General features: G+C 54.4%; 5 protein-coding genes across 5 annotated transcripts in view; 2 read left to right on the plus strand and 3 right to left on the minus strand.

Annotated features, from left to right (window-relative positions):
- Positions 1-2,146: 2,146 nt before the first annotated feature.
- DDX27 (DEAD-box helicase 27) lies at positions 2,147-10,105 on the minus strand. Its single transcript, XM_084851857.1, has 18 exons — positions 10,084-10,105; positions 7,946-7,995; positions 7,708-7,797; positions 7,514-7,567; positions 6,812-6,917; positions 6,524-6,697; positions 6,220-6,370; positions 5,984-6,083; positions 5,555-5,696; positions 5,319-5,472; positions 4,883-5,229; positions 4,621-4,727; positions 3,955-4,057; positions 3,746-3,840; positions 3,497-3,620; positions 3,244-3,334; positions 2,861-2,935; positions 2,147-2,762 (listed from the first exon to the last, which is right to left on the minus strand). The coding sequence occupies exons 1-18, from the start codon at positions 10,103-10,105 to the stop codon at positions 2,747-2,749; spliced, it is 2,001 nt and encodes a 666-aa protein (XP_084707983.1). The 3' UTR covers positions 2,147-2,746.
- An 83-nt stretch (positions 10,106-10,188) lies between these two features.
- On the plus strand, positions 10,189-36,980 carry ZNFX1 (zinc finger NFX1-type containing 1). The gene is given in 17 exon segments (XM_084851858.1): positions 10,189-10,244; positions 11,251-11,423; positions 28,238-28,689; positions 28,692-29,718; positions 29,721-30,060; positions 30,754-30,872; positions 31,018-31,166; positions 31,925-32,068; positions 32,446-32,634; positions 32,741-32,935; positions 33,085-33,221; positions 33,295-33,449; positions 33,533-33,678; positions 33,807-33,917; positions 34,224-34,325; positions 34,442-36,794; positions 36,797-36,980. Coding segments are annotated over 17 exon segments (5,937 nt in total). The 3' UTR covers positions 36,886-36,980.
- A 2,414-nt stretch (positions 36,981-39,394) lies between these two features.
- Positions 39,395-45,588, plus strand: CCNDBP1 (cyclin D1 binding protein 1). The gene is made up of 9 exons (XM_084854981.1): positions 39,395-40,698; positions 41,188-41,269; positions 41,481-41,577; positions 41,739-41,812; positions 41,991-42,067; positions 43,331-43,584; positions 44,106-44,166; positions 44,897-44,943; positions 45,211-45,588. The coding sequence occupies exons 1-9, from the start codon at positions 39,463-39,465 to the stop codon at positions 45,317-45,319; spliced, it is 2,037 nt and encodes a 678-aa protein (XP_084711107.1). The 5' UTR covers positions 39,395-39,462; the 3' UTR covers positions 45,320-45,588.
- A 172-nt stretch (positions 45,589-45,760) lies between these two features.
- LOC146349138 (uncharacterized) lies at positions 45,761-65,980 on the minus strand. Its single transcript, XM_084851860.1, is given in 25 exon segments — positions 45,761-46,128; positions 46,870-47,352; positions 47,354-47,510; positions 48,274-48,519; positions 48,522-48,889; positions 48,933-49,541; positions 49,587-49,767; positions 49,905-50,953; positions 53,403-53,608; positions 53,694-53,987; positions 54,986-55,088; positions 55,595-56,136; positions 56,413-56,587; positions 58,034-58,167; positions 58,273-58,433; positions 58,557-58,892; positions 59,478-59,717; positions 59,793-59,896; positions 60,376-60,514; positions 61,351-61,528; positions 61,813-61,941; positions 62,592-62,710; positions 63,734-63,982; positions 65,507-65,686; positions 65,914-65,980. Coding segments are annotated over 25 exon segments (6,696 nt in total). The 5' UTR covers positions 65,924-65,980; the 3' UTR covers positions 45,761-45,824.
- Positions 65,981-112,954: 46,974 nt separating this feature from the next.
- The window catches only part of LOC146349139 (protein-glutamine gamma-glutamyltransferase E-like), a 27,400-nt gene continuing 956 nt past the window's right edge, over positions 112,955-139,398 (minus strand). The window contains exons 2-15 of the mRNA XM_084851861.1: positions 138,678-138,794; positions 138,195-138,342; positions 136,099-136,377; positions 135,396-135,638; positions 124,766-124,884; positions 122,980-123,108; positions 122,686-122,866; positions 122,441-122,576; positions 120,461-120,564; positions 120,135-120,377; positions 116,239-116,550; positions 115,385-115,542; positions 113,636-113,760; positions 112,955-113,188 (exon numbers count right to left, since the gene is read on the minus strand). Coding sequence (XP_084707987.1) covers positions 113,029-113,188; positions 113,636-113,760; positions 115,385-115,542; positions 116,239-116,550; positions 120,135-120,377; positions 120,461-120,564; positions 122,441-122,576; positions 122,686-122,866; positions 122,980-123,108; positions 124,766-124,884; positions 135,396-135,638; positions 136,099-136,377; positions 138,195-138,342; positions 138,678-138,794 — 2,454 coding nt within the window. The 3' untranslated portion in view covers positions 112,955-113,028. The remainder of the gene's footprint in view (positions 113,189-113,635; positions 113,761-115,384; positions 115,543-116,238; positions 116,551-120,134; positions 120,378-120,460; positions 120,565-122,440; positions 122,577-122,685; positions 122,867-122,979; positions 123,109-124,765; positions 124,885-135,395; positions 135,639-136,098; positions 136,378-138,194; positions 138,343-138,677; positions 138,795-139,398) is intronic.

The raw sequence follows: 139,398 nt of genomic DNA on the forward strand, positions 1-139,398 counted from the left end.
TGCCTACCTACATCACCTTGATTTCTAATGTAGAAGAAATGCAGGATACAAGCGTACCAGAACAGACAAAGTTAGTTCTTCCTTCAGATCATACAAACCATTTCCTACACTTTGCGTTTGTTTTTTAAACCAAGAGTTTGCTGTCAAATCATCCACCTACATCATGGCCCTCGGAATTCTTGGCAAGAGGTATTCTGTGCTCCCCTCTCCAAAGCTTTATGGAAACCCCTCACGGACGAGGCTGGACAGCCATTTGTCAGGGATGCTGACTTGGATTCCTGCATTGAGGAGGGGGTTGGACTTGATGGCCTTGTAGGCCCCTTCCAACCCTACTATTCTATGATTCTATTAATTCTAGAAGACTGAGAAGATACATCAGTAATGCCGGATATCCCACAGAAAGCTTGTTCTGGGTGTCTTATGCAAGCCACCCAATCAACATACAACTGGAGAATTTCCAATCCCCCCATTAGCTGTGTTTAAAAAGTGATACACTAGGACCTTTGTCAGGCACCAGGAAAAGTTATTTGAGAGATGGAGTAATTACGTTATTGAGTAGATCCTGCAGTTTCACATTTGAGTTCTTGAAGGTTCAGGCGAATGGCAGCTGGTTCCTTTCAATCTCGTCAACTAGTCCAAACTAGGGATGTCAGAGAATTCCGTGACGGATCTCGTTGAGGCCAAATGCCAGTGCATTCAGCCCCCCGAAAACCGTCGCGGAACGAAGCTCCCACCTCCCCCAACCCACGAAAGGCGCGCGGGATGAAGTCCCCGTCGCCCCCACCCCACGAAAGGCGCACGAAACGGAGCACTTACCTGCTCCCGTCCGCACTGCTGTGCGAATGGTGGCCGTCCTGCGGCCGCCATTCGCTTCCTCCTTCAGCCGTGATAGGCTACGTAAATACTTACATAGCCTATCACAGCTAACACAGGGACGCCATTTGCGTCCCAGCAGAAGCCGTGATAGGCTATGTAAGTATTTACGTAGCCTATCACAGCGGGGGGGGGGGGAACCCCAGCGTACGCAAATGGCGGTAGCCGCCGCCATTTGCGTACGCTTGGGGCTTTTCCCCCCTCCTGTAATAGGCGACGTAAATTAGGGATGTCAGAGAATTCCGCGACGGATTTCAGTGAGGCCGAATGCCAGTGCATTCAGCCCCCCGAAATCCGTTGCGGAACGGCCTGCCACCCCCTGCAGATCCCCTCCGGGACAAGACTTACCTGGGGCGGATGTTTCGGACGGCGGCGACAGCGGCTGGTCTTCCAACTGGCTGCCACCGCCACCACCATTTGCAGTCTGTATTTTTTTCCCCATAGACGTGATAGGCTACATAAAGACTTACGTAGCCTATCACGTCTGGGTAAAAAACAACAACAACGTGTATGCAAATGGCGGCAGCTATGGCCACCGCCATTTGCATTCCTTATTTTTCGCCATCTTAGTCTACGTAAATTTTTACGTAGACTAAGACAAAGACAAGAAAGGGGAATGCAAATAGCGCCCAGTACGCTATTTGCGTTCCCCTTGCGTACGCGTTTTGTTTTTACCCAGAGCCCTCCACAGCTGGAAATCCGGCTGCGGACGGTCCTGGCCGGCTGCTCCGCGGAGCTCAGCCGGCTGCCAAGGATTCCGGCGGGGAGGACCGGATCGCCACCCACCCGTCGAGGATTCCGGGGGGAGGGACGGAACGCCTCCCCCCCACATGAACAGAATCCGCGAAAGGTAAGTGACTTTCATACATCCCTAATGTAAATATTTATGTAGCCTATCACAGCTCACTACAGGGACGCAAATGATGGCGGCTATGACAGCTGCCATTTGCGTCCCTGCAGGGCTGCCCAGTGGCTGGATGTCCAGCTGTGGGCGGCCAGAGCTGGCTGGCAGCTCCGCGGCTTGGCAGCAGAGCGGAGCCGGCCAGCCAGGATTCCAGGGGGAGGCACGGAGCGCCTCCCCCCCCCGGCGAGGATTCCTGGGGGAGGGACGGACCACCTCCCCCCACCTGCGGAACCCGGCAGAGCCAGGTAAGCGGGGTTTCGTACACCCCTAGTTCAAACGCCTCATTCTTTTGTCACCTCCATCTGAACATTTAGCCAACATCAATTATTTTAACTGCTATGGAATGTAGCTTATGAAACCACCATCATCTGGGCTTTGTTCCAAGAGTTTATTGGGTCATCAAATCACTGGGCTGCTTGGGCCACCGCTGCACAAAATGCCATGTGCCGCCTTCCACCTGTGCCCATCTCCCTCTGTTCTCGAGCAAGCTAAGCTAGAGTCCGGAAACTTCTGGGTTCAGGAGGAGCTAGGCACGCGACAAAGTTTGATTCTGCATTTAGTTTTACACAAAATATCCAGAGTTCTATAGCAAATCAGGCTGGTGCCACAAGCAGAATGATAAGGAAAAGTTCTTCAGGGGCAATAATGCGGTTCCCTCCCTTGCCAAACCTGGCAGACAGGATCAGCCTTGTCCTTACAAATGACAAAGGTTAGAAAAATTCAGAAACCTGATACAGCCGCAATACTCAGGAAGCCAAGGTGACAACTTGTGTAACGATATCCCTATGGGAGGCCTGGACCAAAGGGAGGGACAACCGACACCCACTCCCGATTTCCTGCTTTCACATCAAACAGAGCAGCTGCACCAGAGCCGCCCGGCTTGTTCCTTCCGGGCCAAACCCGCTCCCGAAGGCGTGGATGCAACTGCTGCCTGTAGCAAGGACAGCATCCAGGCAGGAGCCCTTCCCCTCACTTCCTCTTGTGCCTGCACAGGAACACGAAAGCAGCACGTCAGTCTTCAGAGGGGGGGAGACACAGCAGGAGACTCACCCACAGAAAGGAAGCACGTTGTGGGGGACTCACCTGGAGCGGGCGTTGAGGGTGCCTCCTCTCCCCCTTGTGGCCAGGCCCAGGCGCCTGCGGTCTTCGAAAGAGGGCCTGCAGGATGGGGCAGTCAGTATCATGGCCAGCACAGCCCCAACCAGCCCAGGGAACAGCCTCATTCAGCCCTGCTCCCTCAAGAGCCAGGGACCTATGAGCCTTTTCCAGGAAGGCAAAGCATCACCCTCCATCACTCAAAAAGAGCCCCAGAGAGGCCTCCCTCAACAATGTAAATGCTCAGTGCCCTGGTACCCCATCCCTACCCTTGGAGCGAGGGAGACCACAAACATGAAGGGAAGTGGTGGGGAGGGGGCTGTTTCCTGTGCACAGACCCCTCTTTCCACGCTCCCCACACTAATATTCACCCGGCACGATACTGCTTCAAGGCCCTCCTGTGCGTGTTGGTCAGCTCCTCATCAAACACAGAGGATCTCTTCTTGCGTTGCTGTTTGGGCCCTGCAACAACAGAGAGGATCCCGTCAGAAACCAAACTGAATGCCCCAGGCCTGCGCTGCCTGCCACACTAGCGCGAGAGAAGGGAACTGCCCTCCTGCAAGGCCACCTGCGACCAGCCCTCATCCACACACCCAGAGAGAACAGGAACGCCACCACTCCCACCTGTCCCTGCGGGTGGCGAATCGGCCGGCATGGCCCGGGCTCGTGGAGCTCGGCGATTCCTCTTGGCCAGGCGCTCAGCATACATCTGGGCCTTCAGTACCTCAAACTGCGAGCGTTCCTCAGGCTGCCAACACAACAACAAGACGGGCTAGCAAGGCCTCCCTACCAAGGCAGGCAGCCAGGGAACCCATCATCTGCCACCCTGCCCCACAAAGGCAGTGCTCCCTCCTGCCCCAGGCAGCTGCTCACCGTCAGCTGGGCCTTCTTTTGAGAGTCCTCCATAAACTTTTTCCTTTTCTTCTTGCCTCGCAGTGCTTGGTCGAACTCCTGAAGGGCCTTGGCCACTGTGGGGGAAAGCGGAGACAGAAATGGCAAGTCAGGGGTGACTCCGCACTAGTACTTGGGCCGCCACAGGCCCCATTCACAGCCAGGGCCTCCTCCCTGGGCCAGGCCCTTACGCTTTTCCTTCTTCCTCTCCTCCTGGGTCTGGAACCAGCTGCGGGTGGCGCCCTCGGCTGCTTCCTGAGCCCCAGTCTCCAGTTTCCGCCTGGCAGTGTTAATCTGGGAGGAGAGCAAAGCATGATGATGCTGAGCAGAGCACATCTTGGGGCAGAACTCTTGAACCCTGCTTTCTAAGAGGGTGAAGGATTCTGAGACAGTGAGTCAAGGAGAGTTGAACACAGGCAGGGGGGAGAGATGCTCTAACAGAGGTCACCCCCTTCTCCTACTTGACTGAACCAGCTCAAGTTCGGCACAGGGTATGCAGGACAGGTCCCTAAGACACACGCACGCACACCATTATCTGAGCTGCATCCCCTGACACACAGCTGCAGGAATGTGGCTCCAGGGCCACTCCCCGCCCTGACAAACAGATCCCACAGCCAGTGGTGCCAACTGCCCCATGTTCAGCTGCGTTTTGAGAGGTTCGGAAAGGAAGTTCTCACAAATGGGCCAACTAAAGAGAAACATCACAGGGATAAAGCAGCTGGGAGCTCAAAACAAGCAGCTCTGCAAGAACTTGTTTTGAGGGGGGAGGCAGTCCTCAGGGCTACCCGAAAGGAGAGTGCCCCTGACCTTACTCCTGGGGGTCCCCGGGGGTCCCCAGGCCCCCTCCCCACCTCTACCTGGGCCTCTGAGTGCTGCATCTCCCGTTCCTCCCGCTCCAGGCGCAGCACGGCGTACACATCTGGCTCCAGCTTCTCAAGCTTCTCCCGGAAACGCAGGATCACATCTGGGGGAGCCAGCAAGAAGCGGCAGCTGCCGGGTGAGTCTCTCCACACCGGGGCAACTGCAATGGTCCAGCAGAGACAGGCTGGCCCGAGGGCCCTCCACCCCTGGCACGTGGCTCTACGCACTCCCTCACTCCCGCCCCCTGGTTGCCATTACCCTGGGGGAGGACTCTGGCCTTGACGGGCGCTTTGGCAGCCCTGACGATCTCCTTCAGCATCCTGCGCTCCTCCTCGCCCACCAGAGACACGGAGCGGCCGGCCCGGCCCGCCCGAGCTGTGCGGCCCACCCGGTGGACATAGTGCTTGGTCGTGTTGGGCATCGTGAAATTGATCACCTGCGAGCGAGCACAAGACAGGCGGCTGAGAGAGGGGAGCCACCAACAGTGGCCAACAGGAGGGAAGAGGACATGAGTGGCCCTGACCGTTTTGACACCGTCGATGTCGAGTCCTCGCGCTGCAACATCCGTGGCCACCAGCACGTCGATCTGCTCGTCTTTGAAGCGCCTGCAGGACAAGCAGAGGGTCAGCAGGGAACCGGCCCTGCAGCTGTGCGCCACCATGCTCCTCCCCCTTGCTGCAGCCCAGGTGCCTACCGGAGACCCTCCAGGCGCTGGGCCTGAGGGAGGTTGCCATGCAGCTCGCCCACGCGCAGCCCCAGGAGGCCCAGCAGGATGTGCAGGCGATGGGCCTGCTTCTTGGTCTGGGTGAAAAGCATCACGCGTGCTGGGAACGTCCGAGTCAGCAGGGCTGGAAGGGAGAGGGGCCTCATCAGTGGCAGGCATCCTCAGCCCAGGCGCGACCCATGGGGGCTGCCTCCACACCAGCCCACCTGCCACAATGGCCTCCCGATCCCCCTCGCGACTGGGCCGGATGCGGATGAACTCCTGCCGCAGAAACGGGGCCACCTCCGTGTTGCTGTTCACAAACACCCTAACTGGGTTCTTCAGGGAGACCGAAGCCAAGTCCTTCACCTGCCAGAGAGGAAGAAGCTTCATCAGCACTGCCATGCAGCCCCCTCCCCCCACCCCAGTGGAGCAGGATACCGCTTCCCAACACGAAACACTGGCTTGGGGGGGGGGGGGACTCCCTCAGACCACCCTCAGACCACCCTCAGACCACCCTCAGACCACCAGAACTTGAGAGAAATTCTCAAGAGCTAGAGGCCCCTCGCAAGGCGACAGGGCGGTCCCCACTCCCCACCCATCACAAGCACCCCTGCTCCAGTCTCCACTCTTGGCCTCCTGGCCCTGCTCAGTACCTCGTCCGTCATAGTGGCCGAAAAGAGCATCGTCTGGCGATGCCGGCTGCACAGCCGAATGATCTCCTTCATCTGCTCCTCAAAGTATTCGTCCAGCATCCTGGGGTTGGGGAGAAGCACGTGAGCAGCAGGTAGTCTGGAGAGAGGGAAGGGGGCCGGCCGTCTCCTCCTGGCACCAAGGCTGCCCTCCCACTGCCAAGAAGCTCCGAAGCCACGAGCCACCAGCGCCCTCTCACCGATCAGCCTCGTCAAGGATGAGGACCTCAATGCTGCCCAGGTGGAAGGAGGGGCAGTTGTGCAGGTGGTCGATGAGGCGACCGGGGGTGGCGATGAGGATGTCGGGGCCTGAGCGGAGCGCCGCCTCCTGGGTCTGGAGGTCCAGGCCACCTGCAGTGACACACGCCCCACAGAGGCCATCAGCTCCCAGAACGCACTGCAGCCGCTTCACGCTAGGCAGGACGGATGTAGACAAGCTCAGCCCCACCAGAGAGAGAGGCTGGGCAGCCCCTTCCCCGACCATGGGCCAGCGGCCCAACTCACCCACTGCCAGGCAGGCTGTGATGCTGCTGAACTGTGCCAGCTGTTTAGCAACAGAGTGCACCTGGATACCCAGCTCTCGAGTTGGCACCAGAACCAACACCCGGGTCACCGGAGCTTGGCGTGGTTTGTAGATCAAGCGCTCCAGGACAGGCAGGATGAAGGCCGCTGTCTTCCCTGGAAGGTAGGCATCAGGACAAGGTCAGCACGCTGTCCCAGGCACAGTGTCCCAGGCACAGTGTCCCAGGCCCGGCACCAGGAGCCAGGCCCCTCCTCCAAGCAGCTACTCACCTGTCCCTGTGGCGGCACAAGCACAGAGGTCCTTCCCCAGCAGCCCCACAGGGATGCAGGCCTTCTGGATAGGGGTCGGCTGCTTGAAGCCCAGGGCAGTTATAGCCTATTAATACAGCGGGTGGGGGAAAGCCAGTGTGAGGTCTCTGCCCCAAACGCTTGAAGCAGACCCAGTTGCCTGTGTCCAGACAACCAGAAGACCATTTCCCCAGACTACGCTGCCATTCCACTTGGATTCACCACCGCCCCTGTTAAACGTACTGCAGCTCCCTTACCTCTCCTTGGGGGGGGGGGGGGGAGGAGAGAGACACGACACCACCACTCACGCTCCCACTTCTGCCAGGCAGCTGCTCATGCCTGCCCACCCCTGGCTCTGGTCCTCTCATGTGCTTGCGGAACAAGCAGGACATGCTTCCCCTGCATGTTCTGTATCACTGATCAGCTTTACTATCCAACTCCTTCATCACCACTGCTAGCTTGTAGCATCATATCCAGCAAGGGACCCTGCAGCGGGGAACACCCTGTGCTAATCTGTCCATCCACTTTCTATAAGCTTCTGGCTACGCTTCACCTGGCCACAGGCCCACCCCAGGTCAATTTCAGCCAGAAGCCCTTGAGCACTTTAATGCCTCGACAAGTCCACAAACCTAACCACGTTCCCAAATGGTAAGCTGGTGTTATTCTGATGTCTGATTTCTGTACCTGAAAGGACAAGTCTTCAATTTCATTGTTGTCACCACTGTTGTTTTGTTTAAACTAGGCAAGGTCAATATTTCATCACCTGAGATCACAGAAGTTCTCAGGCACAACAGCTCAGCATTTGCCCATTCAGAAAAGATTAGGCAACTCAAGCCCCATCTTCACCAACACTCTAAGAGAAAGCAGTAACTGGATACCTTCAGCAAGGGCCGAGAAAGGTTCATGTCTTGGAATGACAGGTTGTCATCATACTCTGAAGCATCTTCTTCAAAGAACTGCTCAGCTCCCTACAAAACAGGATCACAGAGAAAGAAAGAGAATGCTGATCAACTACATCAGAGATGGATGAACATTTCTGAGGCCTCTGCCCCACCTCCAGTGCCTCTGAGACAAGGTGCAAGGAAAAACACCAGTTCCACAGCCCAAAAGGCTCACCTCCTCTTTGCCTTGCTTCCGTTTCCGTTGAGGTTTCACTCTGAGCATATCTACAGAGAGAAGGGTGGAAAAAGGAAAAATCATCACAACTTTAGGCTACAAGACACTGCAAGAGTCACTATGGCCAGTTCTGTGCACATACCACCAACAGAATAGTATCTTGTAGCCTCTTAAACAGCATTTACTGAACAACGAAATTGCATGGACTAGAGTCACTTTCATCAGATGCCTTCAGTGGCATTCTAAGTTGGCACAAATACACGCCAAAACAAATTGCGAGAAAGGGAGTATAAAAGCCACGAAATGCAAACAGCAGCATACCATAAGAAGAGACTTGAAGCTGCATCAGATGAGAGGCCTCTCTAGTCCAGCATCCATTTTCCCACAGTGGCCAACCAGACGCCCCGAATGGGAAGCCCAAAAGCAGGACATGAGCGCAACAGCACCCTCCTGCTATGGCTCCCCAGCAACTGCCTCTGACCCTGGAGGGAGCATAGAGCCACTGACAGTCCTCTCCGCCAGGAATTTGGCCAATCCCCCTTTAAAGCTATAGTTAGTGGCCATCACATCTTGTGACAACAAATTCCATAGTTAACTATGCACTGTGAGAAGGGCTTCCTTTTGTTTGTCCTGAATCTCCCACCATTCAGCTTCATGGGATGACCCCACTAGGTTCCAGCATTATGACAGTGGGGTGGGGGAGTCTCTCTATCCAGTTTATCTTTGAAAACGGTCCGGAAACTTCAGCTGGTCCCAAATAGGGCAGCAAGATTGTTAAGAGGGACTGGCCTGCGAGCTCATATTACGCCAGTATTTTTCCAGCTGCACTGGCTGCCAGTCCATTTCCGGGCCCGATTCAAAGTGCTGGTGTTAACATTCAAAGCCCTTAACGGCTTGGGGCCAGGTTACCTGAAGGATCGCCTCCTCCCATATGTGCCTGCCCGGACCTTAAGATCATCATCAGCGGCCCTTCTCCGTGAGCCCCTGCCAAAGGAAGTGAGGCGGGTGGCTACTAGGAGGAGGGCTTTTTCTGTTGTGGCACCCCGGCTCTGGAATGAGCTCCCTAGTGAGGTTCGCCTGGCGCCTACACTGTACTCCTTTCGGCGCCAGGTGAAGACCTTTTTATTTTCCCAGGCATTTTAGCTTTCTAAATTTTTATCTTTGCCGTTTTAAATCTGTATTTTAAACTCCTGCACTGCTGCTAGGTTTTATTGTGGTTGTATTGTTATATTGTGGTTTTAATGTTCTATATATTTTAAATTGTTTTATTGTGTGTTGTTTGGTTTAAATTTTTGTGAACCGCCCAGAGAGCTTCGGCTATTGGGCGGTATAGAAATAAATAAATAAATAAATCTGCATTATGCATAATTTTATCAATCATGTCCTCTCTTACTTGCCTTTTTTCTAAACTAACAAGATCCAGTGATGTTATTGTTCCTTGTAGGGGAGTCACTCCAGCACTTGAATCACTTTGGCTGCCTTTTTCTGCATCTTTTCCCAGCTCTACACTATCCTTTTGGAGGTGGGGAGGACACAACCAGAGTGTACACAGGATTCCAAGTCTAGTCATACAATAGATTTGTAGTGAGGTCACTGCAATATTGGCAGTTCAGTTTTTGATCCTGCATTGTAAGTGTGGTCCACCTATTCCTACTCTGCTTCCTGCTCTTTTACCAGTGAGTGATCTGTAAGTGGACCTGCTCTTCTGAGCCCAGGATTGCTACATTTACTACAGAGCCTTTGGGGACTTTGTGTCTTTCGTACTCCCTCTACAAGCGGTTGGAGAAGCTCTTGTTTATGTCAAGCCCAAACCTACAGAAGGCAAACATTTGCGTGACCTGGTCTCAACAGCAGCTACTGGCAATGTTATCGTTTTTGCAATACTAAATCAGCACCTACAGGAGGACAATTATTTTCTGTAATGAAGAAGCCAACCCTAATGTTAGTTGAAATTCCATAGTACAATTTTTAAAATTAGTTTTCACGCTAGCACCTCCCTTTGGTTCTTTTTTATTTTTGCACTGAACTATGGGATATTTGAGGGTAGCAAAAGACAAAAAGAACACACTTGTTTCTGAATGTTACCCTTTTTTAATGTCAGGTTTGTGCCCTCTTTAATCTTTTGCATAGAGGCCAACCTGTAAACCCAAAGGAAGTCATTGGTCCTTAAGATGTCACCATGGGACTACTCTTGCTAAAACAGTAAAGATGCCGAAGTGCTCTCCTGGAATCTGTCCACAGGGATGGACAGGCTGCCTGGCAAGCCAGAGACCAAGGCTCGCTCTCAGCTGGACCCAACGTATGACTCACAAAGGAAAACATGTGCTGACTTCTCCCCACACCCCAGTGCCACACCAGCACACCCCCTGCTATAGTTACCAGCTTTGGTGAAGATGCTCTCGTCCGCTGAGGAGCAGTCAGAGCCCAAATCCTCTTGCTCCTCACCACCACCTCCAGCGCTTGCCTTGTTCTCATCCAGGTGCGTAGCCTCTCCACCATCCCCCGGGCGCGTTCCTTGGTTTGTCTGCTTCTCCTAGGGGAATTAGTCTGGCATTTCTTATGTTCACCCCATCCTGAACAGAATGGTGCAGCCACAGATCCAAGAGCAGAAAAACTGCACGGTGCTCCGTTAAGAGCCACTACAAAAAGGAGCAACCATACTGCGGGCACCTCAAGCACAGGACACACTTGTATCCCATATGCTCCTCATCACCCTCCTGCCACTTTCATGTTCTACATATAAGGTCCTATTCAGGGACTGGTCGCCTATGACCGATCTAGCTGCTGTAGGGATATGGGCAGTCACTCAACCTCAGCTTCAAAACTCCCTGCCCCTACCTCCCTGGCTTTGTCCCCCCTTGTCTCTCTGCCCTTATGTTCCAATACGCCTGTACCCATAACCTTCATTCTTCAAGCCCCACCACCATCCAAAATGTCTCCTGCTCCCTCCCAAGACTCTGCTCCATTTCCCTTCCTGACCTGGATGCTTGGGGCTGCCTCCCATAACAGTTATAAGATGCCACCTCTCTTGCTTCCTTCACATCCCTCTTCAAAACTCAACGTTTCCAGCCCTTAGTTCCCAGACCTTGCTGCAGGTTAGCCCATGATTACGCTTAAGCACATGCAAGTCTAACCACTGCTTACTGCTCGCCAGTTTACCCGCGCTGCCGCCTCTGCTCCTCTCCTCTGTGGGTTCCCACGTCAGATCTTAGACTGTGAGCTCCGGGGGGGGGGGGGGGGTCTTCTTGTACCCTACAAAGCACCACACACGCTGGCGGCTCTGTGCGCCTGCTCCTGGCCCGCAGACAAACTGGCCCCTCCGCACTCGCGGCGCGGAAGACGCCGGGGCCCCACCGCAGTGCGAGGCCTCACGATCCGAGCACGTGTCTCACCTGGGCTTTCCTTTTCCTCCTCACTGTCGCGATCTTCTCATCCAGGCTAGTGGCTGATCTCTGGGCAGGCAGAGTAAGCGAACAAGGTAAGCGGGGCGCGAGTCCCAGCGGGGGCGCGGGGTGCCCGGCGACCTTCCCCTATGCTTCGGGACGACGGGGAGGGCCCGGGGCCTTCCGGGCGGCAGGGCTCGCCGGCGCGGAGGGCGGGCCCGGGCCCCGGGGCCTCACCGCGCTGCCGGAGGCGCGGCGGCCCAGCCCGCGTGGGCCCGTCCAGGCCGCGCGCCGTCGCCCGGAGGCCTCCGGGAGGCCCTTGCGCGGAGCGCCCGCCACGGGCAGGGCGGCCTCCCTCACCTTGCCCTTGAGCTGGCCCAGCGCCGCGGCCCACGCGCCGCCGCCGCCCGGCCTCGCGCACTCCTCCTCCGCGAAGACGAACCCAGAAGCGAAGTCCCCGGGGAGGCCTCCGCGGCGGCCCCGGCCCCGGCCCGGGGCTCCCGGCTCCTGCGAAGAAAGGGCGCTCAGAGCCTGGGCGGGCCCGCTCGGGGGGAGGCCGCCTTCCCGCCGGCCGAGGCCCCGCGCCCCGCCGCCCACCTCGGCCTCGGAGCCCGAGTCCGTCGCCTCCTCCTCCGGCCCGCCGCGGCCGGGCGCCAGGCCGCCCTCGCGCTCCATCGTAGCTGGGAGGGAGGCCGCCGCCGCCGCCACGCGCCCGCCCGCCCGCTGCGTCCCGCCAGGAGGCGAGGCGGGGCCAGGCCAGGCCGCCGGCAGGCCTCTGCTCGGGCTTTCCGGCGGAGCAAGGCCGCAAAGCCCCCCTGCCGCCCCCTACGGGCGGCTGGAGAGAACCGCCGCCCTGCCTCCCGGAGGCCGCCGCGCCGCGAGCTCGCGAGGCGCGCCGAGCGCCGGTGATGCTGGAGGCCCGAGGCCGACCCGGGGAACGGCCGCGCCGCGCTCCTCCCGGATTACCAGCCCGAGCTCCCCAGTAGCCGACAAGCAAAGAAGAGCCGCTCCTTCATCCCTGTACCGTAAGCAGCCCCAAAGGACACGATCTGTCGCTCGCAGTGCCCCGCAAACCTCACAAAGGTCTGAACTCGCCCACCCGCTGCCGAGACGGTTACTGTGTGCCGCAGTGCCCTGTTAGCCCCCGAAGAAGCCAAACTCGTTTCGCTTGACCTACCTGATTAAAGCTCTGAAAATCCTCATCCCTCTCCCACCGACTTTGCCATTCTTTAAACATTTCCCTCCAAAGACAGCATTGGGACAGAGGCAAAGAGACATAAGCAACAGAGTACTGCAAAAGCATTTTCTGCAGATGAATCAGCCAGTTCATTTTCCCGCTATCCCAATATGTGCAGGTATCCAAGAAAACCCAAGCCAGATTCCCACAGAACCAAGTTCCGTATTCACAGACCATATTTCATTAACCACTTAATTCTTGTAAGCCGTATCTGCAGCTTGAATAGCCAGCAATCATAGAATCATAGAATAGTAGGGTTGGAAGGGGCCTACAAGGCCATCGAGTCCAACCCCCTGCTCAATGCAGGAATCCAGGTCAGAGCATCCCTGACAGGTGGCTGTCCAGCCTCGTCTTGAAGGCCTCCAGTGTGGGAGAGCCCACCACCTCCCTGGCTAATTGGTTCCATGGTCGTATTGCTCTTACAGTACGGACGTTTTTCCTGATGTTCAGCCGGAATCTGGCTTCCTGTAACTTGAGCCCATTATTCTGTGTCCTGCATTCTGGGATGACAAAGAAGAGATCCTGTCCTTCCTATCTGTGACAACCTTTCAAGTACTTGAAGAGTGCTATCGTATCTCCCCTCAGTCTTCTCTTCTCAAGGCTAAACATGCCCAGTTCTTTCAGTCTCTCTTCACAGGGCTTTGTTTCCAGTCCCCTGATCATCTTTGTTGCCCTCCTCTGAACCCTCTCCAGTTTGTCTGCATCCTTCTTAAAGTGTGGTGCCCAGAACTGGACGCAGTACTCCAGATGAGGCCTAACCAGTGCTGAGTAGAGGGGAACTAGTACTTGCCAGGATTTGGAAGCTATCCCAAAAGAGAATCAGATAAAATCAAAGCATTACCAGGTCTAACATCCTTTGTTGTTCAGTCGTGTCCAACTCTTCGTGACCCCATGGACCATAGCACGCCAGGCCTTCCTGTCCTGCGCTCTCTCCTGGAGCGTGCTCAAGTCCATATTCATTGCATCAGTGATGCTATCTAGCCATCTCATCCTCTGCCATCCCCTTCTCCTTTAGCCTTCAGTCTTTCCCAGAATCAGGGTCTTTTCCAGAGAGTTTTCGCATTAGGTGGCCAAAATATTTGAGCTTCAGCTTCACTATCTGTCCTTCCAATGAGCACTCAGGGTTGATTTCCTTTAGGATGGACTGATTTGACCTCCTTGCAGTCCAGGGGACTCGTAAGAGTCTTCTCCAGCACCACAGTTCGAAAGCATCAATTCTTCGGCGCTCAGCCTTCCTGAGAGTCCAGCTCTCACAGCCATACCTTACTACTGGGAAAACCATAGCTTTGATTAGACGGACCTTTGTCGGCAAGGTGATGTCTCTGCTTCTTACTATGCTGTCTAGGTTGGCCATAGCTTTCCTCCCAAGGAGCAAGCATCTTTTAATGTCATGGCTACAGTCACCGTCTGCGGTGATCTTGGAGCCCAAGAAAGTAAAATCTGTCACTGCTTCCATTTCTTCCCCTTCTATATGCCAGGAAGTGATGGGGCCAGATGCCATGATCTTCGTTATTTTAATGTTGAGTTTCAAACCAGCATCCTTAACCAACCCAAAAGCCATCAAGATAGCAATCAAGTCTGCCATCATCATCGAACCCAATTAGATAATCAAAACCCTTTTCAAATCTCCAAACAAGGGATACAATAAGCACTGCCCATTCTACCATCAAAAGAATCGCCAAGTAAATCATACATCTGTGTAAATCACACAACAGGGGACCCACTGAGAAAAGACATACTCTGAGGCCATCTCCTTCATGCCCAAAGCACCAGACCGCCCACAGGTTCCTCCCTCATGTGAGGGGACAGTGAAGAGCCGGAATGGAACAGGCCGGAACGGCCCCTTTACATTGAAAAACCATGCCCAAAATAGTGGCACGTGTTAGAAACACTTGATAACAATAATTTAGGACTAAAACCCTTGCAATATTGTATTATTATTAACCCCATAATGCCCAGAATACATATGGAACAGAACAGCCCAGAACGGCGCCTTCCAAATGAGCAAAATCAACCAAACTAATCAGTCACACATAACTCCATGGCAGGGATGCAATAAGCCACAACACATCCACAGAAACCACATTCTGATGCCCGTTCCAGGCAATAGTCCATATTGAAGAAAAATGGCCAGGAATGGCAATGTCTGAGGGAGCAATATGGACCATGGCCTGGGGCAGCTACTGAACGGTGCCGTGAAGGTGGGCCTGACCCGGCCTTGTAAGCAGCTTGGTTCAGGCGAGGTGCCTGATGGGATTGTATCTGGGTGTGTGACCACAAGAAGGCAACTGTAACTTGCTCATAAGCAAGAAATTCCTATCCACCAAAGTAACTCATCCCTAAAGATAAGAAGGCCGCTGTGCTGATAAGCCTGTGCTGAGCACTAATTGGTTTCTGAGCATGTGTAGTGTGTCTTCCTTTGTTCTCCAACCTTCAGTCTGTCTAGATGCATCCTATTTTCTTTGCGGGGGGGAGAGACGGTTTTGTCTATCTCTCCCACGGCCGTGTTATGCTTTAATAAATTTCTGTCTCTTCAACCTAACCTGCCTTGGATATTTCCTTAACAATTTGGTGCCGTGACTCGGATCCCAAATGCTGAGGAGAATTGAACCAGTTTGGATCGCCATTCACTGAACATCCCAGACAAGGTGAGAGACCTTTTGAAATCTCTGAGTCTGGGACTCAGTGTGAGGCTGCCTGTGGAACAATTCAGTCTTGGCTGACGGGATGCCACCTTTATAGAGACAGTCAGCAATTTAAGCACATGGTAAATTTTTGTTTTGTTTTTGTTCGTTTGGGGGGGGTTGTAGAGGTCTGTGGGATATGGTGTCAGGTGAATGGGTGTTGCCTTGTGTGAACTGAGGAAAAGAATAGAACGAGAGTTGCCTGGTATGAATTCAGGTAAAGAGAAGCAGGGCAAATTATAGTCACTGGAACCTTGTGTGAGTGAGTTTTCCTTCTTCCCTCCATGGTATGAGCCGGCCAACAAGGCACGGACCTCCTGAATACATCATTCCTGAATGAACGGAGATTGCAGTGAGTGACCCGACCTTTCCTTCACTCCCTGCCATGGTATGAGCTCCCTAGACTGTGAGTTACTGATCGTGCCTCCGATTCAGTGGGAGTCGCTCTCTGACTGTACCTTGGAATTTGGCAGTGCCTTTTGTTTCTTGCAACCTGTGGAGAGGACTTGATTGTTTTCCTGTGTGCTCCTGTGTGAATTGAGGATGGGGTCGGCTTCCAAAGAAATTCTGTAGCTCCAAAAGGGATGCCTTCAATTGTTTCCCGCCTCCCAGCTGAGCTGAGCAGAGCAGAGCAAGCTGCTCCAGCTGGTCCAGGGACTACAGAAGCAAGCAAGCTCCCAGAGAGCGAGCGACCAGAGCGAGCAAACGGGGGAAGCAAACAGGAGTTGGCCAGGGGAGTTCAGCAGGGGAGGTCAAGGGGGAGGTCCCTAACATTTTTTTTAATTTCATTTTTTTTATTATTATATTTTAACTAACTTTTTTTCATTTATTTGTCTTGTAACACACACTTCCACACTGGTGGGACTCTGCTTTTAACCTCTACTGAGTAGAGGAGCAGGCACAGGCTAGTCTAGAACAATCACAAAGCTAGACAAAAAAGGGAAAAGAGGCTATGGAAGGACAAGACTCTCCAGTGGTGGTGACCTGCAAGGTGTGCGCAATGTTTGTTTTCTTGCCTGAGAACAATGTGGCCTACACCTGCAACAAGTGCAAGGTGATCACGCTGCTGGAAGAAAAAGTAAGTGGACTGGAGCGGCGACTGTCGACCCTCCGGGGAATAAGAGAACACGAAGAGTTCTTGGATAGAATGGGGGAACTATAGCAGCAAAGGGAAGACCAGAAGCTTGAAGAGCAAGAGCAAGATGAGGCAGTGGGAAATGCTGAGGTAAAGAAAAATGGAGTAGAGGATATGCCTTGGAAAAGGGGACAGTTAGGAGAAGAAGAACTAGACGCCACTCTGCACCAGTGGAGGCAGTGGAGCTGTGGAACTGATTCCAGGTACATGCGGATGAGACTGGAGGACAGCCTGCAGAGGAAGAATCACAGGGGAACCTACATGAGAGTGAGCAAGAGGCTGAAGGTCAGTCAAGCAGAGGCGATGAAACCCAGGCCTACAACAAGAAGCGAAGAGCGGTGGTAGTGGGAGACTCTGGCCTACCGGCCACCCAATACTACCAGCCACCCAATCAAGGACAAGACGAGGATGAAACTTTTGAAAAGCAAATAGCCAATGTTTTAAGGAAGCATGATGTAGTAGTAATGGGGGACTTCAATTTCCCCAATATTTGTTGGGAGACAAGTTCTGCAAAACATGGCCCCTCCAGGAAATTCCTGACTAGTGTGGCGGATAACTTCCTCCTACAGAAAGTAGAGGAAGGAACTAGAGGATCAGCTATCCTTGACTTGATCCTAACCAACAGAGATGACTTAGTGGATAAAGTAGCAGTTACAGGAACTCTGGGGGAAAGCAACCATGTTGTACTTGAGTTCTTGGTTCTAAGGGAAGCAAAACGCGTACCCTGGATTTTAGGAAAGCTGATTTTAATGAACTCAGAACAATGATCAGTAAGGTCCCATGGCAAGCGACGCTAATGAGAAAAGGAGTCCAAGATGGGTGGGAGCTTTTAAAAAAGGAAATTCTTAAGGCACAATCACAAACAATTCCAACAAGAAGAAAAGGTGGAAGACAACAGAGAAGCCAATGTGGCTTCACAAAAAGCTTAGGGATGACCTGAAAACAAAAAAGGACACATCTAGGAAGTGGAAAGAAGGCCAAGCAACAAAGGAAGAGTACAGGCAGGTAGCACAGAATTGCAGGGATGGCGTCAGGAAGGCTAAAGCTGAGAACGAGCTGAGGTTAGCGAGGGATGCTAAAAACAACCAAAAGGCTTTCTTCAGCTACGTGCATCATAAAAGGCAGAGGAAAGAAATGGTGGTTCAGCTATTAAATAAGGATGGCAAAACGATAACAGATGACAAAGAAAAGGCAGAGGTGCTCAATTCCTACTTTGGCTCAGTCTTCTCCCAAAAGAGGGTCTATGACCCCCCTGGCAAAGGCGAAGTACAGGCTGAAGGGGCAGGATAGCAGCTTGAGATCGATAGGCATATGGTCAAGGAACACCTAATGACTTTGAATGAGTTCAAATCTCCAGGGCCAGATGAACTGCATCCTAGAGTCATAAAGGAATGGCAGAAGAGCTCTCAGAACGACTGTCTATTCTCTTTGAGAAATCATGGAGGACGGGGGAAGTGCCAGATGACTGGAGGAGGGCTAATGTTGTCCCTGTCTTCAAAAAGAGTAAAAAGGAGGAACCTGGGAACTACAGACCAGTCAGTCTGACATCAATCCCTGGGACAATTCTGGAGCAGATGATAAAGCAATCCACCTGTAAGCACCTTGAAAATAATGCTGTGATTACTCGAAGCCAACATGGGTTTGTCAAACACAAGTCCTGCCAGACGAATCTGATCTCATTTTTTGATCAAGTAACCTCCCTTGTCTACAGCATTCCCACGGTCTACATCATATACCTCGACTTCAGCAAAGTTTTCGACAAAGTGCCCCATGATATCCTGATGAGCAAACTAGCTCAAAGTGGGCTAGATGAAACAATGATCCGGTGGATCCACAGTTGGCTACAGAATCGGACTCAAAGAGTGCTTATCAATGGGACCTTCTCAAACTGGGGAGAGGTAATGAGTGGGGTACCGCAGGGCTCAGTCCTGGGCCCGGTGCTCTTCAACATTTTTAATAATGACTTGGAGGAGGAGGTGCAGGGAATGCTGATCAAATTTGCAGATGACACAACATTGGGCGGGATAGCGAATACTTTGGAAGACAGAAACAAAATTCAAAGTGATCTGGATAGACTGGAGCGCTGGGCAGAAAACAACAGAATGGCATTTAATAGGAATAAATGCCAAGTTCTGCACCTATGAAAAAGAAACCAAATGCACAGTTACAAGATGGGGGATACGTGGCTCAACAACACTACAGGCGAGAAGGATCTTGGAATGGTTGTCGATCACAAGCTGAATATGAGCCAACAATGCGATGTGGCTGCAAAAAAGGCCAATGGTCTTTTGGGCTGCATTCATAGAAGCATAGCTTCCAAATCCGGGGAAATACTAGTTCCCCTCTACTCAGCACTGGTTAGGCCTCATCTGGAGTACTGTGTCCAGTACTGATCTGGGCACCACACTTTAAGAGGGATGCAGACAAGCTGGAGAGGGTTCAGAGGAGGGCAACAAAGATGATCAGGAGACTTGAAACAAAGCCCTATGAAGAGAAACTGAAAGAACTGGGCATGTTTAGCCTTGAGAAGAGAAGACTGAGGGGAGATATGATAGCACTCTTCAAGTACTTGAAAGGTTGTCACAGAGAGGAAGGCCAGGATCTCTTCCTGATCATCCCAGAGTGCAGGAAATGGTATAATGGGCTCAAGTGACAGGAAGCCAGATTCCAGCTGAACATCAGGAAAAACCTCCTGACTATTAGAGCAATACGACAATGGAACCAATTACCTAGGGAGGTAGTGGGCTCTCCCACACTGGAGGCCTTCAAGATGAGGCTGGACAGCCAGCTGTCAGGGATGCTCTGACTTGGATTCCTGCCTTGAGCAGGGGGTTGGACTCGATGGCCTTGTAGGCCCCTTCCAACCCTACTATTCTATGATTCTCTGATTCTACATGTACAGGAATTACGGACCTAAGACTTGCAAGTTTTGGACAAATGGCACTTGACCCATCCAAACAATTTCCCTTGGTTGGGACCTTTGATTTGGACAGAATTGTGCATTTAAAGGGAGCCCTGGAATCTCTGAGTCCAAGGTGGCACAGGGTCAATGAGAATGCATCCTTTGATTGGGATGGTTCTATGATTCTATGAACCATAGTTCCTACTATTATATTATATAATAATATAATATTATTATAATAGAACCTACTATTATAATAGAACCTACTATTCTATGATTCTATGGTGAGACGTCAACAACAACAAAAGTCACCTAAGTCCCAGGTAGTGGAGTGTTAAGGACTCCCAAGAAAAACTGAAAGACCAAGTCAAATTTTGAAACGTCAGAAAAGCCACAAAAAGCTCAGAAAAACAGTGATCACTTGTTAAAATCCTAACTGTGGTAGCATGAACCAACTCACGCGAGTTATTTTGCGCCAAGAAGTGCACACTAGATTAAAAGAACAAGCAAATTGGCCAAATCATAGAATAGGAGGGCCTACAAGGCCATCAAGTCCAACCCCCTGCTCAATGCAGGAATCCGAGTCAGAGCATCCCTGACAGATGGCTGTCCAGCCTCGTCTTGAACGCCTCCAGTGTAGGAGAGCCCACCACCTCCCTAGGGAATGGGTTCCATTGTCGTATTGCTTAAAGTGTGGCACCCAGAACTGGACAAGGTACTCCAGATGAGGCCTAACCAGTGCTGAGTAGAGGGGAACTAGTACTTCCCGGGATTTGGAAGCTATGCTTCTATAAGCACCTTGACAACAATGCAGTGATTACTCGAAGCCAACATGGATTTGTCAAGAATACATCCTGCCAGACGAATCTGATCTCATTTTTTGATCAAGTATCCTCCCTTGTGGACTGTGGGAATGCTGTGGACATAACATACCTCGACTTCAGCAAAGCTTTCGACAAAGTGCCCCATGATATCCTGATGAGCAAAGTGGGCTAGATGAAACAACGATCCAGTGGATCCACAGTTGGCTACAGAATCGGACTCAAAGAGTGCTTCTCAATGGGATCTTCTCAAACTGGGGAGAAGTAATGAGTGGGATACCGCAGGGCTCAGTCCCGAGCCCAGTGCTCCAACATTTTTATTAATGACTTGGAGGAGGAGGTGCAGGGAATGCTGATCATATTTGCAGATGACACAACATTGGGAGGGATAGCTAATACTTTGGAAGACAGAAACAAAATTCAAAGTGATCTTGATAGACTGCAGCGCTGGGCAGAAGACAGCAGAATGAAATTTAATAGTGAGAAATGCCAGGTTCTTCACCTAGGAAAAAGACACCAAATGCACAGTTACAAGATGGGGACTACGTGGCTCAACAACACTACAAGCGAGAAGGAATCACAAGCTGAATATGAGCCAACAATGTGATGTGGCTGCAAAAAAGGCAAATGCTCTTTTGGGCTGCATTCATAGAAGCATCGCTCCCAAATCCCGGGAAGTACTAGTTCCCCTCTACTCAGCACTGGTTAGGCCTCATCTGGAGTACTGTGTCCAGTTCTGGGCACCACACTTTAAGAAGGATGCAAACAAGCTGGAGAGGGTTCACAGGAGGGCAACAAAGATGATCAGGGGACTGGAAACAAAGCCCTATGAGGAGAGACTGAAAGAACTGGGCATTGAGCAGGGGGTTGGACTCGATGGCCTTGTAGGCCCCTTCCGACCCTACTGTTCTATGATTCTACGATCAGATGCTGCAGAAAACTCATTAGGCTAAAAAAAAAATCAATTGTAAGCAAAACAAAACTGAGACTATAGCAGACTACATGGATTGTCTAAAGACGTTCTTGAAAAATATATTCCAGCATTGCTGCCACTTTTCTGTAGCCAAGCTGAGAATTAGAAAAATAAGTGTCCCCACCAGCCTGGCCAGCTGATGGAAACACATCACACCTCCAAGCGGCTTCTCCCTCCTCCCCCTCCTTCTCAAAACTTCTAAGACAGCCCAGAGGTTTGTAACCTATTCTTTCTATTGACCCGAGACCTTTTGTGTAAACTTAGATGTACTATCTTTGCTCCTTGACAGAGTATATTCAGATATTTCTGAGCCACTTTCCGTCTTCTAAAGCTGAAGCGGTTTCCACTGCTCCAAAACAAGCACTGTTCTAAAACAACTTGGGCTTCCCAATTATTCTGTTCACTATCTTTTGTTATGAAGGGGAAAAAAAGTGCTCTTAGCGTGCTTGCCTAAAAGCATGGAAAAGAACTGACCAGTAACATATTCCAGTACTTTCCTTGATTCTGCAGCCGCTGCCTTCCTTGTTCAAGCCTCTGAAAATAGTGTGTTATATTCTCCTTTTACTCTTTGTGTACCTCAGTAGCAGCTCTTCTACTTAAAACCGCCCAGAGAGCTTCAGCTGTTGGGCGGTATAGAAATGAATAAATAAATAAATAAATAAATAAAAATAATTTTAAAAAAGACTGCACCTATCTCAATCACACCTCTTCAGGTATGATATTTTGCTTCTCTCTAGCAGTTATATTACTCTATACTCTAAATTCTGCTTCTTTGCTACCTGATCCTTCTGAAAATATCCCTTATGATTGTTTTTCAGATGAGCCAATGACTATCATAGAATCATAGAATAGTAGGGTTGGAAGGGGCCTACAAGGCCATCAAGTCCACCCCCCTGCTCAATGCAGGAATCCCAAGTCAGAGCATCCCTGACAGATGGCTGTCCAGCCTCATAGAGGCTGGACATAGAGACTAATGTAGTTCGTGTGTATTTTATAGACGGGTCTTGTCAAATAAATGCTGTCTGTACTTCCCATGTTGTAATAGAACAAAATTATTTTGCCTAACTGTACTTCTGCTTAAGTGGCAGAACTTTTTGCCCTCTCTAGGGCTACTGCCTTATTCCTTTCAGCAATAAACCAGTCTCCCATGACAACTTTTGAAGATGTTGCACAACTCCAAAATCAGGCCCAAATGTCGAAAAAGACTGGCTGGTTGTTCTCAGTACACTGACCATCCATGGCCTTTCTTCCCCACCTTGTAGTAGCAGATAAGGGTAGAATCGATTGAGTCAATCCCCTAAGAGGTGAAGGTGCCACAATGATTTAGATCAAGCAAGTTGCATAAATGTGAATAATGTGTTCAATGTACACAGTAACTTTGTTTTTGCTTTTAGAGAAAATGTCTTTATATCTGTATTTGTGGCTATTGTTCTTGCCATGTGAGAGTGTGAGTTTTTTATTCCTCTTAGTCGTCAAATGCCCGTCCTTTGAGTCTGCTAGACCAATTGTCCTATATGCCACCTAAAAGCTACAGCAGCAGCAGCTTCTCCCATGTAAAAATCAAGATGCAATGACTGTGTGTGACTGGCAATAGAATGAGTGTTGGCCGAGGATCGTCTGTATGGTCATGTATTAGCTAATGTGTCTGAACATGTATTGTAGCTTAGGCTCAACCTTCTGTGTGTACCAGTAAGTGTTACTTCAGAAAGAAGAAAATGCAAGCTAAACTGAAGGTTTGTTGAGAGATGCTGCATATGCTAGAACGATGCTGTCAAGATGAGAATGATATTTTGAAGTGGTCTAAGTAAGTGTAAACTTTAATTGAAAGTCACTGGTGAGATATATTAGTACACTGAGGTAATAGTGGATTTGAAATCCTATGTGTTATACATTATCACCTTGTTATATTATAGTTATTATTTTCTCGCTTTGTCTTTTTGCTTTGTATTTAGCCTAGCAAGCTTAATTATATATTATTTGTTTAAATTGTTTAATAAACAACTGCATATAGAATCTGTGAGAATTCAAGGGGGGAGTGTATTAGATTTAGTTTCAGAAGAATGGCAAGCAGTCAGATGTGAATTTGCCCAAAATCATATGCAGTAAGAATACAGTAATCAATAGCACAAGTATGCTGATTTGCTAGAAAATTGGCAATTTTCATAATTTTAGAGTTTGTTCTCATAGCTGTATTCACACAGAGTAAAAGCCACATTTTTTCTTACCAACAGAAGTTAAAACAATGCACCACACTCGCTCTTCACTGTGATAAGGAATGCTTCTTTCTGTACTATGAGAAAACTTTTTTGCTGCCAAAAAAGAAAGGCCTTGGAGAAGGGGGGGCAGCAGTGTGTATACTTTCTGACAATTTTACACACTTGCTCTATAAAATTCTCAGTGAATTAGCCTATTATCTGTTCTCGTCCGAGAGAAAGACGGTGCACCTCCTGCTCAGATAACCAGCTCCGAAATACAGCACCCCATCACTACAGACCAGTCAGTCTGCCATCAATCCCTGGGAAAATTCTGGAGCAGATGATAAAGCAATCCATCTGTAAGCACCTTGAAAGTGATTACTCGAAGCCAACATGGATTTGTCAAGAACCAATCCTGCCAGACGAATCTGATCTCATTTTTGGATCAAGTCACCTCCCTTGTGGACTGTGGGAATCCTGTAGACATCATATACCTCATAGAATCATAGAATAGTAGGGTTGTAAGGGGCCTACAAGGCCATCGAGTCCAACCCCCTGCTCAATGCAGGAATCCAAGTCAGAGCATCCCTGAAAGATGGCTATCCAGCCTCGTCTTGAATGCCTCCAGCGTGGGAGAGCCCATTACCTCCCTATTGGTTCCATTGTCATATTGCTCTTACAGTCAGGAAGTTTTTCCTGATGTTCAGCTGGAATCTGGCTTCCTGTAACTTGAGCCCATGATTCCATGTCCTGCACTCTGGCATGATCGAGAAGAGATCCTGGCCGTCCTCTCTGTGACAACCTTTCAAGTACTTGAAAAGTGCTATCTTATCTCCCCTCAGTCTTCTCAAGGCAAAACATGCCCAGTTCTTTCAGTCTCTCTTCACAGGGCTTTGTTTCCAATCCCCTGATCATCTTTGTTGCCCTCCTGTGAACCCTCGCTGCCCCGACGAGGGAACCGAACGCGAGAGCCGGAGCGCCCGGGCGGGCGGAGGAGCCGGGGAGCGAGAGCGCCACCGCCCCGCGCAGCCAGTCCGCCGGCGACGGCGCGGCCAGAGCAGCGCGAGACCGCCGGCCGCTCCGCTACGCGCCCGCCCGCCCCGCCGGTGCCCATGGGTGGCCGCGGGCGGAGGGGCCGGCCGCGGCAGCCCCCCGCGGGCGCCGCAGAGGTGAGAGCGGCGCTGTGCCGCGCTGCCGGGGGCGAGAGGCGCCCCCTGTCCCGGGCGCTCCGGACCCACGACGGGGCGGGAGGGCCGTGGAAAGGGTCCCGGGGCAGGCGGGGCGGCATCACCCGGGACGGTCGAGGGGGGGCCTGGGCAGGGCGGGGAGGCCGGGAGGCGCGACCGCGGCCTCGAGACCTCGGCGGGGCTGCCCTGGACGGAGGTGGAGCAGGCTCGGCCTCTGCTGCTCCGGGGGTAGGACGGGCGGGGAAACGGGTCTCGGCAAAGCACCAGCGGACGCGTCCTACCTAGGAGGGCTGTTCGGCAGCTGGGGCGGGGGCGCTCTCCGCCGCGGGACGCATTTAGGCAGAAGCTGGGGGGAATTGAGCAGGAGTCGGTCTAGATGATCTCTGAGGTACCTGCCAGCTCTGGGAGGCTATGAAAAAGACGGGGCGGGGCAAGGTGGTGGAGGGCTCCTCGCCTCCTTCAGGGCAGGTCCTGTAAGGCGCTGGCGGGAGGGCGGCCAAAGCCTGTTCAGCCCCCCCCCCCCCCGGGGGCGGAGGTGGAACAAAAAACTCCAGAGGAAAATGCAAAAATGTCAGACAACAATCCAGTGATCCTAGGCACTGCCCCAGGGGATGTGGTGGCAAGGGCGCTTCCACAGGCCACACAGACTCTGAGGGGGCACTGCCCTGACAGCTGTCCAGGCACGCTGCCAGCATACGACTGGCCTCGCCACAAGGCCAGCACAGCCCCACTCCTGGTGCTTTGGACCACAACTCCCACAGTCACTGACTGTTGGCCATGGGAGTTGTATGCCAAAGCATCTGGAGGGCAACAGGTTTCCTACCCCCATAAAGCATGGGACCTACCAGGCAGAAGGGGGCAACAGGACCCACTCACTCCTTGTGTACCAAGAAAAAGTAACATTCATGTTGGGGACAAAGGAGGGAGCCCCCAGCCCTGAAACCCATTCTGCAAGCGCCACAGGGCAGCTCCTTCCCCACTCAGCCACAGCAGGCAGCCCCCTGCAGCACAGGGCATTTTGTCTCCCCACCACCGCCCTGCCTCCCCATGCATAGACCCCCAGGAACTGCCATGGTCTGGAGGGCCACCTTACACTTGATGCTGAGGAGGTTGCAGGAGCCCAGGCAGGGGAACCACCACCCTGCAGGCACACCTGAGCCAGGCAGCAGGAGGCTGCATGCACGAGCCTTTTAAGCCACCCCTCCCAATGGCAACCCAAAGGACACCCTGCCCTGCCACTGTTGCTTGGTAGGCCAGCCTTACTGCACAGCATCTGTGTTGCCCCGGCCATGGGCTTCGACCTCTTAATTTAGAGGTGCCAAGATAGTGATAAATCAGATCCAGGTTTACTTACAAAGAGTATTTTATTGGCTAACTTCCAGCACACAGGCGTACCCAATGGTTGGATCAGACAGCTTCTCTGAACCCAGAGCCATGGGGTACAATGGGTTTTATACCATACTTGTTAGCAATCAGGCAGCATGACAGCAGCAAGCGCCCCCTATCGTTCAGTCTCAGCATAGACTAACAGTACTTGGTTCTCAGCACAGCCACCTGTAGCTTTAAGGTAAACAAACTTCACTTCCCAGGCAGAGTGCTTGATAACACTCTCACTTGTTAGTATGGAATGTGCTAGGCCGCGCTATCGGCCCTTTCGCTCATCTGCACATGTTCAGAGGCTTACCAGCAAGGGAATTGCACTAATAATGAACTTAAGCGAGGCATTGTGGATCTCTAGGCCCCTCTAACACTACAGGTGACTTGGTTATGCTCCTGGGGCCAATACAGCATCTCAGCAGGCCCCCTTGCTGCCTTTGTCCTCCTCAACCCATTTCTCCCATCCCCAGCTGCAGCTTCTCAGCTGCTGTGCAGTTTTTTCCCCAGTCTAACAGGTCGAAATGCCGCTTCTAAGGCTGGGTTTGTGGCAGGAAGAGTGTCAAGCTAAACTAGGCTGGTATGTTTTTGGCCCCACCCCCCACTGGAATGCAGCCCTGAGCATCTCTGAAATGGAATTTGGCTCTTGGGCTGAAAGAGGATCTGCTGCCTTGTCACGTACCCTGGCGGCGGTGGCCATCTTGCCTGTGCAGCCGGAGAGGCCGGAAGGGTGATACTGAACCAGTGCGAGGCTATTTCTTCCTGGGGCGGGGTGGTCGTCATGGAACCTGGTGTGCACCAAGGGCGGTTTCTGCACCAGCCATCCAGGCTGCGGCCGTCCCAGGCTGCGGTGCTGCCGGCAAAAGGGCTCACGAGGGCTTGGCCTGCAGTGGCCACGGTGGCAGTGGGGCAGAGTGACTGGCCTTCACCAGCAGAGGCTGGCCTGCTTGTGGCGACGAGCCCCCCCCCAGTGTGGGGGAGATGCTGTTCCTCACTGGCGGAGGCAGGAGGCCTTAGAGGGACACCGGCCAGTCCTGTGCTATGCCATAGGAACCAGGCTACTGAGTTTCTTTTAGGTAGAGAAGGTTTATTCTAGTGGCAGGAGTTAAAGATTTTATAGTTGAGACAGCATTCCCTAGTGGTGAGGTCTAATTGGGAACTTTATTTAAAACTGTGGCAGTGAGTTCCATAGACCCAAGCTTCAAAGTTAATTAAAGAAAAAAGAAAAAAAGAAACATAGGTGGGATAACCCACATACTGTTCTGTTGCATCTGGTGGCAGTGGCAGGATGACGTACAGCGCTTCTTTCACAAGAGGGTTTTACTTTAGAACAACGTTAATTGACTGCTACAGCATCTAAACAGAACAAGCCCAGAAGCACAGGACTCTGGAGAACAAGCCTACGCTGCCAAGAATGCACATTTTTTTCTCTGTTATGATATGGTGACTCTGCTCACGTGTTGGGAAGCTGCACGTGACCCTACCCAGGCTGCATCCAGGCCTCACCATTGTGGCTCTGTCCATTGCCCACAACTGTACCTGCTGGGTTAATCCAGCCTTGAGCCTCTGCTTTGGCCAGGTGGGAGGGGAGATGTCTCCTCATGCACAGACTCCAGCGGGGAAGGAGGCTGTGTTAATCTGGGGCCCTGGCCTTGTCAGAAACCTTGTCGAAATAGATTTGGGATAAGCCAAAGGGATCCACAAATGGATCAGTTTACTGATTACTGTGATAGTAAATGGATGCAGAAACAGAGCAAGGCAAAGAACCTCTCGCGTCCCTTATGCTGACCAGAGCTATCAACTGCCCCCACAGCTACACGTGTCTCTGGGCCCCAATCAAGATACACAGGACACCTCTCCACGGACCACAGTCCGTTCTCCAAGTTGGTATGTGCACAAAATCCCCTCGGAGCGAGACCAGCTTGGCATGCTTTAAGCAACAGTTATATACCTTTCCTTCCATGCCCTAGTGGATGCATAAGGCATCACAGTCAAGGCAATAAATTTTCCTTCCTCAACAGAAAGAGGAAGGAAAATGCCAGTCTAAGACTCTCCACTCACCAGCAAGATGTAGCACCACGCTCTTATCTGAGGGACCAGAGGGACCTGGCGAGAATCAAACAGCTTCACGTTTGTTGACATATAGAACTGGCCTTGTCTGGCACCAGCACTCCCGTGTGAGACAGCCCACTTAAATACCTAGAAGCTGCCTTCTGTACTATGTTAGCACAGGCCTCTATGCACCTAACAAACTGTGTGGAACGTGACTGTGGAAACTCACTATACTCCTTGCCATCTTCTGGTGTAACCCACTACAGAGGCCCCAGGTAAGAGAGGCTTACAGATTTGGCTTTCCACTGGCAAGGCCAGGGACTAATTCTGTTTCTTCCTGTTTTTGCAGCCCATCGAGACAAAGACGCACACCAGCAGCCAGACCCAAATGGGGCCAGACAGGGGCCACACACCCCTCCTCAGAGAGGAGCACTCCAGCCTAGAGGAAGCCCTCGGGCCCGTGGGCACCCTCCTCCCCATTGTGAGCCAAGGGAGGAAAAGATCGTTGGCTCTGGTGGAGCCCTGCTCCAGGAGGGCAGGCAGAATGGCGGGAGCAGATCAACCCAGGATGGACCAAGGAGGCAGTGGAAAGAGCAGGCCATGAAGACCAGAGGAAACGGGAGCCTCCACGGGACTGCTGGCGACAAGAGAAAACTCCCTCCCGGCCCGCAAGACCCTGGGCGAGGCAGCTCCCTGCTCCCAGCACGGCGGCCCTGGAGGATTGGGTGTGTGTTCCTGGAGGAGCTCCTCCAGAAAGACCCTTCCAAGGTGGCCATCACCCTGGCCTCCAGCAGGGGCCTGGGGGGGGGGTGCTTTCTCAGACCTCCATGAGGCCAGCCTTCCTCCAGCTGCTCTGCTGAGCTCTTCGGAAGGCCTGCTGCTCTCGCATTGACCGGCAGAGCATCCAGCAGCTCATGGGCCTGGTGAAGGAGTCCAACTTCCTCAAGATCTGCCTTCCGCAGTATGTATCAGACATGCTGACCGAGGCCGCACCAGTGGTGCGACAGCAGTACCCCGAGCACATTGGCAACATCGTGACGCTGGTCCAGGAGTTGGTCAGCATTTTCCCTGCCAGCTCCATCCAGAAAGTGGCCATGCTGATGGCCCTCTTGCCAGCGTCTGTCAACGCCTTGCGAGCGTCAGGTGTGGATTTCACAGCGGAGGAGGAGCACATGGAGAAAGTTGAGGCATTCATCCAGCATCTGCAGGAGAAGAGGCGGGAGGGCACCTTGCGGGTGGACAGCTGCACCCTGATGGTGCCCATGGCTCCCGGCCAGGGGGAGGACTACCGCACCATGTCCATCTACCCCATGTACGATGAGGTGCACCTCGATGAGAAGCCCTGCCTCCGCCCCAACATCCTCTCCTAGCCCTTCGAGAGCCCAGCCATCTACCTGGACACCCACTTCCGGCTCCTGAGGGAGGACTTTGTCCGGCCACTGAGGGAAGGCATCGTGCAGCTCCTCCAGTGCTTTGCGGACAGAGGCCTGTGGAAGAAGAGATTTGACGATATCCGGGTTTACTTTGATGCCCACATCCTCGCACCCCTCTGCTCTCTGAACGGCATTGACTACAAGGTGGCGTTTGACACCAAGGACCTGAAGTTTGTCCAGTGGGAGAACTCCAAGCGCCTGCTCTACGGCTCCCTGGTCTGTATGTCCAAGGACAACTTTGAGACATTCCTGTTTGCCACTGTCTCTCACCGGGACAGCCAGGACCTGCAAAAGGGCTTTGTGCACTTGTCCTTCAGTGAGCACAGCTGGCCCCTCCTGGCCGAAGTCCAGCCGTCCGACTCCTTTCTCATGGTGGAGACCACGGCCTACTTTGAGGCCAACGGCATGTACTGCAGGGCCTGCAGGAGATCCAGGAGGAGGACATCCCCTTCCAGAAATACATTGTGCAGTGTGAGGCAGATGTGGGAGCCCCGGCTTATCTGGAAGGAGGGGGCTCCAGCACCTATGACCTCCGGTGCCTGGTGAAAGAGCCTGTCGCTCCAGGGGAAGATGTGCCAGAAGACCTTGGAGGCCTGGGAGGGAGCTGGTTTGACATCCTCGAGCCTCACCAGTGGCCGACCAAGGAAGCCTTGGGCCTTGACGAGTCCCAGCTGCAAGCCCTGCAGCTCGCTCTGACCAAGGAGCTGGCCATTGTCCAGGGGCCTCCTGGGACAGGTGAGTCATAAGCACATCGAAAGAGCCCTGGTGCTGACCAAGGCCCATCTTGGCCAGCATTCCGTTCACTCGGTGGTCAACCAGCTGCCCACAGAAAGCCCACAAGCAGGACATGAGTTGGGGCAATCTGCTCCCCTCTCACCTGAGCAGGGGCTGCTGAGACCAAAGGGCCTCCTCCGATTCCAGCTCAACATCAGGAAAAACGTCCTGATTGTTAGAGCAATACGACAATGGAACCAATTCCCTGGGGAGGTGGTGGGCTCTCCCCCACTGGAGGCGTTCAAGACGAGGCTGGACAGCCATCTGTCAGGGATGCTCTGACTTGGATTCCTGCATTGAGCAGGGGGTTGGACTCGATGGCCTTGTAGGCCCCTTCCAACCCTACTGTTCTATGATTCTATGATTTCACCCAGGCTGTGTGCAGCACCTGGAGTATTCACAGAGGAAGGAAGCGGCGCCCACTGGAGGGAGGGAAGGGGCTGTGGGGGAGGTCTTAGGCAGTGGCGGGGGAGCAAAGGCCCTTCTGGGCTCCAGGCTCTCCTCGGTGCCGGAAACAGATGGAAGCTCTAGTTTCTGGCCTGAAAGAGAGCCGTTTCCTCCAGGGTGAGAGCAAAAGTTGTGGCTCGTGGAGTCCCTGGGGTGGCTGAAGTGGCCTCTGTGCGCCTGCCGTGATGGGGCTTTTGCTGCCCTCAACAAGGAAGACCTATGTCGGACTGAAGATCGTGGAAGCCTTGCTGAGCAACCGAGCTGTTTGGGGGAAGTCTCCCATCCTGGTCGTCTGCTACACAAACCATGCCCTGGACCAGTTCCTGGAAGGTGGGTGCTGGCACTCGCCCCGCCCAGGGCCCCTCCAAGCACTCCAGCACCTGCGTCGCTGGGCCGGACGGCTGTCCTGGGAGGGGGTGGGGAGACCCTGGCCGGGTCCTCTTGTACATTCGTGTTTGCAATGCTTCCTCCAAAGGAATCTGCGCGTTCCAGAAGAAGGGGATCGTGCGCGTGGGTGGGAGGAGCAGCAGCGAGGCCCTGAAGCAGTTCACTCTGCGTGAGCTTCGGAACAGATGCAAATTTCAGAAAGAGCTGCCCCGCCACCTTCGCCTGGGCTACTGTGATGTCTGGGCAGGGAAGGGGTCTTGCGGCTTCACGGGAACCGGCCCCCTGCTCTGCCTGGGTGTGTGGTGGGCCACCGCCACACACTGGGCCAAGAAGAGCGCTGACCTCAGGGCCCCAGCCGCTTCTGCATGTGCCTTGGAGCCCAGGAGCTGGGCGCGGAAGGCTGCCGGGTCTGCTACTTGGCCCGATTGGCGGAATGCCCTTCGGGGGGGGGCTGAGGGTCCCACAGAGAGCGGAAGCGAAGGCCAAGGAAGCGCTGGCCGGGGCTGGAGGGCTCTCCAGGGTGCCTCTGCAAAGCAGGCCTGGGTGCTGGCTGGGCGGGCGGGCAGGGTCTCGCCGAAGCTGCCCCGAAGACACCTGCAGAGGCTGTGCGCATCCTGGCCGGGGACATGTGGCCCCCTGGATGCTCTTGGGTTGCAGCTCCCATCTGCCCGGCCAGCACAGCAGGCGTCGGGAGAGGAGGGCAGGCGCAGCCCGCCCTGCCCCGCGAGGGCAGAGGAATGAGCGCCCCGCCTGGAAGGGAGCGCAAGGCTGCCCTCCAGCCAGGCTGCCTTCAGCAGGGGTGGCGACAGATGGGCAGGAGAGAGGAGCGTGGCTTGTGGGAAGCTCTTCGCCACCGTGAGTGGCCAGTTGGGGCATTTAGCAGAGGCAGTGAGATCAGGGCCGCCCCGCCCCAGTGAGCCTTGCCGATGCTGCCTCAGTTCTGGGGGCCCTGATTTTGGGCTCCAGTGAGCTCCTTGCCTCTTTCCCAAGGGCAGGTGTCCAGCCAGATGTGGGAAGCCGAGTTCGAGCTGAGGAGAGGAGTGGCTCTGCTGGAGCGTGGGTTGCAAGGAGTCCTGCACGAACGTCACCTGAGGAGCTACATCTCCAGGCAGCACTGGGACAGACTCGCGCAGGGCTGGGTGAGGAGGGGGGAGCGCAGGCTACTCCCGTTGGGCCCCTGCGCACAGTTGAACTCGTGGTGCCCTGGGCTGGCAAGGAGGGGAACAGCGGGGGGGCACAGCCCCTGCCTCTGGGTCTTGGGAATCCACCTCCCCTGAAAAGGCATCTGGGACTGCAGAGGGCCGTGGGAAGAAGGCAGGGTCCTTCCGGCCTCTGTCTGTTCCCAGCCCACACCTCCTCAAGGCCTGTGAGCATGGGGCGCCCTGGATGTCAGGCGGGGGGTGGCGGGTGTTCTGTGCTGAGGTGGGCCTGACGGGCGTGGCCTGCTGCAGCAGGGGCCTGGAGCGGAGGCGTCCACCCCCTGCGGGCCTGCATGAGCTCTGCCTTGTTGCTCCAGGGCACAGAACGGATGGGCCCAAAGGACTCCCTGATCCTGGACTGGCTGGGCCTCGGCGTCAAGCCTTTTTACCGCCACGTTGGGGATGGTCTGGTTGGGGGAGACGATGCAGGTGAGAGGCCCTCCCCTGGGGGGCTGCAGCTGGTGTCCCAGCAGGAGGCGGCAGCAGGGGTGGGGCGGGCCAAGCAGGCAGGCCGAGACTAGAAGGGCCCTGGAGCCTCCCAACCCGCTGGCCTTTCTGCATCCTGCAGGCGCTCTGGAGGAGAGGAGGAGGAGGAGCTGCCGCTGATCACAGAGGAGGCGGACCTTATTCCGGCCGAGCGGCTGCTGGACCACGAGGAAGCGGGCCGCCCCTGCCCCCGGAAGCGACAGCCCGGGAGGGCCGGGGTTCAGCTGGACGATCTGTTTCTGGCCATGGAACTGCAGGAGCAGCAGCCCGCTGGGACGACCCTGGCTGGGCGGCGTGGAGAAGCCCGCTTCCCCGACTGTGGTGTGGGGCCTCTGGGACACGCAGCCGCGCAGATGGGGCAGGGTGTCACGCAGACCCTCCTCTCTGGCCTGCCCACCAAGTGGCTGGGGAGCGGGGTTGCTGGTTTGATGGGCAGGTGTGGCCTTGACACCCCCCTTCCACGTCTCTAGGGGCAGGCCCAGCCAGGCCAGAAGAAGAAGATGAAGAAGAGGGTGAGAGCCCAGCTGCACGGGATGACGGAGGCCGCCGCCGCGGCTGTGCAGGATGTCTGGGGCCTGACCCTCAGCGCCCGCTGGCAGCTCTACAGGTAGCTCCACTCCGTGGGCTGGGCTGAGGGCCCCCCCGCCACTGCCACCCATACTCATCCCCCCCCCAAACAGGCACTGGGTGCAAAAATACCAGGCTGAGATCCGGCACAAGATCCTGGGCCATGAAGAGAAGTACCAGGCAGCAGCAGAGAGGCTGGCCGAGCTGCGCCTGCAGGAGGATCGCTGCATCCTGCAGGAGGCCCAGGTCGTGGGGCTGACGACCACAGGTGAGGGGGGCTCTGCTGAAGGCCCTGCCCAGCCCAGGGGCCCGTCTGGCCCAGCATGACGTGGCCCTTCCATCTTCCGCCAGGAGCGGCCAGGTACCGGCAGGTGCTGCAGCAGGTGGCCCCTCGTGTGGTCATTGTGGAGGAGGCCGCAGAGGTCCTGGAGGCTCACACCATCACCACGTTTAGCTGCGCTTGCCAGCACCTCATCCTCATTGGAGACCACCAGCAGGTAAACACACCCGGGGGTCCTCTGGTGCCTTACGGAGGCCCACGCCTGCCTCTCTGGGCTCAGCTGGAGGCTTGGCTTTCTGGAGACCAGCAAGGCTGCCTTCTGAGGAGGGGGTGCCTCTCTTGCAGCTGTGCCCCAGCGCCAACGTGTACGACCTGGCCAAGAACTTCAACCTGGAGGTGTCCCTCTTTGAGCGGCTGGTGAAGGTCAGCCTCCCTTTTGTTCGCCTCAATTTCCAGGTGAGCAGAACCCCTGGCTGCCTTGGGCCTCGTGGGCTTCGGGGGGGGGGGGGTCTCTCTCAAATAAGCAGACAGGAATGCCCTTTGTGCAGTGGGGGGTGGGGGGCCTTCTGTGCCTCTCTGGCAATCTGGGAACACCATGTGTTCTTGTGGGGGGGGGGATGTCAGGACGCAGCCTGTCTCAGCATTTTACGTGGTCCCAGAGGTTGCCACCATGGACTTTGAAGCGGGGGGGGGGGGGGCTCCTGAGCATTCCTTATTTCTGCTGCCTCCCCATCTCTTTGCAACCCCGGCTTGGCCTTGCAGCACCACATGCGGCCAGAGATTGCCCGGCTCCTCACACCCGGCATCTACCAGGACCTGGAGAACCACGCTGCTGTGCTCCAGTATGAAAACATCAAGATGAGTGTCAGGACATGGGCTGAGCAAAGAGCACATTTGCCATGGCTCAGTCCCCCGCCCCCCCGGCTGCCATATCCTGTGGACGTGCAGGACATGAGCCTCTCCCTGTTTCCCCTCTGCAGGGCGTCTCCTCCAACCTCTTCTTTGTGGAGCACAACTTCCCCGAGCAGGAGATCCAGGAAGGCAGGAGCCACCAGAACCCACACGAGGCCCAGTATGTGGTGGAGCTGTGCAAGTACCTCCTGTGCCAGGGCTACCTGCCCTCCCAAGTCACCATCCTCACCACCTACATGGGGCAGCTCTTCTTCCTGCGCAAGTTCTTGCTGGCCAAGACCTTCCAGGGCGTGAAGGTCCACGTGGTGGACAAGTGCCAAGGAGAGGAGAACGACCTCCTCCTCCTCTCCTTGGTGCGGAGCAACCCGGAGGGGCGGGTGGGCTTTCTGCAGGCCTCAAACCGCGTCTGTGTGGCCCTTTCCCGGGCCAAGAAGGGGCTGTACTGCATTGGCAACATGGCGATGCTGAGCAAGGTCCTGCTCTGGAGCAGGATCCTGCACACGCTGCACGAGGACCGTGTCGGCCGAGCTCTGCTGCTCTCCTGTCAGAACCACCCCAAGACCAAGACGGAGGTGGCCCAGGCAGCAGACTTCGGCAAGGTTCCCGAGGGGGGCTGCAGTCGCTCCTGTGATGCCCGGCTGAGCTGTGGCCACGTCTGCCCCCGGGCGTGCCACCCCGATGACCCCCAGCACAGGGAGTTCTGGTGTGTGAAGCCTTGCCAGAAGGTGCTCTGTGACGATGGCCACCACTGCCCCCAGCTTTGCTTTGAGCCTTGCGGGAAGTACCTGGTGAAGGTGCCCAAGACCGTTCCCAAGTGCGGCCACCAGCAGGAGGTGCCCTGCTCGACCCCCGCAGAGGCCTTTTGCTGCCAGGAGCCCTGCGGGAGAGTCCTGAGATGTGGACACAACTGCAGGCTGACCTGCGGCTGCGAATGTGCCAGGCGCTGCCTGGAAATGGTTGTGGCTACACTGAAGTGTGGGCACAGCCAGGAGCTGCCGTGCTCCACTGCTGCTGACGTGGCGGATGGGCGGCTTGTGCCATGCGAAGCCAAGTGCCCCAGCATCCTGGAGTGCGGCCACCAGTGCCCCGGCTCCTGCCACGCGTGCTCCGGCGGCCGCTTCCACGAGCAGTGCCAGAGCCCCTGCAGGCGCCTGTTGATCTGCACCCACAGGTGCCTGCAGCCCTGCACCAGCGAGTGCCCCCCGTGCAGGCAGCCCTGCCAGAACCGCTGCGCCCACAGCTGCTGCCAGAAGACGTGCAGCGAGTCCTGCGCCCCCTGCATGGAGCCCTGCAAGTGGCGCTGCCGGCACCACCGGTGCAGCCAGCTGTGCTGGGAGTCCTGCGACTGGCTCCGCTGCAACAAGGCCTGCCCCGAGCGCCGCCCCTGTGGGCATCCTTGCGCCGGGGTGTGCGGGGAGCCCTGCCCCGAGAAGTGCCTCGTGTGCCACCGTGAGGAGCTGACCCAGATCTTCTTTGGCTTCGAGGACGAGCCAGGGGCCCGCTTCGTGCAGCTGGAGGACTGCGGCCACATCTTCGAGGCTCCGGGCTTGGACTGCTACATGGATGGGGAGGAAGAGGAGGGGAGCGTGGCCATCAAGCTCAAGGTCTGTCCCAGCTGCCAAACCCCCATCCGGAGGAACCTGCGCTACGGCACGCTGGTGAAGAGGAGCCTGGCTGAGGTAGAGGCGGTGAAGGGAAGGATCCAAGGCTGCTCTGCGGAGATTGCGGCAAGCAGGCGGCGGCTGGTGGCTCTGCTCGCAGAGAAAGCTGCCCTGCGGAGCCAGCTGCCAGACCAGTACAAGCGGCTGCTGCGGGAGCTGGGGGAGCCCTCGCTCTGCAGCCAGGGCCTGGCGCTCGTGGAGAACCTGCTGGCCTTCTACACGCAGCTGGCTGAGCTGAGGAAGGCCGTGAGGAAGGGGGAGCCCAGGGAGTGGGCGGGAGTGAGGAGGCGGCTGGTGGAGGTTGAGGGCTGGCTGGAGCGGCCTCGCCGCAGCTTCACCCACCAGGAGCTCTCCGAGCTCCAGCGCGAGTTCCGCCGGCTGACTTCCCTGGTGGAGCTGCTGGCCAGGTGCAAGGCTGCTGGAGGAAAGACGGCCCCCTCCCTGGCAGGGCTGGTCCGCGAGCTCCAGCAGCTCCTGGAGGGGCCTGGCAGGTTCACCCTGGAGGCCAAGGCGTTGGTGAAAGCCAAGGCGGAGGCCCTGGACGCAGCCCTGCCCAGGTCAGGGCTGGGCATCTCTGAGGCAGAGAGGGTGCAGATTGTGGCCGCCGTCACTGGGAGGATCCGTGGGCACTGGTTCAAGTGCCCAAACGGGCACATCTACGTGATTGGTGAATGCGGGGGGGCCATGCAGAGGAGCCACTGCCCTGAGTGCCAGGAAGCCATTGGGGGCACGAACCACACGCTGGAGAGCAGCAACCAGCTGGCCCCGAGATGGACGGGGCCACTCATGCTGCCTGGTTGGAGGCGGCCAACAACCTGCTTGATGGGGCCGAGCCACGCTGGCTCCACTAGGAAGGCTCCGGCCTGCCTGCGGCTTCAGCTGGACTCACCTCCGTGGTCGCTGCTGGGCTCCCCCGGGCCTCTGGAAATGGCTCTCCTCCCTGCCTGCACTTTGCCTGTCTTCTCAGAACGTGGGAAGGGATGTCCGTCACCGAATCAAATCCTGGATCGCTCTGGACTGGCCAGCCAGGAGGCAGCAGCTTCTGGGCCTGGCTGGCGAGCAGAGAATCGCTCCCTGAAGACAAGGGTTCCCATCCTGGCGACTGGGCTTCAGCCAGGTTTTGCCACTGCAAATAAACGCTTTTTGCAGCCAGTGATCAGCCGTTTGCGTTTGTTAGGCACGGGATCAGAGCACGCCTCTGCACTGGGCAGGGAAGTGCGCGCGGCGCCTCTCCGGGCAGGTGGGAGGGCTGCGCCTGCCCAAGCACCCGCTCAGCCAGAGGTGGTCTTCTGGGCGCTTCCGCAGCAGCAGCAGCCGCGCCTGAGGAGACGTTCTGCTGCATGCGAGACAGTCACAGAGGGGCTCCCCGCTGGTCACAGTTGCCCTGCTGGCCCAGTCCAAAGTGGGTCCCTCTAGTTCAGCCCCAGTGCCCTCCTTCTCAGTGGCCAACCAAATGCCTCCAGAAAGCCCACAAGTAAGGCATGGGCGCAACAGACCACTGCTAGCATTGCTCCCCAGAAACTGGCTGAGGTAGACTGCCTCAGAACCTGGAGGTTCTGTATAGCCGTTGGTTCTAATAGTCTTGGATTGACCTCTCCTCCTCCAGTAATTCGTCTAATCCCCTTTGAAAGCCATCTCATCCATTGGCCATCACCAAATTCTGTGCCAGTGAATTCCAAAGGTTAATTATATGTTGTAAAGGAGTTCTTTTGTCTGTCCTTCATCTTCTGCCAGTCCATTACATGTGGCGGGGTGGGGAGCAGTTCTCATAATAAATTGAAGTGATCTCCAGCCAAAGATGCATCTCCGTAAGTCAAATCCACGCAGGGAATTCTGCATGCAGCCCTGCCACCACACTTCCCCTTGGCCCAATCCCAGTGGAGCCACCCCAGCAGGGAATGGCAAACATAGCCAGGCTTGGATTTCTGGATCTGCAGCATGGCGACAACAGGACAAGCTGCTTCTGGGATGTGGCCGGGGCCAACTTGCTGGCTCTCCTCCCGAACCCTGCAATCCCCATGTCTGGCCAGCTTCTGCGGCTGCAGCTGAACGAGGTTGTTCCCCAACTCCACCATCCATGGCCGCTAGTCCTGATGGCGCTGTGCCACCTCCAGCATCCGAGGAAGTTGCTGGGGAATGAGAGTGGGAGGGCGCTGTGCTCCTCTCCTGCTTGTGGGGGACCTGGTTGGACACGGTGGGAGTAGAAGGCTGGACCGGAGAGGCCTTGGGGTCTGATCCAGTACAGCTGTTATGTGCACCGCCTCGTCACCCAGAAGTTGCCTGCGTGTGTCCCTCCCTCCATCTCTCCAGGGCTGAAAAAGGAAACATACCCCTGTCCCGGTAAGGAGAAAAGAATCTGCAGCTTTCTAGAGAAAAGCAGGGCCCCAAACAGCATGGGGTGGGGTGGGGGATGCCTCTTGGACCCAGGCAGCCCATGACTCCACCCTTTGCCTTGCTCCCTTCTCCCCCCTCCCCCTTGGTGAAGATGTCCCTTGCCCATTCAGACACCTTCACCCACAGCAGGCTCCTAATTCCTGGGGTGACACAATTCACCGATTAGCAGAGGAGCTTTTAAAAATGTGGATTTTACCTATAATTTCACCCTGTGCAGCAAGGATTAATGGAAAAAAAACAAGTCTTATGGCATATTATAAACCAAATCTATGGCATAAGCTTTCATGGAATGTTGTTGACATTATCAGATGCATGGTTGTCCTGAGAAAATTAAATGCAGCAAGTACAGTGGTAATGTATTAATATATTAAGTATAATGATCACAGACTGTGCTTCTATGTTCATTTCACTCTGACCTCACTGTTTACAGCCTCCTCCCCCCATTGCGTATATATCTGTAACTCAGGTCAGTCCTGCATCCGAAGGGGTGGAGTGTAGTCCACAAAAGCTTCCCCCATAGGTTTACTCTTTCACGTGCTCCAAGACACTCTGTTGCGGAGCTTACAATCTAAATTTCAGTGCAGTAGGAGGGGAGATGGCCGTCTGGTTCACTTGCATGTTGTTAGGCTTAGGTTTGAGACTAGGGTTACACGAAGGAGCGGGTTGGGATTGCGCCGGTGTTCTGGGAGGGTGGTTGCAGTAGTCAAGGTGGGAGTGCAAGTCATGTTTTGCTGATGGGACAGAGGGGAAGAGCTGTGTTTTCACAACATCAGAAGGGAAAAGCTACAGACGGAATATGGGGGGGCAAAGGAGAGGGAGGCCCTGCAGCCATCTCTTGCCTCCTGTTTTCACCTCCTGGGGCCTCAGTCTTCGGCACCCTTCCCTTCATCCTGTGCTAAGCTTTTCCCCAAGCCAACTGATTTTTGGGGTTCCCTCCCAGAAGCTAGGCTGTTTGCATACATTTGTGGCGAGCCCTCTGCACCTATGCCTGTTTAGACAGGAAGAAAAGTATCTCCAAGGGCACAATCCTATGCATGTTTGGGCAGAAAAAAGCCCCACAACTCCCAGCCAGCCTGCTGGGCATTGCAGGCCATTTCCCTGTGGACACATGCGTGGGGCTGCACCCTGTTGGTGAATATTGCACGGAACGGCGGCGAGCAGCCAGGCAAGGGGGCGGGCGAGTGACGCTGCGGCCTCCCCAGCAATGGGTTCGCGCCGCTTCCTGGCCCAGCCCAGGTGCCCGTCCCGCGGCTCCGGCCACAGGCAGCAGCCCCGGCAGCTGGGCGTCTGAGCGCGCAGGCGGCGCGGGCAGCGCCCCTTCAGCTTCCGGGGCCAGCGCCGCGCGTAACGGAGGCAGGCGCCCGCGGCGCCGCCTCAGTCGAAGCCGCGACCGCAGCGCCGGCCGGGGAGACGGGCGGGTGCGGCGCCGCGGGGAGCGCCGGGCGCGGGCGGCGGAGCGGGCGCCCGGAGCACTCTCGGCCGCCGCCTTCGGGGCGCGCGGCGGGCCGGCGTGGGGCGAGGCCTCCCCGGCGGGGCCGGGCCAGGCCGGAGCGGCGCCCCGCCTCCGCGCAGGGCTGCGGCTCCGAGGGCGGCCCGCGGGCGGCTGCGCCCCGCGCCCGGAAGCGCCTCCGCCCGGACGCTTCCGGCGCGCGCCGCGTCCCGCCCAGGGCTGCCGTCGGCGCGCCCCCGGAGACGCGCCCTCCGGCGCCGCGCTCGACAGGCCCGCGGGCGGGCGGAGGCAGCCGCGCCTGCCGCGCTCCAGCGCCCGCTCCGGCCGCCGCGCGGGGCGCCCCTCCCGGCCCGGCCCGGCCCGGCCTCGGGCGGCGATGGCGGCGGCGCTGCGGGGGCTGCGGGAGCGGCTGGGCGCGGCCCTGTCCGACCTGCGCGGGGCGCGCGGCCTTCCGGGCGGGCCGGCGCCGGCGCCCTGCCCGCGCTCAAGGCGCGCTTCTCTTGCAGGCGGCGAGGCCCGGGAAGGCGGCGGCGGCTTCGAGCCGGGGCGCTTCTGGGACGCCGTCGGTACGCGCGGGCGGGCGGGCCTGGCGCCCCGGGAGCCGCGCCTCTCCTCGCGGGCAGCCCTGCTTGGCCTGGCGCGGGCGGCGGGCTTCGCGGGGCCGATCCTGCGCGCCCCGCAGAGAGGGCCGCCGCGGGCCTCGGCCTCACGCCTCTGCCGCCGCGCTTCTCCCCCTGCAGCGCGGGCGTCCGCGGCCGCCTCGCAGGAAGCCACGAAGCTGAGCCTGGCGTTCTCCGGGCCGCCCCTGCCGGCCCCAGAGGTGGGTGAGGGAGCCTCGGGCTGCGGGGCCGGCCAGGAGGCGGCCGGGCCCCCCGCTGCCCTCGCGCCCCGGGCGCTTTGCCCCTGCCGGCTTCCTCTGTGCCCTCCCCGGGGCCCTCGGGAAGAGAGGGGCTGGGCAGCTGCGCGGGGGTGCTCCTGCTGCAGCCGCTGCCGAAGGGCGAGCTTGGCGGCCGATCTTAACGGGGGGCACAGGGCACATCAAGCGGGGCCCTAGCTGAGTTCACGGATTGAGGCCTCCTTTGCACTTCGGGGCAAACGAGGAGCTGGGAACTGGCTACCAGCTCGAGCATCGCTGCTGCTCCTGCGTGCTGTGTTGAGCCGAGCCTGCTGTCCCCGCTGGGCCTCCGTGCTTCTGCCTGACTCGGCTTAGACCCGCCGCCCCGCTCAGTGCCCTGGTGCCTTTGCGGCTGTGGCGGGGCGGCAGCCTCTGCCTGAGCGAGACTTGACCTGGGCTGCTGCCCCTTCGCAGGAGCAGGACCGGCTGGCGAGAGGTGTTCATGACGCGGCCCTTGCAGTGGCCTCGGTGTATTACCGGCTCCCCAAAGGCCAAGGTGAGGCGGAGGGCGTGCTCTTCCAGGCGCTGCAGCAAGAGCAGGAGTGGTCAAGAGAGTGCTGTATTCCCCCGGGCTGCCCTGTGCCCCTGTGCGTGTCGCCGTCACCCGGGGCTGGGGCTCCTGTAGCATGTCTGGCTTATTCCCAGAGTTGGGCTATGTGTGTGGGGCCGGGGGGAAGGGCTGATGCTGCTCCCTTTGCCTCCGCTAGGGACCACCCTGTGCAAAGCAGTGCGTGATGCCATGGTTGGAGTGATGGAGGGGATGATTCAGCTCACAGAGGTTATCCTTCGGACTCCACAGCAGAGGTGAGGCGCCTCTGGCAAAGTACTCTCACCGGGTAGAATTTAGTGAGCTGTCTGGCCGGGGGTGGGGACACGCACACACAGCTTCATCTTGGACTAGATCGGTCAGCCCCACGGCGGGGTCGCACTTGCTGGCTGAGGATCAGCTGCTGTCTCCCTTGCAGCCTGTCTCGGGAACAACTCATCTCAACGGGAGGCATTTGGGAGGCCTGTGACCGAGTTTCCTGCCTGCCTCGAGGTGAGTGATGACTTGCGGGCAGGACAGAGGCAGGGAGAGTCTTGAGTGCCAGAAGGAAGCAGCTACATCTGCGCAGCCTCTGGGTGCTGGCCAAGGAACAGGCACCAGGTAAGGGGAGTCCCCAGAGCTGCTGCTGCCCCCCCGCGCACAGCCCCCTCCCTTTGTTCTCTCCACACAGATAACCAGGAGGCTGTTGCAGTGGCCATTTCTTCCTGTCTGGGGGTTGTCAGAGATGCACTGGAGGAGATGGTGCAGGTGAGGGAGACGAGAACCGCTGTCCCTCTGCCTTGGGCCGGGGGGGTGGCACTGCACATACGGGCCCATTACCAGATTGCAGGGGCGTTAGCCCAGGTGTCAAAAAAACAGCACCCCAGTGTTTGAGCCTGGAATAGTTCAGTAAACCTGACATTTGCCAAACGGGGTGGGGGCAGGGAGAGAGAATTGGAAAAACAGGATCGAGCAGCGTGAGACCTTTTGGGTTAACTTGGGAGCAGCGACGCTGACAGGAGAAGCCTCGAGAATCTGGATGCTGAGCATTTGCAATGGCCTTGTAGGCCCCTTCCAACCCTACTATTCTATGATTTAAAATGTTTTCCTGCTCAATGATTGCCTCAAAACTGTTGCAGTTAGACCAGGAACTTTCTTTGTGGGGGCTGCCTTAGGCAAAGATGGATCTGGGGGGTGGAGGCATTGGTCCCAAAGAGCTGTGCTGTCCGTTCCCCCTGCCTCACCCTGAGGGGTTCCCAGGCAGCGGCTGCTTCTGTGTGTGAGGGGCACCACCTCGGACTGCACTTCTGGGGAGCCCCTTGGCCGCTTGTGGGCGGACGTCCAAATCGGCTCCTCTGCTGCGCTGCTTCATCTTCCGAAGGCTGCGAAGGGACTGGGAGAGTGTCGGTTCCTGCTGAGGGCGTGCCCTTTGCCTGCCCTGATGCTGCCCCAGCTGCCGCGTGGCTCTTGAGCCTGGGCCCGGCCGATGCTTCTTGCATCCTCCCTTCCCTGCTATCAGCTTTGCAGCTGTCAGGCAGGGCTGGCTGGGGTGTCTGCGGGCCAGTCAGTCCCTTGGGTGGGTCCCCCAAGGCAGCTCTTCGGCTGGGCTCTCTTGGATTGGAGATTCCCATTCCTCCATGGGAGGCAACTTGCGGCCCTGCAGATATTCTGGCCGGCAGCTCCCCTCAGCCACCCCTGGCTGGTCTGGAGCCATCTGGCGGGCCACAAGATGCCCATGCCTGGCTAGACGAAGCACCCTGCGTCGTTTCCCCAGGGTGTTCACATGTTTTGATGAGGCCCTGGGCCCTTTGATGGCACCCTTGTGGCTCTGCCGCCCACCTGCGTTCCGGCATCTTCTCCACCCATCCCGCTTGCTGAAAGCCCTGCTGCTCACCTTGGGAGTGGGGGCACTTCTTCCAGCCGTAATTGTGCATAGCCGCTGCCGTCTCTCAGCCGCCTGGGCTCGAGCGCCGCCTCCTGCCCTGCGGCATGCCAGTGCCGCTCCCTGATGGCATGTCCGTTTGTGCTCAGGCGCAGGCAGAAGGGGGAGACCCCTACAGGGATGTGCTCGAGGATGGAGACTTGGGCTCCAGGGGAAACCAGGACGTTTGCTGGTCCGAGGCTGACCGGCAGCTGCTTGGCCCCTGCCTGGGCCTGGTGAAGGCTGCCAAAGCTTGCCTGAAGAAGGTGCTGGGGGCGGTGAGAGCCCATGGCAAGGTGGACACGGCGGAGCAGGTGGCGCAGCTGGATGACCTCGCCGACCTCGCCGGGGATGTCAGTCCGAGGTGCAGTCGCTGTGTGAGCCCTTGGGAGCAGCTGGCGGGAGGGGGGTTTCCAGGGACTGGGCAAGGGTGGGCTCACGTTCCAAGAAGGAGAAGGTGTTAGGGAGACCCTGCTGAGGGGACCAGTGGTTCCACGGTGAGGAGTGGTGGGCTCCCTTTTGTTGGAGGCTGTAAGCAGTGCCTTATGGGGGAGGGGGGAACTGCAGTGGTTGGTTTCCTGCATTGGCAACGGGGTGGACTAGATGACCCCTGCGACCCCTGCCAACTCTGTGCCCCTAGGTGATGGGGCAGGGAAAGCCACAAGGATGAGATATCCGCATCTCCCACTGAGGGGTTCAGGGGGGCACACATGCCCCCCCACAGCGCCTAGAGATGGGCTCAGGCTGAGTGCCAGCCATTTGCCCGAGGCCATCCAGTGCTTGGGGCACTGCGGGGGGGTTGCTGGCCATTTGCGTCCATGACTGGGACGTTCCAGTAGGCAGCAGGTGGCCCGCCCCCTGACCCTTGGTGTGTTAATTTTGTAGCGTGGATGAGCTTGTGCTGAGCACGTACCCCCCGGTGACCCAGCTGGCTTTGCGGCTGAACGTGAGTACCCCACTTGAGGTAGAGGCCTCTCCGGGGTCCTTTGGGGAGCGGAGGGCTTCCTGGCTGCCCCCAGGCGTCTTCCTGCGCTGTGCCCCTGCGGCGGAGGCTCCCTGTGAAACAGAAGGAGCCCAGGGAACAGGATCTGGCCGCACGGTGGCAGTGGAAGAATAGTCTCCCCTGCCGCCCAAGCTTGAGTCTGTGGCGGGGTGGCTGCCAGCTGTTCTCCCATCCCTGGTCCTGGCCCCCTCCCAGGCGAGAGCAATGTGGAGACGATGAACTGGCGTACAGGGAGGACAGCCGTTTGACCCATGATGAGTTGGAGGTGGGGGGGGGGGCCCTGCTGGTGCTGCTGCATTGCTGGGCTGTGGTAAGAAGCGGGAGACGGGGGCGCCTGGTGTGGCTCCGCTCTGGTTCCGTGGAGCGGCCCTAGCCATGTGCTCGATGCCACCATCTTGGCAAGGTGGAACAGCTCCTTGCCAGCCCCTCAGAGGCCTGGGCGCCCCCCCCCCCCCGCCCAAGCAGGCCTGGTGTCTGTTCATGGGGGCAAATGAGAACCCCCGTGCGGTGGCGGTTGTATGCCACCAGCATGGGGCCCAAGAGGAGACGCCCGGGTGTTCTCATAGAGCCACACTGAGCCCAAAGAAGGGCTGTCGCAGCTTTGGGTCTGGAAAAGGGAGACTGCAGCACAGTGCTTTGGGTTCTGGACTCGACCACCCCGGTTTCTCTTTAGGCTGGAAAACTGGCTTCCGTGTTGAAGAAGATGCTTGAAATCACCAGGTAAGTGGGAGGCTCCGGGATGGAGGCTGGGGTTTCTGGCCCTGCCTGGGTGTTCAGCCAAGGGCTGTGTCATCGTGGGGCGGGGGGGGGGGGCAGCTGCCTGAGGGGCTTCCTCTAGGGCCAGAGTTTTATTGCTGCTGGTGGGGAAGCAGCGTGCCCCCTTTCACAGGGCCCGGCCAGCCTCCTTGGCTGCTGGGGGCGGTGCGCCGTGGGGCTGCTGCCGTCACCCCCGCAGTTGTTGCTCTGACGGTCCCCTCTCCCCCGTAGGGCCAGCCATGTCTGCCCTCCATCAGAAGAGAGCTGGGTGGGGTTCCTGGCTGGGGCTGTTGATCACAACATGGACAAAATCAAAGGCTTCACCCAAGGACTGCTTTGATGGACGTGGCTTGTGACGGGGAGGAAGGCCACAGGCATCTTGTGTTGGACCAGTTGGCTGGTGAATTCTGGGGCTGCCTGCCTGCCTGCAGGGGGCAGGGGTGTTGGCTCTCAAGAAGCGGGGGGGTGGGGGGGCACTGCTCTTGCCAGCTGGGGAGGGGATCTGCCGCTGCGCTCTTGTCCTGGGCTGGAGCTCAAGGCAATAAAGTACCTCATTGGCCTTGATTCTCTGCCAGATGAAGGCTTCTGTGTTGTTCATCTGGAGCCCCGATATTTCTCTGTGTTTAGTGGCGCCTTACAGAGTACAGGAGGCTGGGTCCCTGCCCCAAAGGAGCGTGCAATGTAAAATTTGGTCTGGGGAAAATAGGGGCCATAGCTGAGTGGGTAAAGCCCCTGCTTTGCCTGCAGAGGGTCCCAGGTTCAATCATTTCAGCATCTCCAGGTAGGGCTGGGAGGGACCCCCCCCCGAATCCCCGCAAAGCCATTGTTGAGGGTCAGTGTTGCCACTACTTCGGCGAGATGGCCCGAGGGGGTCTGGCCCAGTCCAGGGTGGCTCCCTGCGTGATGGGGGACCGGCAGTCCAGAGGTGTCTCTTCCCCTTGCATGTGATTCGGCCGCGCTACAGAGGCTGCCCCCAGGCCCGCCCCCAGAGGGCTCGCTTGGAGCAGGCGTCCCACTCGGCTTTGTCCTCTTGCGCCCCTGCCTGCAGCACAGCGCACGTGCACAGAGATGAGCCTCCGAGACCCCGTCTGGGTGGGCGAGAACGGGATGCTCGGGTGCAAGGTGCCACCTGCTTGGATGGGCCCCAGCCTGGAAGCACAAGAGCGGGGGGGGGGGGGATCACGTGCAGGAGGGGCCACGCCGTTGGGGACCAGCAGGAGAAGGGTGGGGGCGGCAGGGGCTGCTGCTCTTGCTCACCGAGGGGCCTGCTGCGTTTCTCCCCCCCGCCCCCGGCATGCTCTGTGTCCCACAGTGCCTCCCCAGCCCCAGTCTCGACAGCCGAAATGATCCGGGTGCTGAAGCAAGCCCCTCCACGGGCGGAGGACAGCGTTCGGGGCATTGGAGCTTGGAGAAGAGGCAAGCAGAGGGGATGGGCAGAGGTCCGGTCGCACCATGAGGGAGGTTTCTGGCCAGCAGGGGTAGTCCCATGGAGCCAAATTGCAGCAGGTTCAGGGCAGGCCCTGCACACGACTCCTAGTGAAGAAGTTGTGGCATGTTGACAGCCACGGGGCGGACCTGTCCTTGGCCGCTAGTCGTGCAGGCTCCAGGCTCCGTTGCCGGGGAACCCTGTGGAGGAGGGGGCTGGCCGGGCCTTCCCAGGGGGGCCTCTGGTGGGCCGCTCTGGGGACAGAATGCTGGTCTGCAAAGGCCTCCTCGGGCCTGACCCCGCCATAGGGCTCCTGTGGCGTTTTCAGGGGTGCTCTTGCGCCTTGTCCCGAATGGGGGGATCCTGCTTTGCTCTCCACAGGTGCCTCTTGCTCCCACCCCATCACGCGCCCCGGAGAGCAGCCTGACTTGAAGAGCAGCGCCCGGCTGCTGCCCCCCTCTCACCTGTATCTCCTCTCCTTGTACACGAGTCCCCAGCCAGACACGGACACGATGCAGCCTGTCAGGGCCTCTGGCAGTGGGTTGCTCAGCCAGATCTCGGCTTCTGTAGGATGGAACTGGACCCCGTGGCCTGGGACCTTTGTGGCGAAAGCAGGGAACGCTTGCTGGTGCTGAGCACAGGCAGGGCATCCTGGGGACTGGCTGGGGCAGGGGCTCGCTGAGCCCTGGGAGAGGGGAGGCGGCAGGCCTTGCCAAAGCCGTTGAGCTGTAGCGTGGGTGTGTGGGGGGCGGGGGTGTCTCTCCACATCCAGCTCGTTGTATGTGTCAGGGGAGGCCCAGCTTTGTCTGGGCTGCTGGTGTGAGAATAATTTGGGGAGAAGGCACCCCTGATTAGCCCCCCTCTTCCCAAGTGGGTCTCTCTCTGGGTTCCTGCTGACCTGGATGGTGAGTTCTGGAGCGCAGAGGCGGATCTCCTGGCAAGCCAGGCGGGCTGTGCTGGGCAAGGCCTCCTCTCAGCAAGGCCATGAGCTTCAGTAAGAGGCCACTCTCCAGTGCTGGGCAGTACTCTGCAAAAGGCAGTGTGGTGCTCAGCACTTGCTCTGCAGGACAACGCCAGGGAAGGCCATGACACAAGGTGAGCGAAGGTCATGCTGAGGAGGGAGAGTTGCCGGGGGGGGGGGGGGACGAGAAAGGGCAAAACTGTTTGCCTCAAGCTTTGTGGCCCCCTCCTCCTCACCAGATGTAAGGGAGCTGGGCCTGTAGCGATTATAGCAACCATGAGAGGAACACAGGAAGCTGCCTTAGATGGAGTCAGACCTTTGGCCACCTGGCCAGTATAATCCCTTTTGAGTCTGCGTTGAAACAGACCCCCGAACAATCCGCGTCCTCATTTCACCACCGTGACCCATTTTCGGCCAGCCTCGGCCATCTTGCCCAGAGCAAGAGGAAGGCCATGTCCTGTGTATCACTTGGCAGTCACTTTGTTCCTCTGAGCTCCTGCTGGAGATTACCATCCTGGGCCTTAGGATGCTACACTGCTCCTTGACGCTGGGCAAGGACCATCGGGGGGGGGGGGAGCTGCTGAACCCTGGCTTCTGCCCTTGCCTTTGGACAATGGCCCTGGGCAACAGTGCCCATCCTGCATGCTTGGAACAGGCGGAGAAGATCTCACTCCATCTCACTGGACCGTGGCTGCGTTCTCTCCAGAGGGCCCTGCGATGCTCAGCTAACCTTAGCCTTGAGGTGGTGAGATGGGGTGTGAGCGTGTGTGCGCACACTTTCCATCCTTCGGGTTTCTCACTCAGGGTTAGGGTGCTGGTCCCTCTGCAAGGCTGGTCTTGACAGCAGAAGCACCTCAGGTTAGGGGCCAGGTTAGATTTTTTATAACCTAGGACCTACCTCAGAGGAGAGCGAGAACCACCTCCCACGGCCACCCCAACAGCCCCCACCGTAGAGCTGCTGGGCCGGCGTGGCGTTCCCTTGGGCCGGGCAGCTGCCTCCACTTACTGCAGTTGCCGGGAGGGAGAAGTGGAACTCCTTCTGGAACTGGGCAAGGGCCTTTCTGTGCAGCCCCCAGCACCAACTGTATGCTCTCCTCCCCCGCAGGCCAGTCAGCCTCTGCCACAGAGAGCTGGGCATCCTGCCCAGCTGCAGGGAACTCTTGGCCTGGATGTGAGCAAAGAGCAGAGGCGCCTTCTCTTCCTGGTCCGGGGGCGCGACCGGAGGCAGCAGTGTGCTACTGCCACTTGCACTCTGTCTGCTGAGCTCCTCCAGCTTTTTGCAAACCCTCCCGAGTACAGCCGCCGCCTCAGCAGACCCTGCAAGCTGAGGAAGGGCTTTGCTGCAATGTTGGCTCGTCAATGCCGCCCTGGCTACACGGAGGAACTGCTGGGTGTGGATGGTGGATTGCGGGGGAAGGACCTCCACCCCTGTGGGGGGCCGCCCTCCGGAAGATGTGGGTCGCAGCTTTTGGCCTCCTGCCCAGTGCGTGAGGTGGGGGGAGGGAGAGCTTGTCTTCACAGCCCTTCAGGGTTGTGGGCAATGTCGGCGCAGTGCTCCGTGCCCACCCTGTGGTGCTGAGGTTGTTCCCGACATACTTAACGGCACAAAACGCTCGTTCAGAGCCTCCGTTTCCATGGCGTATCCAGGCAGTGCCCTTGGCATTTCTGGCCGCGTCGTAGAGCAGGTCCACACGGCCTTCTTCAATGGCCCGGACTGGAGCTGGCCCACAGCGGCGGGGCCCTGCGGGGAGGAACCCAAGAGCCCATGCAGGAGGAGCCATGTCTCCCCCGACACGCGCATACTTCTCCGCGCCCTTGCAGCGGACAGGGCTGTGCCTGGCACTCTCCCTGCCGGAGGGCAGAAGGACTGCCTGGCTTGGCGTACTGCCTTCCGCCACTTCTGGGCCTGCTCCGCAGGGCGGTCGCCAGGGGCTGGCTGGGAGAGCCAAAAGCCGTGCATGGCTCCCACCACCCACTCGCAGCAGGAGGTGGCCGAAAGGCCAGCAACTGCTCCCTCCACCCCACCACTGCCATGGCTCAATGCTACCGCTCCCCCACCCCCCGTGGGCCATACTGCTGCCCTCTTTGAGGGTGGGACCCAGGGCTTGCCAACCATCGTGGCCAGGCAGCAGATCGCTGCACGCCATCCAGCTTTCATTCCAGGCGTGGAAAGGCCTGCGGGGGGGGGGGGGGCGTTAAGGTGGCTGCCACCTCCCACACCGCATGACAGGGACGGGCCTGCTGCGCGGGCTCCAGCGCCTCACCGGATGGTGGCCTCTGTGGCCAGGGATCAGCACCGCGCCTTTGTCAAAGCACTCGTCCACTTGCGGGTTGCTGGCCGTGTCCTGGGCCCAGGCAAAGCCGCTGACCACCCACGTGGGGCTGCCCAGGCTCCTCGGCACTGTCGGGGGAGAGGCGCGGGGTCGGGCCGAGGGGCTGGGCCAGGCCCCAGGGAAGGCAAGAGCCGGGCGGGCAGCGCACGGCTTGTTTCCTGTGCGTCTCGACCGGCCGCGAGCCGAGGCGCTCTGGGTGGCTCACAATGTGAAGGGGGACATGCCAAGCCTGCAAGCGACGAAAAGAGCCACGGGACAAAGCCCCTTTCGGAGGACAGCAGGCGGCAGCGCGAAGAGGGCCTGCGTGTCCCGCGGAGGGGAGGCGAGGGGCGGCGCGCTCTGCGATGTGCCCCGGGGCTCCGGTCCCCCACGGCCAGCAGGCACACGATCCGCCCCATTTCCCGCAAGCTTGGCGTGGTCCCCATCTCCTCCCCCCACTGCCCCCCGCCGAACAGAGGACGAGCCTGCTGCCAAGCCCAGCGCGGTCTCGACGCCGATGGGCAGCCGCGCCTCGGGGTTTCAGGCGGGGCCCTTGGCCAGCCCCGCCTGGAGGTGCTGCCAGGGACGGAGCCTGGGAGCTCCCGAGGGCAAAGCGGGGGCTCTGCCGCTGAGCCCCCGGCCCGAAGGCTCGGGGCCTGTGTGCCGCGGGCTTCCCCTTGGCGCCGCCCCTTCCTGCCCAGGCCCTCCCCGGCGGGGTCCCGCGCGTGGCCCAGCTCCGCGAAAGGCTCCTCGCCGAGCCGGCGGGGGTCTGAGCGGCGCTCCGTGGGACGGCCCGCCCGGCATTTTCGGGGTCTTCTGCCAAGCTGGGCGAAGGAGCCGGGCCAGGCCGGCGAGGGATTCGCGCTGCCCGCTCCTCGAGCGCTGCTTCCTTGGCGCGGAGCCCCAGCTGGAGGCGGGCGAGCCTCCCGCGGATTCAGAGGGCGGCTCTGGAGCGGCGAGCCCCCTGGCGCCGAGGGCCCGGCCGCCGCCGCCTCCGCCTCGAGGGCAGCGCCGGCGCGGGCGTGCTGCGGCTGGCGGCCCCTGGTCGCGCGCCCGCGGCTGCGCCCTGTCCCCCCGGGCGGCCCCGTGCCCTGCTCCCCGGCCCTCCGCCGGCGCCTCCGGCTGGCCCCGTGCCGGCGGCGGCCCTGCGGGGGGCGGGTCCCCAGCAGCGTGGGGCGCGGGGCGGAGGTGAGCGCCCCGCCCGCCCGCGGCGCACTGTCGCCTGGCGGAGGAGGGCCGGCGGCGGCGCGGCGCGGAGGTCGCTTGCCGTGGGGCCTTACCGATCATTGTTCCGAGTTTATTAAAATCAGCTTTCCTGAAATCCGGGGTACGCGTTTGACTGCACTCGGCTTTTGCTTCCCTTACAACCAAGAACTCAAGTGCAACATGGCCGCTTTCCCCCAGAGTTCCTGTAACTGCTACTTGATCCACTAAGTCATCTCTGTTGGTTAGGATCAAGTCAAGGATAGCCGATCCTCTAGTTCCTTCCTCTACTTTCTGTAGGAGCAAGTTATCCGCCACACAAGTCAGGCATTTCCTGGAGGGGCCATGTTTTGCAGAATGTGTCTCCCAACAACTATTGGGGAAATTGAAGTCCCCCATTACTACTACGTCATGCTTCCTTGACACATTGGCTATTTGCTTTTCAAAAGTTTCATCCTCGTCTTCTCCTTGGTTGGGTGGCCGGCAGTAGACTCCGACCACCAGGTTCCTTTTATTCTTTGCTCCATTTATTTCAACCCAGGTGCTCTCGATGGGGCTACCAAGCTCCTCCTCCTGTATTTCTGTGCAGAGATATACATTTTTCACATACAGTGCAATCCCACATCCCTTTCTGTTCCTCCTGTTCTTTTTGAACAAGTTATATCCTTCAATTGCTGTATTCCAGTCATGAGAGTCATCCCACCAAGTCTCAGTTACACCTATCAAGTCATAATTTCTCTCCTGTATTAAGAGGTCAAGTTCGTTCTGTTTGTTTCCCATACTCGGGGCGTTAGTGTATAGACATAGAAGACCATGTGCTTCGTAGTCTGGCTTTCTTCCTACATGTGTCTGAAGACTATTACTGGGCGCTATCAGAACTGTTCTCTCTGTTGCAGTGCACGCGCCTACATCCATTGTTACCCCCAACTTTACATCTCCCTTCCCCGTAGGATTCAGTTTAAAGCCCTCCGGATGAAGTTCTTCATGCTGTGGCCAAACACATTCTTCCCAGCCCTTGTGAGGTGCAACCCATCCGTTGCCAACAGCCCATCTTCCAGGAAGTATAGCCCATGGTCCCAAATCCAAATCTCTCTCGTTGGCACCACCTTCGTAGCCAGTCATTCACCCGGAGTATTTTTCGTTCCCTTTCTACCCCTCTTCTAACTACTGGAAGGATGGATGAGGAAACTATCTGGGCCCCAAAGTTCTTGAGTTTCCTTCCCAAGCTTCAAAGTCTGAGTGATCTCTTTGTAGCTCCGCTTGGCGGTATCATTTGTTCCCACATGGATGAGAAGAAAGGGATACCTGTCAGTGGGCTTTATGAGTGCAGGCAACCTTTCCGTCACGTCTCTAATTCATCCTCCCGGGAGACAACATACCTGGCGAGTCCACGGGTCTTCGCGACATACTTTGGTCTCGATCCCACTACCACTCTTCGCTTCTTGTAGGCCTGAGTTTCATCGCCTCTGCTTGACTGACCTTCAGCCTCTTGCTCACTCTCATGTAGGTTCCCCTGTGATACTTCCTCTGCAGGCTGTCCTCCAGTCTCATCCGCACGTACCTGGAATTGGTTCCACAGCTCCACTGCTTCCACTGGTGCAGAGTGGCGTCTAGTTCTTCTTCTCCTAACTGTCACCCTTTTACAAGGAGTATCCTCTGCTGCATTTTTCCTCACCTCAGCATTTCCCACTTCTGCCTCCTCTTGCTGTTGCTCTTCAAGCTTCTGGCCTTCCCTTTGCTGCTGTAGTTCCTCCATTCTGTCCAAGAACTCTTCGTGTTCTCTTATTCCCCGGAGGGTCGACAGTCGCCGCTCCAGTCCACTTACTTTTTCCTCCAGCAGCGTGATCAACTTGCACTTGTTGCAGGTGTAGGCCATGTTCTCAGGCAAGAAAGCAAACATTGCACACACCTTGCAGGTCACCACCACTGGAGAGTCTTGTCCTTCCACCGCCTCTTTTCCCTTTTGTGTCTAGCTTTGTGATTGTTCTAGACTAGCCTGTGCCTGCTCCTCTACTCAGTGGAGGCTAAAAGCAGAGTCCCACCGGTGTGGAAGTGTGTGTTACAAGACAAATAAATGGAAAAAAGTTAGTTAAAAAATGTTAGGGGCCTCCCCCTTGACCTCCCCTGCTGAACTCCCACTCTCTCTCTGGGAGCTTGGTGCTTCTGTAGTCCCTGGAGCAGCTGGAGCAGCTTGCTCTGCTCTGCTCTGCTCAGCCGGGAGGCGGGAAACAGACTGAAGCTTCCCGCCCACTCAGCTGCTGGGAGTACTCAGGCCACCCCCCCCCCCAGTTCAGCTGGAGCTCTCAGGAGCACCTGGTGAGCTCACAGCCGCTCAGGAGGATGAAGGGCAGCCCCCTGGGCTCCGGCAGCCCACTTACCTCTTAGCCTCTGTCTCTTCTACCACTGCAACTCCCGTAGCCAACTCCTTTTTGCTCCCCCGCCCGCTCGCTCTGTGGGAGCTTGCTTGCTTCTGTAGTTGCAATGCAGCCCCTCAGTGTCTCCCATCTGGCCCTGCTGTCACCCACATTGGCTGGTGTCGTTTCCCTTGTGTGTTTGCTGTGGGCAGGAAGGAACCATCTCCTTTGGGTTCTGTGCAGCACCTGACACTCCCTGGGGGCCAACTAAGTGTTGAGCGGAAGCCCTTGGAGGATCAGGCCCGTCCGGCTCGTGTGTCCACCTGCAAGGGTACTGCTCCTCAGCCTGGGGCGGTCTGGGCGGTGGGCTGGCCTGCGAGGGCACCGCAGGGCTCTGGTGGAAGCGGTGGCGGCCTCCGCCCGCCCCGCTCCCTTGGCTGGCTCTCCGCCAGGCCCACCTGTCCAGGCGACCAGCATGGCTTTGCGCCCCTGCTGCAGGCCCCCAGGCGCTGGCTGGGGAAGCTCAGGGTGGCAGTGAAGGGCTGCCCACGCCACACCACCCGGCACTCCGTGCTGATGGCCGCTGTGCAGCGCGCCTGATGGTGCCTTGCCGCCTGGAAGGCGCAGCTCTCGACCTGCAGGGCTGCGTGGCAAGAGAGCGGCAGGTCGGTTGAGCCCTCCAGGGGTGCAGGAAGGCTGGTGCTGTCGCCTCCAGCAGCCATCTGGTGACGGCCCCTCCCAGCAAACAGGGCCTAAGAGGCCAGGCAAACCAGAGCAGGGCGGCCACTGAGTGGCAGATCGCAGAAGCCAGGACCACCCCGCCCCAGGGGCTGGCTTGTCCTGCTCAGGCCGCCCTCCACCTCGGTCTGGCCTAGCCAGCAGTTCAGGGCATGGGCTAAGCCGGGCTCTGTGGCAATGGTGCAGTGCGGTCCTTTGAGGCCCAGGACTCTGTGGAGGGAGCCCTCTTAGATGGCCACCTGTATTGCTTCTGTTGTGAAGAAACAACTTTTCTCTGCCCTCCCACCACCATTCTGTGCTTTACAACTGTTTCTACATTCCTGACATGTTAACAAACAAAAGAACTGTTTGCCAGCCCCAGTAAAGAAGAAATACGCAGATTTGCATTTTGAACTCAAATCACAGCACCATCCTATCTACAGGAATAACATGGAGTTTTCTTCTGCTGCCCTGGACGCTAAACACATCTACTTGGTAATAAGCACCATTTTGTTGTAGAAAATTGACATACACAGTTAAAGTAAAAATAACAAGAGGGGCACCCGCAACTGTCCACATGCCAACCTCTGGCCCCTAAAATACGTTTGAAAAGAGGAAGGAGGGGGAGGATGTGTTAGTTCTTCTTCTCCTAACTGGAACCAATGACCCAGGGAGGCGGTGGGCTCTCCCACACTGAAGGCGTTCAAGACGAGGCTGGACAGCCACCTGTCAGGGATGCTCCGACTTAGAGTCAAATGGCACTGCTGCTACCTCATGGTGGGCCTTGCAGCTGCACCAGACTGGTTATTGCGTGGCGGTGGTGGCAGCGGCCGCACACAGGGCCACTTTGACCAGCTGCCATGCGGCAGCTGCTTTAATGCACAAACTGGGCTAGCCCTTAACTCGGAGTCACTCTTCCTGGTTCAAAAAACATCCACTGTAGCCCCACCCCTAATCATCCCTGGGGAGAGAAGTAGAGCGGGAAGAGCAAGCGTCCCCCTGCACAGTCGGGAGTTCGGCCCAATCCCCCCACCCCCACGGCAGCTCCAGCATGCAGCCCGTTCCAGCAAATGTGGCTCCCGCTTTGTCTGCTGCTGGAGAGGGGGTCACCAAGGCGCGGGGGCCTCCCGCCGGCCCTGGGGACAAGCAAGCCAGATGCAGCTTCTCAAGGCGTTGGCTGCCTCGTTGGGCCCCAGGAAAGGGGTCATAGAATGGTAGGGTTGGAAGGGGCCTACAAGGCCATCGAGCCCAACCCCCTGCTCAGTGCAGGAATCCAAGTCAGAGCACCCCTGACAGGTGGCTGTCCAGCCTCGTCGTGAAGGCCTCCAGTGTGGGAGAGCCCACTGCCTCCCTAGGTCATTGGCTCCATTGTCGTATTGGTCTGACAGTCAGGAAGTTTCTCCTGATGTTCAGCGGGAGTCTGGCTTCCTGTCACTTGAGCCCATGATTCCGTGTCCTGCACTCTGGGTCCCACAACGCCACTCAGGCCTCAGCAAGGGAGAGGAGGCCCCGTCATGCCCCTCCTCCTCAGCCACCCTCATCTTCCCTGCTCCCCTGCCTTGTTGTGGGCCACCATCACCACCCCAGCCCTCCCCGAGGGGAGCTCCTGCCGCCGCTGCCGCCATCAGGCTCACGGTCTGACCTAGCGTTCTTCAGCCAGAGGCACGCTGGGCGGGTGCCCGGGCCCGCAGCTCCCTGGCGCCGCTGTTGCTCCAGGCAGTGCTGGAGAAGCAGCCCAGACTCCTTGTGGTGGCAGCGCCTGGGCCAGGTGGGGGCGTGGGCTAGTGCCGAGACCCCCGCCAGGCTGCCTGGGCGCGGCACCCGCGTCCTCGCTCCCCTACCTCCTGCTGCTGCTGCTCTCCGCAGCGTTGGTGCTCCTGGCCCAGTGGACCCCAGGTGGAGCTGCGTGCCCGCCAGGCTCCCCTTGGCCCATGCCGCCCCGTTGCTAGCCTCTCCAGGCTGGCCAGCGACTGCTGTCTCTGGCTGGCCCCTGCGCAGCCTCTGCCTTTGTGGGGTGCTGGCAGTCGCTTTCTGAGCCTGCCCTATCTGGCTGCCAGCTGGGCCGAAGTCTTGGGTTCCCTCATCTGTGCGGGGCTTGCCTGGGAGGAGGCGGTGTACAGCCCTGCCCAGGCTGGGAGGGCGCTTGCCAGCAGCCCAGACTGGAGATTCCCGGGAGAGGGGGTCCTGAGGAAAGTGTGGGGTGGGGGCTGGGGGAGATGTGCCAAATCACTTTCTGGCCTAGAGCCACGTGGCGGGGAGTACATTCCTGGGAAGACCAGGACCTTCCTTCTGCTGCAGAAATAACCAGTGATGCAGACCAGTGAGGTGAGGATGAGGACGCAAAGATTTATTAGCGGAGGGGTGCAGCGCACCCCTTGTCCTTGTGGCAGGGCACGTTCGGCTGTTGCCGGCAGCCTGCCAGGCGCCACGCCCACCACCTGAGCTCCGCCGCCGCTACACCCTCCTCCTCCCCCAGCCTCCGCCCGGGCCAGGGGCCACCTGCAGCTGCTTGTGCCCCTTGATGGCTGGGAACTGGCTGCTGGTGAGAGTGGCGTGCAGCTGCCTCAGCCCGCTCTTGTGGGGAGTCAGCTGCAACTTGACGCTGGTCTGGCTCTGGGCTTCGAGAGGCCCCAACCTGCGGGAGTCAAACACAGGCGGCTCAGTGCCGGGTGCCGCCCTGCCTCCCGCCCTGGCCTTGCCCTCACTCCTTCCTTAGGGCCTCGGCCACCTCCCGTCCCTACTCACAAGACCTCCCGCGTGGCAGGAACGGCTGCAGCACAGCTCAGCGGCACCATCACCCCACACACTCTAGGACTTGCCATGCTGTCTGTGTTAACAGCCCATGCAAATCAAAATGGGCAACAGCCCATAAAACCGGGGCACCCCCCCGCACCCTGCCAGTCAGAGACTGAGCATTCCCCACCTAAAGGGGCCACAGCAGGGCGCCCCCTTGGGAGTGCAGAAGCCCTGGGATGGCCCTGCTGGAGCCCTTCGCAGATTGTGAACCATGAAATGTTAGTGACCCACCTCAAGAACAGTGGCTATTGGGCATCTTAAAACAGAATAAAACGAAGTGGACCGGTGGGCTTAAGTACCCAGCTAAAAAAGGCACAAGCCCCTCTGTTATGGGAAAGGAACAAGATTGGGGGGGGGGGGCTGCTGCACTGTCCAATGCTGTTGACATTTTTTATAGTTCTCATGGACTAGTTCATCACAACAAATAGACTGGCGCTTTGCAGTTTGAAATGAATCCAGAATGAACCCATTTGCCAAATGCCACCCACCAAATCTGAGATGGTGTCCCTGCTTAAAGCACTTCCAGTAGAACCCTGCAGAGCCGTTGCTGCCGGTCAGTGTGGACTAGATTGGGCAAGATAGACGTGTGTGTGTGTGTGTGTGTGTGTGTGTGTGTGAGAGAGAGAGAGAGAGAGAGAGAGAGAGAGAGAGAGAGAGACTCTGTGTAAGGCGATTCCTGTCCGTGTAAAGTCATCCGTGGTAGCTCCAGAAGATCTTGGCTGGGGGGTGGGAGGGGAGCCCAAGCCAAGCTCTGATCTTTGCTCACCCAGTCACTATGGGCACAGACCGTGCCAGTGGGAGCTCTTCTGTGTGCCCCTCCCTCACGCCCCCAACCCCCACCCTGCCACGAGCCCCTGCTGTTAAAAACTGTGCTCCCCCCTCCTTTCATGGGAGGAGAGGCCTGGTCCAAGGAGAAAGGTGGAGCCGGCACAAGGAGGACACGGCGTCTGGGGTGCTCCAGCTCAGAAATGACCCCCAGGCTCATCGGGAAGGCAGAGGAGCCCAGCGATACTCCAGATGGGGGGGATTCCGCCGGGCTGCCCTCTGCCTGCCGCCTTTGCCCTGCAGGGTTCCTGGCATTTGTTCCGCACTTTCTGAAGAAGGTCTGCTGCTGTCTCCCAGTCTGCCCCCCCTCCCCGGTGCTGGCCCTGGGCCGTGCCGGGAGAGCGGTGCCTGGGGGCAGGTGCTGGGGTGGGAGGCCAGAGAGGGGAGCTCCACTTTCTGCCAGCGAGAGCCTGCTCCACCCTGCCCTGCAACCCTCCCGCTTCCCCACCCCGTTACTCACTGTATCTGGGCCTGGCCCCTCACCAGCCCACTGCCCTCCACAGTCAAGACACAGTGCCCCACGGGCTCAGGCAGGGGGTTTGCGAACTCCACTCGGAGGGGGAAGGCCTGGTTCAGCACCACGGGAGCCAAGACCTGCAGCGAGAGACTCAGCGGTGAGCAGCAAGGGAAGGGTTGCCACCTCTGCCAGCCCCCCCCGCCCTTGTGCAGCCCTGAGCCAGGCCGGGCCTGTCTGCATACGTTGATCACCAGGGCGGGGCTGGCAACGGTGATGGTCTTTTCTGCCAGCGCCTTCTGCCAGGAGGTGTTCTCCTCCCCGATGGCGATGACGCAGAGCTGCTTGTCCTCGCCCAGGTGCTTGCCGTACTGCCCATAGGCGATCCGCCAGCGGAGCCGCTTCTCTGCAAAGGGAGGCCCCAGGTCACGCCAGCCAGCCAGCCGCCCCCGCTGGGAGGGAGGGAAGGAGGGAGGCCGGCGGCAGCAGGGCAGGGCCCCCGCCCCTCGTGCCCCTCCGCTGGCCTTACCTTCCTGGGGGCCGAGGGAGAGGTAGAGCTTGTCCTGCCAGAAGGGGGGCTGGGGGCGGCAGGAGTGCAGCACGCCCTGGGCGCTGAGGCTCAGCTGGAGCTCCTTGGCGGCCAGCTCCAGGTTGCGTGCCACAAGCATCAGCCGGATGTCCTGGCCGACCTCTGGGCTCTCCACCAGCTTCAGCTTGAGGAGAGTCTGGGCCTCTGCCTGAGGAGAAGACCGTCTCGGCGAGGCGCCAAGCCCTTCCGGCGGGAACCCTGCCCCAGGCCTCACGGTGCTGAGCGGCTGCCTCCGGGTGAAGGCCTTCATGAACACCCGGCGCTCCTCCGGGGACCCTGTTGTGGAGGGAAATGGCAGCAGGAGGCCACGCTCACAGAGGAGGGACGGGGATGGGCCCGAGAGAGCTGGACCGCCCCTCTGTCCCAGGTGGCGGCACCATCCCTTCAGGAACCCTGGCCCCAAGCCCCTGTCCAGCACCATCCCAGGGGTGTTTCCCCCCTGCTGCAGCAGTCAACAGAGATGGAGAAGCAGGGAGCTGAGCGGGCGGGGACAGGGAGCAAACCCTCAGGCCTAGCCGGGAGACACTTGGGGCAGGCCTAGGGAACCCCGTTTCCTGCATTAGCCCCAAAGGGTGCAGTGCCATCCCTACCACAGGCAGACCTGTAGCCTGACAGCTTCACTGTCTGTAGAGAGGGCGGGTCATCTCACAATTCAGGGTGACTAAAGGGGGGGACTGCTGGCGGACGGGGGGGGGGGGGAATGCATTCTTCCCAGCCTCCAGGCCAGTCCTTTGGGATAATTTGGCCCACCCACCAGAAGTGAAAAAGGTGGATCCCAGAATCCCAGAAGGTGCCTTTGAGACGGACTGGCTTGCTGGGTGGGCAGGCGCCAACTCCTTGGGGGTCCGGCTGGATCCATACCTTCCGTGTGCTTATAGGTGTGGGTGAGGTCTTCTCGCTCACTGTTGCCAACGCACTTGGTGCTGATCCAGTTACCAACCCAGCTTGTGTCCCACTGGAGCACCTCCTTCGTCGCCCCGTGGAGCAGCCAAACCACACGATCAGCATTCACCATGGAGAACACGAAGAGGGTGTCGTAGGGGAGATGCACATCTCCTTCCCGGATGGCTCGGACAGGGGCTGGGCCACAGCGGGACAGCCCTGCCAGGAGAGGGGGGCGTTAAAGCCGCCAAGCTCGGCCTGGCAAGGGAGCTGGAGCTGGTGCTGAAGCGTTACCTTGGCTGAGCTCCTGGGGGGTGGCATCCACGACCTGCCAGCCCCCATACCCTGGGGGCAGGTCTCTCCGCGCCATCCAGCTCTCGTTCCACACATGGAAGTTCCTGCAGCAGAAACAGCCCCAAAGAGATGCGTGCTCTCGCTCTTGGCGGGCAGGGCGGCCTCCTCCCCCAGAGAGACGGGCCGGGGGAGGCGAAGCCCCACAGACTCCCACTGAGGGCGGGCCCAGCCAGCCAGCTGGGCCTGGCACTCCGTCCGCTCAGCCATCGCCCAGGGAGGAGGAGCTCCCGCCCTGGACAGGACAGAGCGGAGCCCAGGTGTGGCACATGCAAGGGCTGGTGGACTCTTGGCCATCTCCGGCGCAGGGCAGGGGTGGGGAGGGCCCCGCGCGAGGGGAACCGACCCGGGCTCGGCAGACTGCGGCGCGGACTCGGGAGAGGGGCTTGCGGGCCATGGGCCAGTCTCCCCGGGCTCCAGAGCTCCTGTGGCGTTGGTGGGCTGGTTGGAGGCAGGCTCAGGAGACCCTCCCTGCACGGGGCCGCCAGGAGGCGCAGGAGCAGGGGGCAGCCACCGCCCGTCTCACCAGATGCTGTCCTTGGTCTCTGTGGGCAGGAGCCGGCCTGTCTTGTCGATGAACATGTCGATGACCAAGTTGCCGTCCTTCTCGTGTCCCGACTCGAAGTTCGTCACCACGCGTGTGGGGATCCCAAGGCACCGCATCACTGGAGGGAGAGCAGACGGGAGCTGCCAGCAGGACCCCCGAGTGCCCCCCCTTTCGGCTGGTGCGGAGCCGCACTGCTGTCTGGAGAGGTGGGGAGCCTTCTGCTGCAGCCCTTCCGCCAGGCCCTGCACAGGGGAGCCCTGAGAGGCGGCTGCAGGCGGAGGGGGCTGGCAGGGAAGCACCCCAAGGCTGCTCCCCCTTCGGCCAATTTGAGCGTGTGTGTGAGTGGGGGGCGTCCGGTGATTCGGGGAGCTGAGCCCCATTCCCAGCAGAGCTACTTGGAGCCCGTGGGGCAGCCCCTCTGCCGATTTGGGGGAAAGCAGGCGATCCGGACTTCCCTGAAACCGGCCCAATGCCTCTTCACCGGGCCCAGCTCAGCCAGTGCCGCCATCAGCCCTGCGCCTTGTGCAAGTGCCCCAGGTTGTTCTGTGAGTCTCTGGGTGGCGGAGCCTGCGTGTCCCACCCCTGGGAGGTCCAGAGCTTGAAGGGTCCCGTGAAGCCATCGAGACCAATCCCCACCTCCTGTACCAGCCTCTTTACCAGTTTGTAATGAGGGAAAAAATGGCATTGTTAATGTTCCCTGCATGGCGAGGTGTTCACAGTCCCACATGCACGCAAACCCCATCCATCTGTTTCTGTTCTGTTCAACATCCTCAGCACTGTGTACCGTTATTCACTATTTCAAAATATATGTGGCTCAGCCAAGAGACCCCCCCGCCCCGCTCCATCGCTCCCACAGTCTCGCCTTCAGAGGCAACCCACAGGATGTGGAGCAGGAAGACGGGTGGGGCTGCCCAGGCCATTGCTGCCCACATGCCTCGTTGCTCCCATCCGTACCTGTGCATAGCACGGCTGCAAAGACCCAGCATTGCCCATACTTGACCGGGTGGCCTCCCGCGTGGTCCCACTGCCTCAGGATGGCTGTGCTGCCGCTCCAGTCGTTTGGACGAACGCCGCCGGAATAATCTTCAGTCCAGTTCCCCACGAGGACTCCACCGTCATCGTTGCTGTTGATCTGGAAGGAAAAGGAGCGCGGGAGAGGGAGCCCTGTAGTTGCCAGCGCCCTCCCCGAGCCCAGCGGAGCAGAGCTGCACGAGCGCAGCACTGAAGGCCGGAGGGGACATGGGGCCCTAGCAGGGGCGGGGCGGGCGGGGCAGGGCCTGGCACAACCTCGCTGCCTGGCACGCCTCACTCTCCTGGCAGCCGGCAGCCCGGCCCCAGCAGGCGCATCCCTCAGGGTCATGGCCCCGGGAGCCCCTGGGAGTGTTCGCGGCGCTGGGTGGCACCAGCAGCGCTTACCATGGCACTCAGCACCCGGCTGACATAAATGGGGCTGCCGCGCAAGGCACAGTCCCTGGCTGGGTTGTGCTGGAAGTTCAGGCTTCTATCCAGCAGCCTCAAGCAGATGCCCACGACGTCCTCCTCGAGCTGCGGAGGAAGCGGAGCGGCTCCTCAGCTGCGGGCGGGCAGCCGGCCTTGCGCGCGGGGCAGGACGCGGGCGCTGCCCCCCCCCCGGCAACGGAGGGCCGGGGCCTTCAGGCCCTGCTTGCAAGCCCCCAACTGGCCACTGTCGGAGAGAGAAGACTGGCCAGGGGCTCAGCTGGCCCAGCAGCAGCAGGGCCCTCCCAGCGCTGCAGCCAGGTGGTGGGGGGCCCAGGGCAGAGCAGCTGGGGTGACCACATGGTGGGCAGGCGGGCCGCACCTGGAAGTCTCCTCCTCAAGAACTCAGCAAGGCTGTGGGTGGCTCAGAAACATGTCCAGTCCCAGAAAGCAGGGGGGGGGGGGGCTCGTCTGCTCAGCCAGCATAGGCTGCCCTTCTCTCTCTGTTGCTGGGCCCCACCTCCTGGGAAAGAGACCCCCACAGCCAGGCCCAGCAAGCACGAATATCCCCTCCCACGGTCAGAGGAACTGTGCCCTTCCCTGGGATGGGAGTGGGCTTGGGCTGTGCCCCACTGCAACCTGGCCAGGAAAGGGGCAGAGGAAGAGAAAGTGGGGTGGAGAGAGGCCAGGCAAGCAGGGAGCCTGTCCCCGCCCCCCAGCAGGCAGTACTGCCAGCAGGAGCAGCTCCCGGGGGATACCTGTCCGTAGTTCCAGGCAGCTGGTTGGATCCACTCCTTGTTCCCCTGGTAGATAAGGCCGTGTTCGTTCAGGATGTATTCCTGCCTCTCCAGTTCGCTCCGCAGATACACATCATCATCTGAGACAGGGCAGTGGGGAAAGGGTTGCTGGAGGCGCCCCTGACACTGCCCGCCCGTCCCCCCTTTCTGGAGCAGCCTCTCCACCCTTCCGAGGGCCTCCCCATTTGAGAGGAGCCCCGAAGCCCTTCTGAGCCCTCTCCCTTTCCAGGGCTGCAGCAGCCCCCCTTGCTCCCAGCTTCTCCCAGGGCCTTCCACTCCTGCCAGCACACGCAGCAGCCAAGCGTCTGCTCCGCTTGGCAGGACAATTGATTTGGGGAGCCATGAGGCTTGCTGCCCTTCCCAGCGGTGTCCCCCCGCCCCTCTGGCACGGCAAGGGGACGAGTGGGTGGGCCAGCCACCTGGGGCCATCCCAGCATCCGCACCCCCTGCCACGTGTGTCGGGGGCAGGGGCTACCTGAGCTCTGCTCCTCTCCCTGGTCCTGCCAGGATTTCCCTCACGTCTCTCATGCCCCAGCACAGCTGCTGCACTCGCCTTTCTGAGGAGCCAGAGTCACCCGGGGAACTGTGCCCTTCCCTGGGATGGGAGTGGGCTTGGGCTGTGCCCCACTGCAGCCTGGCTGGTCTGGCCTCGCCCCAGCCCTGGGATTCCATGGTGACGGGGAGCCCAGGGAGGGGGGCAGCAGAAGATGGGCGCCCCGTGCAGCATTTGGAGTGCTGCTGGCAGGGCGCCCATTGGGAATAGCATTTATTGCAAAGCACTTTCAGAGCCATCAAAGCCTGGCGCTGCCATTAGCCCCCACAACAGTCCTGTGAAGCAGGCCAGTATTATCATCCCTGAGTTGCAGATGGTGGGTGGGGTGGGTGAAGTGGGGCTTGTCTAAGGCCTCGACTGAGTTCATGGCAGACGTGGAGCTTCTAGGCTCACAGCTCCCGCATGGGGCAGTATGCCAGAAGCCCTCCCCTGCTCGGGGGGATCCGCTCAGGACTGCTGGCACAGCAGACGGCAATTGGAATGCCCTGCCCACCCTACCCCGGCTGCCCTCCTCATCCACAGGCACCGTGGCTGGGGGCAGGTCCTGTACCTGGGCACCAAGCATTGAAGAGCAGGATGAACTCCCCCAGGTGGTAGGAGGCCAAGGCCTGGCCAGAGTCGATGCGGGTCTTCAGCTGGTAACACCCAATGGGGACCTCGGCTGGAGCCCAGATGGTGATGTCCGTGGACTGGGGGCCACTGGAGGTGCAAGAGGCTCTCCAGACGGCCCTTGTGTCCTGCTGGCACTGCCCCACAAGGAAGACGGACTGTGTGCCCAACCGTGGCTCTGGCTGTGGCCCTGGGGAGGGAGAGAGGGAGTCCAGGAAGAGGAGAGAGGGGAGGTCCCCACCCAATGGGGTCCGGCAAAGGCAGGACCATGCAGGGAGGGGGCTTGCAGGGACAGGCTCGGCGATGGGCAGGGAGAGCTGGCTCTGGGGACCCCAGTGCATCAGGCGCTCAGCCCACTTCTCCAAGCGGTGAGAGGCTCCAGGGGCACAGTGCTTACTGTGCTCTGGCTCCCTCTGGAAGGGCTCACTGGGGGCTTGCTGTGGACGTTTTGCAAAATTGACCAAGCTGCGGGTTGAGCTGCCGCAGTCCACTGAGCCCCCCCAGCGGGCAGCCCAAGCCGCCTGCTCCTCCCGCGGCCGAGTGCCTGGGAAAGGCAGCCGCCCCCCAGGTGTTCACTGGGCCCGCCCCTGCCGGCTCAAGCTGCCAGAAGCCTGTTCCTTCCACAGGAGCCCCTGACCCGGCCCCCTCGGCTGATGGTGGCTGTGCTTGCTCGGAAGGGCTTGGCCAGTGGCTGAGGCCTGCTCTGCACACAGCGGGCCCCAGGCTGCTCTTCAGAAGCCTCTCCAGGCAGGGCTGGGAAAGCGCCGGTGCCCCAGCTTCTGGCCCCGCCGCGCGCCCGTTCTGCAAGGGGAACAGCCCCTCCCAAGGCAGCCGGAGCGTCCCACTGGAATTGGGTGGCGCTTCTGCTACTCTGGCCCTGCCCCTTCTGCCTTTGGCCCGGCCCAGCACCGGGAGGCGCCCCGTCAGCGACGCCCAAAGCCGACGGCGGCCCTTGGGCTGAAAGAGGCTCCGCGCCCCCGCTCTCAGGCGGGCGCGGGCTGGGCACGCTTCCTCCCTGCCCGGTTTGTGCCAGACTTGCTGCTCCTGAGAACGGGCACAGGAGATGCTGCTCACCCCACCTCACTGCAGGAGGCGGGCGGGGGGCATTGGCCACATCAAGCTTCCAAGCTGAACTTCGCAGCCCCCAAGCCTCCTTTTGCAGCGGCGGAGGGACCCTCTGTCCCCGGGTGGCCTCAGGCAGGCTCCAGCTGGCCCTTGGAGCGTGCACAAATGGCGCTGAAGGATCCAGAGCAGCAGCCCCTTCCTGACGGGCAGAACCCGGGCGATCTCACTGGCCAGGCTCCACTTTGCCCCTCTGACGGCACAGTCTGGGAGGCCGCTCTCCCACATGGCCCAAGTTCAGCACCCGCGCGTGCCCCGGCAAGGCCCGCCGCATTCCTCCTCTCAGGCTTCGTGTCCCCCCGACTGTCCTCCGAGGCCCTCCGGGCACTATCCACAGGTGCCCACAGAACGTGCTGCCAGGAAGCGCTGCTCTGCTGGAAGGCAGGCAGCGAGTAATGGTCCAGAGCAGCTGCACCGGGGAGCGGGGAGCCAGGCCCAGGGCGGCAGCAGGGGCTGTCACAGACCTGGGCAGGAAGCGGGAATGGCCTGGGGCCCTCCTGCGGTCCTGCCCCGCCCTGGTGCCCAGGAGGGCCAGCGCTGGTGGGGCTGAGCAGGCCCTTGGCACACAGCCACCCCCCACCGCCCGGCTCACCCGTCTCTGCAATCAGGTACATGCAGTCCAGCCCAGGCTGGTAGGGCCTGGAGTGGAAGTGGAGGGTGACGGTGAACGGCTGCCCCCTCCGCACGATCAGCTGCTCACTGCCCATCTCCGCTGTGTGGTGCTGCAGGCTGTTGCTGGGGCTCTGCCAGTCGATGGAGGCCAGCTGCAGTTCTAGGGAGGGCCCAGGGAGGGCAGGCACACTGGGTGGGCTGCTTCGGGAGGCCCACGCCTCAGAGCGGAGCCGGGCCCTGCACACGCGCCCTTGCCCTGCTCCTTGGCACACGCCTGCCCATCCTCGCCATGGACCACGCACACGTGCAGGGCCTTGCTCGCCCGCAGGAGCAGCCCAGGGGGCTGCAAAGCTTTGCCAGGCTCTCCTCCCCCACCCCAGGACTTACCTCCAGCCATGCTGCCGCCGCTGCTCCACACAGCTCCTGAACGCCTCCAGGCTGCCTCTGCTCCCTTTTAGCTGAGGAGCCAGAGAGGCGGGGTGTGGCTGCTGGCAGCCCAGCATGACCGATTCACCTCCCTGCTCAGCCACCCTCCTTCCTGGTGCAGCCACCAGCCCCGAGAGCTGGCCAGGTGTGGGTGGAACTCACACTGGCTGCTGCTGACAGGCCCTTCACCGCCCTGCTGCACCACGGCCGGCCCGTCAGCCCCTGCTTGCTCAGGCGGAGCCAGAGGGCTGGCTGGAAGCCCCCTGCCAGCAGGGCATGAGCTCACGGGGGTGGGCCCCCCGAGGCCAGGGGGGCGGGTGCAACCGTACGTGAACGAGCGGCCATGTGGCGCCTCGGGTCCCCGCCCTGGATCCTGCCTCTGTGCAGGGGCTGCCCGAGAAGGCACCCTGCTGGCAAGGCCGCCGCCCCCCCAGGGCCCCAGGGCGCTGCCGCCAGCCCAGCCTCAGAGAGCACCGCCGCCACCAACAGAACACGTCCACGCCGGTGCTCTGCTCTTCGGAAGATGGCCCAAAGTCCATCACTCCTGTTTCTCCTTGAGGCTGCAACTGGCAGCAGAGGAAGATGAGGGGGAATCCTCTGGAGGGGACCGAGCGCGCCCACTTCTCTTCTTGCAGCTGGAGCGTGCGGAGCCCTGTGGGCAGAAAAGCTGCCATCCCTCCAAGGGCTGCTGGTGTCCCCCCGGAGAAGCAGGGGCTGGAGCACGGGGCTGCCAGGAAGCACCTGGGGGGCATGCTGCGGAGAAGCTCCCGAGCCACATGCCCCGTGTGCTTCCCTTCTCCCAGCCTCCTCTGCTCCTCTCTCCCACAGGCCCAACAAAGCTGCCGCTACTGCCCTTCCTTGGTTCGGTTCCCCCAAAGGGGTCCTGCTAAGGGGAAGCCCTCCACAGCGGCTGCCAGGCCCCCTGGCAAGGCCAACTGCACCAGGCCAGCCCCACGGGTCCAACTGCGTCCCCTCGATGGCACCCTTGGCAGAAATGGGGCCCTCACGGCAGCAGCCATTGTGCCCTGCTGTGGGCAGGCCAGGACCCGCCTGACAGAGGAGCCTCCTCTTCAGGAAAAGCCTCCGTCTGCGGTTTCTCGCTCTCTTTGCTTCTCCCCTGCCAAGAATGCCGACCTGCAGAGCCTTCCTTCCCTCCTGCCTTCCTTCTGAGGGAGTGGGCAGTCTCTCCTGCACCAGCCTGCCCTCCCAGAGGCCTGAAACCGGGCCTGGCTGCCTCCTGTTTGCAGCACCTTCCCTCCCATGGGGGAGGCCAAGGATTCCTCACTTGGAATGGCCCAGCCATTGCCCCGCTTGCGTTTCCTCCCTGGGCTCTGGACCATCAGCCCGCCTTCCAGACGCTGCTCCTGCGGTTGCCTGGGCCTTGTTTTCCCTGGCCGGCCTGTCCCCTCTTCCCTCTGGCAGTGATGAGGCCGCTCCCTCCATCCCCGAAAGTTCTCCTTGTCCCCTTCTGGACCCCAAAGGCCTCAGGGGCACCTCTCCACCCTGTCCCAGCAGGCTGGCCCACCTCACACCTGCCATGCACCCCTCACCTCCCCAAACCAGCAGGGCTTTTTCAAGAGGAGATCTGGAAGTGCGCAGCGGTATGGGGTTGCAGCTCACACACAGAGCACATGCTGCTAAAACACCCCTGCGCATTTTGGCTGTGTGTGTGCAGTGCCTGGCTGCTTAGAGGCACATTCCGTGACATTTGGAAGGCTACACAGGATGGGAGAAAACCCCATCAGAGGCAGTATGCCTAGATACACCCGTTGCTGGGGAACAGAGGGGAAATGCTAGATCCATTCAGGCCTGGTTATGGGACAGAGACTGCTTTGGTCGCCCTGGTGGACGATCTGTGCTGGGAACTGGAGAGGGGGGAGAGTGTCCCTGTTGGTTTTGCTGGACCACTCACTGGCTTTTGATACCATCAATCTTTTGATACCATCAATCTTCTGAGGCATTGGTCTGAGATGGGACTGGGAGGCACTGCTACATGGTGGCTCTGGTCCTTGGAGGGGTGATCTCAGAACGTGGTGCTGGAGGATTCCTGTTTGGCACTGTGGCTGCTGGCCTGTGTTGTCCCTCAGGGCTCCATCTTATCCCTCATTCTATTTAACATATACATGAAACCACTCGGAGAAATTCCAGAGTCTGGGGTTTGGTGAAGACACCCAACTCTATCTCTCTTTTCCATCCAAATCCAAGGAAGTAGTTCAAGTTCTCGAATCATAGAATCATAGAATAGTAGGGTTGGAAGGGGCCCGAGTCCAACCCCCTGCTCAGTGCAGGAATCCAAGTCAGAGCATCCCTGACAGATGGCTGTCCAGCCTCGTCTTGAATGACTCCAGTGTGGGAGAGCCCACCACCTCCCTAGGGAATGGGTTCCATTGTTGTTCTGCTCTGACAGTCAGTTTTTTTCCTGATGTTCAGCCGGAACTTGGCTTCCTGTCACTTGAACCCATTATTCCATGTCCTGCACTCTGGCATGATCGAGAAGATCATGTTGGTTCACGTGAGCGGTACATGCGTACCCATCACTCCAAAATGGTGGCCAGAGCGAAGTTGGTCCTCCCCAACTTCGCTCTGGCCACCCCCCCCAGCCCCCCCCAGCCCTTGGGCACTGAGTCCGAAAGCAACCGTTGTGAACATACGAAGCTGCAAAAGTGTGATTAAATAAATGAAAACGCCCCCCTGTTCCTCTGTAACTGTGCAGCTGCGAAGGGATGGGGGGAGTAAAGGGGCATCACAGAGCGACGCAGGCACTACGCACGCTCACAACACGCCCACCGCAGACGTTTTTCCTGAGGTTCAGCCGGAATCTGGCTTGTCACTTGAGCCCATTATTCCGTGTCCTGCATTCTGGGATGACAAAGAAGAGATCCTGGCCTTCCTCTCTGTGACAACCTTTCAAGTACTTGAAGAGCGCTATCCTGTCTCCCCTCAGTCTTCTCTTCTCAAGGCTAAACATGCCCAGTTCTTTCAGTCTCTCTTCATAGGGCTTTGTTTCCAGTCCCCTGATCATCTTTGTTGCCCTCCTCTGAACCCTCTCCAATTTGTCTGCATCCTGCTTAAAGTGTGGTGCCCAGAACTGGACACAGTACTCCAGATGAGGCCTAACCAGTGCTGAGTAGAGGGGAATTAGTACTTGCCGGGATTTGGAAGCTATGCTTCTATGAATGCAGCCCAAAAGAGCATTGGCCTTTTTTGCAGCCACATCACATTCTTGGCTCATATTCAGCTTGTGATTGACAACAATTCCAAGATCCTTCTCGCTTGTAATGTTGTTGAGCCACGTATCCCCCATCTTGTAACTGTGCATTTGTTTTCTTTTTCCTAGGTGCAGAACTTGGCATTGATCCCTATTAAATGTCAGTCTGTTGTTTTCTGCCCAGCGCTCCAGTCTACCCAGATCACTTTGAATTGTTTCTGTCTTCCAAAGTATTCGCTATCCCGCCCAATATTGTGTCATCTGCAAATTTGATCAGCATTCCCTGCACCTCCTCCTCCAAGTCATTAATAAAAATGTGGAAGAGCACTGGGCCCAGGACTGAGCCCTGCGGTACCCCACTCATTACCTCTCCCCAGTTTGAGAAGGTCCCATTGATAAGCACACTTTGAGTCCGATTCTGCAGCCAACTGTGGATCCACCAGATCGTTGTTTCATCTCGCCCACTTTGAGCTAGTTTTCTCCTCAGGATATCATGGGGCACTTTGTCGAAAGCTTTGCTGAAGTCGAGGTATATGATGTCTACAGCATTCCCACGGTCTACAAGGGAGGTGACTTGATCAAAAAATGAGATCAGATTTGTCTGGCAGGACTTGTTTTGGACAAATCCATGTTGGCTTCGAGTAATCACGGCATTGTTTTCAAGGTGCTTCCAGATGGATTGCTTTCTAATCTGCTCCAGAATTTTCCCAGGGATTGATGTCAGACTGACTGGTCTGTAGTTCCTCCTTTTTGAAGATAGGGACCACAATAGCGTGTTGGTGCTAAGGTGGCCCCCTTCCTGTGGAATTCCCTGCCTTTAGAGGTCAGGAAGGCACCATCTTTCCGGAGCCTCCTAAAGACATTGTTATTTCAAGAGGCCTTCCCTGCATGACCAGCTGTGGTTTGTTAAATTCCCTTTTATTGGGGTTTGCTTTTAAAAAATGTTTTTAACTTTTTTAACCTGCAGTTTTATTATTTTACTGTGTTGTTCACCGCTCCGAAATCTTCTGATGTGGAGCGGTATATAAATATTCCAAATAAATAAATAAATAGCCCTCCTCCAGTCATCTGGCACTTCCCAGGTTCCTCCTTTTCACCCTTTTTGAAGATAGGGACAACGTTAGCCCTCCTCCAGTCATCTGGCACTTCCCCCGTCCTCCACGATTGCTCAAAGAGAATAGACAGCGGTTCTGAGAGTTCTTCTGCCAGTTCCTTTGTTACTCTAGGATGCAGTTCATCTGGCCCTGGAGAGGTGAACTCATTCAAAGTAATGAGGTGTTCCTTGACCATATGCCTGTCGATCTCAAGCTGCAATCCTGCCCCTTCAGCCTGTACTCTGCCTTTGCCTGGGGGGTCATAGACCCTCTTTTGGGAGAAGACTGAGCCAAAGTAGGAATTGAGCACCTCTGCCTTTTCTTTGTCATCTGTTATCGTTTTGCCATCCTTATTTAATAGCTGAACCACCGTTTCTTTCCTCTGCCTTGTACTATGCACGTAGCTGAAGAAAGCCTTTTGGTTGCTTTTAGCATCCCTCGCTAACCTCAGCTCGTTCTCAGCTTTAGCCTTCCTGACGCCATCCCTGCAATTCTGTGCTACCTGCCTGTACTCTTCCTTTGTTACTTGGCCTTCCTTCCACTTCCTCTATGTGTCCTTTTTTGTTTTCAGGTCATCCCTAAGCTTTTTGTGAAGCCACATTGGCTTCTTCTGTTGTCTTCCACCTTTTCTTCTTGTTGGAATTGTTTGTGATTGTGCCTTGAGAATTTCCTTTTTTAAAAGCTCCCACCCATCTTGGACTTCTTTTCTCGCTAGCATCGCTTGCCATGGGACCTTACTGATCTTTGTTCTGAGTTTATGAAAATCAGCTTTCCTAAAATCCAGGGTACGCGTTTGACTACACTCGGCTTTTGCTTCCCTTAGAACCAAGAACTCAAGTGCAACATGGTTGCTTTCCCCCAGAGTTCCCGTAACTGCTACTTGATGCACTAAGTCATCTCTGTTGGTTAGGATCAAGTCAAGGATAGCCGATCCTCTAGTTCCTTCCTCTACTTTCTGTAGGAGGAAGTTATCCACCACACAGGTCAGGAATCTCTTGGAGGGGCCATGAGGACACTGATTCTAAATCAGTGTCTGGTGTCAAAATGAGGACAAACAAGTTGATGCTTAATCCAGACAAGATAGAGGTTTATTTATTTATTTATTTAGTTCTATGCTGCCCCATAGCCGAAGCTTGCTGGGTGGTTCACAAAAATTTGTACTCCTGGTTAGTGAAGAGGCAGATCAGGGAATAAGGACTCAGCCTGTGGTGGGTGGCGTTACGCTTCCCCAGAAGACTGAGGCTTGCAGTTTGGGTCCTGGGCTCCTGGACTCAGCCCTACTGGTTTCTTATGGAGCCACTATGCAATGTAGGGATCCAGTGTTGCTGACTGTGTTCTGTGAGAGATCAACTTATACCATCACCAACGACCATGAAATTAAGAAACCACTAGCACTACTACAGCCACTAGTGGGTCCAGCTGAAGATCCTAGGGGCAGAGTTGGAGGGAGACCCCAACAACAACGCAGAGGAGTGGACAAGAGTTCATTGAAAAAGAGGAAAGAAGTCATGGAAGAACAAAAACTCGGGATCTAACCCATGCGTGACCACTGCTCCGACAGAAGGGATAGATGGTCCAGTTGATGGACAAATGTTATAATTAGGCCTATACAATATGGTGATATAGGCAGAAGGTATAGTGACAGCCTGCCAGTTCTGAAATTATTTATGGTCAACTGTGGTTCATACTGACAGTTTACAATGATCAGCTGTTTATCATAATAGAGAGCCAGTGTGGTTTAGTGGCTAGATGCTGGACAGGAGCCGGGAGATCCGGGTTCTAGTCCCCACTCGGCCATGGAAGCTCACTGGGGGACTCTGGGCCAGTCACAGACTCTCAGCCCAGCCCACCTCACAGGGTTGTTGTTGTGAGGATAAAATGGAGATGGGGAGGATAATGTAAGCCGCCTTGGGTTCCTTGCAAGAGCAAAAAAGGCGGGATATAAATGTGATAAATAAATAATAAATACTAACGTTAAACACCCTCTCGATATCTGAGAAGGACTGAAAGAGCTGATGATGACCCCAACCTAATGCCCAATAGAGTAGGGGGGAACTCAAGCAGCCATCCCTCATGACTGGGCAAAGTTATCGTGCCTCATCCACTAGGGCAGTGGTGGGCCACTTCAGGGGCCCTGGGGACCTCTTCTCCCCCCCCCCACGGGCTGCACTCCTGCCCCCTCCACACTGCTGAATTTGGAGTGTGGTGTAGTGGTGAGAGTGTTGGACTGGGACTTGGGAGATCTGGGTTCTAGTCTCTGCTTGACCATGAAGCTCACTGGGTGACTTCGGGCCAGTCACTGACTCTTAGCCTAACCTACTTCACAGGGTTGTTGTGAGGATAAAATGGGGAGGAGGGGGACCGTGTAAGCCACCTTGGGTTCCTTGCAAGAGGAAAAAAGGCAGGACATAACATTTAATAATAAAATAAATGTTAGCTTGTTTTCATCAACTGCTGATTGTTTTGCTGCCACGAATTTCAGCGGTGCAGCTGTGGGAGCAGTGGCAAGTTCTTGGTGGGATGGGGATACCAAGTCATCTTGTCTGCCTCCTGAGGAATCTGCATAACGACCAAGTAGCAACGGTAAGAACAGACCACGGAACAACGGACTGGTTTAACAGTGGGATAGGCGTACGGCAGGATTGTATACCCTCACCCTACCTATTCAACCTGTACGCAGGACACATCATGCGACGTGCTGGGCTTGGTGAATCCAAGGCTGGAGTTAAAATTGCTGGAAGAAACATTAATATCAGATATGCAGATGATGCCACTTTGATGGCTGAAAGTGAGGAGGAGCTGAGGAACCTTATGACGAAGGTGAAAGAAGTGCAAAAGCTGGGTTGCAGTTAAACCTCAAAAAAACCAAGATTATGGCAACCAGCTTGATTGATAACTGGCAAATAGAGGGAGAAAACGTGGAGACAGTGACAGACTTTGTCTTTCTAGGCGCAAAGATTACTGCAGATGCTGACTGCAGCCAGGAAATCAGAAGACGTTCACTTCTTGGGAGGAGAGCAATGACAAATCTTGATAAAATAGTTAAGAGCAGAGACATCACACTGACAACAAAGGTCCGCATAGGTAAAGCAATGGTCACAACAAAGAGGTTAAACTTCTTAGTGCCCTAAACAACTGTGCCCTAGAACAGTTGGTAATGGAACTAACCAGGGAGGAAGCGACTCTGGATTTAATCCTAAATGGTGCCACCCAGGACTTGAGATCGATAGGCATATGGTCAAGGAACACCTAATTACTTTGAATGAATTCAAATCTCCAGGGCCAGATGAACTGCATCCTACAGTAATAAAGGAACTGGCAGAAGAACTCTCAGAACCGCTGTCTATTCCCTTTGAGAAATCATGGAGGATGGGGGAAGTGCCAGATGACTGGAGGAGGGCTAATGTTGTCCCTATCTTCAAGAAGGACAAAAAGGAGGAACCTGGGAACTACAGACCAGTCAGTCTGACATCAATCCCTGGGAAAATTCTGGAACAGATGATAAAGGAATCCATCTGGAAGCACCTTGAAAACAATGCAGTGATGACTCGAAGCCAACATGGATTTGTCAAGAACAAATCCTGCCAGACAAATCTGATCTCATTTTTTGATGAAGTCACCTCCCTTGTAGACCATGGGAATGCTGTAGATATCATATACCTCGACTTCAGCAAAGCTTTCGACAAACTGCCCCATGATCTCCTGATGAGCAAACTAGCTCAAAGTGGGCTAGATGAAACAATGATCCGGTGGATCCACAGTTGGCTACAGAATCGGACTCCAAGAGTGCTGATCAATGGGATCTTTTCCAACTGGGGAGAGGTAACGAGTGGGGTACCGCAGGGCTCAGTCCTGGGCCCGGTGCTCTTCAACATGTTTATTAATGACTTGGAGGAGGAGGTGCAGGGAATGCTGATCAAATGTGTAGATGACACCAAATTGGGCAGGATAGCTAATACTTTGGAAGACAGAAACAAAATTCAAAGTGATCTGGATAGACTGCAGTGCTGGGCAGACAACAGAATGACATTTAATAGGGATAAATGCCAAGTTCTACACCTAGGAAAAAGAAACCAAATGCACAGTTACAAGATGGGGGATACGTGGCTCAACAACACTACAAGCGAGAAGGATCTTGGCCTTGTTGTCGATCACAAGCTGAATATGAGCCAACAATGTGATGTGGCTGCAAAAAAAGGCAAATGCTCTTTTGGGCTGCATTCATAGAAGCATAGCTTCCAAATCCTGGGAAGTACTGTCTATTTCCTGCCTCCCAGCTGAGCAGAGTAGAGCAGAGCAGAGCAAGCTGCTCTAGCTGGTCCAGGGACTACAGAAGCAAGCAAGCTCCCAGAGAGCGAGCGACCAGAGCGAGCGAACGGGGGGAGCAAACAGGAGTTGGCCAGGGGAGTTCGGCAGGGGAGGTCAAGGGGGAGGCCCCTAACTTTTTTTTTAGGTAGTCTTGTGGCCACTGTTGAGTGTTCCAAATTTGTTGGCATATTGAGTGCAGCACTTTAACAGCATCGTCTTTTAGGATCTTAAATAGCGCAGCTGGAATACTGTCATCTCCGCTATCTTTGTTGTTAGTAATGCTTCCTAAGGCCCACTTGACTTCACTCTCGAGGATGTCCAGCTCATGTTCAGTGACCGCACTATCATGGCTATCAGGGACATTCAGATCTTTCCTGTATAGTTCTTCTGTGTATTCTTTCCACCTCTTCTTAATCTCATCTGCTTTTCTTAGGTCCCTGCCTTCTTTGTCCTTTATCATGCCCATCTCTTTGCACAAAACGTTCCCTTGATATCTCCGATTTTCTTGAAAAGATCTCCAGTCTTTCCCATTCTGTTGTTTTCCTCGATTTCTTTGCATTATCCATTTAAGAAGGCCTTCTTGTCTCTCCTTGCTATTCTCTGGAACTCTGCATTCAGTTGGATATATCTTCCCCTTTCTCCCTTGCTTTTCGCTTCCCTTCTTTCCTCAGCTACTTGTAAAGCCTCATCAGACAGCCACTTTGCTTTCATGCATTTCTTTGTCTTTGGGATGGATTGAGTTGCTGCCTCCTGAACAATGTTACGGACCTCTGTCGATAGTTCTGTCTATCAGGTCTAATGCCTGAAATCTATTCCTCACCTCCACTGTATATTCATAAGGGATATGACTTAGGTCATACCTGAATGGTTTAGTGGTTTTCCCTACATTCTTCAATTTAAGCCGAAATTTTGCAACAAGAAGCTCATGATCTGAGCCACAGCCAGCTCCAGGTCTTGTTTTTACTGACTGTATAGAGCTTCTCCATCTTTGGCTGCAAAGTATGGTAAATTAGAGAGGAAAGGACCTACACTGATAAATCAGCAAAGGGGAGGGGTGATTTTTCATTGATCATCGAAGAAAATGAATGAGTTGATGCATGGAGAAGCACACACCCAGGGGAATGGGACTTCACTAGATATTCAAACCAACACAGTACTTCCACAAGAATAAACTACATACCGGTTTTGCAAACACTCCTACAACATATTCAGTCGACCTCTATTGAACAAATAACGATTTCCGACCATGCCCCTGTATTAGCCCACCTAAAACTAGGAGAGCAGCAAAAACAACTACATATAACTGGAGTTAAAATCAAGCAAGCAAAGAATGGAATATTTGGCATAAAAATAAAAGAGGAAAAAGAATGCACAAATCTGAAGATATTTGCAATGAATTTAAAATATTATTCTCAAACATATATGCTTCCAGGAACCAAATCTAGATAGTGTATAGGAGTAAAGGAAATGTAAACATATGATACCAATTAACGAGAGCTGTAATGTTGCAGAACTCAGAGTCAGAGAGACCACGGAGTGGAGGAAAAAGAGTTTCTTTATTTAACGTGCGGGCTTAAGGCTGGAATTATTTCCAAAGAGCCAGAAGCCCCGAGGCACATCAACACATTGCTTTTATAGATATTGTGACACATAGGAAACGGCTCCTCCTCTCCCTCCCACGTGGGGTTGCAGTCCTCAACATTTCTTCTTCTAGCACCATTGTTTATAATACAAGAAATGGGTTATAGGGTAGCCATGATAAGCAGAGAACAGAAGAGAACAAGATATACAATTCTATGACCTTAGCCTTTGTTGACAAGATAAGAAATTCCTGCGTCTCGTCATCTTACAAACATATATTTCAGAGAGCAAGAGCTCAGCAAGAACATGAAGCATGAGGCTACTTAGTCTGACCCTCGATATGGCTGCTACATTCCCCCCTTAAATGCATAATTTCATTACAATTATAGCATTTCATTATGCAAATAGACATTCTGGTTTTCGAAGCATAACACAGGACTCTTATAGCAACCCTCTTACTTAATATCTTGTTGAGCTATTAGAGCGTAGAGGGCGGCAGTTTTACTAGCCGAGACATAAAACAGATTGGTTAAACAGCGCATAAGACAAGGAATGCAAAGGCATAACAGTATCTCTATGAACAACACTGGTAGAATTAGGATGAACAATGCTTTAAGCCAGCTAAGATCTGGAAGCCAAGGGGTTAACCAATTGAGCCAATTATGTTGTCCCATTTTGATGTTAGCTACTATATGGTGCAGCTTGTTGATCTGTTTATTTGGGCATTCATGCCACCAATGTCCATCTTGTTCATACTGGGCACACTGGTTCTTTCTTAAGAATCTTCTGCCTCAAACGGGGCTTCGTCTATTTCTTCTACGTCTTCTTGGGCCTCTGGGTCGAGGGGGGTATACTGGCGATAGGCATCTAAAAGACGCTCCAAGTACACTCTGGGGCTTCGGTGGCACCTTGCAGCACTTCAGACACTATAGTCATATTAATTGACTTTTTCACGCTTGCTTTCATGGCTTCTAACAGCAGGGTTTGATAATGGGTGAGGCGCTCTAGCCCCGCTTGTGTGTTGGGAGAGAGAAATCTCTCTCCCTCTCTTGCTTTTTCTCTCTTTTGCTGATCTGCCTGTATTGCTGAAGTAGTGGCAGGATTACAAATACATTATAAAACAAAACATTTATAACAATGCAAAACATGGCCCCTCCAGGAAATGCCTGACCTGTGTGGTGGATAACTTCCTCCTACAGAAAGTAGAGGAAGGAACTAGAGGATCGGCTATCCTTGACTTGATCCTAACCAACAGAGATGGCTTAGTGGATAAAGTAGCAGTTACAGGAACTCTGGGGGAAAGCGACCACGTTGTACTTGAGTTCTTGGTTCTAAGGGAAGCAAGAGCCAAGTGTAGTCAAACGCGTACCCTGGATTTCAGGAAAGCTGATTTTAATAAACTCAGAACAATGATCAGTAAGGTCCCATGGCAAGCGACGCTAACGAGAAAAGGAGTCCAAGATGGGTGGGAGCTTTTAAAAAAGGAAATTCTCAGGGCACAATTACAAACCATTCCAACAAGAAGAAAAGGTGGAAGACAACAGAAGAAGCCAATGTGGCTTCACAAAAAGCTTAGGGATGACCTGAAAACAAAAAAGGACACATAGAGTAAGTGGAAAGAAGGCCAAGTAACAAAGGAAGAGTACAGGCAGATAGCACAGAATTGCAGGGATGGCGTCAGGAAGGCTAAAGCTGAGAATGAGCTGAGGCTAGCGAGGGATGCTAAAAACAACAAAAAGGCTTTCTTCAGCTACGTGCATAGTACAAGGCAGAGGAAAGAAATGGTGGTTCAGCTATTAAATAAGGATGGCAAAACGATAACAGATGACAAAGAAAAGGCAGAGGTGCTCAATTCCTACTTTGGCTCAGTCTTCTCCCAAAAGAGGGTCTATGACCCCCCTGGCAAAGACGAAGTACAGGCTGAAGGGGCAGGATTGCAGCTTGAGATCGATAGGCATATGATCAAGGAACACCTCATTACTTTCAATGAGTTCAAATCTCCAGGGCCAGATGAACTGCATCCTAGAGTCATAAAGGAACTGGCAGAAGAACTCTCAGAACCGCTGTCTATTCTCTTTGAGAAATCATGGAGGACGGGGGAAGTGCCAGATGACTGGAGGAGGGCTAACGTTGTCCCTATCTTCAAAAAGGGTAAAAAGGAGGAACCTGGGAACTACAGACCAGTCAGTCTGACATCAATCCCTGGGAAAATTCTGGAACAGATGATAAAGCAATCCATCTGGAAGCACCTTGACAACAATGCCGTGATTACTCGAAGCCAACATGGATTTGTCAAAAACAAGTCCTGCCAGACAAATCTGATCTCATTTTTTGATCAAGTCACCTCCCTTGTAGACCGTGGGAATGCTGTAGACATCATATACCTCGACTTCAGCAAAGCTTTCGACAAACTGCCCCATGATATCCTGATGAGCAAACGAGCTCAAAGTGGGCAAGATGAAACAACGACCCGGTGGATCCACAGTTGGCTGCAGAATCGGACTCAAAGAGTGCTTATCAATGGGACCTTCTCAAACTGGGGAGAGGTAACAAGTGGGGTACTGCAGGGCTCAGTCCTGGGCCCAGTGCTCTTCCACATTTTTATTAATGACTTGGAGGAGGAGGTGCAGGGAATGCTGATCAAATTTGCAGATGACACAAAATTGGGTGGGATAGCTATTACTTTGGAAGACAGAAACAAAATTCAAAGTGATCTGGATAGACTGGAGCGCTGGGCAGAAAACAACAGAATGACATTTCAGAGGGATAAATGCCAAGTTCTGCACCCAGGAAAAAGAAACCAAACGCACAGTTACAAGATGGGGGATACGTGGCTCAACAACACTACAAGCGAGAAGGATCTTGGCATTGTTGTCGATCACAAGCTGAAGATGAGCCAACAATGTGATGTGGCTGCAAAAAAGGCAAATGCTCTTTTGGGCTGCATTCATAGGAGCATAGCTTCCAAATCCTGGGAAGTACTAGTTCCCCTCTACTCAGCACTGATTAGGCCTCATCTGGACTACTGTGTCCAGTTCTGGGCACCACACTTTAAGAAGGATGCAGACAAGCTGGAGAGGGTTCAGAGGAGGGCAACAAAGATGATCAGGGGACTGGAAACAAAGCCCTATGAAGAGAGACTGAAAGAACTGGGCATGTTTAGCCTTGAGAAGAGAAGACTGAGGGGAGATATGATAGCACTCTTCAAGTACTTGAAAGGTTGTCACAGAGAAGAAGGCCAGGATCTCTTCTTGATCATCCCAGAGTGCAGGACACGGAATAATGGGCTCAAGTTACAGAAAGCCAGATTCCGGCTGAACATCATGAAAAACGTCCTGACTGTAAGAGCAATATGACAATGCAACCAATTCCCTGGGGAGGTGGTGGGCTCTCCCACACTGGAGGCCTTCAAGACGAGGCTGGACAGCCATTTGTCAGGGATGCTCTGACTTGGATTCCTGCATTGAGCAGGGGGTTGGACTCGATGGCCTTGTAGGCCCCTTCCAACCCTACTATTCTATGATTCTATGATTCTATAAAAAATCAGAAGTGTTACCTATTAACTTACCTGAAAAGTACAAGAAAGAAATCCATAGTAGAACAGAAATCTCTTGGAGTACGGGCACGTTGAAGAACTTAGGGATTAAATAACAACAAATAGACTAAAATTACTGAAACTAAACACCAAACAAATATTTAGAAAATAGAGAAAACTTAAGCTGACATGGCTGGGCAGGATAACAGCAATTAAGATGCCAATACTGTCACAATTATCTATTTATTCCAAGTATTACCAATCTCAATCTCGGTGGGTGGTCGAATGATACAATGGCGGAAATTACTAAATGATTTCATTCATGAGGACAAAAGAGCTAGAATTAACAAGAACACTCAATACAGGGTACTTAGAAATGGGTGGTTGGAAATACCAACCATAATAAACATAATTTACAATTATGTTGTGTTGCATCTTAAATATCTTTTAACCGTGCTCCACACCACAAATAAAAAATCGCAGATTCTGATGAAACACAACAAAGGACAGAAAAGCCAATTACAAGGTATTCCATTCTTAATTCATTTGCCAAATATTTTAGAAAAGAGGCAGAATCCATTATTTCAATTAACTCTGTGGGTATGGAAAAAGTGGATGAAAAGGCTGGCTCCCCCAATCTCACCCCTGACACACACACATTATCGTACACTCCTTTGAGTCAGACAAATTTCAACAATTTGAAGTATGGACATCTCATAATATCTTTAGACATAAAGATCTGTATGTTGGGATGACGCCAAAAACAGGTATATAATTGGCAGAACAATGCGAACTGTATCATGTAAATGGCTTCAGGTCCACCAGGTTATCCGTTTCATAGTTAATCCCATGTAAAGACCCAGGCTGCCAGACCCTACCGAGTTTTGAACAAGTTATCTGTAACCTAGAAATGCAAAGCAAGGGTCTTACATCTGTAATATACAAAATTCTAAGAGTGGGGAGTACCCAAAGACTCAAAGCAACATGGGAAAAATTCTTTAAAGAAGTGATAGAGCCCAAGGAATGGAATTCAATGTGGACTAAGAAATCCATGAAGTCTGTCTCAGTGAGGGTCAGGGAAATCTTGATTAAGGTAACGTTAAGAGGGAATCTCACACTAAGCTGAGTATTTGGTGCAACTGATGCCAAATACTGGCATCAGTGCAATGCATTGGGTACATATATTCAAATGTTGCTGTTTCCCGCCTCCCAGCTGAGCAGAGCAGAGCAGAGCAGAGCAGAGCAAACTGCTCCAGCTGGTCCAGGGACTACAGAAGCACGCAAGCTCCCAGAGAGCGAGCGACCAGAGCGAGCAAACAGGGGGAGCAAACAAGAGTTGGCCAGGGGAGTTCGGCAGGGGAGGTCAAGGGGGAGGCCCCTAACATTTGTTTTTATTTTTTTAACTAACTTTTTTCCATTTATTTGTCTTGTAACACACACTTTCACACCAGTGGGACTCTGCTTTTAACCTCTACTGAGTAGAGGAGCAGGCACAGGCTAGTCTAGAACAATCACAAAGCTAGACACAAAAAGGGAAAAGAGGCAATGGAAGGACAAGACTCTCCAGTGGTGGTGACCTGCAAGGCATGTGCCATGTTTGTTTTCTTGCCTGAGAACAACGTGGCCTACACCTGCAACAAGTGCAAGTTGATCATGCTGCTGGAGGAAAAAGTAAGTGGACTGGAGTGGCGACTGTCGACCCTCCGAGGAATAAGAGAACACGAAGAGTTCTTGGACAGAATGGGGGAACTACAGCAGCAAAGGGCAGACCAGAAGCTTGAAGAGCAACAGCAAGAGGAGGCAGAAGTGGGAAATGCTGAGGTGAAGAAAAATGGGAGTAGAGGATACTCCTTGGAAAAGGGTGACAGGAGCAGAAGAACTAGACGTCACTCTGCACCAGTGGAAGCAGTGGAGCTGTGGAACCGATTCCAGGTACGTGCGGATGAGACTGGAGGACAGCCTGCAGAGGAAGAATCACAGGGGAACCTGCATGAGAGTGAGCAAGAGGCTGAAGGTCAGTCAAACAGAGGCGATGAAACCCAGGACTACAAGAAGAAGAAGAGTGGTAGTAGTGGGAGACTCCTTGCTGCGTGGGATCGAGACCCAAGTATGTCGCGAAGACCCATGGACTTGCCAGGTAGGTTGTCTCCTGGGCGGACAGATTAGAGACGTGACTGAAAGGTTGCCTGCACTCACAAAGCCCACTGCCAGGTATCTCTTTCTTCTCATCCATGTGGGAACAAATGATACCGCCAAGCGGAGCTACGAATAAATCACGTCAGACTTTGAAGCTTTGGGAAGGAAACTCAAGAACTTTGGGGCACAGATAGTTTTCTCATCCATCCTTCCAGTAGTTAGAAGACAGATAGAAAGGGAACGAAAAATACTCCGGGTGAATGACTGGCTACGAAGGTGGTGCCGACAAGAGAGATCTGGATTCTGGGACCACGGCCTATACTTCCTGGAAGATGGGCTGTTGGCAAGGGACAGGTTGCACCTCACAAAGGATGGGCAGAATGCGTTTGGCCACAGCATGAAGAACTTCATCAGGAGGGCTTTAAACTGAATCCTACGGGGAAGGGAGATGTAAAGTTGGGGGTAACAATGGACGTAGGCGCATGCACTGCAACGGAGAGAACAGCTCTGATAGCACCCAATAATAGTCACATGTAGGAAGAAAGCCAGACTATGAAGCACATGGTCTTCGATGTCTATATACTAATGCCCAGAGTATGGGAAACAAACAGAATGAACTTGAACTCTTAATACAAGAGGGAAATTATGACCTGATAGGTATAACAGAGACTTGGTGGGATGACTCTCATTACTGGAATACAGCAACTGAAGGATATAACTTGTTCCAAAAGAACAGGTGGGACAGAAAGGGAGGTGAGGTTGCACTGTATGTGAAAAATACATATCTCTGCACAGAAATACAGGAGGAGGAGCTTGGTAGCCCCATTGAGAGCAGCTGGATCAAAATAAATGGAGCAAAGAATGAAAGGAACCTGGTGGTCGGAGTCTACTACTGGCCACCCAACCAAGGAGAAGACGATGAGCTTGGTAGCCTCCTCCTCACTGATCCTCCTCATCATACAGGAGGATGAGCTTGGTAGCCCCATCGAGGGCATCTGGGTTAAAATAAATGGAGCAAAGAATAAAAGTCTACTACTGGCCACCTAATCAAGGAGAAGACAAGGACAAGAATGAAACTTTTGAAAAGCAAGTAGCCGATGTTTCAAGGAAGCATGATGTAGTAGTAATGGGGGACTTCAATTTCCCCGATATTTGTTGGGAGACAAATTCTGCAAAACATGGCCCCTCCAGGAAATTCCCGACTTCTGTGGTGGATAACTTCCTCCTACAGAAAGTAGAGGAAGGAACTAGAGGATCGGCTATCCTTGACTTGATCCTAACCAACAGAGATGACTTAGTGGATCAAGTAGCAGTTACAGGAACTCTGGGGGAAAGCGACCATGTTGCACTTGAGTTCTTGGTTCTAAGGGAAGCAAAAGCCGAGTGTAGTCAAACACGTACCCTGGATTTTAGGAAAGCTGATTTTAATAAACTCAGAACAATGATCAGTAAGGTCCCATGGCAAGCGACTCTAACGAGAAAAGGAGTCCAAGATGGGTGGGAGCTTTTAAAAAAAGAAATTTTCAGGGCACAATTACAAACCATTCCAACAAGAAGAAAGGTGGAAGACAACAGAAGAAGCCAGTGTGGCTTCACAAAAAGCTTAGAGATGAGCTGAAAACAAAAAACGACACATCTAGGAAGTGGAAAGAAGGCCAAGCAACAAAGGAAGAGTACAGGCAGGTAGCACAGAATTGCAGGGATGGCGTCAGGAAGGCTAAAGCTGAGAACGAGCTGAGGTTAGCGAGGGATGCTAAAAACAACAAAAAGGCTTTCTTCAGCTATGTGCATAGTAAAACGCAGAGGAAAGAAATGGTGGTTCAGCTATTAAATAAGGACGGCAAAACGATAACAGAAGACAAAGAAAAGGCAGAGGTGCTCAATTCCTACTTTGGCTCAGTCTTCTCCCAAAAGAGGGTCTATGACCCCCCTGGCAAAGGCGAAGTGCAGGCTGAAGGGGCAGGATTGCAGCTTGAGATCGACAGGCATATGGTCAAGGAACACCTCATTACTTTCAATGAGTTCAAATCTCCAGGGCCAGATGAACTGCATCCTACAGTAATAAAGTAACTGGCAGAAGAACTCTCAGAACCGCTGTCTATTCCCTTTGAGAAATCATGGAATACGGGGGAAGTGCCAGATGACTGGAGGAGGGCTAACGTTGTCCCTATCTTCAAAAAGGGTAAAAAGGAGGAACCTGGGAACTACAGACCAGTCAGTCTGACATCAATCCCTGGGACAATTCTGGAGCAGATGATAAAAGCAAGGGAGAAAGGGGAAGATATACCCAGCTGAATGCAGAGTTCCAGAGAATAGCAAGGAGAGACAAGAAGGCCTTCTTAAATGAACAATGTAAAGAAATCGAGGAAAACAACAGAATGGGAAAGACTAGAGATCTCCTCAAGAAAATTGGAGATATCAAGGGAACGTTTTGTGCAAAGATGGGCATGATAAAGGACAAAGAAGGCAGGGACCTAACAGAAGCAGATGAGATTAAGAAGAGGTGGTAAGAGTACACAGAAGAACTATACAGGAAAGATCTGAATGTCCCTGATAGCCATGATAGTGCAGTCACTGAACTTGAGCCAGACATCCTCGAGAGTGAAGTCAAGTGGGCCTTAGGAAGCATTACTAACAACAAAGCTAGCGGAGATGACAGTATTCCAGCTGCGCTATTTAAGATCCTAAAAGATGATGCTGTTAAAATGCTGCACTCAATATGCCAACAAACCTGGAACACTCAACAGTGGCCACAAGACTGGAAAAGGTCAGTTTACATTCCAGTTCCAAAGGAAAAGGTCCCTGGGGGGTTGACAGTCGCTACTCCAGTCCACTTACTTTTTCTTCCAGCAGCGTGATCAACTTGCACTTGTTGCAGGTGTCGGCCACGTTGTTCTCAGGCAAGAAAACAAACATGGCACACACCTTGCAGGTCACCACCACTGGAGAGTCTTGTCCTTCCATAGCCTCTTTTCCCTTTTTGTGTCTAGCTTTGTGATTGTTCTAGACTAGCCTGTGCCTGCTCTTCTACTCCCTAGAGGTTAAAAGCAGAGTCCCACTGGTGTGGAAGTGTGTGTTACAAGAAAAATAATTTTTAACAAAGCTAGCGGAGATGACGGTATTCCAGCTGAGGTATTTAAAATCCTAAAAGATGATGCTGTTAATGTGCTGCATTCAATATGCCAACAAATTTGGAACACTCAACAATGGCCGCAAGACTGGAAAAGGTCAGTTTACATTCCAATTCCAAAGAAGGGCAACGCCAAAGAGTGTTCAAACTACCGTACAATTGCGCTCATTTCACATGCCAGCAAGGTGATGCTCAAAATCCTACAAGCTAGGCTTCAGCAGTATGCGAACCCAGAACTACTGGAAGTACAAGCTGGGTTTCGAAGAGGCAGAGGAACTAGAGATCAAATCGCCAACATTCGCTGGGTCATGGAGAAAGCAAGAGAATTCCAGAAAAACGTCTATTTCTGCTTCATTGACTACGCTAAAGCCTTTGATTGTGTGGATCACAACAAACTGTGGCAAATTCTTAAAGTGATGGGAGTACCAGACCACCTTACCTGTCTCCTGAGAAACCTGTACGAGGGTCAAGAAGCAACAGTAAGAACCAGACATGGAACAACCGAGTGGTTCAAAATTGGGAAAGGAGTACGACAAGGCTGTATATTGTCACCCTGCTTATTTAATTTATATGCAGAGTACATCATGAGAAACGCCGGGTTGGATGAATCACAGGTCGGAATTAAGATTGCTGGGAGAATTATCAACAACCTCCGATATGCAGACGATACCACCCTAATGGCAGAAAGCGAAGAGGATCTCAAGAGCCTCTTGTTGAGGGTGAAAGAGGAGAGTGCAAAAGCTGGTTTGAAACTCAACATTAAAAAAACTAAGATCATGGCATCTGGCCCCATCACTTCCTGGCATATAGAAGGGGAAGAAATGGAAGCAGTGACAGATTTTACTTTCTTGGGCTCCAAGATCACCGCAGACGGTGACTGTAGCCATGAAATTAAAAGACGCTTGCTCCTTGGGAGGAAAGCTATGGCAAACCTAGACAGCGTAGTAAGAAGCAGAGACATCACCTTGCCGACAAAGGTCCGTCTAATCAAAGCTATGGTTTTCCCAGTAGTAATGTATGGCTGTGAGAGCTGGACTATAAGGAAGGCTAAGCGCCGAAGAATTGATGCTTTCGAACTGTGGTGCTGGAGAAGACTCTTACGAGTCCCCTGGACTGCAAGGAGGTCCAATCAGTCCATCCTAAAGGAAATCAACCCTGAGTGCTCCTTGGAAGGACAGATACTGAAGCTGAAGCTCAAATATTTTGGCCACCTAATGTGAAGAGAAAACTCTCTGGAAAAGACCCTGATGCTGGGAAAGACTGAAGGCAAAAGGAGAAGGGGATGGCAGAGGATGAGATGGTTAGATAGCATCACCGATGCAATGAATATGAACTTGAGCACGCTCCGGGAGAGAGCGCAGGACAGGAAGGCCTGGTGTGCTATGGTCCATGGGGTCACGAAGAGTCGGACACGACTGAATGACTGAACAACAACAAATTTTTTAGGAATGTATAATAACAATGAGATAATTGAGACTATGAGCCCTAATTGATGGGACAGTAGATAGAAGTAGCTATGAGGTAATTTCTACACAAAGAAGTGTAGGTATGTGCTGATTTCACCAGGCCTGTGTACCTGTCAGCAGGAGAGGCTATTTTGTACTGAATGGGGAACTTGGGGCTTTGAAGGTGATCTCTTCTTTTAAAGCTATTGGGACTAAAAGTTCAAGAACAAGACATTTTTAAGAAATACTATTTCCTGTTATAGAATCATAGAACAGTAGGGTTGCAAGGGGCCTACAAGGCCATCGAGTCCAACCCCCTGCTCAGTGCAGGAATCCAAGTCAGAGCATCCCTGACAGGTGGCTGTCCAGCCTCCTCTTGAATGCCTCCAGTGTGGGAGAGCCCACCGCCTCCCTAGGGAATTGGTTCCATTGTCGTATTGCTCTAACACCTATTATGCTATTAAGATCTAAGAATCTTTAGCAAAGCTTTAACAAGAAATGTTCTTGCGGGCACAGTCCTACCAGATGCCCGTCAGCCTCCGAACGCAGAGGCTGATGGGCCTCCTGCATGCAGGAGGAGGAGCGCGGAGGTGTTTTGCCTAGACAGGCATTTCCACCCTTCTAGCTAGGGCTCTGCGGAGGGGGAAGGAAGGGGGCTGGGAACAGCTGTATTCCCACGACCCCAGTCCCCCCTCCCCACCCCCAGAACTGCCCCGTTTCCCTCCTCTCCAAGGCCACTTCTGTGGGCGTGGAGAGGCGGCAGGCGCAGTTCTCTCCACGCTGCCTGTGAGGGGAGGGGGAGGGGAGCTTGGCCCCTGGATCATAGGTCGGAGCCCTGTCTCCAACCTGAGATCCAGGAGTCCGACCTGCCCTATGGCCCCACAGATGCTGTCAGAACCGCTGCCTATTCTCTTTGAGAAATCATGGAGGATGGGTGAAGGTCCGGATGACTGGAGGAGGGCTCATGTTGTCCCTATCTTCAAAAAGGGTAAAAAGGAGGAGCCTGGGAACTACAGACCAGTCAGTCTGACATCAATCCCTGGGAAAATTCTGGAGCAGATTAGAAAGCAATCCATCTGGAAGCACCTTGACAACAATGCAGAGATTTCTTGAAGCCAACACAGATTTGTCAAGAACAAATCCTGCCAGATGAATCTGATCTCATTTTTTGATCAAGTCACCTCCCTTGTGGACTGTGGGAATGCTGTAGGCATCATATACCTCAACTTCAGCAAAGTTTTCGACAAAGTACCCCATGATATCCTGATGAGCAAACGAGCTCAAAGTGGGCAAGATGAAACAACGATCCGGTGGATCCACAGTTGGCTACAGAATCGGACTCAGAGAGTGCTTATCAATGGGACCTTCTCCAACTGGGGAGAGATAATGAGTGGGGTACTGCAGGGCTCAGTCCTGGGCCCAGGGCTCTTCAACATTTTTATTAATGACTCGGAGGAGGAGGTGCAGGGAATGCTGATCAAATGTGCAGATGACACAAAATTGGGCAGGATACCTAATACCCTGGAAGACAGAAAAAGAATTCAAAGGGATCTTGATAGACTGGAGCGCTGGGCAGAAAACAACAGAATGTCATTTAATAGGGACAAATGCCAAGTTCTGCACCCAGGAAAAAGAAACCAAAGGCACAGTTACAAGATGGGGGATACGTGGCTCAACACTACAAGCGAGAAAGAGCTTGGAATTGTTGTCGATCACAAGCTGAATATGAGCCAAGAATGTGATGTCGCTACAAAAAAGGCCAGTGCTCTTTTGGGCTGCATTCATAGAAGAATCGCTTCCAAATCCCGGGAAGTACTAGTTCCCCTCTACTCAGCACTGGTTAGGCCTCATCTGGAGTACTGTGTCCAGTTCTGGGCACCACACTTGAAGAAGGATGCAGACAAATTGGAGAGGGTTCAGAGGAGGGCAACAAAGATGATCAGGGGACTGGAAACAAAGCCCTATGAGGAGAGACTGAGGGAACTGGGCATGTTTAGCCTTGAGAAGAGACGACTGAGGGGAGATATGATAGCTCTCTTCAAGTCCTTGAAAGGTTGTCACAGAGAAGAAGGCCAGGATCTCTTGTCATCCCAGAGTGCAGGACATGGAATCATGGGCTCAAGTGACAGGAAGCCAGATTCCGACTGAACATCAGGAAAAACTTCCTGAGTGTCAGAGCAATACGGCAATGGAACCAATTACCTGGGGAGGCGGTGGGCTCTCCCACACTGGAGGCGTTCAGGACGAGGCTGGACAGCCATTTGTCAGGGATGCTCTGGCTTGGATCCCTGCCTTGAGCAGGGGGTTGGACTCGACGGCCTTGCAGGCCCCTTCCAGCCCTACTATTCTATGAGTCTATGATTCTACGACGCTGTCTAGGGGCCTCGGGATTGCGCTCCATGTCATTTTATGCAACTTATATTTTAATGTGATGTTGCAAGTCTATTTCTCGTAAAAATTAAAAATGGATCAAAAGATGCCCCCTCGCTCTTTCTTGTGAGCACAAACGCAACAGGGGATCCACCTGGGCCAGCGGGCGGTGTGCGCTGAGTCTGCAGCGCCCGGGCGAGCTTCGGGTACCCCGGCGGCCGAAGGCCCCCAAGCGCGCGCGCCGTCGTTCGCGAACGCTCGGCAGAGGCCCCGTCCGGGACGCGCGGACGACGCACTCCGCTCCTCGCAGGATCGGTCGCTCGGCATCGCGGCGCTGGCGTTGCGCGGACGCCGGACCTTCGCAGGCGCGCTTCCAGAACGGCACGTCCCGTGCCTCCCGGCCGTCTCGGAACGCCCGGCTGACGGCGAGGAGCCGCCGCCCGCAGGCGCCCCTCCCCGGACCGAGCACCCTCTCGCCGCCGCCCGCCCGCCGGCCGCAGGGAGGGCCGCCGTCGGGCTGGGCGGCCGCTTTGGCAGGGAGGCATCGGCTGTCAACGGCTGGCTGGAGCGCCCGCCGCGCCCAGGCCGCCGCGCCGCGCCGCGAAGAAGGGCCCGCCCGAGCGGCGCGGAGGAGCGCTGAGCGGTGAGTCACGGGCGAGCGGGACGCCGCCGACGCTCGGGCGGCCGCGGGGGGCGAGGAGGGGCCCGGCGCAGGCGGGGCGGCCTCCTGCCCGGCGGGAGGGCGGCGCGCGCGAGGCCGGCGGCGGGCAGCGGGTGTCCGCGGGGCTCCCCGGGGCGACGCCCGGGCCCCGTCACACCCCTCTGGCTCCCCGGCAGCCAGCCTCCGCGCGGAGGCGGCCCCTCCTGCCGGGGACTCGCCAGGCCGGCGGGCCTGGGCGGCCCTGCGTGCAGCAGCAGCACCCCGCGCTAGCGTGGCGGGGCCCGGCCGGGCGCCTGCGGAGGGCTGTGCTCCAGCATCCCCGAGCCGGGGCGCCCCCGGGCCGTTCTCTGGGCCCTTTGGCCCCAGGCTGCCGCGCTGCGGGCGGGGCGGCCCGTGCCCCTCGCCCTACGGCCGCCTGCTCGGGGAGCCGAGCCCGGAGCTCCGGGAGCGCCCCGCGGCCAGCAGGTGCCCGTTCCTGTGGCGGGCAGCAATAGCAGAGCGAGTGCCGGCAGAAGCAGCGCTCCCTGCCCCGAAGGGCGTGCTGGCCTCTTCTGGGGCCAAGCAGGAGCCAGCCCTCCAGGAATCTGAAAATATGGGGGGGGTCTTGTTGAGTTCCCCTGCCCCCCACTTCTGGCAGGAGGCACTTCGGCTTTGATCCCATTCATGCCAAGCCGCTGCCCCGCCTGGTGCGTCTCTGCGCCCCTCCCGGGTCCCCTGCTGGAGTTCCTGAGTGTCCCAGCTGCCCTCTCTGACCATCACTGGCCTTCTCGCCTGGAGGCCCAGAAATGCTCTCCCTGCAAACTCTGGGCCTAAATCAGAGGGAAACCCTCTAGGCCCGATTTGGGGGGGGGGGGTCTCTTGCAACACAGGCAGCTCGCACTCCCATGGCTTTCCCCGGGGCGTCGCTAGGTCTGATTTGTCCTCCTTGCAGTCCAGGGGACTCATAAGAGTCTTCCCCAGCACCACAGTTCAAAAGCATCAATTCTTCGGTGTTGCACAAAATAGTTTCACCCCCTGGAGGCTGGTCCAATTTGTCCCAAAGAGGAGAGTCAACTTCAGGCTGGGTCCAGCTCCATTTTATTGTTTGCAAACAGTTCGACAAAGGAGCTCACGCTCAAAAGCAGAGTTGACCCCCGCGCTACAGTTTTATCACTCAGCTTGCATTCCTCAGCCAGCGTGTCACTTTGATTGGTTGCCAGCGGTTTGCTTGGCAACCTTATCTTAGGGTTACTGCCTGCTCGTTCCAGGCATGCGCAGCTCTTACAATGTCACGTGCTGCTTAAGGCACATACAATGGCTTTTAGGTTACATTTTTACTACAATTCCCCCCTCAAAAGGCTTTTCTCAAATTTATACTCTCTTTGGTCCCACGGTGGACTACGCACTTAAAGGCGCAAACTATTATCGCTGTGGCATTGACGGTTTTCTTTAAACAGCAAGTGAGGCCTAGGACGCCTTTGTTTTAGCTACTAGAATGTTGACAACAAAAACACATTTTTTTTGAACTTTTGGAACTCAGTTTTGTTCCGTTCATCAGGAACCATTGAAACGAGAGCGCCCTCTTTCTGTAGACCTACTTGGGTCCTTTCAGGGGTTCATTATTCCAACAGTGACCTTCAGGTGGGTCAGCTTCCCGTGTGACCCTCTCTGGTGCAGGTGATGCCTTTATTCAGTGTGATGAATCCACTTCTTCCCTTTGGCAACTTTTATAGCAATGGGAGTGGTGAGTAGGATCTGAAACAGACCCTTCCGCTCCTTGGTAGGTGGTTCATCTTTTTAGGACTGGATTAGCACCCAATCGCTGGGATTGAGATTATGCACTGGAGCATCTAAAGGCCAGGATTGGTGTGGTGTCGCAAACCTGTGAAAACAAAACAGACTGCAAGGCAGTAACACAATCTTGAATCTTAAAACTCTTACTTCTAAATTTACATTTAAGCTGTCAGCCATAGGTAATATCCAAGGTGGGCGCTTATGGAACGTTTAAAGGGTGTCAATTTAATACTTCCCTTGGGGGTGCACTGTACTCGAGTCAAGGTGACTGGCAAGGCCTGTGGCCTTTCAACTTAATCTTTAAACAAATTCTAGTGAGCATTGTCTTTAAGGTGCGGTTCATCTTCTCAACTTGACTTGTGGATTGAGGTTTCCAAGGGGGGTGTAGCTTCTAGTTAGTTTGTTATGCCTGGGCCACTACTTGCGTCACTTGTCCAACAAAATGGGGCCCCTGATTCGATTCACTCTCTTTAGGTGACAAGAGCCTAGGGATTACTTTTTAACAGGATCTTGGCTACTGTCTGTGCGGTGCAGTCAATTGCTTTTATCATTACTAGCAGGTACCGATAGCCATGAGTCTGGGGCAACTCTGAAAAGTCAATTTGAAATCTCTGAAAAGGATAGTAAGCGCATGGGCGACTTCTCATTTGAGCTGGGGGCTCAAACATTTTTGAATTGTTTTTGAGGCACAAAGGGCAGTCAGCCACTGTTCTCAGGTCTTGGTCTAACCTGAAGGAGGTGCTATCTGCCTCGGGCGCACCCAAAATCAGGGTGTTAAAGGGGGATGATCCCTTTATTAGCTAACCATAACTTTTGAACTTCTCAATGAGCAGCTTCAAGCCTGCACAGGTGGCTTTCTTCAGAGGATACTGCCCTACGCACACAGGGCTCTCCCTTTCTAAAGAAGATTTTAACTGGTGTTATGCATTTGCTCGGGCAGGGGTTCTGTCTGCCCACACACATGGATCAACATTCTCTAAAATCTCAGTCCCTTTGGCCTCTGACACAATCTCGACTGCTTGAAGGGCCATCTGATTGAGCCCTGCATTATTGGCAGCTGTACTACAATCTGATTATCACGGAAGAAGATTTTAGCTTGCAGTTTTGTTGACAAGTCCCGCCCCAAGAGGGCAACCAGGTATGCAGATGAAACTACAAAGGCATGTTCCAGTATGTTATTTCCAGTCTTCGTGAGGAGGGGCTTACACAGGGGCAATTTAGTTTTTTTTTCTTCCTTTAATTCCTTTTATAGTTACATGCTTTCCACTTTCTCTCGCCGGGGGGCTTCACAGGGATCATAGAAAGTGTGGCTCCAGTATCTACTAGGGCTTTACAGTCCTCGCCAACAACCCTTACTTTTACCTTGGGATTCTCCCGAGCGTTTGTTCGTAGGGTGGTGGCCCTTCAGCTAGACTCTCCCCCACTGGAGGACCCTGCCAGCATTTGGCAGCCTTCAGGGTGAGTCTCTTTTCTCTTTTCTTTCAGCTCTGGACAATCTTTCTTCCAATGTCTCTTCTCTCGGCAATACACACATTTATTGAGCCCCGGTCAGCCCTTTCCTTTTCTGCCTCCCTCCTCTGGTCGCTTCTGTGCTCTCAAGCTGCGGTTTATATCTCCGCCCATGGTGGCTGCCAGCATTGCCTTTTCCTTTTTCCAGGAATGGCACTCTTTTCATGTGCTCTCATGTGCACCATAGCTCTAAAAACTTCATGATCTGGGGTCTGATAAAGCTAAAGCAGGCAGTGATATTAAGGCTTGCTTCAATTTAAGAAAAGCCTTTTTTATTTTAATTGTCCACTTCTAGTGGGTAATATTTTTGTTAAAGCTTCATGAGGGGGCTTCGCCCCTTTTTATGGCTACTATAGCCTCCCTCTTGTAACAGGCACACTTATCTTTTGGCTTGCCTGTTCTGCAGATCATGTTTCAAATTCTCTGTGCCATGCACCAGTTTTAACTCTTTGTCTTCTCTGCAAGTTAGGCTGTTTGCCATTGCTTCGACAGAGACTCGCTTGCTTAGATCTTCTTACTAATCTCAACGACACATTTGTTGTTATTATTTGGGATAAGCTTTCTTTCTTTTTAAGCCTTTTTGTCTGCTACTTTCTTCTGCCTTCTTTTATACCTTTTTCATATCATTAAAATCTAACACCATGACTGGAAAACATTTGTTTTGTATAGTAGGGCATGGTGGAGCAGATCTAACCATTATACTGCTCCTCTGACTGCATGGTCAGGGTCTATCAAAATCAAGGGAAGGGCATTTTCATACATGCAAAGAGTTCCAAGCCACCATTTTTGCATCGGCAACTCCATGCTGCATGAGTTTTGGCAGAGTGTCAGGTTTGCCTCTGAGCAAATGGAATGTCAGAACAGTTCAGATTTTGAGAAAGAGCTGGAACACATGGGGCAGGAACTTTCTTAGGCTTCAGAAACACAGCTGGGCTTAGAAGTATCACAGGAGAGTGGGGGACTCTTTCCCTCTCACCTCTTAAGAGAATTTGCTGCCCCCCTTTTTAAAGGGAAACTAACTTTCGTAGTTTCTCTTTGAACTTTTTGAAGGCTGTTTCCTTTGTAGTCTGTGAATCTCTAGCAATTTGTATTTGTATGCTTCATTAGGGTAAATGAAATCAAAGCCTTGGAAATCATAGAATCATAGAATAGTAGGGTTGGAAGGGGCCTACAAGGCCATCGAGTCCAACCCCCTGCTCAGTGCAGGAATCCAAATCAGAGCATCCCTGACAGATGGCTGTCCAGCCTCGTCTTGAATGCCTCCAGTGTGGGAAAGCCCACCACCTCCCTAGGTAATGGGTTCCATTGTCATATTGCTCTAACAGTTAGGATGTTTCTCCTGATGTTCAGCCGGAATCCAGCTTCCTGTCACTTGAGCCTATTATTCCGTGTCCTGCACTCTGGGATGATCCAGAAGAGATCCTGGCCTTCCTCTCTGGGACAACCTTTCAAGTACTTGAAGAGTGCTTATCAGATCTCCCCTCAGTCTTCTCTTCTCAAGGCTAAATATACCCAGTTCTTTCAGTCAAATGCAGCTTTTTATCTGAGTGTTGAAATCACAAATCAAACTGTACACTGAACTGATCACAAAGAAACACACAATCTACAACAACGGGAGTTTAAGGCTATGACAAGCCTCACAGTACTTTTTATGGCAAGTCTTTAACTGTCCAAAGTTCCAGTCCATGTGCAGAGTGCCTCTAACAAAGAAGGCTTTGGGCCATAAAGAAGAGATGTTTTTAACAAAAGCTCTGTGTCTCTTCATCAGTTCGAATGGGGAAGGTGTAACCTTACACCTCTTCTAGATTCCTCCACAGGTAAGAACAGAGCAGTGCTGCTCAGCTTTCCAGCTGTGTTGCTTTTCTTGTTTTTTTTGCAAATCTCACTCTTTTGTCAGGTCCTCACAGACACCTTCCAGCCTCTCTGCTTGCTAAGGCTAAACCAGCCAGGGCGAAGGGGGGTTAGGCAAGTCCCCCTTGGCTCTGCTCTGAGCAGGCTGACAGAGATAAGCTTACACAGACCCTGATATTTTAAGAACTTGCTCTGTCTTTGTTTCTTGATTTTGCCACAGTCTTTAAGACGTCAAACAAATCTCTTTCTTCAGACGGTGCAACTTTTTCAACTGCTTTTGCTTCTTCTAACAAACTTGGATACGGTGGCAGACAAACTGTCTCTGGAGGGCCCCCTCCCTCCCCCAACAACCTCTCCTCCCAACCTAACAGACCGAATAAGACCGGGGGGAGCTCAGGGCACCTTGGGCAGGGTCTCCCAGTCTTCAAGCTCCTTCCGTGGGGCTTGAATCAGGGAGAACAGGGGCTTTGGGCTTCACCTCAGAGCATACCATCATGACTTTACAATATTGAACTTTATATTCAACCTTTTCTCGCCTTCAGTGGATTTTGGTCGGCACTTATCCAAATGCTGATAACCTCACTTTCCCTGAGGCAAATCTATCTCACTACTTGATTCAGACAGCACCGGGGTCTCTTGCCCCTGCGGTCCTTTGCCAGTAACATATTTACACATTTACACTTCTGTAACTAAGGGGGATTCTTTCCGCACCAATTCAACTAACAATCAATATAGGCAAATTGATCCCATTGCCCATTATTTACAACAATAACGTGCACTTTTCTAATTGTGGCCTCATTAAAGGAGCCGATATCTGGCCAGTTGACTCCAAATGACGGCCATTCCAATTGACAGAGTGTAACCAGCTTGCCTTTCGACATCTTAGTGCCATAATTATCTTTGACTTTACTAAAGTTCTTTAGCATGCATCCCAAGGGAGTGGCAGAGCTTTCTAAACGGGAGCTACCAGACCCCATTGTGCCTACCTCTATTTGAAACCATACACGGAGCCTGACAAACCTCCGACGCTCCGAAGGCAACTCAAACAGAAAGACAGAAGGGAAATCAAATACTTACTCTGCCCAGCACCCTAGTGCCATCTCTTCAGACCCGTTCAGCCTGGTTGACTCAATCAATGGAGTCCACACCTTTAACCTCCTGGATGTCCCGACCCCCGTTCTCTGGTGCCGTGGCAGACCTCAAAGGCGGTCCGGCGCGCCCCACAGGCACCTTCGCCGGTTCTGTCATTTGACCCCAGGGTGGTCCAAGGGACTCCTGGCTGGCTCACCAAATTGTTGCACAAAATGCTAGTTTCACCCCCTGGAGGCTAATCCAATTTGCCCCAAAGAGGAGAGTCAACTTCAGGCTGGGTTCAGCTCGATTTTATTGTTCGCAAACAGTTCGACAAAGGAGCTCACACTCAAAAGCAGAGTTGACCCTCGGCAACCCCCGCGCTACAGTTTTATCACCTCAGCTTGCATTCCTTAGCCAGCGTGTCACTTTGATTGGTTGTTAGCAGTTTGCTTGGCAACCTTATCTTAGGGTTACTGTCTGCTCATTCCAGGCATGCGCAGCTCTTACAATACTACATGCTGCTTAAGACACATACAATGGCTTTTAGGTTACATTTTTACTACATCGGTGCTCGGCCTTCCTTATAGTCCAGCTCTCACAGCCATACATTGCTACTGGGAAAACCATAGCTTTGATTATACGAACCTTTGTCAGCAAGGTGATGTCTCTGCTTCTTACTATGCTGTTTGGGTTTGCCATAGCTTTCCTCCCAAGGAGCAAGCGTCTTTTAATTTCATGGCTACAGTCACCGTCTGTGGTGATCTTGGAGCCCAAGAAAATAAAATCTGTCACTGCTTCCATTTCTTCCCCTTCTATATGCCAGGAAGTGATGGGGCCAAATGCCATGATCTTCGTTTTTTTAATGTTGAGTTTCAAACCAGCTTTTGCACTCTCCTCTTCCACCCTCAACAAGAGGCTCTTGAGATCCTCTTCGCTTTCTGCCATTAGGACGGTATCGTCTGCATATCGGAGGTTGTTGATAATTCTCCCAGCAATCTTAATTCCGACCTGTGATTCATCCAACCCGGCGTTTCTCATGATGTACTCTGCATATAAGTTAAATAAGCAGGGTGACAATATGCAGCCTTGTCGTACTCCTTTCCCAATCTTGAACCAGTCGGTTGTTCCATGTGTGGTTCTTACTGTTGCTTCTTGACCCTCGTACAGGTTTCTCAGGAGACAGGTAAGGTGGTCTGGTACCCCCATGTCTTTCAGAATTTGCCAGAGTTTGTTGTGATCCACACAATCAAAGGCTTTAGCGTTGTCAATGAAGCAGAAATAGACATTTTTCTGGAATTCTCTCGCTTTCTCCATGATCCAGTGAAAGTTGGCGATTTGTTCTCTAGTTCCTTTGCCTCTTCGAAACCCAGCTTGTACTTCCGGTAGTTCTCGGTTCGCATACTGCTGAAGCCTAGCTTGTAGGATTTTGAGCATCACCTTGCTGGCATGTGAAATGAGCGCAATTGTACGGTAGTTTGAACACTCTTTGGCGTTGCCCTTCTTTGGAATTGGAATGTAAACTGACTTTTTCCAGTCTTGTGGCCACTGTTGAGCATTCCAAATTTGTTGGCATATTGAGTGCAGCACTTTAACAGCATCGTCTTTTAGGATCTTAAATAGCGCAGCTGGAATACTGTCATCTCTGCTAGCTTTGTTGTTAGTAATGCTTCCTAAGGCCCACTTGACTTCACTCTCGAGGATGTCCGGCTCAAGTTCAGTGACCGCACTATCATGGCTATCAGGGACATTCAGATCTTTCCTGTATAATTCTTCTGTGTATTCTTTCCATCTCTTCTTAATCTCATCTGCTTCTGTTAGGTCCCTGCCTTCTTTGTCCTTTATCATGCCCGTCTCTTTGCACAAAATGTTCCCTTGATATCTCCGATTTTCTTGAAAAGATCTCCAGTCTTTCCCATTCTGTTGTTTTCCTCGATTTCTTTGCATTGTTCATTGAAGAAGGCCTTCTTGTCTCTCCTTGCTATTCTCTGGAACTCTGCATTCAGTTGGATATATCTTCCCCTTTCTCCCTTGCTTTTCGCTTCCCTTCTTTCCTCAGCTACTTGTAAAACCTCATCAGACAGCCACTTTGCTTTCTTGCATTTCTTTTTCTTTGGGATGGATTGAGTTGCTGCCTCCTGAACAATGTTACGGACCTCTGTCCATAGTTCCTCAGGCACTCTGTCTATCAGGTCTAATCCCTTAAATCTATTCCTCACCTCCACTGTATATCCATTAGGGATATGATTGAGGTCATACCTGAATGGTTTAGTGGTTTTCCCTATGTTCTTCAATTTAAGCCGAAATTTTGCAACAAGAAGCTCATGATCTGAGCCACAGTCAGCTCCAGGTCTTGTTTTTACTGACTGTATGGAGCTTCTCCATCTTTGGCTGCAAAGGACATCATCAATCTGATTTCGATATTGACCATCTGGTGATGTCCATGTGTAGAATTGCCTCTTGTGCTGTTGGAAAAGAGTGTTTGCTATGATCAGCGTGTTCTCTTGGCAAAACTCTATTACCCTTTGTCCTGCTTCATTTTGTATACCAAGGCCATGCTTGCCTGTTATCCCGGTGATTTCTTGACTACTTTAGCATTCCAATCCCCTGTGATGAAGAGGACATCTTTTTTTTGGTGTTAGTTCTAGAAGGTGTTCTAGGTCTTCATAGAACCGATCAACCTCAGCTTCTTCGGCCTCAGTGGTTGGGGCATAGACTTGAATTACTGTGATGTTGAATGGTTTGCCTTGGATTCGTACTGAGATCATTCTTTCATTTTTGAGATTGTGCCCCAGTCCTGCTTTTCCCACCCTCTTGTTGACTATAAGTGCTACTCCATTTCTTCTAAGGGATTCTTGCCCACAGTAGTAGATATAATGGTCACCTGAAATAAATTCGCCCATGCTTGTCCATTTTAGTTTGCTGATTCCCAAGATGTCGAGGTGCAGGGAATGCTGATCAAATTTGCAGATGACACAAAATTGGGCGGGATAGCTAATACTTTGGAAGACAGAAGCAAAATTCAAAGTGATCTGGATAGACTGGAGTGCTGGGCAGAAAACAACAGAATGACATTTCAGAGGGATAAATGCCAAGTTCTTCACCTAGGAAAAAGAAACCAAATGCACACTTACAAGATGGGGGATACGTGGCTCAACCACACTACAAGCGAGAAGGTTCTTGGAATTGTTGTCGATCACAAGCTGAATATGAGCCAACAATTTGATGTGGCTGCAAAAAAGGCCAATGCTCTTTTGGGTTGCATTAATAGAAGCATAGCTTCCAAATCCCGGGAAGTACTAGTTCCCCTCTACTCAGCACTGGTTAGGCCTCATCTGGAGTACTGTGTCCAGTTCTGGGCACCACACTTTAAGAAGGATGTGTACCGTCGCCACCCCCAGCTCCCCCAAGGTCGAGTCCTTCACCTCCAGAATATCATCCATCCATCTTGCCCTTGGTCGGCCCGTCTTCCTTTTGCCTTCCACTTTCCCTAGCATCAGCATCTTCTCCAGGGTATCCTGTCTTCTCATGATGTGGCCAAAGTACTTCAGTTTTGTCTTTAAGATCATTCCCTCAAGTGAGCAGGATGGCTTTATTTCCTGGAGTATGGACTGGATTGATCTTCTTGCAGTCCAAGGCACCCTCAGAATTTTCCTCCAGCACCACAGTTCAAAAGCATCTATCTTCCTTCGCTCAGCCTTCCTTATGGTCCAGCTCTCGCAGCCATAGGTTACTGCGGGGAAGACCATTACTTTAACTATGTGGATCTTTGTTGTCAGTGTGATGTCTCTGCTTTTAACTATTTTATCAGGATTCGTCATTGCTGACCTCCCAAGAAGTAAACGTCTTCTGATTTCCTGGCTGCAGTCAGCGTCTGCAGTAATCTTTGCGCCTAGAAAGGCAAAGTCTGTCACTGCCTCCACGTTTTCTCCCTCTATTTGCCAGTTATCATAGATTCATAGATTCATAGAATAGTAGGGTTGGAAGGGGCCTACAAGGCCATCGAGTCCAACCCCCTGCTCAATGCAGGAATCCAAGTCAGAGCATCCCTGACAAATGGCTGTCCAGCCTCGTCTTGAAGGCTTCCAGCGTGGGAGAGCCCACCACCTCCCCAGGTAATTGGTTCCATTGTCGTATTGCTCTAACAGTCAGGAAGTTTTTCCTGATGTTCAGCCGGAATCTGGCTTCCTGTAACTTGAGCCCATTGTTCCGTGTCCTGCACTCTGGGATGATCAAGAAGAGATCCTGGCCTTCTTCTCTGTGACAACCTTTCAAGTACTTGAAGAGTGCTATCATATCAATCAAGCTGGTTGCCATAATCTTGGTTTTTTTGAGGTTTAACTGCAACACAGCTTTTGCACTTTCTTCTTTCACCTTCGTCATGAGGCTCCTCAGCTCCTCCTTGCTTTCAGCCATCAAAGTGGTATCATCTGCATATCTGAGATTGTTAAGGTTTCTTCCAGCGATTTTAACTCCAGCCCTGGCTTCATCAAGCCCAGCATATCACATGATGTGTTCTGTGTACAGGTTGAATAGGTGGGGGTGACAGTATACAACCCTGCCTTACTCCTTTCCCACTGTTAAACCAGTCCGTTGTTCCGTGGTCTGTTCTTACCATTGCTACTTGGTCGTTATACAGATTCGTCAGGAGGCAGACAAGATGACTTGGTATCCCCATACCACCAAGAACTTGCCACAATTTGTGATGATCCACACAGTCCAAGGCTTTAGAATAGTCCGTAAAACAGAAATAGATGTTTTCCATAACTCCCTGGCTTTCTCCATTATCCAGCGGATATTGGCAATTTGGTCTCTGGTTCCTCTGCCTTTTCTAAATCCAGCTTGTACATCTGGCAATTCTCGTTCCATGAATTGCTGGAGTCTACCTTGCAAGATCTTGAGCATTACCTTACTGGCATGTGAAAGAAATGCCACCGTTCGATAGTTTGAACATTCTTTGGTGCTTCCCTTTTTTGGTATGGGGATATAAGTTGATCTTTTCCAATCTGTTGGCCATTCTTGTGTTTTCCAAATTCGCTGGCATATGGCATGCATCACCTTGACAGCATCATCTTGCAAGATTTTAAACAGTTCAGCTGGGATACCATCATCTCCTGCTGCCTTGTTATTAGCAATGCTTCTTAAGGCCCATTCAACCTCACTCTTCAGGATGTCTGGCTCTAGCTCACTGACCACACCGTCAAATCTATCCCCGATATTATTATCCTTCCTATACAGATCTTCCGTATATTCTTGCCGCCTTTTCTTGATCTCTTCTGCTTCTGTTAGGTCCTTGCCATCTTTGTTTTTGATCATACCCATTTTTGCCTGGAATTTACCTCCGATATTTCTAATTTTTTGGAAGAGGTCTCTTGTCTTTCCTATTCTATTATCTTCTGCAACTTCCACGCATTGCTTGTTTAAAAATAATTCCTTATCTCTTCTGGCTAACCTCTGGAATTTTGCATTTAATTGGGCATATCTCCCCCTATCACTGTTGCCTTTTGCTTTCCTTCTTTCTTGGGCTACTTCCAGTGTCTCAGCAGACAGCCATCTTGCCTTCTCGGTTTTCTTTTTCTTTGGGACGTTTTTTGTTGCTGCCTCCTGAACAATGTTGCGAACTTCTGTCCATAGTTCTTCTGGGACCCTATCTACTCAATCTAGTCCCTTAAATCTATTCTTCACCTCCACTGCATATTCATTAGGAATATTAGTGAGCTCATATCTAACTGATCTGTGGGTCTTCCCTATTCTCTTGAGTCTGATTCTAAATTGTGCAATAAGAAGTTCGTGATCTGAACTACAATCAGCTCCAGGTCTTGTTTTTACTGACTGCATAGATGTCCACCACCTTTGGCTACAAAGGATGTAGTCAATCTGATTTCGGTGTCGACCATCTGGTGAAGTCCATGTATAAAGTCATCTCTTAGGTTGTTGGAAGGGAGTGTTTGTTATGCACAGTGAGTTGTCTTGGCAAAATTCTATCAGCCTATGTCCTGCTTCATTTTGTTCTCCCAGACCATGCTTGCCTGTAATTCCAGGTGTCGTTTGACTACCCACCCTAGCATTCCAGTCTCCTGTAATGAAAATAACATCTTTTTTTGGCGTACTATCCAGTAGGCGCTGCAGATCCTCATAGAACTGATCTACTTCTGCTTCTTCAGCATCTGTGGTTGGGGCGTATATTTGGATCACTGTGATGTTAAATGGCTTACCCTGAATTCGAATTGAGATCATTCAGTCATTTTTTTGGATTGTATCCAAGCACTGCTTTAGCCACTTCATTATTAATTATGAAGGCTACTCCATTTCTTCTGTGGTCCTCTTTTCCACAGTAGTAGATCTGTTGGTCATTTCATGTGAAGTGGCCCATTCCAATCCATTTCAGTTCACTGACACCCAAAATGTCTATATTTAATCTTGACATCTCCCCAATAACCACATCCAATTTGCCCTGGCTCATAGATCTTACATCCCAGGTTCCGATGGTGTGTTGATCTTTAGAACATCGGATTCGTCATTCACCACCAGCACCATCGGCTGCTAGCCGTCCTTTGGGCTTTGAGCTAGCTGCGTCATCACATCTGAGGCTAGTTGAACTTATCCTCTGTTCCTCCCCAGTAGTATTTTGACCATCTTCTGATGGTCAAAATCCATCAGGGTAACAATCTCCTTTGCTGAAGACCTCCAGCTTGCCTTGATTCATTGTTCTCACATTCCAGGTTCCTAAACAATATTGTTCTTTACAGCATCGGACTTTCTTTTCACCACCAGACACATCCACAGCTGAGTGTCCTTTCGGCTTTGGCCCAGCCGCTTCACTCTTTCTGGCGCCACTTGGAAATTCCCTCTGCTCTTCCCCAGGTCGTATATTGGACACCTTCCGACCTGAGGGGCTCATCTTCTGGCATCATCTCTTTTAGCCTTGTGATACGTTCCATGGGGTTTTCTTGGCAAGAATACTGGAGTGGGTTGCCATTTTCTTCTCCAGTGGACCACATTTTGTCAGAACTCTTCGCCATGACCTGTCCGTCTTGGGTGGCCCTGCACGCCAGAGCTTATGGCTTCACTGAGTTACGCAAGTGCCTTCACCACAACAAGGCAGTGATCCATGAAGGGGGTCCTCCACTTTGGATGGCTTTAAAAAGGGGTTAGACAAATTCCTGGAGGAAAAGGCTATCAATGGCTACTAGTCTTGATGGCTATGTGCTACCTCCAGTACCAGAGGCAGTGATCCTATGCACACCAGTTGCTGGGGAATGTGTGTGGGAGGTGTTGCACTCATGCCCTGCTTGTGGGTTTCCCATGGGCAGCTGATTGGCCACTGTGTGAACAGAATGCTGGACTAGATGGACCCTTGGTCTGATCCAGCCGGGCCCTTACGTTCTTAACAGGCTGCAGCCCTCTTCTGTGTGACACCCTTTAGGTGCTTGAGAAGTGCTCTCATATCTGCCCTCAGTCTTCTCAAGGCTAAACATATCTAGTTCTTTCTATCTTTCTTCATAGGACATAGTTTCTCATCCCTGATCACCTTTGTTGCCCTACTCTGAATTTCGTCCCATTTATCTGAATCCTTCTTAAAGTGCGGGACCAACACTGGACACAATATTCAAGGTGAAGCCTGACCAGTGCAGAGTAAAACTATTATTTCCCGTGATTTAGGAACTGTACTTAGATTGATACATCTGTGCTTTTGATTTCTCTTTCCTAAATAAGGAACTTTACACTTGTTGTTTATTCGTTCAGTCATTTCCGACTCTTCGTGACTTCATGGACCAGCCTACGCCAGAGCTTTCTGTCAGCTGTCGCCACCCCCAGCTCCCCCAAGGTCGTGTCCGTCACCTCCAGAATATCATCCATCCATCTTGCCCTTGGTCGGCCCCTCTTCCTTTTGCCTTCCACTTTCCCTAGCATCAGCATCTTCTCCAGTGTGTCCTGTCTTCTCATGATGTGGCCAGAGTACTTCAGTTTTGCCTTTAAGATCATTCCCTCAAGTGAGCAGTCTGGCTTTATTTCCTGGAGTATGGACTGGTTTGATCTTCTTGCAGTCCAAGGCACCCTCAGAATTTTCCTCCAGCACCACAGTTCAAAAGCATCTATCTTCCTTCGCTCAGCCTTCCTTATGGTCCCTATTCTCTTGAGTCTGATTCTAAATTGTGCAATAAGAAGTTCGTGATCTGAACTACAATCAGCTCCAGGTCTTGTTTTTACTGACTGTATAGATGTCGGCCACCTTTAGCTACAAAGGATGTAGTCAATCTGATTTCGGTGTTGACCATCTGGTGAAGTCCGTGTATAAAGTCTTCTTTTAGGTTGTTGGAAGAGAGTGCTTGTTATGCACAGTGAGTTGTCTTGACAGAATTCTATCAGCCTATGCCCCGCTTCATTTTGTTCTCCCAGACCATGCTTGCCTGTAATTCCAGGTGTCGTTTGACTACCCACCTTAGCATTCCAGTATCCTGTAATGAAAATAACATCTCGTTTTGGCATATTATCCAGTAGGTGCTGCAGACCCTCATAGAACTGATCTACTTCTGCTTCTTCAGCATCTGTGGTTGGGGCGTATATTTGGATCACTGTGATGTTAAATGGCTTACCCTGAATTCGAATTGAGATCATTCTGTCGTTTTTTGGATTGTATCCAAGCTCTGCTTTAGCCACTTTATTATTAATTAATCCCTGGGAAATTGTTATCGATCACAAGCTGAATATGAGCCAACAAGGCGAGGCTGGACAGCCATTTGTCAGGGCTGCTCTGACTTGGATTCCTGCATTGAGCAGGGGGTTGGACTCGATGACCTTGTAGGCCCCTCCCAACCCTACTATTCTATGATTCTAAGTGCTTAAACCTCAGTAGCAAGTGATCCAACCATGACAAGGGGATAGATGTCAGTTCCCCCACTTTCAGATCACCATTCTCCTGCTCAGTCGAGAAAACCAGATCAAGCGTCTGTCCTCTTACATATGTTGGGCCGATGACTTGGTCAGACAGCCCCATGGATGTCATGGCAGCCATGAAGTCCTGGGTGGCCCCAATACAGCAGCCTAAGCATGGAAGTTGAGATCCCCCAGAACCATCATCCTAGGGACCCTCAACACCAAAACCAAGACCACTTTCATCAGCTCCGGCTGGGAGACTGATGGTTAGTGGGGTGGGCAGTACACTAGCAGAATCCTTAATCTGCCCTAGGTACCCAACACAAGGTACAGACACTCAAGAATGGCATTCAAACGGGCAGAAAGCCTAGAGAGAGACGGCAAAGCTGGGAGTGACTAACCCCTCCCAGGTCTCAGTAATACACCGCTGGGCTGGTCAGCCCTCTCATTCACCATTAAATCGTGAATGAGGGTGCTTTTATTCTGGGCTAACCTGGCATTCAGCAGCAGTAGCACTAGACCCCAGGACAAGCTGGTAAGGCAGCCAGGAACCAGAAGAAGGGATAGGCATAAGGTGACAGGAGAAAGGGGGTTGCCCATGTGCCCTGCGGTGTAGGCAGGAATACATGATTACTTTGGCAGACAGCCACAACCCCTCCACGTCCACCTCGGCATGAGCTGGCGGACTCTCATACCTTTCAGTACACTCTTGGGGTCGCAGAAATGAGGGCTCAAGCCGTTACTCTTATTTCAAGCCCCCAAGCGTAACGCATCACATGGTAGTGAGCAGCGTCGCAGGAGGTACTGAACTCAGCACCGAGGTTTACCTGGAAGGAAGCACAAACAACTCTCGAGGTAGATAGGATGTTTATCCAGGGAGGGGAAAGGAGGAAGAATAGGCATGCAGGGATCAGCAGCACCCTCCCACTCCTGTTCCCCAGCGCCTAGTCTCCGTAGGCATGCTACCTCTGGTGCTGGACGTAAACTGCAGCTGCCATGGTTAGTGGCCACTGAGACCTGTACCCCAACCCTTTAAAGCCGCCCAACTCACTGGCCATCACTGCCCCATGGGGTGACGAGTCCCATCGCTTAGCTGTGGTCCACAGGCTGGGGGTGCTGAGGAGCCCCAGCGCCCTGGCGCTGTGCGCGCAACACGCAGCAGCCATGCAGGGCTTTGGGGAGTGGGTACCCCTGAAGGCGGTCTGCACTGTTCCAGCCCCACGCCCTTGGGGCTCCCCACTGCTCCGTCTCGCGCGCAGTCCGTGGGCCCGCCGGGTGCGGTTGTGTCTGGTGCGAGGTGTCCCGCACAAAATGCGCTCCTGCCACGGCCGCCATCGTTGCAGCGGTGTGTGTGTGTGTGTTATGCTTCTGGGCAGTTAAAGAGTAGAGCCCAATGCTGTGTTCCCCCCGAATTGCCCCATCCCCTATGTCAGGCTTTTTAAAAGCCTAACTGCAGTGCGGGTGGGGGCATGCTCAGGAGGGAGGAGTGCAGGTTGCATGCCTTCATAGAATCACAGAATAGTAGGGTTGGAAGTGGCCTATGGGACCACTGAGTCCAACCCCTTGCTCAATGCAAGAATCCAAGTCAGAGCATCCCCGACAGATGCCTGCCTGTCCAGCCTCGTCTTGATGCCTCCAGTGTGGGAGAGCCCACCTCCTCCCCTAGGGAATCAGTTCCACTGCCGTGTTGCTCTAACAGCCAGGAAGTTTTTCCTGATGTTCAGCCAGAATCTGGCTTCCTGTCACTTAAGCCCATTATTCCATGTCCTGCACTCTGGCATGATCGGGAAGAGATCCTGGCCTTCCTCTCTGGGACAACCTTTCAAGTACTTGAAGAGCGCTATCCTATCTCCCCTCAGTCTTCTCTTCTCAAGACTAAACATGCCCAGTTCTTTCAGTCTCTCCTCATAGGGCTTTGTTTCCAGTCCCCTGATCATCTTTGTTGCCGTCCTCTGAACCCTCTCCAGTTTGTCTGCATCCTTCTTAAAGTGTGGTGCCCAAAACTGGACACAGTAGTTCTGATGAGGCCTAACCAGTGCTGAGTAGAGGGGAACTAGTACTTCACATGACTTGGAAGCTATGCTTCTATTAATGCAGCCCAAAATACTGATCCGTAGTTCCCAGGCTCCTCCTTTTTACCCTTTTTGAAGATAGGGACAACATTAGCCCTCCTCCAGTCATCTGGCACTTCCCCCGTCCTCCATGATTTCTCAGAAAGAATAGACAGCAGTTCTGAGAATTCTTCTGCCAGTTCCTTTATTACTCTAGGATGCAGTTCATCTGGCCCTGGAGATTTGAACTCATTCAAAGTAATGAGGTGTTCCTTGACCATATGCCTATCAATCTCAAGCTGCAATCCTTCCCCTTCCGAGAAGCATAAACCTACCTTAATGTGCTTCTAACAAATAGTGCCTATGACAAAATTATATCCCGGGCAACGCTGGGTCTATCAGCTAGTCCCTATGAAATGTCATTCTGTTGTTTTCTGCTCAGCACTCCAGTCTATCAAGTTCACTTTGAATTTTGTTTCTGTCTTCCAAAGTATTAGCTGTCCCGCCCAATTTTGTGTCGTCTGCAAATTTGATCAGCATTCCCTGCACCTCCTCCTAAAGACATTAATAAAAATGTTGACGAGCACTGGGCCCAGGACTGAGCCCTGCGGTACCCCGCTTGTTACCCCTCCCCAGTTGGAGAAGATCCCATTGAGAAGCACTCTTTGAATCCGATTTTGTAGCCAACTGTGGATCCACCAGATCGTTGTTTCATCTAGACCAGTTTTTGCTAGTTTGCTCATCAGGGGGCACTTTGTCACAAGCTTTGCTGAAGTTGAGGTGTATGATGTTCCATGGTCCACAAGGGAGGTGACTTGATCAAAAAATGAGATCAGATTCGTCTGGCAGGACTTGTTCTTGACAAATCCATGTTGGCTTCGAGTCATCACTGCATTGTTTTCAAGGTGCTTCCAGATGGATTGCTTTATGATCTGCTCCAGAACTTTCCCAGGGATTGATGTCAGACTGACTGGTCTGTAGTTCCCAGGTTCCTCCTTTTTGCCGTCTTGGAAGATAGGGACAACATTAGCCCTCCTCCAGTCATCTGGCACTTCCCCCATCCTCCATGATTGCTCAAAGAGAATAGACAGCGGTTCTGAGAGTTCTTCTGCCAGTTCCTTTATTACTCTAATAAATGCAGTTCATTTGAACTCATTCAAAGACATTAGGTGTTCCTTGACCGTATGCCTATCGATCTCAAGCTGCAATCCTGCCCCTTCAGCCTGCACTTCGCCTTTGCCAGGGGGGTCATAGACCCTCTTTTGGGAGAAGACTGAGCCAAAGTAGGAATTGAGCACCTCTGTCTTTTCTTTGTCATCTGTTATTGTTTTGCCATCCTTATTTAATAGCTGAACCACCGTTTCTTTCCTCTGCCTTGTACTATGCACGTAGCTGAAGAAAGCCTTTTTGTTGCTTTTAGCATCCCTTGCTAACCTCAGCTGATTCTCAGCTTTAGCCTTCCTGACTCCATCCCTGCAATTCTGTGCAGGGAGGGAAGTTATCTGCCACATAAGTCAGGAATTTCCTGGAGGGGCCATGTTTTGCAGAATTTGTCTCCCAACAAATATCGGGGAAATTGAAGTCCCCCATTACTACTACGTCATGCTTCCTTAAAACATTGGCTGTTTGCTTTTCAAAAGTTTCATCCTCGTCTTCTCCTTGACTGGGTGGCCGGTAGTAGACTCCGACCACCAGGTTCCTTTTATTCTTTGCTCCATTTTTTTTTATCCAGATGCTCTCGATGGGGCTACCAAGCTCACCCTCCTGTATTTCTGTGCAGAGATATGTATTTTTCACATACAGTGCAACCCCACCTCCCCTTCTGTTCCTCCTGTTCTTTTTGAACAAGTTATATCCTTCAACTGCTGTATTCCAGTCATGAGAGTCATCCCACCAAGTCTCAGTTATACCTATCAGGTCATAATTTCCCTCTTGTATTAAGAGTTCAAGTTAGTTCTGTTTGTTTCCCATACTCTGGTCATTAGTATATAGACATCGAAGACCATGTGCTTCATAGTCTGGCTTTCTTCCTACATGTGTCTGAAGACTATTATTGGGCGCTATCAGAGCTGTTCTCTCCGTTGCAGTGCATGCGCCTACGTCCATTGTTACCCCCAACATTACATCTCCCTTCCCCATAGGATTCAGTTTAAAGCCCTCCTGATGAAGTTCTTCATGCTGTGGCCAAACACATTCTTCCCATCCCTTGTGAGGTGCAACCCGTCCCTTGCCAGCAGGCTATCTTACCGTATAGCCCGTGGGCCCAGATTTCAAATCTCTTGTGTGTGCATGTGCACGTGTGAGCACCTGACTGTGTTACTGGGGCCTGGCAATCATATTGGGACCACCTGCCAGCATTAGGGTGGCCCCGCTCACTTTGACATGTGCCCCTGCCCACAGTTGCTCAGTACCAACTCAGCCCCCAGGCAAAAAAGACTCCCTGCCCCTCCCGTCAGGGGACATCAGCCTGGTATTTGCCATGGCTTGGCTCATGAGGGGCTCCTGTCCAGCACCTGCGGGCGGGGGGGGCGCTGGCTTGGCTCCTTCCTGAGGCTGGAGGGAGGCGGGGGGGTCTGCACTGGGCATGAATGGAGCAGCATGTTCTGCTATGGAAGCTGCCCCGCCTGCAGCCTCTCAGGCCCGGCCCTTGCAGGCTCCTTCCTCAGCAAACACAGTGCTCTCTCCTGTTAATCTAGTACTAAAAGGGTTAACAAAATGTAAAGATGGCTGATTTGATCTGGGGGAAGCCTACAAGAAGAGCCCCTAGAAGACCCCAGACTCATAACCACTTTATTTTCCAGACGCTTGACCCCTGGGCGAGAAGACCGTGAAGTTTGATTCTATGCTAAATGGTGTTATTTCACTAACTGAGACTCTGAGATTTTTCAGGACTGTCTTTGAAGACGGGGAAGAAAAATGCAGCTGTCTTTACAAGCGGCTTCAGAGAGCTCGCTCAAGGCCATGATGTGCTGGCAGAGTGTCTGAGACGAACAGCAGAACTGAGCATGCTCAGATGCCTACTGAGAGGAGGAAAAGTAGAATCATAGAATAGTAGGGTTGGAAGGGGCCTACAAGGCCATCGAGTCCAACCACCTGCTCAATGCAGGAATCCAAGTCAGAACTGTTTTGACATCTCGTGGTGCGCACCTGCTGATAAGAGCATGTCCTTCCTTGATGCTAGTTGGGCGGGGAAGTGTAGCCCTGAGCACGAGCGACAACTGGGAGGAGGTGTTTGGGCAGATAGGACCAAAAATGGCCAAAGATGGCCGGGAGTTCAAAGAAGATGTACCAGGGAGAAATGCATCAATCAAGATAACATGCCCAGGTGGCAGACGTTGGGTCATAGTTTTGGACATTTCAAAGTAACCTGTTTGTAATGGTGCCAGACATGTTCCCCAGACACATGAAATTGTGGGAGATAGATGAGACACCTTGCTTCTGATTGGTGGGCAAATGCTCTAACCACATGCACCCCATTTCTATCAGAGGTAGGGATGTACGAATCCCTTACCGGGCTCTGCAGTGGGGGATCCGTGGCGGGGGGAGGCGCTCCGTCCCTCCCCCCAGAATCCTCCCTGGCCTGTGCCACGGAGCCACGGCCAGGGCCGTCCGCAGCCGGAGTTCCGGCCACGGCTGGGCTGCTGCGGCTGCAAATGGCGGCCGTTGTAGTGGCCGCTATTTGCGTCCTGCCAGGCTGCCGTCATAGGCTACGTAAGTATTTACATAGCCTATCACGGCAAAGAGCAGGGACGCAAACAGCGGCTGCTACGCCATTTGCGCCGCTGCTCTTTCCATGATAGGCTATGTAAGTATTTACATAGCCTATCACGGTAAAGGCAGCCACGCGAACGGCGGCCACTACGCCATTTGCGTGGCTGCCTTTACCGTGATAGGCTACGTAAATACTTATGTAGCCTATCACCGCAGCCTGGCCAGACGCAAATGGCGGCCACTATGATGGCCGCCATTTGAGGCCGCAGCAGCCGGCTGAGAGACCAGCTGCTGCCGCCGGAGCATCCGCCCCCGGTAAGCTTCGTCCCAGGGGGATTCCACGGGGTGGCAGGGGGTGGGAGGCCATTCTGCCACGGGATTCAGGGGGCCGAATGCCAGTGCATTCGGCCTCACTGAAATCCGTGGCGGAATTCACTATCCCTAATCGGAGGCTGATCATCTCATTGCTCCTTGGGCCCCACCTTTGACCAGAGCAGGGGTATAAAAGCCCAGGGAATGGGATCACCGGGGTGGTGCTTGTGTTCCTGTTGCTCTGGTTCCTACTGCTGCTTTACCCTTTCTGCCGTGCCGCCAGACCCAAGGATTTGGGTAACTATGGACCTCTTTAGCCTCTTAGACTTCAGAACTTAGGATGTTTTCTGAAAGTAGAACTTAGAATGATTTCTGAGTTTGGGACTTAGAGTGGTTTCTGAGCGTGAGACTCGGAGGCTATTTCTGAGGAGGGGATTTGGAATCCCATCTTCAACGGTGTCAAATGGAATTATTTCCAAGTCTTGGGTTTTCCGTTCACTCTAACTCCTATCTCTATTCTTCATATGCCTAGGGGAACTTAGTAATGCTTTAGCTTAGCTTTTGTATTCAAGAAAGAAGCAGCAGGAGGTAACGGGAGGGTTAACACATAGGTTGAATTGTTTTCGTTTAGCTTTGAACCGCAAGTAGTAAACAAGAGTAAGTTGGAAAGAGGAGTCATAAAAATGTTAGAAGCTCAACCCGTTATCTTACTGGCCAAGTTCATAGTACCAGCGTTGGCAATTACAATTCTTTTGATTTATCTTATATTTTTGTTGCATTCTCTTTCTCTGTAATTGTAGAGAAGTTTCTAATGCTCATATAACCACTGTGCCACTTTCTTTATTTTGTATTTTCCCTAAATAAAGCCTTGATCTACGCTTTTGTCTGTAGCGGTGTATTTTCTGTTGGGATTAGCTTGGTTACCCACTGGGGTGCTTTGGACCCATTTGGTGCAGGTTCTGAGGTTAAACGGGACCAAATTTACATCTCCCCCTCCAGGGGGGTGTCTGCACGAGTGATTTACTGCGAGGTTGCTGCATTGGGGGGCCATGACGTTGTGGCCATCTTGCAGCCACTCCGGAGTTTCGTGCCGGAAAACCAGTTCTTCTGAGACTTTTAGCTCCATTGTTTCCCTTAATTCAGCTCGTCTGCGCTTCCGTTGTGGTGTGCACCACCTTCCACGTTTCTCTGGCCTTATTTCCCTGCTCAGGGGTGTGTCTTTCACCGGGCCGTGACCTCACTGACCTGGTCAGGGGGCGTTTCCCCAGTGTCTTCCCCGCCTGTTTCCCCGCTGCTTCCGCCCTGTCAGGGCCGGCCGGCAGAGTTCTGCGCCCCCTCATGGCATTTACTTCGCCCTCCCTACCGCTCCGCTCTGGTGGCCCTGCCCGCGAGGTGTCGGTGTGCTCCAGGCAGCCGCTAATGTTTTTTCTACGTAACACATCGAAGCGAAATAACGCTTTTTTTCTGTCAACGCCTACATCCCCCAGCTAGCTCACTCTGTTGCATTTGGCAGCAAGTCCTACAGCCCCTCTCTCACCATCTCAAAATTGTCTGATAGAAAGGGGCTGTAGGGCTTGCTGGCAAGTGCGAGATAGTGTGCTCAGGGAGGGAAAGAAATAAAAACAGAATTGGTGGAATTGGGCATAGGTTGGGGATGCAGGTGTCTCCTCAGAAGTAACTCCCATTGTGGTCAGTGATTGTGAAGCTTCGAACCTTCGCATTATGGGCACTTCAGGTGAAGGAGACGGGGATAGAGCCTGGGGGGAGGGGAGCCTCTCTTATTGGCTGAGTGGCCCCTGCCAGTCTGATGACGTTCATTCCACCCCACCCCCCCGGCCCACCCGGAACTATGTTACTATGAAGTGACTTAGAATAGTGTGGTGCACTCGTTTGCGGAGCCCTGTGCAGACCAAAGCCGGTTCCTTGAAAAATCCAGGCAAGCCACCATTTCTTCTCCCATTGTCTTGGAGACACCCCCCAGCCTGCAGGACCACCTCCCATTTGGCGGAGCTGGTGCACCTCAACCAGGAACAGGAAGCGCCGCTCATGAATGCCCCTCTCCCTCAAGTTGCGTGGGGGGGGGCTTGGGGGCCGAATAGATTGTGCAAAGAGCACTTGGCTCCGTGCCTTGGGTAGCCCCGAGTGCCTTCCCTGGCTGGGCCGAACGCTCACGGACAGGCTCCGGAACAGACTGAGCTGGGAAGAGCTGGAACTCTGCCCGACTTCTGATTGGGGGTTGAGGGAGATTGTCCCGGAAGGCAGCACGAGATCACCCAAGGGGAAGGAGGAAGCCCCCCGCGCCCCTCTGAGATGTGCTTCTGCCTGCCCCGCCTCTCCAGGAGCTTCGGGCCAAGCGTGCCAACAGACGCCGCCACGGTTCTGCTTAGGGTGATGCTTTTAATGGTCGTGCACGAACAGGCCAGCGAGCCCTCACGCCCCCCCCCCCCCCCGAATTACAGGGAGCCGGCGGAGGCCACGTCCACCAGCACGAAGCCCTTGACGTGCTGGAACTTGTTGCACGAGAAGTCCACCTGCAGCTGCATGGCGCCCGTGCTGCGAGGCGTGAATTCGAAGTAGATCCTCGATTTCTCCCCGGGCGCCAGTCCCGCCACACTGAAACGAGAGGGGCCATGAGGGACGCGGGCTGCAAGAGCGCGGGCGGCCGGGGGCCGGCAGGCAGAGCGGCAGCTCCGCCGGCTCGCGGAGGCAGCAGCCGGGAGCCGGGGCCGCGCCTGCGGCTGCGCGCCGGGCCTCGCAAAGGCTGGCGAGGAGCGCGCCGCGCGCCGGCGGCTTTCACGCGGGGGCGGCCCTCGCGCCCCGCTCCGCCGGCCGGCCGCTCATGGCGCCGAGGAAGGCCGGCGCCTCGCTCCGCCGGCCGGCCGGCCGCCAGGGTCGCCGCGCCGCCCCGCAAGCCGCGGCGCCTCGCGCAGGGGCAGTCCCGCCCCGCGCCGGGAACGCTCCCTCCGCCGCCTCCGCGAGGCCGCCCCGCGCCCCGCGCCCCGCCGCCCGCGGCTGCCTGGCGCTCCTGCTCGGCGGGGCCCCTCCCGCGGCCCCGCTCACTTGATCCTGACGGCCTGGCCCAGGGCCGTCACCAGCAGCACGCAGTCCTCCACCGGCTCCGGCAGCGGGTTGGCGTAGGAGATCTCGGCGGTGGCCGGCCTGTTGGCGACGACGCTCGCGGGCAGCTGCAGCGGGGAGAAGAGGCCGCTCAGCCCGCCCGGCCGCCGGCGCCAGCTCGGGCGGCGGCGGCTCCCGCCCGTTCGCGGAGAGGCCCGGCCCCGCGCAGGCCCCTCGCGGGAGCGCCGCCGCCCGGCGGGCGCTCCGCTCTCCTCGGGCCCGGGCCCCGCGCCGCCCCCCGCCGCTCCGCTTGGGCCGTGCAGCCGCCGCGCCGGTGGCCGCTTCCCCGCAAGCAGCGGGCGTGGGCCAGCCGGACTTGGACCGGGACCACGGCAGGGCAAAGGGCTCGCCCCGCCTCCGCCCGCGCCGCGGCCCCGATCCAGCTCCACGGATGGGGCGCCGCAGAGGTGGGTCATGCCCGTCGGGCTTGGCCCTCGCCTCGCCGTGCAGGCCGTCGCCCGCGGCTGTCGGCCTCCGGGATGGATCTCGCTCCTCCGGGGGCCCCTCCCAGCAGGCCCCCGCTGAGCCGCCGCGCTGCGGGAGGGGCTCGCGATGCCAGAGTGCGGGGAGCAGGGGTTGGAGGAGACGCCGGCGGGCGGGCAGGGGTTGGGCTGGCACCCCTAGGCCTGGCGCGGGCTTTGGGGCTCAGCCCTACTTCGGGGAGCAGGGCTAGCAAAGACCCCCGAATTAGGCGCCGACGTCGACAACGACCATGGCCACAGGGCGCGACAGCGAGCCCAGCGCGGCCTGGAGGGCAGGAAGCGCGGCGCCTGCTGGAGCCCCCTCTGACCCGCAGCCCCAGGCGCCCGAAGGCGCCTCCCTCGGCCGCCCGGATGAACGAGCGGGAGAGCGCGAGCCAGGCGGCCGAGGCAGCGGCAGCTGGCCCGCAGAGGCGCTTCGGCGCCCTCAGTGGCCTGTGACCCACAGTCGGCCAAGGTACTATCGTGACGTTGAGTGTTTTAAGGTATTGACGTGCTGCTGTTTCTGCAAGATTTCATAGCCTCAGATCATTTTCTAGAGAACTGTCTGAAGTTACAAAAATTTGCAAACTTGCAATTTGCAAACAGTGGCTACAGATGTAACTGAGACTAACAGTGCAAGCCTATCGATCTCTACTCAGAAGTAAGCCCCACTGAGGTCTGTGGGCTTACTTTCAGGTGAGTAGATGTAGGATTGAAGCCTTAGTTCCTTTTCCAGTCTCCCTGATGAAGAGTGCTGTGTACTGAGAAGCGTGGGTTTTTCCACATAACTAAGCCACCAGTATAAGATGGCACGTAACCTATTTTGGATTTCTTAAAACAACTAAGTGCCATAACTGGGGCAGGATATCACCCAGGACTTTGGCTTGACTGCGCTCAAGGTGGGCTTGTTGAATACAGAAACCTGCTTAAAATGAGTTCCCAGATGCTGCTATTGCTGGTTGGGGGAGGGGGGAGGGGAGGGCACGCCCTGACACGTGGTGATGCAGAAGCAGGCCACGCCAGGAAGAGCCGCATAGGCGGGGCAAGGCTTCCCTGACCCGCATGGAACAGGCGCGCAAATAACTTGGTGAGAGTTCCACACTGGGGACGCCACATGCCGGGGGGGGGGGGGGTATCCAGAGGTCAGTGGCCATGTCAGCTTCCCAGATTCTTGGCTGCATGGAGCCTCCAGGAAGGGGACACATGGAGGGCCAGGGAAGGAGCCTGTTACCGAGATGGAGATATTTGGGCTCTCCAAGGTGATGGCCTTTTCCACCAGCAGCTTTACTCCCTCCAAGACATCACACAAGGCAGTCACCAGGAGCTTCTTGTCGTCCGTCAGGGATGTCCCGTAGTGGGTGTACGCAATGCGCAGTGGAATGTGCTTCTCTGGAAGTCAGAGGAGGGGGGAAAGACAGGCATGGACCTGGCTTGGAAGCAGCCTGCCTGCCCCGGCTTGGCTCCAGAGCATCACCCCTTCACTGCTTGCAGAAGGGAAGCTACTGCCTGGCCAGTCTGGGGACCCCACCCCACCTCTGCAATGCCGCCTGCAGCGGATGGCTGGGCAGCGTAGCCGAGTGGACAGGCAGCCTGGGCATTCTGGCTGGCTGCACACCAGGGCTCCTCCCTTGCTTCCTGCTCCAGTTGCCCTCCCCTTCTGGCCCAGCACTGCTGCCGTCTCCTGCCCTGCTCTGGACCCTGATTCATGCCACTCCGCCCTGGCAGTTGGCTGCCCCCTTGAAGTGATGTTGTGGTCTGCATCTGAGAGGCTCACATCTGGGCACTGCACTCGCCCACCTGGCCCAAGAATGTGTGGCTTTGTGAAGGGGGCTGGGAGTTAATGAGAGCAGAGACCCCTTCACATGTGCCCAAACCTCATCTGGGCCATTTGCACTTCCCCCGCTGTGCTCTATTTTTCTGCAGGCTGTGGGCCCGCTGCCTTGCAAAACGTGGCCACGCCGGGTGTGCTCCGGGAAGGGCAGCCATGTAACCCATAGGCAGTATGGCTGTGGGCCCAGCATGCGTGTATGCACCCCCTCTTTCCCCAGAAGTATTTCCTGAGACGTCGCTGTGAGCATGGGCTACCTTCTTTTGAGCCAAGGCTGACAGTGGTTGCTTCCTTCAGGATCTCTTTGACAGCTGTCCGTGTGTACAGGACGCTGGACACGCTGATGTTCACCGTAACTGTCTTTGGTGCCGTGGATAAATTGGCGAGGGTGAGGACCAGGTCGATGTCTTTGCCCAGCACCGGCGGCTGGGACAGCCTGAACTTCCCAAAGATCTCTGGGTGTGTAATTAATTCTGAAGCGGTTGCATCGGAGGTGCTGGACCGTCTCGTGGTGGTGCCAGCCATCTCGGTGCAAGCCTTTCTATACACATTTCTTTCCTCAGCAGAGCCTGTGTAGAAAGACAGACAGACAGACAGACAGACTCATGCACTGGCTGCCAAATGCAGGCCTCGGCCTTCTCTGCAACTCCTCAGATGTTACAGAGCTGCGCGCTTGTGGCCGTTTCCCGCCTGCTGCCCTGTGGGTTTGTGAGGAGCACCGGCAGGAGAAGTGGTGCAGAAAACCGAGCGACTGCTGGTGGTGGCTGTCTGGGCTGCTAAAAGTATTTGCTCAGATGACTGGTCAAATGCTGGCCAAATGCCCTAAAACATTGGCCGACCCTCTCTGCAGCCCATCTCCTTGAAACAACTGGCTCCCAAACACCCATGTGTCCACAGTTCCAGCAACCCCTTTGGATCGCAGCAAAGGGGCCGCCCCTCCGCTCTGCTCCCCCAGAAGCGTCCTCGGCTCACGCCTCACAGAAGCGGCAGCCTCGTGTCTTCCATTCAATTCCGCCAGCTGCTGTTTGCTCCAGCCGTGACTCCAGATTCCCTACCTCCCTTCCCGGGCACTTTGCAGAGCAAGATCATGGAGGGCAGGAGAGGCGAGGCCTGCAGGAAGCGCGGCCCAGCTGGGTTCATAGGGGACAGTCCTGGGGGGCTCCAGAGATGGAGGGGGGCTCCTAGCACTACCAATCCACAGGGATTGTGGAGCTATTCCATCTTCCCCTGCTTAATGGCTTTTTCAGGTAGGAAAAAAGACGGAAGAAGTGGTAGGAAAACACGGGCAGGTTCCAAGTGGAAGACAACGTCATATGGCGCCCCATCACATGCCGTGTTTGGGGCAGGGTGAACAGGGTGCAACAGAAGCCCCTTCTGCTGGAAGCTGCCCCTTTGGGCCCGAATGCCTTGTCCCACTGTGGACCCTGTGTGTGCTCCCAAAGCCCTCACCTCATGAGGCGACGCTTGTGGGGAAGGCTGTGCCACAGGAAGGCAGGAGACGGCTGGGCAACATTCATTAGTCAATCATCGACTTCCCACCACAGCCCAGGACCAGGTCCACTTCCAGGTCACAACAAAGCTGCACTGTCCTCCTTGACTGGGTGGAGCCATTCTGCCTGTGTCTGAGCACAGGCACAGGCTGGACTGCACTGGTGCCAGGGGCTGGCTGGCAGCGGGGGCCGGGCCGGGCCGGACCAGGCGGCCTCCTAGTCAGGCCTCAGAAGGCAGCACCAGGGCGCCCCGGCATTTATGGGCGTGGAAACATCTTGCTCGTGATATCATAAGAAACACCAATGGGGGTCCGACTCAAAACGGTTGGCGCCAGATTCCCACGGGCGTGCCGAGGACCCACAGTTCCACTTGCTGGTCTTGACTGCAGAAGCAGGATGCTGGGCCACTAGCCAGGACCAATTAAGGGCAACTCCAGCTGTTGGCCTCCCTGGTAATGGCAGCCAAAGACCTGGCAGCAAACGGCGTGCTGTGCTGCAGCCTCTTGCCGCCACAGAAGCCTGCATGTGCTCATTACATGTATATCCAGGGGAGGCCTCCAGGCAGGGCCCCACACACCCCTTTATATGCACAGCAGTCTTGCCATGTAGTGACTGCCCAAAGTCAACCTAGGGGGGAGCTGGCCCTGGCTCTCCCGGGCCACCGCTCTCATCTCCCTGTTCTTGGGGTGGGGGGTGCCGCTTGAGCTGCCAATACCGGTTATGCGAGGTGGCTGCTGCCCCCACCACGTGGCACGCCCATTCTGCTGGGCCTTTTGAGAGGGGCACAATGGTCAGCTCAGCTGACATCTGGCTTGCCAGTGGAGGTGTGTCTGCCCAGCCAGCTGGAACAGCACAAAGTCTGGACAAGCCACAAGGCGACAGGTTTGCTGGGAGGGAGAGCTGGGTTTGGACAGCAAATGGAGGGGGCGGGCGGGAGGGAGGACGATGGTCATCTGACAGAAGCTCCACGGAGGCTTCGAAAGTGCCAGCGTTTGGAGTTGGGAAGTCAGCCAATTACCGGCGCTTCCTTATGGTGCTGGAACGTGGCACTGCCACGTTCCAGCGCCCCACCAGCAGCTGCAAAGTTGTGTGTGTCAGGATGTGTGGGGCGTCGGCGTGTACAAGGGACCATACAGAGCCAAACTACGAACATGCGGAGGAGCTCTGCCTTCCTTCCACAGAGTCAGTCCATCAGCATCCACTTAGCTCAGGACCACTGTGCCACCTGGAAGGTCGTGGGGGTGGGGATCTTTCCCTGCCCTGCTGCTCCCAGAGATCTTTTCAGCTGGATCTCCAGGGCCAGGGATTGAGCCTGGGACCTTCCGCACACGTGCTCTGCATACACTCCTCCTCCACCACCTCCGGGCCAGGGATCTTCTCCCTCTCTCGGCAGCTTAACACATTTCACCCATTTATTTATATTTATGAGCCCTACAGCTGAAGCTCTCAGGGAGACACAGATAATGAAAACGAGCAAAGTGTGGCTATCAGCCAGGAATAACGATGCAAATAGGGTGCACTTTTGCATTGTCGATGGAAGGAGGAGCACAGACATCAAGGCTGCAGTGTGGGACGTGAGTGGAGCCTCAAACCTCCAGCCAACGTCGGCAAGTGCGCAGGGCATGTCCTAAGCACTTGCTGGTTTCTGGACAGGAGGACCAAGTTGTGATTGGCCAAAGATCAGAGCAAAGTGGACTCACCTGCACCAGCAGACTGCCTCCAACCTGGGACAGCCAGATGCCCCCAAGGAGTTCCCTAAAACATCTGATAGAGACAGCCATGCCCCGTCGGTGTTTGCCACCAACATCTGGTATTTATTTATTTATTTATTGCACGTGTATCCCACCTTTCTGCCAAAAGGGGCGCTCATACTGCATCTGAAGGACATGGAAGGTCCATTTCACTATCCCCCATAAAAGCCACCGACAGGTGGCTTCCTCCTCCTCCTCCATGAATTTGTCTAACCTTAAAAAGAAACTCTTTAAGCTAGTGACCACCACATCTTCTTATGGCAAGGAATTCCATAGCTTCATGAGGCCTGTCTGATGAAGCTCTTTCATTCTTTGTTCTAGAATTGAAAGAGATCAGGGCGGGGAGAGGTTGAAGGAGAGACATACACATAGAGACAGACTGATTTCCCTCTAAACTCCCTTTCCATATCCATCCATAGCCCACGGTTCTGCCATGTTACTCCTTGTTCTAAGCTAACATGCTTCAAGATCTCGGGCCTTTCTTTGGAAGGGAGAGTCGCTCCTTCCTCCCTGCGATGATCTTAGCCGCCCTGACCTGCACCTTCATGATGTTCTTTTGGAAATGGGACTGTATGCAGGCCTTGCTTTCTAGCATGGCTGCAGGGATCCTATTCTGGGTGGCCACAGCCAGTTCAGACCCCTCAGCACCTCTGGGAAGTTGTCCCACAGTGCATCACCTTGCAGGCGTTGGTTTATCCTCCGTTGCATCCACCATTGCGCTAGCCCATCTGGAGAGGGCATTGTGCATTCCTGGGCAGCAGGTCCCCACCTGGCCCTGTCTGCTGACTCTTGCACCTCCAAGAGACGCTTGCAGGCCTGTCCTGGAGCATCTCGCAAGAGCCTACACAGCTCAGACATGAAAACCACCAGCAGGAATGTAGCTCCAAGGCAAAAGGGCAGCCAGTGACTTACCTTCTGGGAACTTGTAACTATTGGTGACATCGACGCGGTAATTGCTGCCCACAGCTTTGGTACTGATGGCTGTGCCGATGGATGAAGTGTCACAATACACTCGAACACGACTCCCATCACCATAGACAACCCACCGGTTGATGTCTGCATTCACCTCAGTGAACACAAAGGCTGTGTCATAGTTCAGCCTCACATCCCCTTGCTTGACGGCCAGGACAGAGGCTGGGCCGCACTGGTAGATCCCTGGAAGGAGAGCAGAACGCATGCGGCCATTGCGCTGGAGGCTGGCCCGGCCCTCCCAGCAAAGGAGCTGCATGAGGCCTTACCTTGGCTTTGCTCCTGCGGTGTCGAATCAATCACTTGCCACCCCCCATACGCTGTCCCCAGGTCTCTTCGAATGAACCAGCCCTCGTTCCAGACGTGGTAATCCCTGAAGAGGACAAGGGATGGAGGTTATGCAAAGGCAAGAGCCCGGCACTGGGAGGCTCAGTCCAGAGCTGGCGGTCCTTTCCTGAGGTCACTTCTCCACAAAACTAGCCATGTGTGTAGATGGAGAACCAACAGGCCGAGCTCATGGGGAGACACGGTTATCCAGCGGGGGGCTGGAGTGCGGCTGAGCAGCCAGGGACACAGGGCACTCTTGCTTCTGGCGGCATTCGCAAGAGCACTGAGCCAAGGATGTGGCCCCTGAGCCCAAAGGGACAAGGGAAAAGGCCTCTACGGGCCTGGACGTCTTGGCACCAAAAAGCGGCTCAGTCATTTGCAGGGCCTTCCGCCCAGCCTGCTCTGGCAGGTCACAAAGCAGTGTGTGCCAGGAGCTTTCGGGGGCTGTTGGGGCCTTTTCTTTATGAACCCTGTGACAGCTTTTTGCTGAAGCTCCACTTCGAGCAAACCATTATATAAGACTCAACATCCTGCCCCCAAAGCAGAGTGATTGGAGAGCCCCTAACCTTTTCCCTCTGATTAGAAAGTAGATCTGACTGCCCCCGCTCCTCTTCCTCTCCCCCCACCCCCTCTGGCATTTCCCATAGATGGAAAAGCAGAAGGAGCTCGCTCTTTCTTTGCAGACACGGTGCCTGCCTTTCTGCAGCCCTCCAAAGTACCGAATCACTCCGAAAGCTTTGGGAAGACCCAGATTAGAGTCTGGTCACGTCAGCGGGAATTCTGCTTTGCCTTGGGGAGCCACAGGATCTTTCCAACATGGCCCAATTCGAGTTGAGATTCGGGGTTTGGCCAAACCCAATGCACATCCCTAGTCTCTGGGGAGTGGGAAGGATCAGGTCCTGGAGGCTGATCTTTCGGGCTGGGAAAGGCAGCTGTCCACGTCAGGCACACGAATCGGCATCAGAATATCCTCTTAGCAGGAGTTTTTTTCTGCTTCTCCTGGAATTTAGCTTTGTTGTTGTTGTTGTTGTTCAGCTTACTGGTGTTTTATTTGTAATTATGATGTACGTATTTTTTGTTCTTTGTATTTTTATGATGGGGTTGTAATTGGTGAGATGGCCAGATGCCAAAGAGGACAAGGCTCCTGCTTTTTAATAGGAAGGAATTTCAGCAGTGTTGCTTGCATTGCCTCCTCGCACAACCTGCAATGGTGCAGGGGACCTGCTGTCCTCTTTTGCACCTGGCCACCCTATTATTAGCTACCCCAGGGGGCTGCGTGGAGGGAAAGGCAGAGTAAAAATATTGTAAAAAATAAAATGAATGATGTTCCAGGTCTGATAACGGGCTAACCAAGACTGAGTAATTCAGGTCATTCCCTCGCTGATCTTGTAGCTGATGGACCAGAGGCTGAATTGAGCATAATCAAATGGGCAGCTGCTTGTCTTGGCCACCAACACCTCGTTCTCTGGGAAAGTGACTCCACATCCAAAGTGGTCAAAAGGGAAAAGCAGCACCTCGGGCGGAGTGTTCTCCTCCTCCTAAGAGTCAGATGGAGGAGTGCCAGATCTATTGTTGCCTGAATTCTAAAGCAAAAGGGTGACTAGATAAAATCTGGCACTCTGCTTATATTTCTTCCATGTAGCTGCCCTTCCTACAGGGGCTGGGGTGACCCCCAAAGCCAAAGACACACAAAATGTACATTGACACAAATAAAAACTGCCACTTATCTACTCATACTTCTGGTGAAGGAAGGTGGCTCCTTCTTCCAAAATCATTGGAATTTCCTTTGTCTTCAAGTTCTCAGGGGGGACTTGGCTGGTTCTGATGGCACTGGTCTGTCGTAATTCCTTGAAGTGTTCTGGCCCGGCCCAGCCACCCACCCCAGCCACCCACCTGCTAGTGGCTGAGCAAGCTGTAGTTACCAAACAGAGTCTTGTCCTATCTTGAGGCTCTTCCCTGAGGGGTCATAGTATTTATCAATGCTGAGGTTCCTGTCTGCATCGTGAGCAGAATTGAAATTTGTGATCAAGCGAGTTGGTATCCCCAGACATCTCAGAACTGAAAGAGAGAGAAACAGACAGGTGTGGCTGGGCTCTGCCGGGTATCGCCCGGTTCCTCCCATCCCCGCTGGCATCCGGACTTCCACACAGTGCTGTGGCAAGCATACCTGTGCCGGCCACCCCTGCGAAGACCCAGCACTGGCCGTACTGGACAGGCCTGTAGTTGCCCTGTGACCACTTCCTGAGGATGGCCACGCTTCCATCCCACCGGGAGGGGTTCTCATGGTGAGAAAACTCCTCGCTCCACTTGCCCTCCAGCACTCCGTTGTCATTGTCATTGCCGTTGACCTAAAGTGTGAGGGACTCGATGAGTGAGCAGAAGGAGGGCTGAGGCCTGGGCAGTCTCGTCAGGCCATCTGGGGCCTTTGCAGAGCCCTTGTGCATAGCTGGCTTGGTCTTACCATGGAGCTGACCACGCGGCCCACATATCTTGGGTCACTTCTGCGGGACGTGTCACCAGCCGGGTCCTGGCGGTGGTAGAGGCTCAGATCGAGAAGCAGAAGACAGATGTCGAGGATGCTCTCTTGAAACTGTAAGCAAGCAAGGCAGCCCTCCTCAGTGCCGGAAGGCAAAGGGTCCTCCCCGCCCCCCTCCTTTGCAGAGCCAGCTGAGGCCCCCATCAACACTGGGACCAGGAGGTGGAGCGAGATCCAAACGATCTGTAGCACTGCCAATGGGCAAGTCCGCTGCTCTGCGCCTAGCATTTGCCCCTCATTGGCTCTGCACATTCCAGGGGCTCTCCCTGGGAGACAGACGGGGAATCTCATCCAGGCATGACAGAGGTGGCCCCAGAGAGCGGCGGCCCCGCGTTCTGACAGGCGCTGTCTGCGTGCCAGCCCTGTTCCTGTCCTGAGGGCACAAACAAGGCCATGCTCGCAGGCTGCCTCAGAGCCCTCCCATTGTATCTTGAGCCGCCTGAGCTGGCTCTGCGCCACACGAAAATGGGAGCAGTGGGATTTGGGCCTTATCTTGCCCTTGCAGAGGCAGGAGCCTGTCCTTCGGGAGGCACATTGCAGTCCCAGGCCAGACACAGCTCCACAATGCTCTCCTGGGGTTTGGCCGCTCCTCCAGTTAGACCAAACCTTGCACAGGCACAGCCGGTCGCTGCATGGAGGTATGCAGCTAACAAGGTCTTGTGGCACGTGCAGGACGAACACCTGTATGGCGGCACACGCTCTTGTGGATGGTGGCCCACTCCGTCAGGCGCACGAGCTACAAGTACAGATGCGCATGCGGTTGGGCAGGGGAGGGGGGATTCTCAACACTGAGGTCAGAGGGAATGGACAGGTGGACAGGACAGACAGTGAGCTTCATGTTGGCAGCAGCTGTTCACAAAACAGGCGTCGGGTGGTAACACAGGCAGCCTTGCATTGGTGAGCTGATCAGAACAAAACAAAACACTCCCTATTCCCATTCAGGCCACAGGGCATAGAGCTGGACTTCTTGATGAATTGTAGCTGAGGTGTTTTGCACTGGAATCTGTCTCTGAAGTTCCTTTCTTCAAGAATGGCCGCCTCAAGGTGAAAGAGCGTCCAGGGAAGCTAAAGTGTTTTTGATTATCACCATTGCTGATGTCAGAATTGTATCTCTCTATTCGTGTGTGTGTGTGTGTGTGTCTCGCTCTCGCTCTGTGTGTGTGTGTGTGTGTGTGTATGCACACTTGTAACTCAGGAGATTAGATGCTTCAAGCATCTAATGAAGTGGACACCAGTCCACAAAAGCTTCTGCCATAATAAATGGCTAAGGCCTTAAGAAGCTGCAGCCTAACTTGCCCCCCCCCCCCAAGATACAGGAATGGCTCAGAAGACAGCGCCCTCACTGAACTCGTCATGGCCCTGAAATTATTCATTTTCCAGCCCTGCCTATTGTGTTTCTACTCCTATAAGCATTTTCACTGCTTGAAAAATCCAGTGGAGGGAGACGCCGCCCCGCCCCCCAGCAGCAACACTCCCTCTTCTGGCTGGTGCCACGGCCAAGACTGACCTCTCCGTGCGGGAGCTCCAGTGCTGTGACAGTGAAACCTGCTCTGCAGTCCTTGGGGGGTCCTGTAGCCCCCAGGCCTGTCATACCCCACAGCAGAGGCTGCAGTCTTTGCCCGCAGGCCGTTTCAGCCCATAGCAGTCAATGGGGCTAAGAAGCCCAGCAGGATGGAGGACTGCGGCACCCACCAGGACATTCAGCACTGACCTGGCCGAAGTACCATCCTCGCGCTTCGATGTAGTTGGCGTTTCCCACGAAGATGACCCCATTTTCATTCAGAACATACTCTTGCCGCTCAGCCTCATTTTCTATGTGGACAAGGTCCCCTGTTGGACAGAAAGTGGCCGTTGGGAGGCGCTGCGCCAACCTTGTGGCAAAGACGGACTGGGCCCTGGCAAACCAGGCAGCAAACACACACACCTGCCTGGCTCTCAGCCTCTTGCATCGCGCCACATGCCCAGCCTGCAGCACGCCCATCTGCAGGCGCAGGAAAAGAGGAGGCACCTGGCAAGCCAGGCGACGGCTGAGCCGTTGGCAGAGTCAGCGGTTTGGGGCAAGCATGGCCCTAGAGACAGCGACCACAAGGAATAGGCGTGATATGGCTTCATTTATGTGGATTTCTGTCCAGATAACATCTATACTGTAGTGTGGGAGTGGGTGTGCATGTGAAACATAGCATGAGCATAGGAACAGCAGACAAGCTGTAGAGGGTTCAGAGGAGGGCAACGGAGATGATCAGGGGACTGGAAACAAAGCCCTACAAGGACAGACTGAAAGAATGGGGCATGTTGAGCCTTGAGAAGAGAAGACTGAGGGGAGACATGATAGCGCTCTTCAAGTACTTGAAAGGCTATCACAGCAAGAAAGGCCAGGATCTCTTCTCCATCATCCCAGAGTGCAGGACACAGAATCAAGGGCTCAAGTGACAGGAAGCCAGATTCTGACTGAACATCAGGAAAAACATCCTGACTGCTAGAGCAATACGACAATGGAACCGATTCCCTAGGGAGGTGGTGGGCTCTCTCACACTGGAGGCATTCAAGATGAAGCTGGACAGCCACCTGTCAGGGATGCTCTGTGGATTCCTGCACTGAGCAGGGGGTTGGACTCGCTGGTCTTGTAGGCCTTTTCCAACCCTGCTATTCTATGATTCTATGATTGAACATTTGTGACTTATTGTTGTGTAAACTGGCTTTTCTGTGAAGTTTAGTGTACAGTTCTGAACTGTTACTTGGAAAAAGCTTGCTTTACTGATTAGATCATTTTTGCCTACATGAGAGTGAGCAAGAGGCTGAAGGTCAGTCAAACAGAGGCGATGAAACCCAGGCCTACAACAAGAAGAGAAGACTGGTAGTAGTGGGAGACTCCATGCTGTGTGGGATCGAGACCCAAGTATGTCGCGAAGACCCATGGACTTGCCAGGTATGTTGTCTCCTGCGAGGACAAATTAGAGACATGCCTGAAAGGTTGCCGGCACTCATAAAGCCCACTGACAGGTATCCCTTTCTTCTCATCCATGTGGGAACAAATGATACTGCCAAGCGGAGTTACGAAGAAATCACGTCAGACTTTGAAGCTTTGGGAAGGAAACTCAAGAACTTTGGGGCCCAGATAGTTTTCTCATCCATCCTTCCAGTAGTTAGAAGAGGGATAGAAAGGGAACGAAAAATACTCCGGGTGAATGACTGGCTATGAAGGTGGTGCCGACGAGAGAGATTTGGATTCTTGGACCAAGGGCTATACTTCCTGGAAGATGGAATGGGTTGCACCTCAAAAAGGATGGGAAGAATGTGTTTGGCCACAGCATGAAGAACTTCATCAGGAGGGCTTTAAACTGAATCCTACGGGGAAGGGAGATGTAATGTTGGGGGTAACAATGGACGTAGGCGCATGCACTGCAATGTAGAGAACAGCTCTGATAGCGCCCAATAATAGTCTTCAGACACATGTAGGAAGAAAGCCAGACTATGAAGCACATGGTCTTCGATGTCTATATATTATATACTATATATTTTGATGTCTATATACTAAAGTCCAGAGTATGGGTAACAAACAGAACGAACTTGAACTCTTAATGCAGGAGGGAAATTATGACTTGATAGGTATAACTGAGACTTGGTGGGATGACTCTCATGGCTGGAATACAGCAACTGAAGGATATAACTTGTTCGAAAAGAACAGGAGGAACAGAAAGGGAGGTGGGGTTGCACTGTATGTAAAAAATACATATCTCTGCACAGAAATACAGGAGGAGGAGCTTGGTAGACCCACCAAGAGCATCTGGATCAAAATAAATGGAGCAAAGAATAAAAGGAACCTGGTGGTCAGTGTCTACTACCGGCCTCCCAACCAAGGAGAAGACGAGGATGAAACTTTTGAAAAGCAAATAGCCAATGTTTTAAGGAAGCATGATGTAGTAGTAATGGGGGACAAATTCTGCAAAACATGGCCCCTCCAGGAAATGCCTGACTTGTGTGGCGGATAACTTCCTCCTACAGAAAGTAGAGGAAGGAACTAGAGGATCGGCTATCCTTGACTTGATCCTAACCAACAGAGATGAGTTAGTGGATCAAGTACCAGTTACAGGAACTCTGGGGGAAAGCAACCATGTTGCACTTGAGTTCTTGGTTCTAAGGGAAGCAAGAGCCGAGTGTAGTCAAACGCGTACCCTGGATTTTAGGAAAGCTGGTTTTAATACACTCAGAACAATAATCAGTAAGGTCCCATGGCAAGCGACGCTAATGAGAAAAGGAGTCCAAGATGGGTGGGAGCCTTTAAAAAAGGAAATTCTCAAGGCACAATCACAAACAATTCCAACAAGAGGAAAAGCTGGAAGACAACAGAAGCCTGTTTCCCGCCTCCCAGCTGAGCAGAGCAGAGCAGAGCAGAGCAGAGCAAGCTGCTCCAGCTGGTCCAGGGACTACAGAAGCACTGTATGTGCAAAATACATATCTCTGCACAGAAATACAGGAGGATGAGCTTGGTAGCCCCATCGAGAGCATCTGGATCAAATTAAATGCAGCAAAGAATAAAAGGAACCTGGTGGTCGGAGTCTACTACCGGCCACCCAACCAAGGAGAAGACGAGGATGAAAATTTTGAAAAGCAAATAGCCAATGTGTCAAGGAAGCATGATGTAGTAGTAATGGGGACTTCAATTTCTTCCCAAGCAAAGGAAGAGTACAGGCAGGTAGCACAGAATTGCAGGGATGGTGTCAGGAAGGCTAAAGCTGAGAACGAGCTGAGGTTAGCGAGGGATGCCAAAAACAACGAAAAGGCCTTCTTCAGCTATGTGCATAGTAAAAGACAGAGGAAAGAAATGGTGGTTCAGCTATTAAATAAGGATGGCTAAATGATAACAGATGACAAAGAAAAGGCAGAGGTGCTCAATTCCTACTTTGGCTCAGTCTTCTCCCAAAAGAGGGTCTATGACCCCCCTGGCAAAGGCGAAGTACAGATTGAAGGGGCAGGATTGCAGCTTGAGATCGATAGGCATATGGTCAAGGAACACCTCATTACTTTTAATGAGTTCAAATCTCCAGGGCCAGATGAACTGCATTCTAGAGTAATAAAGGAACTGGCAGAAGAATTCTCAGAACCGCTGTCTATTCTCTTTGAGCAATCATGGAGGACGGGGGAAGTGCCAGATGACTGGAGGAGGGCTCATGTTGTCCCTATCTTCAAAAAGGGTAAAAAGGAAGAACCTGGGAACTACAGACCAGTCAGTCTGACATTATAGAATCATAGAATCATGGAATAGTAGGGTTGGAAGGGGCCTAGAAGGCCATCGAGTCCAACCCCCTGCTCAGTGCAGGAATCCAAGTCAGAGCATCCCTGACAAATGGCTGTCCAGAGTCGTCTTGAAGGCCTCCAGTGTGGGAGAGCCCACCACCTCCCCAGGTAATTGGTTCCATTCTCGTATTGCTCTTACAGTCAGGAAGTTTTTCCTGATGTTCAGCCGGAATCTGGCTTCCTGTAACTTGAGCCCATTATTCCATGTCCTGCACTCTGGGGTGATCTGGAAGCACCTTGACAACAATGCTGTGATCTCTTCTTGATCATCCCATTGTGCAGGACATGGAATAATGGGCTCAAGTTACAGGAAGCCAGATTGGAGGAGGAGGTGCAGGGAATGCTGATCACATTTGGAGATGACACCAAATTGGGTGGGATAGCTAATACTTTGGAAGACAGAAACAAAATTCAAAGTGATCTGGATAGACTGGAGCGCTGGGCAGAAAACAACAGAATGACATTTCAGAGGGATAAATGCCAAGTTCTGCACCTAGGAAAAACAAACCAAATGCACAGTTACAAGATGGGGGATACGTGGCTCAACAACACTACAAGCGAGAAAGATCTTGGAATTGTTGTCGATCACAAGCTGACTATGAGCCAACAATGTGATGTGGCTGCAAAAAAGGCCAATGCTCTTTTGGGCTGCATTAATAGAAGCATAGCTTCCAAATCCCGGGAAGTACTAGTTCCCCTCTGCTCAGCACTGGTTAGGCCTCATCTGGACTACTGTGTCCAGTTCTGGGCACCACACTTGAAGAAGGATGCAGACAAACTGGAGAGCGTTCAGAGGAGGGCAACAAAGATGATCAGGGTACTGGAAACAAAGCCCTATGAAGAGAGACTGAAAGAGCTGGGCATGTTTAGCCTTGAGAAGAGAAGACTGAGGGGAGATATGATAGCGCTCTTCAAGTACTTGAAAGGTTGTCACAGAGAAGAAGGCCAGGATCTCTTCTTGATCATCCCAGAATGCAGGACACGGAATAATGGGCTCAAGTGACAGGAAGCCAGATTCCGGCTGAATATCAGGAAAAACATCCTGACTGTAAGAGCAATACGACAATGGAACCAATTCCCTGGGGAGGCGGTGGGCTCTCCCACACTGGAGGCCTTCAAGACGAGGCTGGACAGCCATCTGTCAGGGATGCTCTGACTTGGAATCCTGCACTGAGCAGGGGGTTGGACTCGATGGCCTTGTAGGCCCCTTCCAACCTTACTATTCTATGATTCTATGATTCTAAGCCAATGTGGCTTCACAAAAACCTTGGGATGACCTGAAAACAAAAAAGGACACACATAGGAAGTGGAAAGAAGGCCAAGTAACAAAGGAAGAGTCCGGGCCGGTAGCACAGAATTGCAGGGATGGCATCAGGAAGGATAAAGCTGAGAATGAGCTGGGGCTAGCGAGGGATGCTAAAAACAACAAAAAGGCTTTCTTCAGCTACGTGCATAGTAAAAGATAGAGGAAAGAAATGGTTGTTCAGCTATTAAATAAGGATGGCAAAACGACAACAGATGACAACGAAAAGGCAGAGGTGCTCAATTCCTACTTTGGCTCAGTCTTCTCCCAAAAGAGGGTCTATGACCCCCCTGGCAAAGGCGAAGTACAGGCTGAAGGGGCAGGATAGCAGCTTGAGATCGATAGGCATATGGTCAAGGAACAACTCATTACTTTGAATGAGTTCAAATCTCCAGGGCCAGATGAACTGCATCCTAGAGTAATAAAGGAACTGGCAGAAGAATTCTCAGAACTGCTGTCTATTCTTTCTGAGAAATCATGGAGGACGGGGGAAGTGCCAGATGACTGGAGGAGGGCTAACGTTGTCCTTTCTTCAAAAAGGGTAAAAAGGAGGAACCTGGGAACTACAGACCAGTCAGTCTGACATCCATCCCTGGGAAAATTCTGGAGCAGATGATAAAGCAATCCATCTGGAAGCACCTTGAAAACCATGCCGTGATTACTCGAAGCCAACATGGATTTGTCAAAAACAAATCCTGCCAGACAAATCTGATCTCATTTTTGGATCAAGTCACCTCCCTTGTAGACCGTGGGAATGCTGTAGACATCATATACCTCAACTTCAGCAAAGCTTTCGACAAAGTGCCCCTTGACATCCTGATGAGCAAACGAGCTCAAAGTGGGCTAGATGAAACAATGATCCAGTGGATCCACAGTTGGCTACAGAATCGGACTCAGAGAGTGCTTATCAATGGGACCTTCTCAAACTGGGGAGAGGTAACGAGTGGGGTACCGCAGGGCTCAGTCCTGGGCCCAGTGCTCTTCCACATTTTTATAAATGACTTGGAGGAGGAGGTGCAGGGAATGCTGATCAAATTTGCAGATGACACCAAATTGGGCGGGATAGCTAATACTTAGGAAGACAGAAACAAAATTCAAAGTGATCTGGATAGACTGGAGCGCTGGGCAGAAAAATACAGAATGACATTTCAGAGGGATAAATGCCAAGTTCTGCACCTAGGAAAAACAAACCAAATGCACACTTACAAGATGGGGGATACGTGGCTCAACAACACTTCAAGCGAGAAAGATCTTGGAATTGTTGTTGATCACAAGCTGAATATGAGCCAACAATTTGATGTGGCTGCAAAAAAGGCCAATGCTCTTTTGGGCTGCATTAATAGAAGCATAGCTTCCAAATCCCGGGAAGTACTAGTTCCCCTCTGCTCAGCACTGGTTAGGCCTCATCTGGACTACTGTGTCCAGTTCTGGGCACCACACTTTAAGAAGGATGAAGACAAACTGGAGAGGGTTCAGAGGACGATGGAAACAAAGCCCTATGAAGAAAGACTGAAAGAACTGGGCCTGTTTAGCCTTGAGAAGAGAAGACTGAGGGGAGATATGATAGCGCTCTTCAAGTACTTGAAAGGTTGTCACAGAGAAGAAGGCCAGGATGTCTTCTCGATCATCCCAGAGTGCAGGACACGGAATCACAGGCTCAAGTTACAGGAAGCCAGATTACGGCTGAACATTGGGAAAAAGTTCCTGACTGTTAGAGCAATACGACAATGGACCCCATTCCCTGGGGAGGTGGTGGGCTCTCCCACACTGGAGGCCTTCAAGACGAGGCTGGACAGCCATCTGTCAGGGATGCTCTGACTTGGATTCCTGCACTGAGCAGGGGGTTGGACTCGATCGCCTTGTAGGCCCCTTCCATCCCTACTATTCTATGATTCTATTCTACGCCCTTGTCAGTTTAGGGCAGATGTGGGTGGGTTCTTGTGTAGATACCAGCTGCGGGCATTTGGAGATGGTGCGGACTCCAGAGACTGGAGGGACTCTCCTAGTGGGCTGGGGCAGGGAGCGTTCGGCCTACCATGATCCCTACGGCTGACGGGGCCAGGGAGGTCGTGTGGGCGGCTTCCCTGCTGAGCAGTGCAAAGGAGTCTGGGGGAAAAGGGGCACATCCTGCCCTGGTTGTTTTGGTGGGGTGGCTATAAGGAGGCCAAGCATACCTTAGGAAGAGGGAGCAGCCACTGCCCACTGCTGGGAGCCGCTTCTTCCCATGTGCACCTGGATGCCCTACCTGCTCTTCCCAGCTGGGCACAGGCTGCTGGGTTTCCTCTTCCTTCCCCCCATGAGCTCTGTCACAGCGCTGGGCTGCCCCATGCCAAGTGGTGGAGGAGGCCTCCTCCGTTTCCGTTGGAAAGGCGTGCTATCGTTGCAGAGCCCTTGGGGTGAAGTCGGGGCCTCATCAGGTGGCACAACTTAATCCTGCCTGCAGGATTTGGCCATTTGGGGCAGGGGCTTTGGTGTCTACTCAGTGACTTGCACTCAGTGAGGGGCAAGCTGGCACTCACTCCACACTGTTTTCCCCTGGAGAGCCTGGGAGCAATGCATGCGCTTGCTCCTGGCCATCTCTATGCCAGCCTGAACTCTTGCATGTAAACGGGGCTTTCTGCTTCTGTTTAAAATGAAGGATCACAACGACTCCCTTTTTCACCTGCTTCCTTCCCCCCCCCCATTCCCCCTCTTTCTCCCCGTATCTGAGGCTTTCTTCACAAGGAGCTTTTATCCTGCGATTGAGATGGATCCCTCACAGAAATTTGCGGTCTCTTTACATGATGCGGTCACCCGGCCGTGATCCTCCAGGGCATCTCCTGCACTAAATGTCCTTTGTTCCGTTTTTAAATAGATCGCAGATAATGAGCTATCAAATTACCCCATTGTGTTCCACTTCAGTTTCCTCCTTGAAAAGAGTAGAAGCAGCAAGAAGAGGAGCGAGATCAATGAAAGAAGAATGAGATCAATGAGCTGGGGAGAGGTAACGAGCGGGGAGTGGGGCCTCAGTCCTGGGCCCAGTGCTCTTCAACGTTTCTATTAATGACTTGGAGGAGGAGGTGCAGGGAATGCTGATCAAATTTGCAGATGACACAACATTGGGCGGGATAGCTAATACCCTGGAAGACAGAAACAGAATTCAAAGTGATCTGGATAGACTGGAGTGCTGGGCAGAAAACAACAGAATGACATTTCATAGGGATAAATGCCAAATTCTGCACCTAGGAACAAGAAACCAAATGCACAGTTACAAGACGGGGGATACGTGGCTCAACAACACTACAAGCGAGAAGGATCTTGGCATTGTTGTAGATCACAAGCTGAATATGAGCCAACAGTGTGATGTGGCTGCAAAAAAGGCAAATGCTCTTTTGGGCTGCATTCATAGAAGCATCGCTTCCAAATCCTGGGAAGTACTAGTTCCCCTCTACTCAGCACTGGTTAGGCCTCATCTGGACTACTGTGTCCAGTTCTGGGCACCACACTTAAAAAGGATGAAGACAACCTGGAGAGGGTTCAGAGGAGGGCAACAAAGATGATCAGGGGACTGGAAACAAAGCCCTATGAAGAGAGACTGAAGGAACTGGGCATGTTTAGCCTTGTGAAGAGAAGACTGAGGGGAGATATGATAGCGCTCTTCAAGTACTTGAAAGGTTGTCACAGAGAAGAAGGCCAGGATCTCTTCTTGATCATCCCAGAGTGCAGGACACAGAATAATGGGCTCAAGTTACAGGAAGCCAGACTGAACAGGAAAAACTTCCTGGCTCTTAGAGCAATATGACAATAGAACCCATTCCCTAGGGAGGTGGTGGGCTCTCCCACACTGGAGGCATTCAAGAGGAGTCTGCACAGCTATCTGTCAAGGATGCTTTGACTTGGATTCCTGCATTGAGCAGGGGGTTGGACTCAATAGTCTTGTAGGCCCCTTCCAACCCTACTATTCTATGATTCTATGAAAGATCAGGGAAGACTCAGATACAGGGAGAAGGGGGGGAAGGGGAGGGGGAAAGGGAGGGGATGAAAGAGGGAGTTGTGATCCTGCATTTAAAACGGAAGCAGAAAGCCCCATTTTGAATGCAGAATTTTAGGCTGGTTTAGAGAGGCTCCGGGTGGCCCAAGCAGGAGACACCCTGGAGGGTCACGGCGTCATGTAAGGAGCCCACAGATTTCCATGAGGGAGCCATCTCAATCTCCGGACCAAAGCTCCGTGCGAAGAAAGCCCCTGTCTCAGCATCAGAAATGCAGGGAGCTGAGCATGCTTCCCACCTGCCTGCCTGCCTGGGACACGGTTCCCTTCCTGCTGCTGCTGCTACTTGGCAAGGAGAGTCCCAGAGCTGGAGGCAGAAACTCTGCTGCTGCTGCTGCTGCTGCTCTTTCTGCCTTCAGGGGTGGGTGTTAAAGTCTTAACAAGGGTCGCCTGCTGTGATGCGCTCCTTTCCGACACAGCCTTCCTCGCCACTTGGGGGTGCCAAGGGTGTTGCATCCTTCCAAGACGAGGCTGGCCAGGCGTGGGCTGGAATTGCTCCAGGTGCAGGAAGGAAGCAGGCTCTCGTACACCAGGGAGTTGTACTGGGAGATCCACTGGGCCCCTGCAGCGCTCTCATCGGACCAAGAGGCTGCAAAGTGAGCTGCCAGCCTCCTGCCAGGCGGCCCTGTGAGTCGCCGCGTCCTTTCCCCAGATCTGCCGATCTGCCGCCACAACAGGAAGCAGCCGCCGCAGCCACCCAGTTTGTAGAGCCCCCTGAGCCAACACACCTCTGAGCAAGCAAAAATCTGGCCTGTGGCCCAGCTGCGCGGCTCGCCTCCTTCTTTGAGCCAAGTTCCCATTTCAGCCCAGCCTGCGTGCTGAGGTTCTGCCAGCCAGAGGGATGACAACCGAGCTTCCCCAGGGGCTGCCCAGCACCCTCTCTTGCTGCCAGAGGAGGAGCCCAACAAGTCCTCGGGGCCTTGCAAGGCACAGGGTGCCGCCGCTGCTGCCAAGGCAGCCATAATGAACAAGACGAGGCTGGGCAGCTGTCTGTCGGGGATGCTCGGACTTGGATTCCTGCATTGAGCAGGGGTTGGACCTTGTAGGCCCCTTCCAGCCCTGCTATTCTGTGATTCTATGAACAGTAACGCGGTCAATGCCTCGGCAGGTGTGGCCCTTGAGCTGCCAGGTGGGGCCCTGTCTGGGACCCTGTCTGGGCTGTCCTGAGCTTGTGGGCGGTAACCAATCCGCTTTAGGAGGACTCCCCTTGCAGCTGCTGCACAGACTGGGAAGCAATGCTAAGAGAGGAAGAGCTCTGGCCGTGACCCAGGAAGCCATGGGAAGGGGCCTGCGGCAGGGAGCCATCCGGCAGCACAACTTGATCTCTCTGCAAAGACCTGTTTCCGTGGCCGCCCGCAGCACAACCAAGAGCTGTGGGAACACGCACCCAGGGGAAGGCTGGCGTTTTCCATGGAAGGCCTGGGGCCCTTCCAGATGAGGCTTTGATTCTGCAGCCTCACTGCCTCATTCATGGAACTTGGGGGAAGTCCAGATGACAATGACATCTTCGGTGTGGAGCCCTCCCATGTTTTCCTACCACTTTTCCCATCCTTTTTTCTTACCAGAAAAAGAGCTGCTAAGGAAGAAAGGGTGGGACAGCTGCAGGAGGCCTCCAGGTCATCTGTGGCAGGAGACCTCCCTCTGTCTGGAAGCACCCACCTCCCCTCACAAGGCAGTCATGCAGTGGCGGGCGTGACAGACACACGTGGTTCCTACCTGTGCACCAAGGGTTAAAGAGCAGAACAAACTGCCCCAGAAGCCGGGCCTGCACCTGGTTGCCACAGGTCACCTGCAGGCTCAGCTTGTAGCGCCCGATGGCAGCTGTGGAGGGGCTGGCGATGGAGAAGTTCACATAGTTGGAGTCACTGGATCTTTGGACCGCGCTCCAGGCATCTCCAAGCAGCGTGCTGGAGAGGGCAAACACAGCCCTGGTGTGGTGGGACTCCGAAGGGGCTGCCCCTGTTGGTCCGAACGGAGGCAAAGAAGGTGACACAATTGATCAGGGCAGCTTCTGATTTCAGCAGCAAGAGATGAGAAGACCCTGGCAGCCTCCAGTTATCCTGACTGCCCCACCCCCAGAGCATTGAGGCAGAGACTGGGGGCCATGCAGGGGCAGAGTGGTTCTCGGGCATGACGCTGGGGAGGGGGGGTGCCTGTGTGCCAGCCCCCCCTTGCCCCGCGCACAACCACGCCTGTGGTGGGTGCGCCTTGGCCTGTGGCTGCCACTGCCAGACAGATTCTGCCATAAGCACAACGCTGTGGACCGCCCTTCAGGGGCACTTTGAGACGGACAGGGCTACTGAGGCAGCCGCTACCGTGGGCTCCAGTCTGGAGCAAAGGGTTTGCCCTGCCACAGAGAAATGCACAGTGCCTTGGAAGAGGACGTGAGGGAGGCAAAGGAGGGGATGGAGGGCATTACCTGCCTCTGCTACAAAAGCAAGGGCCTCCCCTGGCTGAGGAGGCCTATTGAAGTACACGGTGAAGCCGAACATCTGCCCACGGCGGGCGATCAGCTCCGTGCTGGCAAAACGGTTGGTGTGATGCGCCTCCGCGTTCACTGGGATCTGCCAGCTGATGTGCGTTGGTGTCAGATCTAAGAAAGAACCACCACCACAACCACCATCCACAACAGGCACGCAGGAAGGAGGCCTGCCTGGCTCAGAGGGGCTGCCAGAGCCGACCCTGCTGCCCTCCAGCCCTTGGCCAGGAGGTGGAGCCGGAGGGCGTCACCGCCAAGGCCTCTCCTCCTCTCCAGGCCTTCCTGCAACCTGAGGGGGCTACCAGGGGGGTGCCACAGCGACCACGCCCCGTGGGACACTCACTCAATTGATGAGTGGACGGATGCCCCACCCTTCACTTCTTGGTTCTACAGGGCACCTTGTATCATTCAGTTAAATTAACCCCATAAAATACAAAAGCTTACAACAGAAATAAATCTGCAGATAAGGCAGCATAAAGCCACATCACACTCAGGACTCAAAGTGTTTTGTTCTTTTAATGATACAAATAAGGAAGGAGGCGCATGCGTCCATCGCAACATTTCCATTTAGAATAGGTGTGAGGGGAAGCCCCCGCCAGGGAACATTCCGCCCACTCCTCACAACTCCTGTCAAGGGGGAGGCCTTCTTGACAGAAGGAAGAAGAAAAATAGCCATCATCTGGCTAAGTATGTGCCTGTTGTTGATCCCCCTCCCTTGCTAAACTTAATTTTAGAAAAATTAATTAAAACATCGAATTAAAAATAACAGGGAAAGCCTTGACAGACTATACAGCTGAGTGAGTCCATCCATGTCCCTGGGAAATCGACCTGAAGCGCAAGAAGATCAAAAGTGCCCCAATACTGTATCAGGCCCAAGGGACCTCTCTCCTCCCACAGGGGCCACCCTGATGCCCCCAGGGAAGCCCACAAGCAGGAGAGGAGGCAACCCCCCCCCACTCCCTCTGCCCAGCACAGGCACTCAGTACCAGGTCCAAAGCAGGCCACGGGAAGAGGCCCTGGGGCTCCCTCCCCCAGAGAGGCTTGCCCACAACTTCTCCTCCTGGGCCTCTTCTGGCCATTGCACCAAGAGCCACAGCCAAATGGCCTGCTTTGCTCACAGGGGCTGGAGTGGACAGAGACCCTGGAGGTGTCTTGGGTGCGTGCGTGCGTGTGTGCATGCGTGTTGGCAGCATGCTAAAGGCAGGGACTTGACTGAGCCCAGGGCCATCCTCCAAGCATACCCAGAGGGCACATGCTCAAGCCACCCCCGGTTGGGCTGAGGCTCAGGGGGAGGCAGAGGCAGCTTCTCCATGGAGGGCTCCTGCTGTTTAGACCAGGACTCGGCAAATCTGACCATGAATAGGGAAGGTGGCAAGATGATGATTCATGAGAGGGAGAGAAAGGGAGGGAGGGAGGGAGAGATCAAGGGTGGAATTGGCCCTGGTGCAGAGGTGAGGCCAGGAAATGCTCTGATGTGTTGAAAGGAGGAAGCCTCTGGCAGGGAGAACCTGCTATAACGTTGGGGCCATGCAGGTGGGTCTCCCGGTGCCAGCAAAACAGTGTTTTGATACAGATTAAGTGCCAAGAGTGTGCTGGGTGTGCAGCTGTGCAGCTTCCTCCCGGCAGGACCAGAGGACTGTCTGTGGAAGAGCAAAGGTGATGGGGGGGGCATGCCTTGCTAAAGGAGTCCCATGGAGGAGCTGGGCTGGGAGGCTGACTGCAGCAAAAGTGGGGATGTCTTCCGGTGGAGTTGGGATGCTTATATTCTGTGTTTACATCTGCAAGAGAGCTTCGGCTATTGGGCGGTATAGAAATGAAATAAATAAATACATAAATAAATTTCTATCCTGCCTTTCTGCCAAAAATGACACTCAAAGCAGCTAACAATAAAATCCAGATTAGCAAAAACGTAATTAAAACAGCATAAAAATAAGTAAAAGCACAACAATAAAAAACATGCAACATATGCTGATGAGGTAGGAGGTCCGAGGAGGGATTTAAAGCAACGGGGGGGGGGGGGAGGCTGTTCCAGGCACCCAGACTGCTTGGGAGTGAGGTGCAGCCGTCCCCTCCTGCAGGAAGATGCTCCATCACTTGGGACACCCGAGATGGCTCGATCAGAAGGCTCCCACCCAGCACCCAGCATTGGCCACTGGCACCCTGACAGCAAAGCAGCTGCAGAGTCTGCGGGGAGGGGCAGGCCACTCCTGCCCACCCCGGGGAAGTCACAGTCCCTTCCTTGACAGGTGCAGGATAGATGGTGCCATTGCCCTCTTTGGGCCAATCCCTGCCTCTGGCATGTGGCCTTCCTTGGGGTTCTTAAGGTGCATAAGTTTGCTCCAATTCCACCAGCATTTAGAGCAAAATGTCCCCAGAGGGGAAGTCCACATGAAAGGCTGCCCCCCTCTTCCTCTCCCCTGCCCCCCCGCACACCCTTGCCAGGATTGCAGCGTGACCAGCACGCGACAGGGGGGAGGGCAAGGCTGGTGGAGGGGGGCTGCGCTTCCCCCCAGACTCACACTCCATCCTGGTGTCTTCTCTTCAGCACCGCCAGGGGCCTCTATTGCATGTTCCTCGCAGGGCTCCTGCTGTCCGCTGAGCTGGGTGTGATATGAGGCTGTCGCGGCTCCTGATCCCTACAAAAGTATCCAAGTGCAATTAGCCAGTTCCTATAATCTGTGGCTACGCAATGTCAATTTTCCTGTTCAAGGGGAGGTGCAGCCATGGGAGGAGAGCCATCCCTGTTTACTCAGAGGAAGTGCATTCTCTTGCATAGGGGTGACAGGCAAGCCTCCCTCCATGGAATTCCAAAGCAAAGAGTCAACCCCAAAGATGAGGAGAGAGGCGGGGAGGGAGAAGCTGCAGGAGGAAGTGGGCGTTTTGGAGGTTCCCATCTTGCCTGCTGCACAACCCCACCCAGACACATTTGCAGGTGTCTTCCTGCTGTCTCGTGTGCGTGCACCCTATTTGTCTCCTGCCCTTCCTCCAAGGATCCCAGGATGTTGCTCTTGATGCGACCCCATTTGCTCCTTGCCAAAGCCCTGCAAGGCAGGCCGGGCCAAGGCTGGTCTTTTCAGCACAGGGGCAGCTAGGCCATATCATGCTGCGCACCAGCCAAGACTGAGGGACAGACCCAGAGCCACCCAGTGGGCTTCCTGGCAGAGCAGGGAACCCTCAGAGGAGCCAGAGGGACCTTCCAGGTGAAGGGAGCCCCCTCACCCTGCCAACCAGATGGCTCTG

The sequence above is a fragment of the Heloderma suspectum genome, chromosome 4 (assembly GCF_057233095.1).
Source record: "Heloderma suspectum isolate Gila_16-S chromosome 4, 16-S_ref, whole genome shotgun sequence".
Taxonomy (NCBI): domain Eukaryota; kingdom Metazoa; phylum Chordata; class Lepidosauria; order Squamata; family Helodermatidae; genus Heloderma; species Heloderma suspectum.

Coding starts and splice junctions, on each gene's coding strand:
- DDX27 (XM_084851857.1), bottom strand. CDS start 10,105: ATGACTTCCTTTGGGTTTACAG. Junction 7,568..7,707: donor TTTCTCGGCCCTTGCTGAAG/GTATCCAGTTAC, acceptor GACCTTGCCTAG/TTTAAACAAAACAACAGTGG. Junction 6,698..6,811: donor TTGTGCCGCCACAGGGACAG/GTGAGTAGCTGC, acceptor CCTACCTTCCAG/GGAAGACAGCGGCCTTCATC.
- CCNDBP1 (XM_084854981.1), top strand. CDS start 39,463: ATGTTTGGGCAGAAAAAAGCCCCACAACTCCCAGCCAGCCTGCTGGGC. Junction 41,270..41,480: donor CCGGCTCCCCAAAGGCCAAG/GTGAGGCGGAGG, acceptor TGCCTCCGCTAG/GGACCACCCTGTGCAAAGCA. Junction 42,068..43,330: donor CACTGGAGGAGATGGTGCAG/GTGAGGGAGACG, acceptor GTTTGTGCTCAG/GCGCAGGCAGAAGGGGGAGA.